The 115,057-nt window shown below is 50.7% G+C and overlaps 4 protein-coding genes and 1 long non-coding RNA gene across 22 annotated transcripts; 2 read left to right on the plus strand and 3 right to left on the minus strand.

The window, feature by feature from the left end:
• The first annotated feature begins 20,211 nt into the window (after window positions 1–20,211).
• Window positions 20,212–28,452, plus strand: TLE5 (TLE family member 5, transcriptional modulator). 2 transcript variants are annotated; one of them, NM_001128497.2, is given in 7 exon segments: window positions 20,212–20,340; window positions 21,478–21,575; window positions 23,862–23,925; window positions 25,227–25,271; window positions 25,903–25,965; window positions 27,189–27,263; window positions 27,346–28,199. In NM_001128497.2, coding segments are annotated over 7 exon segments (594 nt in total). In that variant the 5' UTR covers window positions 20,212–20,313; the 3' UTR covers window positions 27,568–28,199.
• LOC112447372 (uncharacterized) lies at window positions 28,210–33,796 on the minus strand. Its single transcript, XR_003035534.2, has 2 exons — window positions 31,946–33,796; window positions 28,210–30,750 (listed from the first exon to the last, which is right to left on the minus strand). It is a non-coding gene; the product is annotated as an uncharacterized lncRNA (long non-coding RNA).
• On the plus strand, window positions 33,093–62,622 carry TLE2 (TLE family member 2, transcriptional corepressor). Of its 7 annotated transcripts, none has more exons than XM_059888674.1 (21): window positions 33,093–33,228; window positions 42,431–42,501; window positions 42,579–42,676; window positions 43,016–43,079; window positions 43,541–43,585; window positions 45,935–45,997; window positions 48,255–48,329; window positions 48,535–48,718; window positions 49,380–49,399; window positions 50,524–50,631; window positions 51,001–51,045; window positions 51,567–51,752; window positions 53,220–53,358; window positions 54,017–54,177; window positions 55,261–55,337; window positions 56,113–56,362; window positions 56,738–56,985; window positions 57,106–57,253; window positions 58,846–58,996; window positions 60,527–60,603; window positions 62,332–62,622. In XM_059888674.1, exons 1-21 carry the CDS (start codon window positions 33,138–33,140, stop codon window positions 62,437–62,439), a joined length of 2,409 nt encoding a protein of 802 aa, XP_059744657.1. In that variant the 5' UTR covers window positions 33,093–33,137; the 3' UTR covers window positions 62,440–62,622. The 7 variants fall into 7 exon arrangements, with proteins under 7 accessions (XP_059744657.1, XP_059744658.1, XP_024850798.1 ...); XM_059888675.1 differs by having other exon boundaries at window positions 48,538–48,718; XM_024995030.2 differs by having other exon boundaries at window positions 33,095–33,228; window positions 51,603–51,752.
• TLE6 (TLE family member 6, subcortical maternal complex member) lies at window positions 57,231–109,236 on the minus strand. 8 transcript variants are annotated; one of them, XM_010807029.4, is made up of 17 exons: window positions 75,603–75,738; window positions 74,946–75,030; window positions 74,359–74,432; window positions 73,914–73,959; window positions 72,130–72,171; window positions 67,547–67,609; window positions 67,162–67,456; window positions 67,027–67,049; window positions 66,687–66,747; window positions 66,503–66,606; window positions 66,375–66,412; window positions 65,772–66,024; window positions 65,432–65,682; window positions 64,868–65,009; window positions 64,308–64,458; window positions 63,793–63,869; window positions 57,231–57,418 (listed from the first exon to the last, which is right to left on the minus strand). In XM_010807029.4, exons 2-17 carry the CDS (start codon window positions 74,946–74,948, stop codon window positions 57,413–57,415), a joined length of 1,629 nt encoding a protein of 542 aa, XP_010805331.2. In that variant the 5' UTR covers window positions 74,949–75,030; window positions 75,603–75,738; the 3' UTR covers window positions 57,231–57,412. The 8 variants fall into 8 exon arrangements, with proteins under 8 accessions (XP_010805331.2, XP_015327585.2, XP_010805326.2 ...); XM_015472099.3 differs by lacking the exons at window positions 57,231–57,418; window positions 75,603–75,738 and adding exons at window positions 63,445–63,622; window positions 109,149–109,236; XM_010807024.4 differs by lacking the exon at window positions 57,231–57,418 and adding an exon at window positions 63,445–63,622.
• On the minus strand, window positions 95,170–112,491 carry ZNF77 (zinc finger protein 77). 4 transcript variants are annotated; one of them, XM_024995035.2, is made up of 5 exons: window positions 112,404–112,486; window positions 111,524–111,791; window positions 98,801–98,927; window positions 97,017–97,197; window positions 95,170–96,599 (listed from the first exon to the last, which is right to left on the minus strand). In XM_024995035.2, exons 2-5 carry the CDS (start codon window positions 111,704–111,706, stop codon window positions 95,504–95,506), a joined length of 1,587 nt encoding a protein of 528 aa, XP_024850803.1. In that variant the 5' UTR covers window positions 111,707–111,791; window positions 112,404–112,486; the 3' UTR covers window positions 95,170–95,503. The 4 variants fall into 4 exon arrangements, with proteins under 4 accessions (XP_024850803.1, XP_059744665.1, XP_059744666.1 ...); XM_059888682.1 differs by having other exon boundaries at window positions 111,524–111,786; window positions 112,404–112,485; XM_059888683.1 differs by lacking the exon at window positions 111,524–111,791 and having other exon boundaries at window positions 112,404–112,491.
• Between the last annotated feature and the right edge of the window lie 2,566 nt (window positions 112,492–115,057).

The raw sequence follows: 115,057 nt of genomic DNA on the forward strand, positions 1-115,057 counted from the left end.
CCCAGCACCACCCTGCTGGGCTCCCCAGAGCCCTTCTCCCAGGCGAAATCACCTTTTCTTTTCCTTTCCTCTCCTCTTCCCACCATACTATAGGGCGTCTCTGCTTTGATCACTGCTGCTTCTAGACCCAAACCTGGTACACAGTAGGTGCTCAGTAAGTATTGATGGGAGGAATAGTTGGGGTCTTTTCTGTTTTTTGACCGCACCATGCAGAGTGTGGAATCTTAGTTCCCCGACCAAGAATTGAACCCATGCCCCCTGTTCACTGTCTTGATTGTGCCGATGGTTACATGGGAGTGGACGTATAACAAAACTCATCAAGATGTACATTTTAAACACACGTGGTTCGTGGCGTGTAAATTACACCTTCATAAAACTTCCAAAAATAAGAGGTGTCCAAGGAGGTGGTAGCCATAAAGTACACATGTATGCTTGCTCATTCACTCAGTTGTGTCCAACTCTTTGGGACCCTATGGACTGTGGCCTGCCAGGCTCCTCTGTCCATGGGAGTCTCCAGGCAAGAATACTGGAGTAGGTTGCCATTTCCTCCTCCAAGGGATCTTCCTAACCCAGAGATCAAACCCATGTCTCCTGCACCTCCTACACTGGCAGGCAGATTATTTACCACTGTGCCACCTGGGAAGGCCTGTAAAGTACACAGTAGGTACTTAATAAGTGCTTAAATGTCTTAAAGGATACTGAAACGGAGCAGAATCCACAGCGGGTGGCTTGTCATTCTCAGCCATTCACTTAGCATCTTCCTTGTGCCAGACCTGGGTGGGGACCAGGTGGGGAAACGATGGGGAAGGGAGGCCCACGGAGGAGGGATGGTTAGCTGGTCCCAGGGCCCAGCTGGTGGCTAATTACTAACTCTGGCTGCTCCACCCAGAGGCCCAGAGAGACAAAGTCCAGGGCTGCACGCCTTGATGGCTCAGAGGCCCCATCCTCCTGTCCCCACTGCTTCTTCCGCTCCTCCATCATTGGAAGTTGGTCTGCCATGCCCTGAGGGGTTCAATTTTATGAGGGGGTCCAGGGGCCAGGGAGCAAGGCCATTTCTTGGCAGAGAGCTGAGAACAGGAGCAAAGGTGAATATGGCCAGGCTGGGGGCACACAGGGCAGGGATCAGAGGAGGGGGGGCCAGGGTAGGGGGGAATCAGAGGCCAGAGCACAGCCCTGGAATCGGGGGCAGATTCCACTGTATACAAGTCCCTGCCCTTCTCCAGTCCTCACAGCTGAAAATAGGGTGTTCATCACCCATGTCTCATGGACACTCAGCATCAGAGGAACCAGAAGGGAGTTGCATCATTATCCTGCCTTACACCCCAACCTGCAATCCCAGAGGGTCTCTATTTGTTTTTTTTTCCTTTTTCTTGCCACCCAAAAAGGTCAGAGTGAGGAGTCAGTGTCTGTCTGACCTGGCCTGGCCTATAGCAAACATGCAATGAATGTTTGTTTTTTTTTTCTTCTCTTTTTTATTTTTTATTGGAGTATAATTGCTTTAAAATATTGTGTTAGTTTCTGCTGTACAGCAAAATGAATCAGCTATATGAACATATATATCCCCTCTTTTTGGATTTACTTCCCATTTAGGTCAACACAGAGCATTGGGTAGAATTCCCTGTGTTTTACAGTAGATACTCATAATATCAGGGCTTCCTCAGTGGCTCAGCAGTAAAGAATCCACCTGCAATGCAGGAAACGCGGGTTCGATCCCTGGGTCAGGAAGATGCCCTGGAGGAGGAAATGGCAACCCACCCCAGTGTTCTTACCTGGAAAATTTCATGGACAGAGGAGCTTGCTGTGCTAGAGCCCATGGTGTCACAGAGAGTACGACACAACTGCGAGACTGAGCACACACAACGCACGCTCACCGTTATCAATAGAGCACATGCACGCACGCTCACAATATCAGTCGTGTGTCGGTCCCAACCTCACAATCCAGCCAACTCCCCTCTCCCTGCTCCATATCCATAGGTGTGTTCTCTACATCTGTGTCTCTATTTCTGCTTTGTAGATAAGATCATCTATACCAATTTTTTCAGATTCCACACATATGTGTTAATATATGGTGTCTGTTTTTTCTAACTTCATTCTGTATGACCGTCTCTAGGTCCATCTATGTCCCTACAAATGACCCCATTTTGTTCCTTTTTATGGATGAGTAATAACCCACAACCAACTCAAAGAATATGAATGTGAGCAAACTCTGGGAGATAGTGAAGGACAGGGAAGCCCAGCATGCTACAGTCCATGAGGTTGCAAAGAGTCGGACATGACTTAACAACTAAACAACAGCAACAGCATTCCATTGTACATATGTACATGCGTATATATCTATGCATTTCTCTGTTGATGGACATCTAGGTTGCTTCCATGTCCTACCTAGCAATGCATGTTTATTGCACAGCTCCATAAATATTAGCTTTTACTCTAACAACAGCAACAAAATGCATGCAGGTGGTCAATAAGAATGTTAGGAAAAAGTCCAGGAAGACCTCAGTGAGATGCCACCCACCAGAGTGGCTAAGATGGGAAAGTCTGAGCATAGTAAGTGCTGATGAGAAGAGGGCAACTGGGATTCTCATCCACAATGGCTGGTGGGAGAGCAAAATGGGGCAACCTCTGCTGAAAGCAGTGTGGTGGGTTCTCAAAAAGTTCTTAAAATCATACACCTATCAGGGGGTCTAGCCATTCCACCGCTGGGTATTTACCAAACCGAAACAAAAGCATACAAAGATTTGTACATGGATGTTCACAGCAGTCTCATTTTAAGCTAGTAGGTAAGAATCAGACTGTCTGATCTCCATCCTTCACCCACACACACCCCTGCAGGCTATGTGTCTTTCAAGAAGTGGCCAGCCTTCTATGAGCTTCCATTTCTTCATCTGTTAAAATGAAGGTGATGATATGAATTTCCAGGTAACCACTAAGCACATGAAAAGATGCTCTGCACATAATAGACACTCAAGGACTGTTGGTTTGTGTGAATTTAAAAAAAAAGTTCAATATCATTAGTCATCAGGGAAATGAAAATCAGACCCACAGTGGGACTCGGGGAGGACTCTGGGCTTTTACCAAAGAGGAGGTGGGAACCTGTAGGACTATGGGCAGAGGAGTGGCGAGGTCTGACTTAGGTGCTCACGGGCGCCCTCTGCTGACTGCTCCCAGGAGGACCGACTGGCGGCAAGGGTGGGAGTCGGGTACAAAATACAGGTGACTGTGCTGCAGGTCAGGAAGCAACAGTTAGAACTGGACATGGAACAACAGACTGGTTCCAAATAGGAAAAGGAGTACGTCAAGGCTGAATACTGTCACCCTGCTTATTTAACTTATATGCGGAGTACATCATGAGAAACGCTTGGCTGGAAGAAGCACAAGCTGGAATCAAGATTGCTGGGAGAAATATCAATAACCTTAGATATGCAGATGACACCACCCTTATGGCAGAAAGTGAAGAGGAACTAAAAAGTCTCTTGATGAAAGTGAAAGAGGAGAGTGAAAAAGTTGGCTTAAAGCTCAACATTCAGAAAACGAAGATCATGGCATCTGGTCTTATCATTTCATGGGAAATAGCTGGGGAAACAGTAGAAACAGTGTCAGACTTTGTTTTTGGGGGCCCCAAAATCACTGCAGATGGTGATTGCAACCATGAAATTAAAAGAACACTTACTCCTTGGAAGGAAAGTTATGACCAACCTAGATAGCATATTGAAGAGCAGAGACATTACTTTGCCAACAAAGGTCTGTCTAGTCAAGGCTATGGTTTTTCCAGTGGTCATGTATGGATGTGAGAGTTGGACGGTGAAGAAAGCTGAGCACCGAAGAATCGATGCTTTTGAACTGTGATGTTGGAGAAGACTCTTGAGAGTCCCTTGGACTGCAAGGAGATCCAACCAGTCCATCCTAAAGGAGATCAGTCCTGGGTGTTCATTGGAAGGACTGATGCTGAAGCTGAAACTCCAATACTTTGGCCACCTCATGCAAAGAGCTGACTCATTGGAAAAGACCCTGATGCTGGGAGGGATTGGGAGCAGGAGGAGAAGGGGATGACAGAGGATGAGATGGCTGGATGGCATCACCGACTCAATGAACATGAGTTTGGGTGAACTCCGGGAGTTGGTGATGGACAGGGAGGCCTGGTGTGCTGCAATTCATAGGGTCGCAAAGAGTCAGACACGACTGAGCGACTGAACTGAACTGTGCTAGTCCAGGTGAGCGATGAGGAGGGATGGACCCGGATGGAGGTAGAGCTGAAATGTTGTCTAGTCTCCTAAGCGGAGGAGGGCGGCGACGGGCCTCACGGATCAAGTACATGTGTGTCAGATGAGCTTCGTTCAGCTGTGAGTTACAGCCCTGTGTGCTGTGAGCTCAGTGTTAATGAATCAACAGCTCTTATTAAATAAGGTGTCTCTAAGCCGAAACACACATGGCAGAAGGCTATGTGTTGATCAGTTGACAAAAGTGCAGTGACCAGAGGCTCACAGAAGCCTAACCCCGCGTATCCCCAGGAGCAGCGATGCAGTGCTCACTAATTCAGCATTTGCAGCAGATGTAGCACAGAACTTCTGTGAATAAGAAGCAGGGACCCTACATTTACCCTGCCTCACTCTAGAACCTAGAGTCTAGATCACAACCCCAAACAACTGTTCAATAAGCTTCCACCACCATATACATTAAAATCAAAACTTGGGATTTCCCTGGCAGTTCAGTGGTTAAGACTGCACACTTCCACTGCAGGGGGCACGGGTTCAATCCCTGCTCAAGGCACTGGGATCCCATATTCTCTTTGGTGCTGCAAAATAAATAAAATCAAAACCGCCTTTTTAGGGACTCCTTTGGTGGTCCAGTGGTTAAGAATCTGCCTGCCAGTGCAGAGGATGCAGGTTTGATCCCTGGTTAGGAACTAGAGGACCCAGCACAGCCAAAATAAACAAACAAAAAACTTAAAACACAAAAACACAAACAAAACCATCAGCGTGGAACAATCAGTGCCATGAGGCATGCCTTTAGGAAATGTCCCCACCCTTAACTTCAGAGATGGAACTTGAGGTTCAGGGGGTGAGCTTGGTCCAGAGTCTTGCCCCAGCCAACCTGATGGCACAAGGAGCTTTGACCCAAGTGGCTGCAGAGGCTTTCGGTTCTGAGTTTTATTTGGAACTCTTCCCATCTCGATTCCCTTATTGCCCCTTATCTGTGTCCAGTAATAAAAATCGTCAAGGCTCCCCAGCAGGCAGGGGCGAGAGCAGATAACAGCAGACACGTGGGCAGTGTGAGCCGGCCGACTGCCCTGTGCCCGGGAGGGAGGAACAGCTAACCATTTCTGAACACTCTCTTCCTGCCAGGCTTTGTGCTTAGCAGTTTCATGTCTAAACACATTTACACAGGAAGGGGGTACAATTCTTTGATGCGTCTCCTTAAAGCCTAGAATCCCAGGAGAGTGGGCACAACCAGTGGGCACATACCCAATGTCATATCCAGGGCTTCCCAGATGGCTCAGTGGTAAAGAATCTGCCTGCCAACGCAGGAGATGCAGTTTGAAGAACTACCAGACTTTTCCACAGACTTTTCCACAGCAGCTGCACCACTTTCCATTCCTACCAGCCAAACATGATGGTTCTGATTTCTCCACATCCTCGCCAACATTGGTTACTTTCTAGGTTTTATGATTTTTTTTTAAGTTTTGCTTTTTTTTTTTTTTTCATTGACATCCTAATGGGTGTGAAGTGGTATCTCCTTGTGGTTTTGATTTGCATTTCCCTGATGACTAATGATGTTAAACATCCTTTTCATGTGCTTCTTGGCCATTTGTGTATCTTCTTTGTAGAAAAGCCTACTCAAGTCCTTTGTCCATGTCTTTACTGAGTTAGTGTGACCTGCTCTTGAACTTCATATATGTGCAGCTGGGCTACTAGCTCTTCATGCCTGCCCTCCAGCCACGTTGTGTCTGCCAGATGTGTCGAGGTCGTGAAAGTAGCCATTGACCATTTTCAGTGCAGTGATCCTAGCATAAGAATATCTTGCTTGAGGTCCACAGGCTTTACGATCTGGGTTCCTGACTTGTGTCTTTCCCAGCTTGGACTCTAATCATTGTTTTTGGCCATCTGCAGGTCAAGAAATCAATTTAGTGGGTCATGACCCACATTTTTATATTCAGTGATACAGAATAAGAAGTATAATGCATCGTGCTGGGCAAGAAGTATTATCTTGGACAACTTTTATTGGGGTGCTGTATGTATTTAAATATATGTCCTGGGACTTCCCTGGTGGTCCAGTGGCTAAGACTCCGACTCCCAATGCAGGGGGCCAAGGTTCGATTCCTGGTCAGAGAACTAGATCCCATATGCCACAACTAAGACGCAGTGCAGCCAAATAAATAATTTTTTTAATACTTTAAAAATATCTGTCCTGAGCATGTATATAAATATTTTCTAATTAATTAGTTTTGCTGAGTGAAGATGTCATGGTCAAAAGAAGTTCGAAGTCCTTCCCCAATCGTTATAGACTGCATCTTTTTTGTTCATGTCCTTATTTTACTGTTTGTTTTTTTTTTTGATGTACCATGCAGCTTGTGGGATGCTCCCCGAGCAGGTATTGAACCTGGGCTGCAACGCTGAAAGCCTAAAATCCCGACCACTAGGCTACCAGAGAACACCCTAGACTCTTAGTTCATAGTTTAAATATTGATGTGTGTGGGACATCCTTGGTGGTCCACTGGCTAGGACTCTGCACTCCCAGTGCAGGGGGCCCCAGTTTGATCTCAGTTTGGGAACTAGATCCCACATGCTGCAACAAAGAGTTCCCACATTGCAACTAAAAAAAAAAAGATTAAAACGAGATCCTGAGAGCCACAGCTAAGACCTGGTGCAGTCAAACAAATAAATAAGTATTTAAAAAATGTATTGATGTGTGTGCTGAGTCCATTCACTGGAATGGTGATTCCCAGTGGGGGGTAATTTTGCCCCACTGAGAGATGGCCAGCAATGTCAGGGACATTTCTGATGGTCACAACTGGGGGTGATTCTGTGGTCCCCCACAGAGAATTATCTAGACCAAGTGTCCTAGATGGGGGGAAGGGATTCTGTGTTAATTACTTGATGGAAAAATAAATTTGATCCCTCCCTCACTTTAGACACCAGAATAAATTCCCAGTGGTCAGATGGTGTAAACCAGGGTGCCCCCCAGCAGGTGTGAGTCCTCTCCCCTCCCTTCCACTAGGGTGTGTATTTAAATGTGAGCAGTGTCTTGGGCGTCCCTGGTGGTGCAGTGGATAAGAATCTGCCTTCCAATGCAGAGGACTTGGGTTTGATCCCTAGTCCAGGAAGATTCCACACGGCAGAGCAATTAAGCCCGCAGGCCACAACCACTGAGCCTGTGTGCTGCAGCTACTGAAGCCCATATATCCTAGAGCCTGAGCTCTGCAACAAGAGAAGCCACTGCAATGAGAGAAGAGGGAGCATGGCAATGAAAACCCAGCAAAGCCAATAAAATAAAATAAATAATAAAATAATAATAAAAATAAATGTGTGCATCATCCCAGGACCTCAGAGGTCAGATGGCCATGGGACCCAGTCTCCTAGGGGGGTCATGGAATCCCCTAGTCCAGGGGATCCTCTCGGGGCAGTTCTGCCCCCCAGGGGACCCTGGGGAGTAACTGGACATCTGTGGTCATTACGCCTGGGGGGTTCCTGGCATTGCCTGGGTGGGGTCATGGGTGCTGCTCCACACCCCATAGTGCCCAGGATAGTCTCGGCACCAGTTTCCAAGCGCAGAGGGGTAACCTGGACTAGGTTGTGTGGTGTGCAGCGCCGTGTTCAGCACAGAGCCTGGCTTACGGTGGACGCTCCCCAAGCACGTGCAAGCCGATGGCTGCCAGCGCCCAGCTCTGCCTCCGCCCCAGGCGCGGGTCCTGGGACACGCTGCCCCCCTGTGGACAGCCGTGGAATAGCAGCCTCCGCGCCCTAGTCATGGGGCTGGAGCGCGCTGGCAGCCTGGCCTGACTTTGAGGAGGGTCTCATGCGATGCTGCCCACCAGCACTTTCCGTCCAGGACGGCAGTATTCAAATTTGGTGTTGCCCGGCATGCTCGTCGCTGTGGCCACTGAGCCCCTGAGATGTAACCAGGGCAACTGCGGACATGGCGTCTTTCACCTCATTTCCATCAATTTCAGCGTAAAAGTATATAACCGTGTAAGATTAGGGGCTTGTGGTGGCTCAGATGGTAAAGAATCCGCCTGCAATGCGGGAGACTTGGGTTCGATCCCTGGGTCAGGAAAATGCCTTGGAGAAGGAAATGGCAACCCACTCCAGTATTCTTGCCTGGGAAATCCCATGGGTGGAGGAACCTGGCAGGCTACAGTCCATGGGGTCACAAAGGGTCGGACACGACTGAGTGACTTCACTTCACTTTATAGCAGGAGATGCTGTTTCCATCCCCGGGTGGGGAAGGTCCTCTGGAGTAGGAAATGGCAACCCATTCCAGTATTCTTGCCTGGAAAATTCCATGGACAGAGAAGCCTAGTGGGCTATAGTACACGGGCATGCAAAGAGTCAGACATGACTGAGCACAACACTCAACACCAGGTCTGGTCCATGGCGGCTGTCCTCTGCATTGTAGGGTGTGAGCAGTAGTCTTGGCTGGGGGATGGGGATGGAGATTTTTGCCTTTCCTCCAAGCTCCCAGGGGATGCCGGTCTGGGGACCTGTTTGAGATTCATTGCCCTATCCCAGGGTCCCTCCAGAACTGCTGACATGGGGTCTGGGTCATTCCCTTTTGGGGACTGTCCTGGGCCATGTGGGGTGTGGAGCAGCCTCTCTGCTCCCCTCACACTTGATGCCAGGATCCCCTCAATTCTTGACAACCACAAATGTCTCCAGACATCACCCAGTGTCCCCTAGGGACAGAATCACCCCCAGATGAAAACCACTGCTTTTGAACATTCCATCCTGCTTTTGAACGCTCTCCGTAGAATGTCCCACCATGGTGATTGATGACAGCCACCTGTACTTTCCCGTGTGGTGGCCACCAGCCCCCAGTGATGAGGACCTGAGGTGTGGCCTGTGCAAATGAGGGACTCAATTTTAAAATTTCCTTTCAATTAATTTACATTTAATGCAAAAAGGCATGGGAGCTCTGTGCTGACCAAGGTGGGCAGTCCAGTTGGTAGAGAAAGGAGCTACTTATCCACTCATCTCTGAGCAGATGGAGTCCCGGTGTGTGTGAGTATGTGTGTCTGTGCGTGTTGTGTGTCTCCACATTGGTGAACTGGTGAACGTGTTTGAATTTATGAACTTTTAAAAGAAATTATTGGGACTTCCCTAGTGGTCCAGTGATTAAGAATCCACCTTCCAAAAAAAAAAAAAAGAATCCACCTTCCAATGCAAGGGACATGGGGTTTGATCCCTGGTTGGGGAACTAAGATCCCACATGCCGCCAGGCAGCTAAACCCACACAGGGAGCCCATGTCCTACAAGGAAAACCCACTGCATACCAAAGAAAAAACTTATTGTCTATCAAGCGCTCAGTGGAACCAGAAGCCTGGCATATACTGTAGTCCATGGGGCTGCAAAGAGTCAGACACAACTTATTGACTGAACAACAACAGGAAAGTTTAGGGAGACATATGTGGGACTGAAAACTAGCCAGACTAGAGTTGTAATCTCATCTCTGTCGGTGGATTCCTGGCTGTGTGACCTTAGAGGTGTGTCTTGCTCTCTCTGAGCCTCTGGGTCTCCTTGGCTATAACCATTTCCTCCTGGGATTATTCTGGGGATTAAATTATGTAACTCATTGCCTTAGTCTGCTTGGGGTACTATAGCATAGACTGAATGACTTAAACAATTGAAATTTATTTTCTCACCATTCTGGAGACTGGAAGTCTAAGATCAAGGTGACAGAACGGTCAGAGTCTGCTGATAGCTCTCTCCTTGGATAGCAGATAGACACCTCTTGCTGTGTTCTCACAGCAGAGAGAGAGAGAGCTCTGGTCTCCTCTTTTTGGCGGGGGGGGGGGGGGGCGGGGGGGGCGGGGGGGCGGGGGGGGGGGAGCAGTTTGTGGGAGGCTTAGTTCCCCAACCAAAGATTGAACCTGGGCCCTCAGGAATGAAAGCACGGACCCCTAACCACTGGACTGTCAGGGAATTCACCCCTCCTCCTCTTCTTGGAAGGGCATTAATCCCACCATTAAGGCCCCACCTTCAAGACCTCATCTAACCTGAACCCCCTCCCAGAGACCCCACCTCCAAATACTCTCCCACTGAGGGTCAGGGCTTCATCGCAAGCCTGTGATGTGGCAGGGGGTGGGCGGACACCATTTATTCCACAGCACTCGTGCAAAACACTAAAAGTGTTGCCCATATTCAGTATCATGTCAGGAAATATTTGCTGGTAGTCTTAGAATGGTGAAGCGAAAGTGTTAGTCACTCAGTCATGTCTGACTCTTTGCGACCCCATGGACTATAACCTACCAGGCTCCTCTGTCCACGGGATTTCCTAGGCAAGAATACTGGAGTGGGTTGCCATTCCCTTCTCCAGGGGGTCTTCCCAACCCAGGGATCGAAGCTGGGTCTCTTGCATTGCAGGCAAATTCTTTACCATCTGAGCCACCAAAGAAGCCTAGGATGGTGACTGAGGTTCAAATCCTGGCTGTTCCATTCACAGGCTGTGTGCTCCTGGGTCTGTTTCTCAAATTCTTTGGGCCTCACTTTCCTCAGCAGTCAAGTGGGAGTGATCATCCTGCCCACCTCAAGGGCTCAGAACAGCACTGGAGTTATGCGAGAGCTTGGTAGACCCTGGCCTCTTCCAATGAAGGGGCCACTGATTTTGTTAAGGGGAGGGTGGAAGGCTCTAGGCACCAGGGAGCGAGGACAGCAGTACAGGTCCTGTGGGGTCTGCACTATACCCTCAACCATGACATAGATGGGAAAGCAGAGGCCCAGAGAGGGATAGAGAGTTGCCCAGAGTCACACAGCCCACCGGCTGCAAAGCAGCTGCTGGCACTTAGCCATTAGGTGTCTCAGGAGAGGCTGTGGGGCCCTCTGAAGGGCAGGCCAGGTGGGCAGCCACACCTCCCTGCTCCCCATAATCCCCAAATGTCCCCAGGTGTCCCCAGAGACACACCCATTGGGGGTAGCCCCTAATCTCAGCACCTAATTACTACCCAGCCCCGGGGAAAGGCTGCGAAAGACCTTTTAAAGGTCTTTAAACACCCCAACAGCCGCTCCCGGACCTGCCAACGCCAGGCTCCCAAGTGTGCAACCAGAAGCTCCAGGGAGAAGGAAAAGCACAGAAACAAAACACACTCATTGTCAAGCTGGGCCCTGGGGATGCGGTGTCAAGGCCTAGAGGCCTGGGTTCCCAGCCTCTGCCAGGCTGAGTGACCTCCAGATGGGCCGCACTCTCACTGAGTCTCTCTTGTCCCCATTTGCAAAATGGGTTACTAGTAAACAAACGAACGTGCGAAGACTTAGATAGGTTTCCAGCCTTCAGGAGGCCTGGGCCATCCACAGCATCAGTACTGTTGTCTGTTTTTCTTTCCCGGGTTTTATGAGTTGTGGACAGAACATGCTCTCTGCAGGTCTGGACTCGCGAGACAGGAGTGAGGGATTTATCTCCTTCAAAAGTTACATTCAGGACCTCCCTGCTGGTCCGGTGGTTAAGAATCCGCCTGCAAATGCAGGGGACATGGGTTCGATCCCTGGTCTGGGAAGATCCCACATGCCACGGGGTGACTAAGTCCGTGTGCCACAGCTTCTGAGCCCGAGTACTCTAGAGCCAGTGCTCCACTACAAGAGAAGCCATCCCAGTGAGAAGCCCAAACACCGCAACTAGAGAGTAGCCACAACGCGTTGCAACTAGAGAAAGCCCACGTGCAACAGTGAAGACCCAGTGCAGCCAAAAATAAAATCAATAAATAAGCCATTTCATTTTTTGTTCTTTTTTGGTCACTTGCACTCAGAACTGAGGGAAATGATGCTGACAGCTGAAGAATCTGAAGGAGGAAATGGCAGCTGACTCCAGTACTCTTGCCTGGACAATTTCATGGACAGAAGAGCCTGGGGGGGGTTGCAGTCCCTGGGGTAACAAAGAGTCGGACGTGAGCACGCACGCACGCACGCGTGAACATTACAGTGCAAAGCACATAAACACGGAAGGAAGGTCGGTCTGACCACAGAGCCTTTGCACTTGCTGCTCCCTCTGCCTAGAATGCCCTTCCCGAGATCTTCCCATGGACTCATTCCTTTTTGTCAGCTTGAACAGCCGTTCCTCAGAGAGGCCTTCCCTGTCAAGTTCCATGGGAGCTATATAATAAAGAATAAAGTCATCTTTTTTGTTGTTGTTGGCCTGATTAATGTCAGTTTATTCCCTACCCTTTTCTCACAGCAAATAGGAGATATTTGTTAAACAAAGGAAGGTGGGAGAAGGAAAACGGTAATTCGTAATAATAATCACTCATTTCCTCTTTTAATGGATTTGGAAAAGTCATGTGAAGTAAATCTGGCCAATCAGAGCATCTATTCACACAATAAATATTGAATTATGGTAATCATGTGACCCACGCCTGGTCAATCAGAGGATTCTATCAGGCCATAAACCTTAAGTCCCAGACGTCATGTATCAGCCATGAGTGCTAAATGCTTTCTGGGACTTATCTTATTTAATCTTCCCAACAACCCAGTGGATCATAACAACACACACCTTCATCATATTTTCAGTATTTACAGTGAGCCAGTCACTGTTCTATGAGCTGGAGGTACAACTATATCTGCGGCAGACAAAAATTTCTTTTTTCTGAGAGAAAGATGGGAAGTTTGGTATAAGCAGATGCAAATTATCATATATAAGATGGATAAACAACAAGTCCTACTGCATAGCACAGGAAACTATATTCACATCCTGTGATATACCATAATGAAAAAGAATTTAAAAAAATATATATATATATAACATTTACTTTTCTGTACAATAGAAATTGGGGCTTCCCAGGTGGCGTTAGTGGTAAAGAACCCACCTGCCAATGCAGGAGATGGAGGAGACACAGGTTCCATCTCTGGGCTGGAAAGATCCCCTGGAAAAGAAAATGACAACCCACTCTAGTATCCTTGCCTGGAGAATCCCACGGACAGAGGAGCCTGGTGGGCTACAGTCCATATGGTCGCAAAGAGTCAGACTCGACTCAAGTGACTTAACAGGCTGGCACAACAGAAATTAACACAACGTTGGGAATCAACTACAATAACTACATTTTTAAAATCCCTCCCTTCTGAAACTAACATTCTAGTGGTGGAGAAAACCAACAAATAAATACATAAAGACATCATATATCAAATGATGGTAAGTCATATGCAGTAAAGAAAGCATTGACCTCAGGACTTCCCTGGCAGTCCAGTGGCTAGGACTCCGAGCTTCCATTGCAGGAGGCATGGGTTTGATCCCTGGTTGGGGAACAAAGATCCTGCATGCTGCATGGGGAGGAGAGGGGGAACATTAAACTCATTACTGGATTAGAAGGATGAAGGACAAGCAGCAGCTGCCACAGGGCTGGGAAGAGGGAATCAAGTAAAGTGGGTGATAGGCAAGTGCAGAACTGGATCCAGTTTGTATTTTTAAAAATATTATATTTATTTGTCTGCTCCAGGTCTTGGTTGCAGCACACGGGATCTTTAGTGGTGGCATGTGGGTTCTAGTTCCCTGACCAGGGGTTGAGCCCAGGCCCCCTGCATTAGGAGTGGAGACTCTTAGTCACTGGACCACCAGGGAAGTCCCTGCATCCTGTTTTTATTTAAAATTTGGAAATTTTGTTCATCATGGAAATATTGTCATTTACTTTTGATTTGTTCAAATATTGCCTTATGCAAATCACAACCACATTGAGATATAACTTCACATCTCCTAGAATGGGTGGATAAAACACATATATATGTATAAAATATGTATTTATATATATTTTAAAGGACAATAACAGTTATTAGCAAAGATGTGGAGAAACTAGAATCCTTGTACATTGCAATTGGGAATGTAAAATGGTACAGCCCCTGTAGAAAATAGTTTGGCGATTCCTCAAAAATTAAACATAAGCTTACCCTCTGACTCAGCAATTACATTTCTGGGTATACACCCAAGGGAAATAAAATAATACCTTCACATGGTGGCTCATGCACAGTCGGGTCCGACTCTTTGCCACCCTGTGGGCTGTAGCCCTCCAGGCTCCTCTGTCCAGGGGATTTACAAGGCAAAAATACTGGAGTGGGTTGCCATTCCCTTCTCCAGGGGATGTTCCCAACCCAGGGGTTGAACTCAGGTCTCTTGCATTGCAGGCATATTCTTTACCCCTGAGCCACCGGGAAGCCCTAATCTTATGTGTGTTTTACCACAATTTTAAAACTGTACTAAGCGCATTAAAATAGTACATTTCTTGTTGACTGAGATTTGGTGCCTTCTTAAGTTTTATGCCTGAAGAAAGTGTCTCCCTACACATCCTCTGCCAGCCCTACCAGAATTAAACAGGAAAGTCACAACACAGCCCCATTGAGAAGGTGACATTTAAGTCAAGATTGGAAGGAGACAAAGGAATTAGCCAAAGTGGGATGCGGGGATGAGCTTTTCAGATAGGGCCAGTCAGTGTAAAGGCCCTGGGCGGGACCGTGCCTGGCATGTTGGAGGAACACTGAGGAGGAGGAGGAGGCCCGAGAGTCTGGAGCAGAGTGAGCAAGGAGGAGAGAAGGAGGAGGGGAGGGCGGGGAGGGGACTGGGCAGGTCAAGTGGGGCCTTGTGGGCTGGAGAGAGGTCTTGGCTTTTATCCCAAGGGAGGTGGGAGCCCTGGAGGGCTGTGGGCAGAGGAGGGGCGGGACCTGAGTCAAGTTTTTAAAGCCCGTCTGCTCTGCAAGGGAAAGGATTTTTGTCCTCCTTAATCGCTGCTGTAAACCTCCACTCACAACCATGCTAGGCACACAGGAGGTGCGATCGATGTTGATGATGTGACCGAGGGAATGAATGAATAACAGCTTCATTTGGGGAGGGGGGACTAGGGCACAGAGCAGTAAAGTTATACTGTCCCAGGGTCACCTAGCCAGGTTACTGCAGCCAGGATCTCAAGCCTAGGCCGGACAGCTGAGGCCCCCGCTCCACCAGGCCTATCACAGGGAGGTCCCCCGTGCCTGCCCGGCGGCCACCTGTTTCCTCCCCCGCCTCTGATTAATGGCCCCGCAGCCCCATCCATCAAAGGCCAGCCAGCGCCTGGCTCTGCCCTGAGGCCTCGGGGCCCAGTGCTCATTTGTAAGCAGGCCGAGAGGCTAGTCTCAGGCTGTTGGATATACGAGACAGATCCCCGCCCCAACTTGGCCCCAGATGTGGCCAGAGAACCCCAGGGAGGGGAAAGGAGCTGGGGATGGGTAGGAGCTGAGGGGTGTGGATGACAGCTACTCAGACAGTAAGGTCTTCAAAAGCCCCAGTTTCCCCCCTCCCCAAATTAATTATATGATGAAGACTTCCCTCTCTGCTGCAGCCTTCTGCCCTGTCTTTCTCCCACCCACTGGCATAGTTTTTTTTTTTTTTTAAACTATTTATTTATTTGGCTGCGTGGGGTCTTAGCTGCGGCACAAGGGATCTAGTTGCTGATCAGGGATGGAACCTGGGCCCCCTGCATTGGGAACGTAGAGTCTTATCCATTGGGCCACCAAGGAAGTCCCCCTGCTTCTTCTTGACATTTAGAGACCAGCATCTGACCATAAAGTTAGGAAATCCACATTTTTTTCACTCATCTTTTGACTTTGAAAATATTTCAGGCCTACAGAAGTTGTAAGACGATGACAATGAACCCCCATAGTTGCTTTTTCTAGGTCGAGACTCACTACTAGATCGAACCTGGGCCTTCTGGATTGGAAATGTAGAATCTTAGCCTTTGGACCACCAGGGAAGTCCCTAGCATTCTGTTCTTTCTACCCCCAAAGCTCCTCCAGACAGTGGGCCTGGGCCAGCCTGGGCCTCTCCTGAACCTTCGTTTAGGTATCCGCTGTGGTCTCCTGGCTTCCTGACTTGCCTATATCCATTCCCACTACCGGCAAGCGTCTTCTGCCACCAGCCGTGGTGGTCTCTCTCTGCTGCTTTATGTCAGTGCTCCTCAGCTGGGGGCAATTTTGCCCCAGGGAATTTGGGGCTGGGGGGCTCCTGGCATTGAATAGGTGAGGGCCAGGGATGCTGCTCCACAACCCACAGGGCCCAGGACAGCCAACCCCAGAGAATGATCCAGGCCAGAATGTTAAGAGTGGTACTGAAAAACCCTGTTCTGAAGTCTTCCACGGTTCCCAAGTGCCCTCCAGGTACTACCACAACTCCTCAGATCAGAACGCAGGGTCCTTCATCATCTAGAGTCCTGGCCCTCTCCAGTTAGTCTCCCTGCCATGCTTTGCCTTTATGCCCCACCTAAAAAGGCCTTTTCATACTGTCCATGAGGTTCTTCGGGAGAAGACAATGGCACCCCACTCCAGTACTCTTGCCTGGAAAATCTCATGGACGGAGGAGCCTGCAGTCCATGGGGTCGCGAAGAATCAGACACGACTGAACGACTTCACTTTCACTTTTCACTTTCATGCGTTGGAGAAGGAAATGGCAACCCATTCCAGTGTGCTTGCCTGGAGAATCCCAGGGATGGGGGAGCCTGGTGGGCTGCTGTCTATGGGGTCGCACAGAGTCGGACACGACTGAAGCGACTTAGCAGCAGCAGCAGCATGAGGTTCTTCTGAGCGCCAAAGAATTGATGCTTTTGAATTGTATTGTTGGAGAAGACTCTTGAGAGTCCCTTGGACAGCAAGAAGATCAAACCAGTCAATCCTAAAGGATATCAATCCTGAACACCCATTGAAAAGACTGATGCCGAAGCTGAAGCTCCAATATTTTGGCCACCTGATGCGAAGAGCTGACTCATTGGAAAAGACCCTGATGCTGGGAAAGATTAAGGGCAGAAGGAGAAGAGGGTGACAGAAGTTGAGGTGGTTGGATGGCATCACCAACTCAATGGACATGAGTTTGAGCAAACTGCAGGAGATAGTGAAGGACAGGGAAGCCTGGCGTGCTGTAGTCCATGGGGTCACGAAGAGTCTGACATGACTTAGCAACTGAACAATGAACAGAGGGTCAGGATCACATAGACATCAAGGGCCCAAGGACCTGGGTTGACCTCCTGGCACTGCCACCCACCATCTATGTGATTTTGCCCAAGTCTCTTAACCTCTTGGTGCCTTCACTTCTTCATTCTTAAAATGGGAATAATGGCAGGGTTAAAATGCTAAAACAGAGACTGGTAAAAACGTAAAACAGGTGGGTTGGTTTATTCATAGTCTGGGTTACAGTTCTGGGCTTCTCTACATGCTGAAAGGCCCAGCCCTTATCCCACTGTACTGAGGCACCCGAATACAGGGAACTGCCTGCCTGGATGCAGGTGGTCTCCCAGGAGAAAGGGCATCTGGTCCCCATGGCAGGTGGGGAGGACTGGCAGTAAGGCTGGTTTCTTGGGCCTGTGACTCAGGCAGCCCTACAGGACTCTGTCTTCAAAGGAAGGCCTGGGACTTCCCTGGTGGTTCAGGGGTTAAGAATCTGCCTTGCAATACAGGGGACTAGGGTTCAATCCCTGGTTGGGGAACTAAGCTCCTACATGCCTCAGGGCACCCACATGACCAGCCCAACGAATGCAGCCAAATCAAACCCGTGAAAAAAAAAAAAGTAAAGGACTTGCCCTTAGCTTGATGCTCTGTAGTCACCATCCTGAAATTCCTGATCTTTTCTGAATCAGAGGCCCTGTGTGTTCATTTTGCCCAGGGCCATGAAAACTCTGTAGCCCATTCCCACCTAGGATTCCAATACAATTTGTGGGGTACACATATTCCAGGACAGTTAGCAACAGGAAACTTTCTATAACTATTTTTTGTTTGTGGTCCATGCCACTCGATTCCCCAACCATGCCACTTGGTTCCCCAACCAAAGCAGTGGAAGCAACGAGTCCTAACCACTGGACTGCCAGGGTTACTAGTCCAGGAACAGTAAACTTACTAAAAATTTGCGACTTTCCTCTTCCAGCAACGGAATTAAGGAAACCCCACATTTTACTAATTCATCTCTGGTCCCATTGGATCCTACCTTATTTAATATATTGATATTTTTTCATGGTGAATTTTTTGGCATTAATTTTTATTTAAAAAAATACGGTGTTACGGGCTTTCACTGACGTGACCCAGGTTCAATCCCTGGTCAGACAACTGAGATCCCACAAGCTCCATGGTACAGCCAGGGAAAAACCAAAAAGAACTAAACTAAAAAAGGTTGGAGATGCATAGGGAAGCCTGGCGTGCTACAGTCCATGGGGTCGCAAAGAGTCAGACATGACTGAGCGCCTCAGTTGAACTGAAAACTAAGGAAAGAAATTAAAAATATGATGCTGGGAAAGCTTGAAGGCAGGAGAAGGGGACGACAGAGTATGAGATGGTTGGGTGGCATCAACGACTCGATGGACATGAGTCTGAGCAAATTCCAGGAGCTGGTGATGAACAGGAAAGCCTGGTGTGCTGCAGTTCATGGGGTTGCAAAGAATTGGACACAACTGAGCAACTGAACTGAACTGAAAAAATATGGTGTTAAAATGCTGTTTTATCTTCAGGTGCTTTGGGGGCAGAAGAGGCTTCAGTTTTGCTTATTCATCTCCACCTAGTCCTAACCCCTCATCTGCCCAGGAAAGGTGACAAGGGTCCTAACTCCATTTTAGATGGGAAAATTCAAGGCCCAAAGAAGTCAAACTCATCCAGGAGGTAGGTGCACAGTTGATGATGCTGGTGATGGTGATTATTAAAAGCTTGTGCATTTTAGCACTTGCACTGGGTTCACCGTGCATTATTTCCACAGCTTCTTCCAGGCCTGAGTCAGGCCTGGCCCCACCTCTGCCCACAGCCCTCCAGGGCTCCCACCACTCTTCAGAGTAAAAGCCCACGTCCTCCCCATCGCCCACCAGGCCCTGCAGCATCTGTCCCTCCCTATCACCAGCTACAGAGCTGCGGGGCTCAATGCAAAACTAAACTGTGACGACCCCTGTTCAAAAATTATTTAGGAATTTCCAGAGACCACAAGGGCAGATCGTTAACCAGAGCACAGCCCTTCTGGGAGCTAGGGCCCTGTGTGAATGCATGAAGTTGCTGGCCCTGCCTCCCTGCCCTCATTTACTCCCAAGAACTCCACCTCCACCCCGTGCCAGGCAGTGCTGCCTCAGTACCTTTGCGCTGGCTGTCTCTGCCTCCTTGACTAAGCCACTACCCCCATAGCCTGCCAGCTCCTTCTCTCACCTTTGGGTCCTCTTAGAGGCCAAGGAGGCCCTCTGACCCCCTTTGTTTAAAATCGCACCTTCCGGCCCTCCCTCCTGGTTTGTTTTCTCCATAGCTGTTACCACTGTCTGACCTGCTAGGGATGTGGTTCATGGGTTTGTCTCTACGTCTCATATCATCTCCACCAGGGCCACCAGGGCCTGGACTTTGTATCCCCTCCCACCCCGACATCGTGGAGCGAGGCTTGGCACACAGTAGGCGCTCCATAAATGTGTGTGGAAGCCATGGCTCCCAGAAACTCGGTGGTTATCACCACCTCCTTTCTACAGAAGAGGAAATCGAGGCTCAGAAAACATCCCGTGAGCCAAGGTTACAGAGCATGTCCATGGCACGCGTCTGGGTCGCGCCATGACTGAGCCGGAGGTTTCGATGGGAGCAGCCGGGCCCCCCGGCTCTGACACATGGGGAAACCGAGGCCCAGGCGCTGCCGTCCAGGCCACCAGGCCAGCAGGGGCGCCGGCGCGGCGGGGGCGCGCCGGGCCCAAGGTCACCGCGCCGGCCTGCCCGGGGGAGGCGGATGGGTGGGGATCCGCGGGCCTCCCCGGGCGCGCGCCACCCCCCCTCGGCGGCGCGCACGGGGCCCGGGAAGCAGAAGCGGCGGCGGCGGCAGCAGCAGCAGGTGGAGCCGGAGCCTCCGCGCAGCCGAGGCCGCGGCCACTGCCGGCGTCGCCGCCATTAGACAATAGGAGCGGCGGCCGGGCGTGCGGGGAGGCGGGCGGCGGGGAGGGGCGGGGAGGGGCGCCGGGCGCGCAGGAAGCGGGGCCCGGGGCGCGCCGGGGCCGGGCGCGCGGGGAGGGGGCGCAGGAAGCGGGCGAGGCCGGGCGCGGGAGGCGGCGGCGGCGGCCCCGGGAGCTGCCGATCGGCGCCGGGACAAAGGCGCGGCCGCCGGCGCCCCGAGCAGCCCGAGCCGGGGCGCACAGCCGGGGCGCAGCCCGCGCCCCCCGCCGCGACTGACATGATGTTTCCACAAAGCAGGCATTCGGTAAGCGGGGCCCGCCGGCCCGGCGCCCACCCCATCCGGGTCCGGCACCCCCCAGTTCCTGGCCGGGCCATCCCCCAAGCTCTGGGCCCTGCGTCCCCCCAGGTCCCGGCCCGGTCTCCCCAGTTCCCAGCCGAACCATTCCCTCCCCCAGGTTCGGGCCCTGCCCCCCCCCCCCTCAGGTCCAAACTCAGCGCCCCTCTCCAGGTCCAAGCCCTGCGCCCCCAGCTCCAGATCCCAGCCGGGCCACCCCCACCCCCCAGCTCGGCATCTTCCCCCCCAACTCCTGGGCCCAGTCCCCTCTAGCTCTGGGCCCAGCGCTACTCCCCACCCCCGCCGCCAGCTCCCGGACTCCCTCCCATCCCCCGTAGCTCCTGGCCCCCCTCCCGGCTTCCGGGACCAGAGTACCCCGCTAGGTTCCAAGCCAGGTCCCCTCCAGCTCCCCGCTTAGATCCCTCCACCCCGCGCCAGCCCGGGCCCTGCCCCCTACCCCCCAAGCCAGGCTGGGCCTCGGCGGCCTTGGCCTCAGGCCTAGGGCGCCCCGGAAGCCCCACCAGGCACCTCTAAGGCTGGGGGTGCTTTCGGGGTCCGGGAGTGGGGGAGAGACCCAAGGCGCACCCCTCCCGGAAGAGCGCGGCCTGGAGGAAGGGTGCTCAGAATCAGGGGTGCCCCCACTCGGAAATTTCAGATGGTGAGAGAGGCCCCTCCCCCAAGGGGACTAGGCTAGGAAACCTCATTCCCCCCCAACTTGGGGGGGTCTCTCTAGGACGCGTTACCCTCCCCCCAGAGGCAACTGGACGCTCAGAGTGCACCCCCTCCCGGCGCTTTGGAGGCGCGGTAGAGGGCGCACCCTGCCCCCCTCCAAGGGCGGGCCTTCAGACGCACCCCCACAGCCTGGGGGTGGCGGGGGACGAGCGACTCCGGGCGCACCCACCCCCCTCGGCTTCGCTGGGAGAGGCGGGGGCAGGAAGCGAGGGCGGGGGCCGCGCCAGGAGCTGTAAACACGGGCCCGGGAAGTGGGGCAGGGGTGGGGGGGGGAGCGCTGCAGCTGCGCCTGCCGCCTTGGGGCCTCTGTGGCGGGGGAGAGGTGCATGTCCGCCCTGTGGGGTCCTGACCCGGGCCGCCGCCCCCTCCCCACAGGGCTCGTCGCACCTCCCCCAGCAACTCAAATTCACTACTTCGGACTCCTGCGATCGCATCAAAGATGAGTTTCAACTGCTGCAGGCTCAGTACCACAGGTGAGCTGGGGGCTGGTGGTCCCCGACTCGGGAGAAGATGGAGCCCCTTGCTTCAGACTGAGGCCTGGAGCGGAGATTGTGGCCTCTGCTTTATATACAGACTCCAAAAAATAGAGGCCTTGAAGGTCTTAGGTGGCAGGCGCTGTCTTTACCACTTCAGGGATATGACATTCATTCATTTAGTCTTTAAAACAGTCCCATTTTGTAGATGAGAAATCTGAGGCATCAAAAATGTCAATAATTTGCCCAGACTCAGTTGTCTGGTTTTAGAGCCCCTCTCCCCACCCCAACACCAATGGATAAAAGACTCCCCCAGCATCTAGAAGTGGTAATTGATTCTCCACCTCCCCAAAGCCCTCCACCACCATCCCCAAATCTGTAGCCTGGTTTTGGAGAAAGGGTTCCTGCCACCCAGCAGTAAGGTGATTCTCCCTCCAGAATTGAATCTGACATTGCTAAAGGATTTTGCCATGTGCCTGATCTAAAGAGAAAGGAACTATTTATTTTTCATTTTACACTTGGAAAAACTTAAGCCCAGAGATTTTCTGAGGTTGCACAGCAAGAAAGTAGCAAGATTTATATCCCATCTCTGGATTGAAGGAAGCAGATCCTCAAGGCTCTGCTACAGAGGGGGGCTTTGCCTGGAAATCAGATGGGGAGTCTATATACCAGTGGGGTTTGGGGCCTCCCTGGATCTGTTTACCCACACAGAAGTATTTTTTGAAGGATCCTGGGATTTCTCCAAGAAGAAATTGGAAAGAGTGATATATTTGTTCTTTAGGGGGTACTGCCCCTTCTCCCCATTTGCTGAAGAATGAACATACTTCCTTTTGTTTCGTCTTCCCTGCTGTCTTATCATTGTGCCCATTTCAAAGATGAGGAATCAGAGGTATAGATGATTGAAGGGCAGGCCTAGGGACTTTGTTCTGATCCTGTGATATGGAGGGTTTAGGGGCTTCACCCAACAGATCTGGCCTTTCTGAGCCTCTCCAGGGGGTCCCCTCTCCCTGCCTGGCCCATGCCCACATCACGGTGACCACTGGAGCCTATCCAGTTCTAGAGATGTTGCCAGAGCGCTGTGTGACCTCAGATAGGTCACACCCCCTCTCTGAGCTTCACAGTCTCCGTTCACTGGGCTTAGGCTTCCTGGTGTACACTGAGGGCTTCCACCGTGTTGGGGCTGTCACAATATCTACCAGTCCCTCAGGAAAGGCCAGAAATGCCGAATTTGGAATGAAATTGCCTGAGTTTATTTTTAACGGTGGTCACACGTGGACATTTTTAAAGAGAATTAGATTAAGTGTGGCTCACCTGTGAACTGAGGTATACAAGTCGTGATCAGTCTGGCGGAACAAAACGCTAAGTCCCCTGGGGTGACCACAAGATCAACAAAGTATTTATTGGGTACTTACTGTATGCCAGCATTAAGAACATTTCTGGTCTTAATTCATCTTGTCCTCACCACCCCACCCTGGGAGGCTGGCGCTCAGCAGACTCAGCAACCAAGGCCTAGAGAGGTAGAGGCGTTTGCCCAGAGTCACACAGCATCAGAGTGGCGGGGCTGAACTTTGGACCCAGTCTATCTAGTTGAGTTTGTGACCTCAGCTCTCTACCTGTCACCCTGACACCCCCTTGGGGGCCTTTGAGAAGTATCCAAAGCTCATCCTTGCTGGGGCAACCCAAGACAGGAGGGGGATCACCAACTCTATTACCCAGTGATAGAAATTTATACCCCTCCCCCCAACCAGGGAAATCAGAGGTCACAAGAGAGTCTGGGTGCCTTTGAAGATTCCTTACTGAATTCAGTCCAGAGCCCTGCCAGTGGGCTCCGGGCCCTTGTAACCTCTCAGCAATGTCTGTCTATTCCTTCTTTGCTGGAGAGTTTTGCCCAGTGGGTGGGAGTATGGCCTTTGAAGCCCACTTCCTGGCTGTGTGACCTTGAGCCTGTTCACTCAACCTCTCTGAGCATCCATTGCATCATCTTATATAAAGGAGACTGACGTTAACAGCCCTGACCTCGTTGGATTTCACGATAGGAAAAAGTTTCTTTGAATCCTTGTCTGACCTACAGTCAGGGTATTTGCTCTGACTTCTGTTTTTATTATTTTCATTGCTTTCTCCACCCCCACATCTTCAAGGTGGGTTTCATCATCCCCAGTTTCCAGCTAAGGCACCTGTGGCTCCCCTTCCCTCTTCTTCTCTCTGACCCCCACCAAAGTTTGGGGCTCCCTTGCACAATGGGGGGGACCTCATCCCAGCCCCAGCCCTCCTCCTCTTTTTCCTCAGTCTGAAACTCGAATGTGACAAGCTGGCCAGCGAGAAGTCAGAAATGCAGCGTCATTACGTGATGGTAAGCCAGCCCGGGGTCTGGTGGGCAGGGCCAGAGGACCCCAGGTCCCCCTCCAGCACTGGCAGCTGCTGTCTGAACCCTGGCCATCTCCTCTGGGATGTGCAAGGAGTCAGGGTCTGCTCTCCGCTCAGCCAGCCCCTGGCCGGGCTGAGTTAATCTTGTTGGCCTGGCTGCCGGCCCGGGCAGTGGCCGAGGTGCCAAGCCACCGGGTTGCGGCCTGGGCCTGCCAGGTCCCTGGCTGTCCTTGGCAGCGGAGGAGCCAGTGGCTGTGAAAGCCAGGAACTGGGCGGGGAGGTTGTTGATCCCTCCCCTCCCCACCCCCATGGTCTGAGCATCCCAGGCTTAACCCCTCCTAGTCCGAGCTTTGGAGGAGGAGGACTGGAGGGCCCCCCTCCCCAGGCAGGAGGCTGACACTCTTTTGAGGAGGGTGGGTGGAAGGGAGGGAGGGGGCGGCACTGCCTTCTTGGGCCTGACATTGGAGACCCTGCCCCTGCATACTGCCGGAATCACTTGCTTTGCTTCATATTCACCAGGTGTGGTGATTTCTGCATCAAAACCCCTGCCTAAGTCCAGCCCAGAGCCCACTTCCCCCAGGCCATGGGGGCAGAGCTGGACAAGGAACCTCTGGATTCAGAGGGAGGGGGCTGGGGAACTCCAGAAGGGTGTGCTCCCGTTTGGAGAAAGACTGCATGGAGAAGGAGGCATTGCAGCTGGGGTCCTGATGAATGGATAGGAGCCAGCTGGGCAGAGAAGGAGAGGCAGCACAAACCTGGCTTTCTCCCCCTATCTTCCCTTGGGGGTGATGGGGAGTCATAGGAGGGTTTAGAGCAGGGGAGGGGCAGGGTCAGATGTGGGGCGTGAGGGGGGTGCTGCTGGCCCCAGAGGCAGACCCAACAGGATTTGTTTATCCTCGATTATTTATACCCAGGAAGACAAACTTCCCTGGAGTCCAGGGCCACCCGCAGACAAGACACATAAAGATAAAAGATTAGGAGCCTTGGAATGTGTGTGTGCCTGTGTGTGTGTGTGTGTGTGTGTGTGTGTGTAGGGGGTGAGGTCATTATTCCAGAAATGGGGCACTGAGTGCCCCACTGGCGTCCCTAGCATCCTCACCAGGCACCTGGGCCCCAGGTCCAGGTATGGGTGTCTCCCCGTTTCCGCCTCCATCTCTCTTGCCTGCCCTCCCCTCCTCCCACCTCTCCCTTTCTCCCCCTCTTTGTCTCTGTCACTTCCCCTGTGTCTTTTGTCTCTGGAGCTCCACATCCTTCACCCGCCCCCATTTCTGTCTCCCCCCTACACAGTACTACGAGATGTCCTATGGCTTGAACATCGAGATGCACAAGCAGGTATGCCCCCTTCCCCCTCCTCCCCTCCTCCCCTTCCCCGCTCCGGCCCAGGCAGGTAGGAACCCGCCACCCCTTGGCTGAGCACCAAGTCTGCCTTGGTATCCTGTTACCTCCAGAGCCCCCCCTCCCCACTTCTGTTCTTTCTCAGGCCTCCCTGGGAGGTTTTTCTCCCTGAGGGGGAGGGGCAGAGGCTTTCCTAGGACCTGCCACCCCCACCCCATTGTCTCTCTTTTGTGACAGTCCTGGGGGAGCAGGGTGATGTGACATGCCAACCCACCCTCCAAACCCTATCTCAGGTTAGAGAATTCTGATGCCAGCTGCCCCCACCTCTTCCTCCCTCCCACGGAATGCTCACTACCTACGAGGCATCGGGCATCTTTCCAGGGCCACCCAGACCCCAAGCCACTGGGCCTGGATTTCGCTCTGTCCTGGGCTCTTAACTACCCTCAGAGACTCAGCCCCCGGGGCCACTTTTGCTGCTGATCGGGTGCCCATGGGCCTGATGAGTTGATATGATCCTGGGACAAGCCGGCCTCCTCTTGGATTAGACAGAACCACTGGGCCTCCCAGGGCTGGTCTGCACCTGCCCTGGCTGGCTGCTGCCCAGGGCTGAAGTGTCTGTCTGTTCCAGGCTGAAATCGTCAAGAGGCTAAATGGGATATGTGCCCAGGTCCTGCCCTACCTGTCCCAAGAGGTGAGTGGAGCCCCTGGGGGTCTGCTGGGAGGAGATAGACCCTGAACTTCCTCAACCCCACCCCTCTGTAGCCATCTGCGTGCCCCAGGGCACACGCCTGCCTTCTCTGGACCTCCCAGCCATCAGCCAGTCTGTGCAGGAGAAACCCCAGGGGTGAAGGGAAGGACCTCACCCTGCTGTGGAATTCCCAGTCTGCATGAGTCATTGCACCGTAAAAATGTCAGCTACACTGCTGAACACTGCACCAAGAATTTTGTTTCTGCCTTTCACCTTCCTGAGATTCATCTGCCTGGTCCTGCTGGCCGCCGGGTGTACAGGAAGACACTCCACACACACAGGCAGACATACAAACAGACACAGATGCAACAGACATACGCACAGATGCAAAACATAGACACACAGCACATGGACACACAAAGGGACTATGTACCCAAGTCTTTTCTGTTTCCTGGGATTCTCGGTCTGAAGCCCACTGTACGCGCACACACACACATCTGGGTCACCTAAGGCCCCTCTGCTCTCTGCCAGATTTACTGCTGATAGTTCATCATTTTCTTTTTAAATTCTGCTGGTACCTTGGGGTCCCACAGGGGATGATGCCCAGGGACAATTCAAGAGGACACCATGGAAGCCCCAGAGAGGGGGATTCTTAGGACCCTGAAGATCTAGCTTTTGGTTTCCTTTCATAGCAGGGGCTCCCTGGTAGCCAAGGCACAAAGGAGCTTGGCAGATTTTAGCATCTGATAGCCAGAGAGACAGATTTTCAGTGAAAGCTGGGGGATTGCCCCAAACCTTGACTCACACCCCAGCCCTGCCAGAATTCACTGGGCCTTCCCAGCTGTGGAGGAAGAGGAGCTTGGGTTAGCAAACCTCAGATTTCTTCCATTAGCAGTCCTGTTCTGAGCTCTTACAAGTTTTGACTTCTTTGCATGTGGCATCGGTCATAGTCCACAGTTTCCTAAGATTCTGGTACGAAGCCCTTTGGGTCTTCTGTGTGTCTGTATGTATCCCATTTTCCAGATGAAGAGACTGAGGCTTGGTGAAAGGAATCAACTGGAGAGAGGGGCGTTTCCTGAGGGGAGAGATGGGAAATCATAGAGAGGGAGGGCTCGAACAGTGGAGATGGGAGTGGGGCTTCTTCTGGGCTCTGTGCCACAAATCCCAACTAGATGGGGTGAATCATCTGACACCTCTCCATCCCACACCCCCCCCCCAATTTCCAGCACCAGCAGCAGGTCTTGGGAGCCATTGAGAGGGCTAAGCAGGTCACTGCTCCTGAGCTGAACTCCATCATCCGAGTACGTCTGGGGTCTTGTGGGGGGATGGGGGAGGGACAGGTGGGCTCAAGGGGGCTAATGCTCCCCTGTTTGTGTACTGCAGCAGCAGCTCCAAGCCCACCAGCTGTCTCAGCTGCAGGCTCTGGCCCTGCCCCTGACCCCCCTGCCTGTGGGGCTGCAGCCCCCTTCTCTGCCGGCGGTCAGCGCAGGTACCGGCCTCCTCTCGCTGTCGGCGCTGGGCTCCCAGGCCCACCTCTCCAAGGAAGACAAAAACGGGCATGATGGTGACACCCACCAGGAGGACGACGGCGAGAAGTCGGATTAGTGGGCGGCTGGGATGGGGAGGGTGGGGGGTGGGACAGAGGGGAGACAAACACTGAGAGAGGAAGGTTCAGCACACGAGACACAGTAATAGCTTGGGATTGGCCAAACTCTGGTAGTATTTATGGTAGCTGCCTACTGGGGCTGTCGCCCTGCTTCTGTGCCCTACCCTGGCTTGGCTCCTACCCCCAATTTCTGGCCTCCCTCCTCCTCCCCTGTAGCCTGAATGGGTCAGTACCCACTCATCCCACAGATGAGGCAAGCTGAGGCCTGGAGACACAGGTGGGAGGCCAGGTCCTAAGGGAGCAAAACCTCAAGAGGTCCAACACCCCCTGCATTTCCCTGATTCACACACATGTAACTGACAGTCTGCCCGCCAGGGGGGGGCCCCACCCCAGGGGTCACCCAGCCTCCCATTCTGGCACTGCATGCAAACACAATGCTAGCTGCCCCTCCCCACCCTGGGCACCCCATGTCTGCCCCTCCCACCCACTCACCCTCCATGAGTTCCTGATGCCCGCACCCACAAAAGAAAGAGGGGCCACCGACAGCGAGCTTAGCCCCAGGGCAACAGAGTGGGGCCAGCAACTCAGAATTCCCTTTCTCCCCTTCCTGAATAAAGATGAGGGTACTCAAGTTGTCTTGGTTTTTATTTCCCCCCCTTTTCCAGTATACTAGCTTGTCTTTTAAGAAAAGGGATATTAAAAAAAGGAAAAAGACAAAAATGTTAAAAAAAAAAAAAGCAACACCCACACCTGTGTCTGTATATAGCCTTTTAGACTGTCAGCTTTTGTTGTGTTCAGTCGTTTGATCTCTACGGAGAGAAGTGAAAATGCTGTATCGAGGGTGGGCTTAGCTGTGCCTTTCAAATAAAGACGTGAGAAGGTTGGTTGCTGTGTTTCTGCCTCTGTGTTGTGGGCTGCCCTGCGGTGACCCCCTTCCCAGCGGAGGAGGGGGGCCTCCTTCAAGCCTGAGCCCCCTCTTCTGTTATGGGACTGGATATGAAAAGTCCTGAGTCCAGCTTGTAAATATAATTTAGCTCCTGAACGCAGTCTCTAGCCCAGAGATGGTCAGATGGAGGCTCGAGGTCACACAGCAAAGCCTAGGTGTTTGAGGTCTGGTCAGCTGTTTCGACAGGTAGGCAAAAGGACTCAAAAAAGCTAAGGGGTCACTGAGCATAAGTGGTGGGACTGGTTTCTGAGCCTCAGGCCAGATGGTTCCTAAGTGAAATTCTTTACCCTTAAGAGACATGTTAAGACCACAAGCAGTCACTGCACGCACACACACACATGGCTTCTTCCAAATCAGGGAACTGATTCCTGGCTGGACCTCAACTCTCCAAGGACCACTTGGAGCCTGCCTTCATGCCCCTGCATCCAAGCTGGACCACCTGGGGAGGGGGAGCCAGGAGGATAGGTGGTTCCCTGGGGCACCTGGCACTTCAAGAGAACATCAGTCTCCCCAGCCAGGATATGGGGCTGAGGGCAGGGAGCCGGTTGGAGAGTGAGAGCTGTCATTTTGACTGCAATATCTTCCATCTTGCAAGATCTTGTCAGGGCTTCTTGGCATAGAGCTCTCACTCTCAAGGGACTGGGAGCATGAGGAGACCAAGGAATTCTCAACTATCTGCCTGATCCAGTGGCTTTCCAGGCAGCCAAGGGCACAGGGAACGAGGGAAGGGGTGGTGATGGACAGCGAACTTCAGAGAAAATGTCTTCTGTCCCTCAGGAGAGAAAGAAGGTGTAGAGGGGACAGGGGGACCCTCCTTCTGTACCCCACCTCCTCCCCCACTACAGTGAAATCACGTGCAAAAATCAATGTAATGAGACCACTCACTCCCTGGTTAACATGTATCCTCATATGTTAATGCAGGGACTTCCCCAGTCATCCAGTGGTTAAGACTCTGTGTTCCCAATGCAGGGGGCCAGGGTTCAGTCCTTGGTCGGGAAACTATATCCCACATGCTGCAACAACAACAGCAGAAAACCCAAAACTCATCTCTGTGACTTGGAGAATATAAACTGTTAACATCTGCCTCCAAAAGACTGCTTAGCACCCAGCAATCCCCCTGGATTTCAATGTTAGATCCATGCAACAGACATGCCACCAGAGTGTTTAGAGCAGCTGTAACAAATCATTATTGCCCCAAACTGGAAACCACCAGCTGTCCATCAAAGGGCAGAAGGGTACTTTGTGACGCCAGCTGCCCATGGAATACTATGCAGTCAGAAAAAGAACCAGAAACCACCTCACTCAACACCTGCAGCACACACACACAACACTGAAGGAGCCAAGTACAAAAGAGAGACGCTATGTGATTCCATTTATATAAAGAACAGCCCCAAGTGACCTATATAGTTGCACATGTCATGGGGCTACCCAAGCAGGCTCTACCCACTATGGAAGCTTGGGGGCTGATTACACAAGTGTATTCATTTTGTGATAAGTGATCAAATGATAATCTGGGCATTTATAATCTGGGCACTCTTCTGTGTGTTCTACTTCACAATTTTTATCTTTTTGCCATGTGGCAGGCAGGATCTAGTTCCCAGGCAGTGGGATGGAACCCCTGCATTAGGAGTATGGAGTCTTAACCACTGGACTGCCAGGTAAATCCCGGCAGGGGGCTATCTTTTTTTTTTTTTCCTCAAAATTTTAAAAAATGTTTTAAAGAATAGATTATCTTTGGCCTCTGTGACCCTAGGAATAAATTCTAGGCCCAGGACACCCTGAGGATCTGCTACCCACCATTCTAATTATTCCTCCTCAGCAGGCTGGAGCCAGGTTGAAACATTTTGCCTTTCCTTGAATAGAGACCATTGCACATGCTGTTCTGGAACAGTGATCATTTTTCCCCCCTCCCCTGGGTTCTAATCCCCCAAAACCTCCAGAAGTCATTCTTCTGACCTTCCCTCACAAAGCAAGTTTCCCTGGTACTATGAAAATTTCAATTGGGATGGGAAAAGCAGCTGTTACTAATACATCCCATAATGGTTCTGGACAGAGAGTCTCCAGCCGGGGCTTCCTCTCACAGCAAGGTGATTCGAGCAAGCAAGCAGCTTCACTGCTCTGGGTCTTGGTTTTCCCTATCTGTGAAATGGGTTTAATCACACGGCTGTCATGAAGATCCTATCATGGACTCCGGAGAAAGTGCTTTAGCACAGCCTCACCCATTCATTCATTCTTCCTTTAAAAAAAAAAAAAAAAACATATTGAGCTCCTACTCTGAGCCCTGTGGACAGCAGGGAAGGAAAAGGAAAGACTTAAGTCCCCACCCTTGTGGCCAGATAGACACATGTGTTGGGAAAATACAAAATGGGTCAGCGGGTGTGTGGATAGAAACCGAGGCAGGGAGGAAAGTGAAGTCACTTGTCTGATCTGCTTCTGGGAAATTGTTCCGAGGATTAGCAGAAAGCCTGCGAGGGCTCAAGAGAAGTCAGCTGATATTATTAGTACTATTACTGATGTTGCTGGCAGATGAATGGCGTTTTTTTTGGGGGGGAGGGTCTGCTCCAAAGAAAAAGGGGCCTTGCCCAGTCACGGACACCACGGTTGTGACCTGGGGTGTCCCTCTGGGCCTTGAAGCTCCCCCATCCCGCCCATACGGCTGGGAACGGTAAAGCGAGGGCCCTGGAGTCTGCTGTGGGGCGCGTGACCAGAGGGTCTTGGGGCGGGAGAGGAGAGGCAATCGCAGCCGGGAAGCCGGGGCGGACGGAGGTGCGGTCTCCAGGGCCCCCTCCCCGCCGCGGCCTCCCGCGCTTAACGACCGCGCCGCCGGCGACCTCGGCTAATTGATCTGCTAATGGGCCCCGCGCCGCGGCCGCGCCTAATGAGGCGGGAGGAAGGGGAGGAGGGGGCGGTGGGGAGGGTGGAGGGGAGGAGGGGGAAAGGAGGGAGGAAGGAAGGCGGGGAGGGGGGGAGGGAGGATGAAGAGAGGGAGGGGGGAAGGGGAGAGAAGGGAGAGGCAGGAGGAAGGAGGGGGGTTAGGGAAAGGAGGGAGAAGGAAAGAAGGGGGGATGTGGGGGAGGGGAGGAAGGCGGGGAGTGAAGGAGCATCAGAAGAGGGGGAGGGAGGCAAGGGGGAGGGGCAGAGAGACCCCAGAGGGGGCTGCGGGGGCACAAGTCTTGGTAAACCCAACTGTTCTGACTACCCTACCCCACCCCCAGACCCTAGGCCCTTCTGGGACTCCCCTTTTCTACCCTCTCCCCCTTTTTAAGGCTCTTTCCAGCAGCGAGGATCCCTGTGCTTCAAGGTATGCAAGTCCCTGACTCTGTCTAAACCATGATGTTCCTGTGCATACAATCATGTCCTCCCACAGGCCCCAGTAACAAGAGGCTGATCCAGCACCCTCCTGCACCCCAGTCCCCCAGAGCCAGGCTCACCTCCTCCTCCGGATTTGGCCTCCCAGGCTGAGGAGGGGTCAAGGGCTAACAGATTTTCCAGCCAGCCCAGGAAAAAAAGCATCCTGTAAATGAGGATGTGACATTAAACATTCACATTCCAGGCTGGCCAGGTACATCTGCTGCCTGAAATATTTACGTGGCCTTCTTCCTTCCAGAGTCTGGAGTTTGCACCTTGAACTTAGACTTGGGGGAGAAACAAAAAGCACCTGCAGTGATGTGGAATCAGGGACCTGGGCATGACCACCCCACACGCTCACCCCATTGTACAGACAGGAAAACTGATGCCTGAGGAAGGGCAGGAAGTTGTCAAAAGTCACAAGACAAGACAGGGCCACAGCCGGTCTCCTGCCCTTTGCTGGCTGGCTGGCAGAGCTCTCGGCCCCACTAGGCAGTACCAGAAAGAATTGGGAAAGCAATGCAGATCATAAGGATAACAGAAATCATGGATGGCTGCCATCCACTGAACATCTATTATGCTCTGACCTTGGCTCAGGGCTTCAGCTGCAGTTCTCAAACAATTCTTGAACATGCCCGGTGAAGGAAGGACCATTTTACAGATAAAGAAACTGAGGCCGGAGGCGTCAAGTGACACCCCTACTGAGGCGTCAAGTAGGGGCACATAGCAGAGAACCAGGATGCTGAAAGACACACATCTTAGCCTGGACCCAGCGCAGGTGGGCAGAGCTCTGGCCCTTCCCCTTGCTCGGGGCCTTCATTCTAATTGGCATCGTTTTCCAGTCTGAGGGTGACTGAGCCCGGTGCCACCTCTGGGCAACCCTCTGCATGGTGGGACACACTGTCCCCACAGCCACTGCACTCCGGCCATCACCACCACCCCCTCTCTCCTGCTCGCTGGCTTTATCTTTACAGCATTGATCGCTGTGAACAACTTAGGTCAACAAATATTCCGTCCTCTGCTTTTCCCCACACCGGAGATGAGTTCAACAAGAGGGACTGGGTCTGTTTGGGTCACTCCTGAATCCCTAGGGCTTGGACTCCTGCCTGGCGCACAGCAGGTGTTCAGGGAAGATGTAGGAAGAAAGTGAGATGGCAAAGGAGCCAGCGGGATGGGCGGGCCTAGGCCAGCCCTGCAGGATGCGTCCTGTCGGACAGCCAGGGCTTCCGGGAGCCATGGAAGGTGTTGGAGCAGAGGAGGGGTGCAGCCACACCCATGATGAGTAGGATCTACTGTTGTCACAGAGGGGCCAGTCTGGAGGGGAGACAGAGGCAGGACCCCAGGACGAGGCCCGCATGGAATTTAGGTATTTTCTGACTTTAAGGGCTGCAGGAGGGAGCTGCCTGTACCCCAAGGCCCTGCCAAACGCCCAAGCACTCTGCTCTGCAGAGCTCTCGCGGGGTCTGCCCTTCTCCGACTATCTCTGCACCTCCTCTGCCTCCGGGTACCTCCGGGTCTAGGTCTCTCTCTTCCTCGGTCCTTCAAGGTCTTTCTTGATCTCTTTCTCTCCTCCCCCTCGAACACTCCCTCCTACTGTGCTCTTTCACAGCCATCCCCGCCTCTCAGTCGACCTCGCTGGTCCTCCCCGCCTCCAGCTCCCCCTACAAACCTCTCCCACCCACCCAGGGCCCCTGGGCCCGGTTGCTGGGCGCCTGCCAGGCCAAGAAGCCCGCCTCTCCCCGCCCTTGACCCTCCGCCTCTTCGCGTCCTCCTCCCCCTCCGCCCCTCCGCCCCTCCGCCCCCTTCACCCTCTCCTCTTCCCCCGCCCCTCCTCCCGCTTTGTCCCCTCCGTTTCCTCCTCCCCCTCCCCTCTGGGCTTCCCGCCTCCCAGGCGGGGGAGGGGCGGTACCCTCGCTCCGCGTCCCCTGCTGGGCCTGACCTGGCCAGTTGGGTGACGCGTCGGTCCGGCCTGCGGGGTTACCCGTGGTTCCTCGGCCGCGGCGGCGCGGGGGGACAAGCGGGCGGCCACCCAGCACGCAGGAGGGCTGGCTCCAGGGACCCAGGACCACAGCCACCGAGCGCTCACCCCGAGCGCCGCCTACTGTGTGACCTTGGACAGGTCCCTCGGCGTCTCTGGGCCTGGCCGCCTCCATCTCTTTCCTCCCCACTCCCAAGCGAGACCCACCACCCACCGGCAACCGGGATTTATTGGGCACCTGCTGTGTGCTAGACTCGGTGGTGGCTGCCCTGGACTCAGGACAGCACCCCTCTTTGCCCCCAGTGGAACCTACAGCATGTAGAGAAGACAGACAACAAATAAACCCGTGAATAAGATAATTTCCGAGAACAGTCAGGTGCTGGGGAGAAAAATCCAGTAGGGGACAGAGAATGACAGGAGGCTACTTAAGCCAGGAGATGGGGGGAGGTCTCTCCAAGGAGGTGACATTTGAGCTGAGACCTGGATAACTACAGGAGCCTGCATACAGGGGATGGGGTGGGGGGAGGTGTTCCAGGTAAAGGGAGTCCAGGGCAGAAGCCTGGAGGCAGTTCAGCCTGGTCAACTGCAGGGTCTCATCCCCTACTTTGCAGGGCAGCTGTGAGCATCAGACACAAGGTCAAGTGAATAAAGCAGCTAGCCCAGAGTAATCAATGTCTTGAGAACCATTACCAAGGACAAACCCCCTTTTCCAGATAAGCAAACTGAGGCCCAGGGAGGATAAAACGACTGGCTGCACATCAGAAGTTGGAGAGGGAGATACATATTGGACACAGTGTTCCACCCACACCTGTGCAGTGCAGGGGGGCTGGGGGAGTCTCAGGTCCAGCAAGGAGCACCCTCCCCAGGGGAGAGATGGAGGTAGAATTCACAGAGATGCCACGTGGCAAAGTCCAGAGGGTGAGGTCAAGGCTTGGCATGGGGTGGGGTAGGAGGGTGAGTTTGGTGATGTGGGGTCTAGGATAGATACATTGACCAGGAAACCCCTGGGTTTTAAAAATAGGGGATGCCTTGGGCTTCCCTGATGGTCTAATGGTTAAGACTCCACTTCCACTGCAGGGGCCACGGGTTTGGTCCCTAGCCAGGGAAGTTTCATATGCCCTGAGGTTTGGCAAAAAAAAAAAAAAAAAGTGGGGGGGATACCTTTTGAGTGTGAGCTCCAACCCTGTTTGCCCCAGTTGCACACCCTGACATCATAATAACTGAAGCTGTTTCATCTGTCAAACTTTGATTCTGTGACACTGATGAGAAAATATCTGGCATTATCCCCATTTTACCGAGTCACAGGAGCAAGTAGCCAAGGTAGGATTTGAACCCAGACCTTCAGGTTGCAGAGGTGCCTTACTGGCAGGGTTAGCACTGGATAGGTTGGCAGGGGCTCTGGGACTCTGTCCCACATGTCAAATGACCTGGGAGAGGCTCTACCCCTAAGCTTCCCAACACATGTGGAACAGGTGCGGTTGGGCCTGGACAGACCATAAACATTAAACAAATAAATTGTGAGCATTCAGGACTTCTCTGGCAGTGCAGAGGTTAAGACTCCGTGCTTCCACTGCAGGGGCATGGGTTCAATCCCTGGCTGGGGAACTGAGATCCCACATGCCAAGAGAGATGGCCAAAATTTTTTTTTTAAAAGAAGAAGCTGTAAATGTTCAGAGAGTGACTAGGCTTCCAAAGGAAATAAAATGAGAGAAGCTGACCAGGTAGGGGGGTTGGGGCCAGCTAGAGCCAGGCTGGCCAGGCCAGGCCTCCCTCAGTGGTGATGTTTAATCTAAGCTTGAGATGAGCCAGTCATGGTCCAGGCAAAAGAAACAGCTTGTGCAAAGGCCCTGAGGCAGGATCATCATGCCTGCAGTGTTGGAGAACAGGGAGGAGGCCTGAGGGGAGTGAGTGATGAGGAGAGAAGAAAAGTGATGGGGGATCAGATCTTGTAGACAGAGGTGGGGAGTTTGCATTTCATTCTGAGGGTGATGGGGAGCTAGGGAAGATTCTTGAGCAGAGGGAAGGGTGAGATTGGATTCACATTTTCATGGGTGATCAAAGATGTGGGAAAAGTGAAAAATGAGTGCATAGCCCAGCTGTTGGGTGTGAAATGAGGCTGGGTAGAGAAGGGCCCTTTGGGGCATAAAGGAAGTGTAAATGGCTACCCTGTTTAGAGCATTTACTATGAATTTTTAAAAAAATATTTATTTCTTTGGTTGTGCCAGGTGTTAGTTGAGGCATATGGGATCTTTAGTTGCAGCACATGGAGTCTAGTTCCCTGAACGGGGATCAAACTCAGGCCCCCTGCATTGGGCACCTGGAGTCTTAGCCACTGGACCACCAGGGAAGTCCCTACTATGAAGCATTTTAAGTACTTTATAGGCCTGAACTTATTTGAAGATTCTGTTATCAATCTCCTTTTCCAGATGAGAATACCCACTGAGTCCAGGTCCATCCTGGACTCCCAAAAGTCCTTTCTTCTTTTTCCCCTTTGCAGTCCAGTTCTTGCCCAGGGGGAGGCTGGAGTTTGGAGCCCTCAGCCAATAGCAGTGCCTCCTGCCACTGGCTGCTGTCTCCCCTGTCTCCCATTAACCAGGGCCGAAGGGGATTTTACAGACCCTTGTGAAAGTAGGCAGAGTGATATACTCATGCTGCGTTCACTCCCTGTTTCAGCTTCACAGCCAGAGAGTGTTCAGAGGCCCACTCAGTAAGGCAAGAGGTCAGACCTCAAGGCTCCTCAATCCCAGGGCAGGGTTTAAAGTTGCCCCATCTTTCCTCTTCCATGTTGGGTTAGGGTTATATAAAGGCACAGTTCAAATGAGGCAACTCCTATGTACCCTGCAGAACCTCAGCTTAAACACCCCACCAGACACCTAGCATGCCTTTCCAACTTTCCATGTAGGCACCTCACTCCTGGCTCTGCCTTCACCCCCATCTCCACCCCAGGTCCTCCCTTCTCCTCAGCCCAGACCACTCTCAGGGGGCTGAGTCTTGTGCTTGGTCTCCTCCCACTTCTCCAAACTTGGGAACCCCTCCTGCATGGCCTAGCCCTGGCTGCAAGCTTGGGAGCAGCAAAAAGCATTGGTTTCAAGAATAAATCTTGTGCAACCGTCTCACTATACAGGTGAGAAAACTGGCCTAGAGAGAGGCGCTCAAGTGTCCCTAGGTCACATGAGGAGGTAGAGGGCAGGGCGCTAGAACAGGGCATGAAGGCTCCCTGTGTTCATGGGTGGAAGGAAACGTGTGTAATTTTTCTGAGGGGGGCTCACAGCCAACCGTGGCGGGAACGGAGGCTCAGAGGTCACCCGAAAGCCCTGGCCAGCGGGAGGGGGCAGGCCTGGCTGGTGGCCCAGCAGCTCGGCTAGGGGGGCGGTAGGCAGAGGTTGGCGAAGTCGGAAGCCAAAGGCTTGGCCTCCCCGAGGGAGCCGCTTTCCCGGCCCGGGTCGGATCAATGGGCTGTAATTATACCGCGCCGGGCCCGGAGCCGGCGGGGAGGGAGCAGGAGCTGGCAGGAGAGAGGCGGCGGGCGGGGGAGCGCGGGCCGGAGAGGGACCCACGTTACTTTGATTGACAGCCCGGGCGGGCGCCGCGCAGGAGCTTCTGGGGCTCGTAGTCTTTCTGAGAATCCCTGCTCCCGTCTCTTCTCCCATTCGCGCCCGGGGAAACCGAGTCATGGGGACCAGCGACCCTCTCCCTTCGCCTACACCTGGGCCCATCCCTTCCCATCCGACCTGATGGGAGAAACTGAGCCGCGCTGGGAGACTCCGGGCTTGGGTGAGAGTCTCAGTTCTTCCCTAGGCGTCTGGAGTGACTTGACGTCTCTACCTCAGTTTACCCATCTGTGAAATAGGGCTAAAAGCGCTAGTCGGCCCAGCCAGCTGGCCAGGCTTTTTGCAAGGTAGTATGTTGGACTACGGAACTCTTCTTTTTAAGGGAAGACCAGCCAGGCTTAGGAGGTGGCTCGCTTCTCCCCGCGCTTTTTGGATACTAACCGAGCTGGAGTACCCCCCAGAAAGCCAAACCGGGGCTAGAATCAGGCGTCCACAAGGATCTCAGGCTTCTCTCAGGGAGGGGAGGCACACTCTCCATACCCTGCTGGGAGCGCCTTGCCGCCTTCCGATTGGCCCAGCCAATCCTAGCACTTTCTGCCATTGGTTGCCAGATCCCTGATCCCCATTGGTCGTTTCCCATTGTGACGTCACGGACCCATGTGGGAGCGCCGCAGGCGGATTGGCTGGCGCGCCCAGCCAACCACCGCAGAGAAAGGAATTTCCACAGTAGCTGGGGCGGCGAGGCTGATTTAAGGTGGTCTGAGCAATACCGGGTCCCAGTGCTGCTTCTCAGCTTTTTCCTTTAAAAAAAAAAAAAACACACCACATCCACATCATAAAAACCCAGCCAGGAACCGGGGCTGAGTCTTTCTGTGCAGTGGGAGGGAAGAGGTCAAAAGCTAAGTCCCATTCCCCAACGTTGCCTTTCTCCCAGGGTTTTGTAGATGGGGAAACTGAGACCCAGAGGGGTGGGGCGTGAAGCCCTGGATGGCAAATGAGTTAGATGAGGAAAGCCTTTCTAGTGAAGTGAGAAGGTTGTGCTAGACTGCCCAGGCTGTAACTCATGCCTGGCAGTCCTTTCCCTGCCTCCCTGTCTGGCCGGATGTGGCATTTCAGCGAGTTATCAAGTAATCGGCCGCCTAGGGGTCCCCCCCACCGTCTTCTCCACCCAGGTCACAGACTGCTCTCTGCTGAGCCTCCCCAAACTCTCAAAGCTGCTGCTCCCAAAGCTGGGGTTGCTTCTTCTCAGAACAAACCATCTCCTCCTTCCTGGCAAATTATACACACTGACTTGTAGTGTGTGTGTGTGTGTGTGTGTGTGTGTGTGTGTGTGTGTGGTTTTGTGGCTTCTCAGGCAATCCACAAATCTGTATTTACCCTCCCATGTGGAGTGTGCCTGGCTGAGGGATCTGAAGACTGATGGGTAAAGGTTCCTTCCTCCAGGAAGCCTTCTCTGAACTCACCAGGCAAAGCTCCTGTTCCTCCTCTGGGTACTCCTTTGTCCTGGCACTGCTCATGTGGACTTGCAGGGTGTCCTCAGCTCTGTCTCATGCCCTCTGCCCCTTGGAGCCTCCTAAGCAAGCCTGGGGCTGGCCCTCACCAAGGCCCCAGCATCTTCCCCATGAGGAGGTGGTTAGAGAATAAATATGAACCTGCCAATTTTGTGTGTAGTGGGAGATGCCTTTTGGAGAAGCTGCCTGGAGGAGGTGCCTTTTGGGTTGAACTTTGAAGGAATGGATTTTCTCCAGGCAGAAAAGGAGTGGGAGGGGATTTCAGAAAGAGATAATAACAAAAACAAAGGCCTAGAGGTAAGAAAGAGCACAGATGAGGTAATCTGGCTGGTGTGGCCTGAGCAGAGAGTTTCAACTGATGGAGGGGGAGGTAAAGCTGGCTTAGACCAGGTGGTGCAGGGCATCTGATGCTAGCCTGAAGATCTGGGACTTTGTCCCAAGGGCAATAGGGAGCCATGGGGTAGCTTTAAGTGAGGGCAGGCCAGACTCAGAAAGTGACAAGAGTGAAACGTACTCAGAGTGAGAAGGTGGCTTGAGGTCCAGACGGGAGAAGGAGGAAGGCTGATGCAGGCAAGGGGTGCGGGGATGGGAAGCAAGGTTGCGTGGTAGGTGAAGAGATGAGAAGAGACTAGGATGATGCTCTAGGATCTTGGAGGATCAAGGTGATTGGGGTCTGACCAGGTGACAGACAGGTCTGGGGAAAGCTGCTGCATCTAGTGGCCTGGGGGACATCCATTAGTGGGGACTCTACCCACAGGGCTGGGCCTCAGGGTAGGGACCGGGGTGGAGCCAGAGCTTAGAGCCATCTTCATGAAGGTGATGCCTGAAGCCTCTAAGAGAACATGGTGGCTCAGAGCCTGGGCAGCCAGAGGTGTGGGCGAAGGTGACATTCAGATGACTAGGCTAGGAGGAAAGAGACCAGCCTCAGAGAAGAAGGAGGTCCAGCATGTCGGGAGGGCATGGGGGCTGGGAGGGTGAAGTCCACTCTGTGCATAGGTCCGAGGTGAGGGTCAAGAAGGAGCCGTTGGACTTCAGGAGGTGGAAGCAGTAGAGGATGAGGAAGTGGCCCAGAGCGGGGAGCTTTTGTCTTCCCAGGGAGGTAAGCTACCTCCTGGAAAGGTTTTGGAATTAGGACTGCACAGATGCCCCCAAACTTGGACTGATGAACTTTTGGCGTCATGGAATGCTGGCACTCTCTGTTTTTTAGAATTCCCCAGCAGGAGTGCGGTCAGTGATGTCTGCCTTTAGCTGGATCCACTCTTTCTTCTCACGCCCCTGCCTGTTCATTTATTGAGTACTTACTGTGTGCCAGGTTCTGCAGGCACTAAGACAGGTTCTGTCCCAACATGGCCGAGTGAGGGAGAAGAATGAGTGGAACAACCCACAAAGAAACACAATCATGTCAAAACAAACTCTGATAGGGCCAAGAGAGCAAGAGAGAGTACAAGATGCAGTGTTCGAGAATAACATGGTGGAGTGGGTGGGTGAATATTGCTTAAGTGGGTGGCTAGGAAGGGCCTTTCCAAGGAGTTGATGTTGGTGCTGAGACCTGAATAATGAGAAGCAAGGGAACAGCATTCCAGGGAAAGGGAGCAGGAAGTGCAAAGGCCCTGGGGTAGGATCCTACTGGGTTCCTTGGAGAACAGCAGGAGAAGCCCTTGTAGCTGGAGGGGAATGAAAGAGGGTGAAAGTGATGTGAGTTGGGATGAGGGATGGGAGGGTGGGGAGGGGGTTTGTGCAGGGCCTTGCGGGAAGAGGAAGGAATATGGGTTTTTTCTTGATGGCAATAGGGAACCATAGTATACTTATACCCCAGCTTCCCTGGTGGCTCAGACAGTAAGAATCTGCCTGCAGTGCGGAAGACCTGGGTTTGATCCTGGGTCAGGAAGATTCCCCTGGAGAAGGGAATGGCAACCCACTGCAATATTCTGGCTTGGAGAATTCCATGGTCAGAGGAGTCAGTGAGCTACAGCCCATGGGGTTGCAAAGAGTCAGACATGACTGAGCAACTAACATTTTCACAACATACACCTGTATCTTTATCCTTCATCCTTAGAATCTCCCTTCCTCTTCCCATGACTCCCCATCTTTATCCTTCATGTGTCAACCTCCTCCAAGAGGTTTCTCTCAGACACCCCAAATAAGTAGATTCCCTCTAATCTCCATAATTGCCCCCCGCAAAGCCTCTTTGTACACACACAATTTCATGATTTTCAAGCTACAATCTCGTTTTATCCACTGATCTCAGAGAAGCCAAGAAATCTGTTCTCCATCCTGTATTCCTTCTGCTGAGGAGGAGGCCTGGCATGTCATAGGTGCTCAATAAATTTAACAGGGCTTTTGTATGCTTCTGCTCACTCATCTACAGACATGGGTGCAGATATTAACACAAGGCCAGGGGTTTTCTCTGTTTGGTTCCCTGTTGAACTTCTGGGCCTGGAGCAGTGTCTGGTCCACACTAGGCTTTCCACACATGTTTGTTGATTGATTTAACAAACGACTCTGAAGTTTCTCATGAGCATGATGGGAATAAGAATGTCCCACCTCCCACGTCACTGGATATGTGCAGTCTGCAATGGGAGATGGAGCCCCACCCTCAGGGAGATCTCAGTCTGATGGCAGAGATTCATATTTGTCCTCAGTGGGACCTCTGTTTTCTAGGAGCTCATGGTCTGAGAGGGGAGACAGCCAGGTCCACTGGTGTGGCCATGGGAACCCAATTCCCACCTCTGGAAGTTTACTCCCCTCCAGGGCAGGCTGAGGGCTGTTCTTGTGCGCGTAGTGGAAAAATAGCCCCTGCTTTGACCATTTTACAGGTGAGAATACCGAATACCGAGGCCCAGTGAGGGTGGAGGGGCCTGGCTCTGCCCCCCAGCTCGACCCTCCTCTGATGTTTTTACAGGTTAGACCCTGTCCCTGCGGGCAGGTTCTCCAGCCAGCGCTTGGCAGGCTGTTTTCCCCATCCTTAAGTCTAAGCCCATTTCCTCAGAAAGACCATTTCTGGCGCCCTCCTGTCCTCCCCGCACCAAGCTACCCTCACAGTGGGTCACTAGGTGTTCAACTGGTTTTTCTCTCTTGGGTCCTCGGGAGAGTGGGCAGTGGCGACTTTTGCGAGGCTGGACGCTAGCCTCAATTTCCCTGCTGCTCCCGGGTGGAAGGGAGGGGGTGGTCCCGGGGCCGCGACGCGCGGGGCGGGCGGGCCGGGTGGGCGGGCCGGGGGCGGCGGCGCCACCTTAAGGCGGCTCTGCCCGCGGCTCCCGGCCGAGCCCCGCCGGAGGGAGGCGGCTCCGCGCGGGGCCCGCCGCCCGCGCCTCGGAAACCGGCCGCCGCTCGCCCGACCTTCTGCGCCGGTCGCGCGCCCCACGCCCGGCGGGGGCCTCGGCGCCCCTTGGTCCCCGCGACACCGCGCGCTCGCTCGGGGGGCGGGGGAACTCCAGGGTCCCCTGCCCCACGCCGCTGCCCCTTCTTTCTCGGGCAGACCCCCCACCCCAGCCTCTCCCCCACCCCGCCTTCGCCTGGCCCCCCCAGATCGTCAAGCTCCGGAATCGTGGCGGAGGGCCTCCTGGATCGGCAGGATGTACCCCCAGGGAAGGCACCCGGTGAGTGGGGGCTCGGGCTGCGGGGAGGTGGCGGGCGCCGGGCGTCCAGGAACTCAGACCTGGGCGTCCCCCCCAAGACCCCGCTTCAGTCCGGCCAGCCCTTCAAGTTCTCGATCTTGGAGATCTGCGATCGCATCAAAGAAGAATTCCAGTTTCTTCAGGCTCAGTACCACAGGTAAGGGGTGGGGGACCGGGGCGCCCCTCCCCAGGGGGCTCGCCTGGGGGAGAGGGGCGGGGTCACCAGCGTGCTGGGAGGACGGAGGGACCCCAGGGCCGAGAGGAGGGCTTCCAGGTAGAAGCGTAGGTGAGGAGGACAGCCCGTCCAGTGCTGGGACACTTGGAGCCTGGCAAGGGATGGGGCCGGCCTGGGAGCGGGAGTTGAGGGGTGGGTGTGTGGAGGTGGGATGGGGGAGAGCCAATCTCATCACTGTGGAAACTGGCCCAGAAGGGGTCCGTGGGTGTCTCTGCTGGGGGGCAAGGAGAGTGGAATCCCAATGTTCCATCCTCTTCCCAGCCTCAAGCTGGAGTGTGAGAAGTTGGCCAGTGAGAAGACAGAAATGCAGCGACATTATGTCATGGTGAGGGGGTCGTCATACTGGGTGGGAGGCAGTGGGGAAGATGGCTTGTCTGTGAGTTGAAATACGATGGGCATGAACTCCAACTCCAATACCCCTCTGGGACATGTCCCCAGCCGGCTGTAGGCCTCAATTTCCCTCATCTGTAAAATGGGCTGCTTGGGGTTCCAGGCTGTCTCCCAGCTCTTGGAACAATAAATCGAGGATACCTCCTCTCCTCCTGGGCATCTCTGAGGGGCTGGGGTCTCTGGGCACTGCTCATCTACCCCACCCCCTAGAGAGAATGGAGGGAAGAGAGTCCTGCTTTCTCCTCTGGGCTCTCTCTCTGGGCCCCCAAGGAGCTGGGAGGCTCTGGGTCCTGCTGTGATGCCCTGAGTCTGGGGGCTGTTGGAAGACCCAGTCACCCAGTGCAGTTGGACATCCATGGCTACGATGGACACTGCCAGATGGCCTTTCCTTTGCAGTACTATGAAATGTCCTACGGGCTCAACATCGAAATGCATAAGCAGGTAACAGTGTGTTGGGGGTAAGGGTGTCCAGTAGGGAGGAGAGGGGTCTGGAAGCTATGAGAGGGACCCAGATCTCCAGCAGTCACAGGCCCAGGGAGCAGACGTCTTATCCTGAAACCTCTGGGACCAGGGGCCAGATTTCAGCCTTGAAAATGAATTTCTGGAGATCTTGTTCAGGAGAGATGTGGGCAGCAGACAGGGGCCAGGCTTCCTTGTAGCAGAGGCCAGCAGCCAGGTCACAGAGCGTGGGGAGGGACTTCTGTCCTAAGAAGGAGACAAACGGACAGTCTTAGAGGTCCCTTTCAGCTCAATGTATCTGACATATGGAGATGGATCCTTAGGGTCTGAGATGGAACCCCTAGGTTCTGATACCATTTTGAAGGTTCTAAGATTAATGCTAATGATCCAAGGTTCTGAGACTGTCTTCTATGTCTGAGAGTGATCTCAGGGTTCTGAGTCATACCTGAAGGTTCTGAAATTGGCTCCATTTGCCCGAGATTAACCCCCAGATCCTGAGGCTGATCTCAAGATTTTTTGATGGTTTCTAAAGGGGAGGGGAGAATTTTATCATAGAATCACCCATGCACCCAAGATAAAGTTTTCTAAGAGGACGAGAGGGACCCGGAGATTCTAAGGTTGATGGAATCTTGGGTTCTGTCCATCAGAATATTAGAATAAATCGGCAGAGCCTAGGGTCTTTCTGGTGAGTGGGAAGAAGTGAGGGTGAGCTGGGAGTGCATGGAGGGAGCCTGCCTTGGCATGCTTTTCTGGGTCTCTGTGGGTTCTGCTGGGTCTGGGGTGGGTAGGAGGGGGCTTGTTTGCCTGCAGCATGGTGTGGTCCTTTGGGTGCATGAACTAGGCCTCTTTATGGGGTGGATCCCAGCTCTGGGAGCCTGGTTCCACCCTCCTGGTATGAGATGGAAGACACAGCCTCACCCAGGTGCATCCAGCAGCTCTGTAACTCAGGCAGAGGCAAAGCACAGACTGACAGAAAACCCCCTTCCCCACCCACTCACATATTTCCCCTCTGTTCAGCCTCTATGGGGCACTCCCTGCCCAGCCCCGGTCCCAGATGAAACCTACAAGTAAAACCACACTATTTCTAACCCACTCTCTGACACCAAATGTGTGTGTTTTCGCTACACAGAACAGTTCTGGAAATCTGACACCAGCTGGGTGTCCCTATGCTTCAATTCAACCCTAACACACCTACCCAGAGTCAGTGCAAACCCCAGTGGTTCAGCGTTAGGATTAGGGCCCCACAGGACTGCCCCTGCCTCCTGGGCCTCTGACCCACCAGCTATAAATCAGAGTTCCCATAACCCACTCCCTGGTCTGATGTTTTGCCAGAATGGCTCACAGAACTCAGGAAAGCTCTTACTTATATTACCCATTTATGATAAAAGATATGACTTAGAAACAGCCTGATGGAAGAGATACACAGGACAAGGTTATGGAGAAGGGCCTGGAGCTTCTATGCCCTCTCCGGGCACTGTCTCCCAGCACAAACATGCATCTACCCACCAGGAAGCTCTCTGCCACCCCCAGCCCCTCTCCCCTCCTTGGAGGTCGGGGGTTGGGGGTAGGACTGAGAGAAGTTCCATCCCTAAGTGTCACTCAAGTGTGGGTGACATGGACTTATTGTGAATGACAAAAGATGCTCCTCTCGCTGCTGCTATTCTGAAATCCCTAAGGTTGTAGGAGCTCTGTGCCAAGAACAGGGCAAAGAGCAAATGTATATACATATATTTTAACTTTTTGTTTTATTTGGGTTAGAGTTGATTAACAATGTTGTGTTAATTTCAGGTATGCAGCAAAGGGACAGCTATACATATACATGTAGCTATTTTTCAAATTCTTTCCCCCACAATGTGTATTTCTTATAGCATCACACTCCTGAGTGTGGTATACTGGGATGGCCTGCTGACTGCAGCCACAGGGCACAGGGGCAACCTAGAGAGGGGCCATGCCTGGGAAAGACCTGGGTCCAGGCAGGGCTTGAACTTGGGACTTCAGGCGGGGGCTCCACTCCCTCTGTTTATGCTGAACTCAAAGCTCCTGGGGGAGCGGGGGTAGGTCCCAGTCTGCACTGGGCGGCTGCACCTGCTTTCTGGGAATCTCTGTTGAGTGGGTCTGGCAGGTGGTATATCCGTCCTGTCTCCCAGCTCAAGGCTGCACTGGACATCAGGTGGACAGCCTCTCTGCCAGACTCTCAGCCTGTGTCCCATATTTGCACCTGTGGGTGATAGGCCCCTCACCCCAAGCTTTGCAAGGCTTGTTGTGCCCTGGAGTTGAGGTTGTGGATTGACAGCCTGCCCTCCAAGCCTCCTCCCCGTTGCTTCCTGCCAGGCCGAGATTGTGAAGCGTCTCAGTGGGATCTGTGCTCAGATTATCCCCTTCCTGACTCAAGAGGTAAGTGGGTTTCATGGGGGTGGGGGAGGGGAACTGGAAGAAGGATTTGGCCTGGGGGTCTAGGCACTGGCTGGGCTGGGACTTTCCGGATGGAGGCAGGTGTTGGCTGAGAGGGAAGGGGGTTGGTGCTCAAACCTGCAGCCAGGCTGCCTCGGTCCAAATCCTGGCCACGTGGCCTTGGACTAGTGGCTTGCCCTCTCTGTGCCTCCGTCATAAAATTTAGAACAGCGGCTACATACAAGGTGGTGAAGATGATGCTGGTGTTTAGTAAACACCTAATAAAAGTCTGTCCCTGGTACTTAGTCCCTACATTATGCTGATGGAAATCAGCCAGTCACAAAAGGACATATACTATGTGATTCCATTCACAGGAGGTCCCTGGAGGAGTCAGATCCACAGAGACAGGAAGTAGGTGGTGGGGCCAAGGGCTGGGGGAGGGAACAGGGAGTCAATACTTCATGGGGACAGAGTTTCCATTTGGGAAGATGAAAAAGCTCTGGAGATGATTGTGGGAATGGTTGCAGGACAATGTGAATATGCTTAATGCCACTTAAACATGGTTAAAGGGTAACTCTTATGTACTTGTAATCACAATAACACAAAAATGTGGAAAGGGACAGATAAGGCAAGAGAGTGTGAGCACTTCATTGAAACTTAAAAAATAAAGTTAGCCCTTGTGCAAATGCCCTAAGCTCTTCGGGACCTTTGCAACCCCCATTCCTGCTTCCATCTGGAACATTCTATCTCCAGAGAGATGAGAGGACAGATTCTGACACAAGGTGGCTACACAGGGGGCCCTTACTGTGTTGGAGACCACAAAAGGGGAAGATGCTCCTTTTGGTTTGGACCCCATCAAAACCCCATCAAGGTTTCTGGGCTCTTGAGATGGAGTGAGATTCATTCTGTCTGGTCTCGGATTTAGAGATGGTGTCTGAACAAGGTGGCCCAACGTGACAGAGGCCAAACTATAGTAGGAAATGGGGTAAAAGGACTTCGGGAAGGAGTGAATTGAGACACACATGTGTCCCAGGAAGTTCCATGCTTCTAGACCAGAAGTCAGCATACAACAACCTGAGGGCTAAATCACTGGCCCTTCCCTTGTTTTGTAAATAAAGTTTTATTGGCACACAGCCATGCCCATTCATGTTCTTATTGTCTATGGCAGCTTTCACCATAAAATGGCAGAGCTGAGTAGTTTCCATAGAGACCCTCTGGCCTACAAAACCAAAATTATTGACTCTCTGGCCCTTTGCAGTCAAAACATACCAACCCCTGGCCTGGACACACCCTTTCAGGTGTGCCCCATACAGGACACCCCATCAGTATCCTGACACCTCCTTAGTGGGAACAGCCCCAATCTCCATCCTGGGTAGTTTGGGTGCAAAAGTGGCCTTAGAGAGAACATAGGAGCCACTAGCTATGTGTGGCCATTTACATCTGTATTAATTTTTATTTCTTTTATAATATATTACATTAAATTAATATGTAAATTTCTGTCAAATTGATTAAAGGAGGCATCTCGTTCCTCAGTTGCACCAGCCACATTTCAAGTGCTCAGTGGCTGCAAATGGCTTCTGTATCCAACAGTGCAGTTGAGGATGTTTTATCACCGTGTGAAAGAGGGGAGAGGAAGGAAGGAAGGAGGGCGGGATGAGGGTGGGGTGCATGGGGGGCCTTTAGAGACTGCCAGTTTGTATTTTGTGACCTGGGTGATTGGTCCACGGCTGCTTATTTGTACAGTGGTTCTTTACTGGCGGTGATTCTGTCCTCAGGGGACACTGGGTGATGGTGGGGACCTTTGTGCTTGTCACTACTGGGGGTGTTTCTGGCATCCAGTGAGTGTTGGGGGCAGGGACGGGGCTCCACACACCACAGTGCCCGGGACGGTCCCCATACAGGGTGACCCAGCCACGACGTCAGCAGTGCCGAAGGCGGGGACTCTGATGTATAAACTCCGCTTTCTAAGTATTGGTTTGAACTGCACTGCATTGCTTTGTTTGTTTCCTGATTTTGAAAGGAGAGAAAGAAAATAGAGCAAGTGAGAGAAGAAGAGGGGCGGGTGCTTTCCTGATGGTCCAGTGCTCCCACTGGAGGGGGCGCGGGTTGGATTCCTGGTCAGGGAACTAAGATCCCATATGCCTGCAGGGTGTGACTGATAAATAAAGGGGGGGTCCCAGAGGGTGTTGTCTGAAAGGTAGGGTCTCTGATCAGATAAGGGTGCTCTCCTGAGTGTCCCTGACCCCACCCCTACCTCCAGCACCAACAGCAGGTCCTGCAGGCCGTGGAGCGGGCCAAGCAGGTGACAGTCGGGGAGCTGAACAGCCTCATTGGGGTGAGTCATCTGGCGCCCACCCCGCCCTTGGTGGTGAAGCTGGGGGTGCTGGGTGGGCAGCTAGCTGACCTGGGCTCCGGTAGCCTTGGAGACCCCAAGGCAGGCCCTGTCTGCCCAGACACAGCCTCTCCGGCTTCGGCTAGGGGAAGCGGGGGCTCCCAGGGCCCGCCCCCGCCCGCCCCTGGCCCACCCCCCTCCTCTCCAGCAGCAGCAGCTCCAGCCACTGGCCCACCATGCCCCCGCTGTGCCCCTCACCCCTCGCCCAGCGGGGCTGGTGGGCGGCAGTGCCACGGGGCTGCTGGCCCTGTCGGGAGCCCTGGCTGCCCAGGCTCAGCTGGCCGCAGTCACCAAGGAGGAGCGGGCAGGTGTGGAGGCGGAGGGGTCCAGAGGTGAGTGGACATCCCCGATGGAAGGGGCTGGGGGAGTGGGGAGAGGGTAGCAGGACCACTAAACTCATCTAAATGAGAGGGATGGGATTTCCCAGGTGGCTCAGTGGTAAAGAAGCTGCCTGCTAATGCAGGAGACACGGGATCAATCCCTGGTCCAGGATGATCCCACGTGCTGTGCAGCAACTAAGCCTGTGTGCCACAATAATTGAACCTGTGCTCTAGAGCCAAGGAGCCACAACTACTGAAGCCTGCGCTCCTTAGAGCCCGTGCTCCACAAGAAGAAGCCACTGCAATGAGAAGCTCGCGTAACTCAACTAGAGAGTAGCCCACACAGCAGCGAAAACCCAGCACAGCCTTAAAAGAAATAATAAATAAAAAAAAATAAATGTGAGGGAACGGAGGGGGCTGCAGAGTTGCAGGTTCAATTCTGTTCTCCATGGGCTATGTGTCTTTGGGCAAGTTATAAACCTCTCTGGGCATCTATCTGAATGGTGCAGGGAAGGGATAGTCCACTCCTTGCCAGGGTGTTAGAAGGAGGAGGGAGTTTCTGAGTTGGGAAGAGGGCTTTATGTGCTGTGGACGGCTGAGCACTCTAGCACCATGGGATATAACCCCCCACTTCTTTTCCTTTCTCTCTCTTTACCTCACCCCCGCCTGCCAGTGGAGAGAGTCCCTAGCAGGGTAAGTTGAGGGGCTCCGGGGACTTGCCCTCTTACCTAACATTTGCTTTGTATTCACATGTGGCTGAAGCTGCTTGTTCTGAGCTGTTAGGGCCTCAGAAGGAGACCACATCCCGCTTTCACACTGTGTAGCCTTTTTTTGGGGGGGTAGGGGGCTGCCCATAAGACTAGAGTTTTATTTATTTCAAATTTTCCATCTCTAGCAATTTTTGCAATAGAATAAATGAATGCATGCCTGGGTAGCATTCCATCCATTCCTCTGTCATTAATTTATCCCTCATCCTCTCCATTTTTATCATCTTCAAGAGGGCTGCACAACAGAAATATCACGTGAGCCCTGTAGGTAGTTTTTAAAAATTGTTTAGTTTTGAAATCATTACAGATGTGCAGGGAGGTTGCAAAGAAATGTACAAGGAGGTCCCCTGTACCCCTCACCCAGTGATAACATCTTTCAGAACTAAAATACAGTGTCACAGTCAGAAAATGGACATGGGTGCACCCCACAGGGCTTATTCCCACTTCATGGTTTTACACGCACTCGAGTGTGTGTGTGTTCCCATGCATTTTCAATCACACATTTAACTTTCTGTAAACATCACTATGAATTTTCCAGTAGCCACATTAGGAAAGTTAAGCAGGTGAAATGAATTTCAACAGTAAATTTTATTTAACACGATGCATCTACAATATTTCAACCTGTAATCAACATAAAAGGTTGGTTTTTTTTGTTTTTTTTTTTGTTTTTGAGCAGAGAAAGGTTTATTGCAGGGCCATGCAAAGAGACCTGCAAGGTTGGCTCATGCCTCCCTCAGAACCCAAATGCACAACATAAAACAGTCTTAATGGGATCTTTTCTGTCTCCAAGCTCCGAATGCATTTTGCAGTCAGAGCTTATTTCAGTTTGCATGGGTGCCCCCCAGGGGCCCTTGGGTGATATCTGGGGACATTTGTGATTGTCACAATTCCACTGAATCGGCCCTTGGAAGGTCCTTTTTTCCAGATGAGAAGCTTGGGGCACAGATCCTAATAACAGTGATGAGGCTCCTCGGTTCTGGCTGGGCCAGGACCCAGTCTTGGGCTCAGGGCTCTGACTCTTTCTCCCACCTGGCCCATGTGGCTCTGCAGAGTGTGTCTCCCTCACCCCCGGAGAGTGTGGTGGAAGAGGAGCGGCCCAGTGGCCTGGGTGGAAATGGAAAGCAGAGAGCTGAGGAGAAGGATCTATCAGGACCTTATGTGAGTAGAGGGGGAGGCGCGCATGGACTTGGGTGGGCAGATGGGGGTGGGGTGAGGCCGACCAGCCTGAGAGGTTGATTGCCTCTGTGGGTCGAGAGCTGGGAAGGAGGTAAGGAGGTAAGGCTCCTGGCCTCTGGCTCTCACCCCACTGCACAGAGTGGTAAACTGAGGCCACACAGCACCTCTTGGGTGCTCATATTCATCTTCTCCATTCTTCTCCCTTGAGAGATTTCCCCCACTGGCCTCCTTTGTACTTGAACAAATGAAACAAGCCCCAGAATCCCAATCAGACCCTCCCAAGGAGATGTAAGGGGGTGTGGAGGCAGGGGTAGGGCCAGGGTGAGCTCTCTTCCCCCCGTGTCCCCCCAGGAAAGTGACGAGGACAAGAGCGATTACAACCTGGTGGTGGACGAGGTGAGTCAGGGTCCAGGCTCTTCCCGCTGTGACCTCAGGTCTGATCTGGGCACAGAGCAGGCAGTGGGTTATCTGGGAGAGTTGGGGGGCCTTGTGTTCCCCTCTCTGTGGGATGGCTGGGATGGGGATGCTATGGGGCCAGGGGCAGTAGGGAAAACCAGGACATCCCAGGCTGACCTCCTGTCCATAGCATAGGTGGGGAAACTGAGGCCCAGAGAAACCCAGAGGCAGGCAATGGAAGTGGCTTCATGCCCTGGTTCTCTGCGTGACTTCAGGGCAGTGACACCCCTTCCTTGGCCTCACTTTTCCTCATCTATTCGATGGGGGGAAACAAAACTACGCCCATATAGAGTTGTTGCTCTGTGTAGCTTATGTCCTTAAACCCATTGTACCGATGAATCAACTGAGGCACAGGGAGGTTTCATAATCCTCCCAAGGTGGGTCCTAGATGTCCATTCTAGAGGTCGGGGTGGGACACAGGTAGGGTATAGAGAGGAGCTCTCCTTCCTCTGCCACTTCAGTGCCCTCCCCATTCATCGTCACCTCCTCAAACCCAGGACCAACCCTCCGAGCCCCCCAGCCCAGCAACCACCCCATGTGGAAAGGCACCTACCTGCATCCCTGCTCGTCGGGACCTTGTGGACAGTCCAGCCTCCTTGGCCTCCAGCCTTGGCTCACCGCTCCCCAGAGCCAAGGAACTCGTCCTGGTAAGTGGGCGGGGGGGGCCTTGAAACTCATTTTATTCATCCCAGGGACCTGAAAACAGACTGCCGTGTTAGATGTGGGATGAGAGAAATGAGCCAGGCTGGTGTGCTCCAGCATTCCCTTCCTGATTATTATGTCCCTAAAAATCCACCTCTGCCTTAGCCCAGTAATTTTTCCTAAGTGGACTCATTCCGCAACTTTGTAAATAATATTAAAAGATAACTCACCATCTTATGTGGAAAACAAGTGTCTCTAGCAATAGATAGGAAGTCAGTGAAAATAAACACAGTGAGTGAAACTATAGAATTGGCAACTGGCCAGGCTGACTCCAGCCCTGGGAGTGTTAAGGCCTTGGGGACACACACACCAGCCCCAACTGTAAGGAAAGATGACTCATACCAGAAAAACTTTCTCCTTGCTTCTCCTGATGTTTGATGCCTGGTGTAGGGGACCACCTGAAAGCACTCCCCCACCCTCCCAACCCCCCCGGGCATTCTCAATTCAGCTCGATTTGTCCCTGCCCCCAATTCTTCCCCAGACCCCTGCCCTGCACTTACCAGGGAGACTGTGTCGGTTTCTAGGCTTCCCCTCCCAGCAGGTTGCTATGGCAACTGCCAAGGTTGGGGCTCCCATGGCATCTCCTGTGCCCTCTTCCCATGCCAAGGAGATGCAGAGGGGGAGGGGCAGTGCTGTTTTAATGGAGAAGCCCCCAGTGGCCCCCCTGTCCCCATGTTGGCCCCAACTACTCCCTGCCATGGGTGTGTGAATGTGGTTGTCACAAAACGTGTGATCCTGTGAAGGAAAGATAGGGTGCAAGCCCACACAAGATGAGGATGTGAAGTTTCTTGAAAGGCAAAGAAAGCGATGACAGAAAGCTGAGGTGGAGCTTATTCCTACATGGAGGTTCAGCTTCCCCTCTCTTCCAGGGTCCCCATGGGGAGGGACAGCAGTGGGAGACATCCCCTCCTCATGGGGAGCAAGTGGGTGACCAGCAGTACTAGGGTCTTGCCTTGGGAACACGCTGTGGTCTCCTGCTTGCAGAGCCCATCCTAGAGTTTGGTCCTCTACCCTAAAGGATGTAACACCCTCTAAGTCTGTGTACTGCCTTCTCTCATGATCCCCACGGGCCCAACTTGCCCCAAGTGTGTGAATGTTCACCGCCTTTTTTACCCTGTGGCTGCATCGTATACCTTATCACACACGTGCGATTCTCCCAAGACTGTGTGGGTTCCTGTGTGTGCACCCCGAGGCCCGATGCTCAGATGTCCATCTGGCATTCGGATGTGCACGGATGCTCACATGGGCCCTGTGCTCAGGGGGTCACCTGTGGGGCCTGTCCCCAGGTGTCTGTGTATACCTGCCATGAGCCCTGGTCTGCCCCAAGTGTACCTGCTCTCACCTTCCGCCCAGATCCTTGGGCTGCAAGGCACCAGGTGTCTGGTGGTGTTCAGTCTTGCCCTTTCCCCCAGAACGATCTTCCGGCCAGCACTCCTGCCTCCAAATCCTGCGACTCCTCCCCGCCCCAGGACGCATCCACCCCTGGGCCCAGCTCGGTCAGTCACCTCCGCCAGCTAGCAGCCAAGCCTGCCCCTTCCACAGACAGTATTGGTAAGTCCCTGCTCCCTGCTGGGGAGCTCTTGACAATGGGGGTGGGGAGGCAGGAGGTCTGGCTTACAGCCCTGGCATTACCTTGCACTTTCCATGACTCTGAGCTAGACACTGCCTCACGCTGGGCCTCTTGTTTCTTCATTGTCTTGGCTTGATGGTGGCAGGGGTCAGCTGAGGCCCAGAGAGGGGAAGTAACTTTCCTGGGGGCTCCAGTACCCTAGAAAGACAAGTTTTGGAGTTACACATGCTTGCATTTGAGGTCAGCTTTGGACACTTACTGGCTGTGTGACTTTGGGCAAGTGACCTGACTTCTCTGAGCTTCACTTTCCCCATCATTATTATGGGGGTTGGGGTAGAGGGAGAGACTCAAGATGGGCAAGGTTGGAGGTTAGGGGTAGAGTGGGGGAGGTTTGAGGATGTTCCTGAGATGTTGCTGGACAATTGAGTCTGGGTTTTGAAGGGTGAGTAGGAGTTCAGTAACTGAAAAAGGAAAGGGAAAGGCTTGTTGGCCAGAGTGAACAGCATCTGTTAAGTGTCTAGAGATAGGACAGGGAATGCTGGATGCTGTGCTAGAACATGAGAGCCTTGGAACTCCCCTAAGGCAGTTGGACCTGACCCCAACATGTTTGAAAACCTGTCTTTGTCTCTTCTTACTCAGCCCTGAGGAGTCCCCTGACCCTGTCCAGTCCCTTCAGCACATCCTTCAGCCTGGGCTCCCACAGTGTCCTTAACGGGGACCTCTCCGTGCCCAGCTCCTACGTCAGCCTCCACCTGTCCCCCCAGGCCAGCGGCTCTGTGGTGTACGGACGCTCTCCCATGGTGAGTCCTCAGGGTGAGAGATGCCAGGTGTCAGCAGGACCCAGAGGCTGGGGGCTGGGAGGAGAAACCAGTTACACGTAGAAAGACCAGGGAATGGGGAAAGTGAGGGGCGTCCTGACTTGGTGAGTGCATGTGAGAAGATGATCTGACAGTCTCAGTAGTCCCACAAGCTTAGTACAGATAAGCACCTGTGACTATGGAAAAGACAACTGTGATCATGCTGCATTAAGAGAAACAAAACCCCAGACATGGAATGTGAGGGTCCCCTTCAGCCTTCTGGCAGATGGTGTATAGTAGTTTGCCCTTATTTTTGAGGGACTTCAATGATTATGATAGATTGCAGAGAAAGAACTAGCCCAGGGAGAGGACAGAAGTGATATCCATGAGGAGGAAGCTAAACGGAGAGGCATGAGAGCCCTGAGCTGCAGCAAGGGGAGGAGACAAGGTCTGTGTGGGCCCCAGTACTGGGGTGCATGCTGGCTAGAGTGAGCCATCCTGAAGTGGGTGTAGATGCCTCCAGAGGGAATAAAATGTCTGTCACTAGAGTTATCCCAGGCCAGAGGCTGGATGGGCACTTGCAAGTGACTCTCTAAAACAGAGGTCAGCAATGTTTTCTGTAAAGGGCCAGATAGTGAGCATTTTTGGCTTGGCAGACCAGTTGGTTCCTATCACAACTACCTGACTCTGCTTTCATAGCTCAAAACCATCCTAGACAAAAATACAGGAATGGGTATGGCTGTGTGTGCCAATAAAACTTTATTTACAAATACAAGCAGGGGGCCATGGTCTGCTGACCCCTGTTCTGAGCATTGGACAGGAGATTCATCAGGATCCCTCCAACTCTGGGGTGCTAGGATTCTCCAGCTAGAGAACTTGGGGTTCCCTCATGTGAAAGCCTGCACTTTCCCATCTGTAGGATAGGTAGAGAAGAGGGCACCTTCCCTTTTTGGGGAGGGGCTGATAAACAAATTGGTGGGGAGGGGTCCTCTGATAAACGTAGAGGGATGTGGCAAGTGAGCGCAGGAGAGGCAGACACAGGTTTTAGTCACCCTCCCCATGACACCCCCATTGGTGTTTTGGCAGATGGCATTTGAGTCTCACCCACATCTCCGAGGGTCGTCCATCTCTTCCTCCCTGCCCACCATCCCTGGGGGAAAGCCGTGAGTACCAGGGTGGCGCTCCCTGCCTCCTCTGAGGTGCTTATATAGTGGGGTGGGGATTGGGCTCTCCCTCTGCCTGTCGCAAAAGTCTCTTCTGTAAGATAATTGGGGCTCCCAGAGTTGCTGTCTGGATAAAGAGATATGTAACAAGCAAGATCTAGACAGGGGTTCTCAGCAGGGCATAGATTTTGTGCTGCCCCTCCCCCAGGACATTTGGTGAAGTCTGGTGATATGTTTGGTTGTCACACCCCAATGCTTCTAGCCTCTAGAAGTATGGGACCCAAGGATGCTGCTCCATACCCAATAATGCATCCCACCCCAGAGATGAGCTGGCCCCAAGATCGGTAGAACTTTTTGCCATGAGGAGAACATTCTATACTTAGGGCTGTCTGATCTGAGAGCCATCTGCCATCTGTGGCTTATTGAGCACTTCAAATGTGGTCACTGCAACTGAGGAACTGAAATTTTACATTTCTTTAAATTTAACTGGCCCTGTGTGGCTGCTATTGGACTGTGTTGTCTGAAATTCACAAGGCATCTTCCTGGATCTTCTGTTTCACCAACTCCTACTAAGTGCTTGCTTCCCACGCGCCAGGCCACAGCTGGACCACTTCCTCTTTTGTATCGCGCTGACCATGCCACGTCAACCTTTGATCCTGGGGCCCTGTCCCTAAACACATGGAGGCACAGGCAGGGGAAGACCCCTCCCTGCCCTGGGGGTTGAGGGTAAGGAGTGTCCCGGCTCCTTGTGCCTCATGCCCCACCTCCCGTCCAGGGCCTACTCCTTCCACGTGTCTGCGGACGGGCAGATGCAGCCGGTGCCCTTCCCTTCCGATGCACTGGTAGGCGCGGGCATCCCACGGCACGCGCGGCAGCTGCACACGCTGGCGCACGGCGAGGTGGTCTGCGCAGTCACCATCAGCGGCTCCACACAGCACGTGTACACGGGTGGCAAGGGCTGCGTGAAGGTGTGGGACGTGGGCCAGCCCGGCGCCAAGATGCCAGTGGCCCAGCTGGACTGCCTGGTGAGGGTGGGGCGGGGCCTGCAGATACATGAGGCAGGGCCTGTAGACACATGGGGCGGGGCCTGCAGACAAGGGATGGGGACCTTGCAGGCCAGAGGGGCAGGGCTTATAGGCCACCTAGGGGTGGCGCTATAGGTCAATGGGTGGAGTTTATAAGCCAACCAGGGTTGGGCTTTTGGCCAGTTAGGGGCAGAGCTCTTAGGGCACCGACAGGTGATTATAGCCCAACAGGGATGGGGTTTGTGGGCCAATGGGTGGAATTCAAGGGCCAACCAGGGGCAGAGCTTATAGACCAGTGGGATGATTTCTTCAGCTGGGTTCCTGCAGGCTTGGCTGGAGGTCCCACCTACTGTCCTCGTTTCTCTCCCCTCCCAGAACCGGGACAACTACATTCGTTCCTGCAAGTTGCTGCCTGACGGCCGGAGTCTGATTGTGGGCGGTGAAGCCAGCACCTTGTCCATCTGGGACCTGGCGGCACCCACTCCTCGCATCAAGGCAGAGCTGACCTCCTCAGCGCCCGCCTGCTATGCCCTGGCCGTCAGTCCTGACGCCAAGGTCTGCTTCTCCTGCTGCAGCGATGGCAACATCGTGGTCTGGGACCTGCAGAACCAGACCATGGTCAGGTGGGTGGCCGGTGCCCTGTGACCTCGGGCAAGCTCCTGCCCTCTTCTGTTGGTGCTGCCTGGGAAGATGCTAAAGCAGCACCGCCTCCAGGGTTGACACTTGGGCCCTCCTTTCTCCAGGCAGTTCCAGGGCCACACGGATGGGGCCAGCTGCATCGACATTTCGGATTATGGCACTCGGCTCTGGACAGGGGGCCTGGACAACACCGTGCGCTGCTGGGACCTGCGGGAGGGGCGCCAGCTGCAGCAGCATGACTTCAGCTCCCAGGTGCCACACAGGGTCTGGCAGAAGTGGGACACAAGCTCCAGGAAGCCAGCCTCCCTTCCTCTCCCCCTGAGGCACCCAGACGCCAGACAGGACCAAACACCTACCCTCTGTGTCCATCTTTCTTGTCCTTGAGACACATCCACAGTCATTCCTCTTTAATCAGTCCTTCAAAGACAGACACAGGGAAACACAAAGGAGATGATTCATACCAAGCTGTGAGGTACTAAGACCCTCAGATCATCTTCCTAGATGATCCTGCCAAGCCATTCCCCTGTTCCTTTGTCTTCTGTGTAGCGGTTTCTCCTCCCAGCCTTCAACCTCTTGACCCTACTGAGAGCTCCTGACCTACCCCCACCCCAGGACTCATCACGGAGAAGCTGCTGACCCCAGGGGATAGATAGAAGCTGATGTAGGAGCTGGACACAGAGAGGTCTCTGTTAGGGGTGCTCTGAAAATCGAGACTGAAGGATGTAGTAAAGGAGCTGGACAGAATCATGGGGCTCCCGGGGCTGAGCCTTCAGGGGCTGAGCCAAGGACAAGTCTTCAGGTACCTTGGACTCAGATCCTGTCTCCTGCTGCTTTGGGGGCAGGTTGTGAGCTCCTCGGCATGTTTTTTTAAGGCCTTTCTGCCCTAGTCTTACACACACCGTGCCCTGTGACCCCTCTAGATCTTCCCACTTATTGTTCCCTCTGACTGACCTGCCTTTCCCTTCCTTCCTCCAACTGGTAAACTCCTACCCATCCTTCAAAACCCATCAACAATTTGTCTCCTTGAAGCCTGCTGGGAACTAGCTTCCAAACTCATTTTACCTTCTGTTTAGCTTGAAGTTTCCTTTGATAAGGACATCAGGAGTGCAGGTGGATACAGTTGTCCATCCCCTGTCCCCAACACTTAGATGGGTGGCTTCATATCTGGTGATCCCATGGTGAATATCTCCCATCCCCCCAGCCCACCCTCTTCTTTATACAGGGATGCTTCTATATGGCCCGGAACATGCAAAACCTTCTACTCTTCTCTCTGTTGTGAATGTATGGTTCTTTCCACATGTGTCTCATTTATCAGGAAGACTTAGAAAGGCTTAGGAGTGAAGAGGGCCTTACTGCTCTCTGTGCTGTGCTTGACGTGGCGCACAGACCGACGAGGCCACTGCATCCTTTCAAATCAAAGTAAAAAGAGGTGTTGGCAAGTAGGGAACGTTCCAGGCTGGGTGTCGGGAGGCCTGGTCTTTCTCGGACTTGCTCTGTGACCTTGAGCTGGACATGGCCTCAGCTTCCCTTCCACCATCTGCTCAAGGGGAGCTGCGGTGCTCGCTGGCTTCACCCCTTCCCTCCCTCCCTCCCAGAGCTGTTGTGCGTTCAGAGAAGATAATGGATGTGAGGCCCCGGGGCTCCATGTAATTCTGATTAATATTAATGATTCGACACGCAGTTGCCTGCTGCGCTCTGCTCCAGGCCCAGGGCCAGCTGCCTCTCCATGCAGGAGCTGCAGTGGCAGAACGTTGGACCGCTCCCTTCCTCCCCGGGCCCCCCAAGCTCTGGGCACCCCCCACCACATGCCAAGGGATTTTTTGTCTCCTCTCTTCACCCCCTAGATTTTTTCCCTGGGCCACTGCCCTAACCAGGACTGGCTGGCCGTTGGCATGGAGAGCAGTAGTGTGGAGCTCCTACATGTCCGGAAGCCTGAGAAATACCAGCTGCATCTCCACGAGAGCTGCGTTCTGTCCCTCAAGTTCGCCTCCTGTGGTGCGTCTCTGGGGCTTGGGTGGGGCCTCTGGGAGCTGGGGCGCTGGGGCAGGGTTGCCAAAACATAACGACGACAAAAACTCACAACAGAAAACGAGGATGCCCGATTACATTTGCATCTTAGATAAACAGCACATCACTGCTTAATAGAAGTATGTCCCTACTGCATGGGACATACTCTAACTAGAGGTCCCAAACCTTGGGATCTATTGCCTGATGATCTAAGGTAGAGCCGATGTAATAATAATAGGAATGCTGCTGCTGCTAAGTCGCTTCAGTCGTGTCTGACTCTGTGTGACCCCATAGACGGCAGCCCACCAGGCTCCCCCGTCCCTGGGATTCTCCAGGCAAGAACACTGGAGTGGGTTGCCATTTCCCTTCTCTAATGCATGAAAGTGGAAAGTGAAAGTGAAGTGGCTCAGTCGTGTCCGACTCTTAGCGACCCCATGGACTGCAGCCCACCAGGCTTCTCCGTCCAGGGGATTCTCCAGGCAACAGTACTGGAGTGGGGTGCCATTGCCTTCTCCAGTAATAGGAATAGTGCACAATAAATGTCATGCGCTGGAATCACCCTGAAGCCACCCCTCTTATCTTGTTCCCCATGGAAAAATTGTCTTCCATGAAACCGGTCCCTCGTGCCAAAAAGGTTGGGGATCACTGCTCTAATGGACAAAGAATTTGTTAGCATGTCTCAAGCACCTTGTGGGATATACTTGTACACTAAACAGCACATAATTTATTAGCATAAGTATGTCCCCAAAATGCATGAGCTATAATTTATACTTTTAGTGCAGATAGATCTCAAATATTGCATGGGATATACTTACACTAATTTTTTTGTTGTTTTCAGTATTGATATATCCCAAGTAGTTCATGGAACTTACATATACTTAAAAAAAACAAACAGAGGGACTTCCCTGGTGGCCCCGTGGCTTCCAATACAGGGAGCCTGGGTTTAATCCCTGGTCCGGGAACTAGATCCCACATGCCCTAACTAAGACCTGGCACAGCCAAATAAATAAATATGTGTTAAAAAATAGATAATGAACTATTTGGGACCTACCTGTACTAAAAACGATGCGTGGTTGATCTCAGGTTCAAACGTAACTGAGCGCCCTGGTTTTTCCTTTTGTTTTGCTTCTTTGCCTGCGTTTTGGCCACGCCACATCGCTTTTGGGATTTTAGTTCCCCAAGCAGGGATTGAACCTGGTCCCTCAGCAGTGAAAGCACGGTCTAACCACTGGACAAGTAGGGAACTCCCTGGGCACCCTATTTTTATCTGGCCAGCCTCTCTTGGGGCTCCCCCTTCTTGAAGGTCAGTTGGAGCTCTTTGGGACCTTGGGTTCACTGTCTGGCACTCGGGGGTAAGGCTGGAGCCTCAGCAAAGGGGCTTCCTGTCCGCCAGGGGAGGGCAGAGGTGCAGGAAGGGGAGGGAGAGGCAGACCAGGTTGCTCTGTCTCTGTCCGCCACCCCTAGCCCTGGCTTCTTCCAGTCCACCTCGCTCCTGAACTCCTCACCCTCCTCCCCCAGGGCGGTGGTTCGTGAGCACGGGGAAGGACAACCTGCTCAACGCCTGGAGGACGCCATACGGGGCCAGCATCTTCCAGGTACTGCATGTCTGAGGTTTCCGCCCCCCACCACCACCACTGCAGGACGCCAGGTGCCCCAGGACCCAGAGAGGGATAGGGGTTGAACAGGGGAGCGTCCTCAACAGCCTGGAGCTACTAAAGCAGGCGGTCAGCCTGAAGGCCACATTTGTGCACAAACTGTGTTATTAGTTGTGAAGTGAAGTTGCTCAGCCATGTCCGACTCTGCAACCCCATGGACTGTAGTCTACCAGGCTCCTCCGTCCATGGGATTTTCCAGGCAAGAATACTGGAGTGGGTTGCCATTTCCTTCTCTAAGGGATCTTCCTGACCCAGGGATTGAACCCAGGTCTCCCGCATTGTAGGCAGACACTTTACCATCTGAGCCACCAGGGAAGTGTTGTGATAAATCCATATAAAATTCACCATCTTGACCATTTTTACATGCAGGGCTCAGTGGCATTAAGTACATCCACACTGTCCTACAACCATCCCTACCATCATCTCCAGAACTTTCTCATCTTCCCATACTGAAACTCTGTCCCCATGAGACACTGACTTCCCATCCCCTGGCCCCACCATCTACTTCCTGTCTCTGTGGATTTGATGACTCATGTAAGTGGGATCACACAAAATTTATTCTTCTGTGTCTCGCTTCTCTCACTGAGCATCACATCCCCAAGGTCCATCCATGATGTAGCAGGTGTCAGAGCTTCCTTCTGTTTTAAGGAATATATAGAGGCTAATATTCTACTGTGTGGATGGGCCATACTGTGTTCATCCATCACCTGTTGGTGGGTACTAGGGTTGTCTCCACTTCTGGGCTGCTGTGAATTGCGCTGCTATGAACATTCATGTACATTCTCCTGTGCATGCTTGTTTTCATTTCTCCTGGGCAGATATCTTGGAATGGAATTGCTGAGAGTTGTTTAATCTTTGGAGGAACTGCCAGAATCTTTCCCAAATTTTTCATTCCCACTGGCAATATGGAAGGGTTCCGATTTCTCTCCATCCTCCACAACACTTACTCTGGCATCTTTCTTAGAGCCATCCTGCTCGATGAGGAACAGTTTTTACATTTTTTAAAGGGTTGTTAGGGAAAAAAAAATAGTAGATGATGTAACACTGACTGATTTCGTCCTTGCACTTACGGGCCAGAGCTCATTGGACTTAAATGAGCTTTCAGGTAAAAGCCTGAAAATTTACCACTGGGCCCTTTTCAGAAGTAGATTGCTGAGGGAATTCCCTGGTGGTCCAGTGGTTAGGACTCTGTGCTCTCACTGCCCAGAGCTTAGGTTCAATCCCTGGTCAGGGAACTAAGATCCCTTAAGCTGCATGGACAAAAAAAGAAACAGTTCGCAGAGTGCTGGTGTAGGTCATCCTACTTTAAGCCTTAGCTGTCTTCTGTGCTGTGTGACCTCATGTCTGGTACACACCCTCTCTGAGCTTCCCAGGAGATGGTGGTTCTCCTGTTCTAGGGAACTGAGGTCCTGCTCTTCCCAGGAGCATCATCACTGTTCTCTGGAAGAACTGTTACCCTCCTTCTGTCCTCATGGCTAGGCTCCCCGTGTTGGGCCCCAAGTCCTGTCTCAGCTCCGGCCTTGACCATAGCTCACCCCTGGGGACAGGCGCTGCCCCAGTTGCCTTGTGTCTTCCCTCTGAATGTGCAGGTGGTCAGGAGCACGAGCCAGACCGTGCTGGCCTTGGCCGCGCCTCACTCTCCCCTCCCCCGCCCTCTCCTGTCCACAGTCCAAGGAGTCCTCCTCCGTGCTCAGTTGTGACATCTCCGGGAACAACAAGTACATCGTGACAGGCTCTGGGGACAAGAAGGCCACTGTGTATGAGGTGGTCTACTGAGACCCCCTTCTTCCTGCATCCCTGGCCTGACTCCCAGGGGAGGGTCATTCCGAACCTCCCCCCTAGTCCTACCATGAGCCCTAAATCTCATCCATGCTCTGGCTGACCCCTCGTGTCCTCCCCTGCTGAATGTGGGGCCAGATACACAGGAGGACCTTGGGGAAATAAATGTATTTATCACAACTGCCTTTTTGTTTTGGGTTGGGGAACTGGGGACATTGCTCATCCTGGAGGGACAGGGTGAGCAAATGGTGATTTCAGAACCTTACTTAGTGGGTGGAAAAGTGCTGGCCAGCAAGAGCCACCCCCAGTAAACCAGTCTCTCCTCGGCACAGCTGACATTGGGGCTGCATAATTCCTGGTTGGGGAGCTGTGCCAGGCCCTGTGGGGTGCTGAGCAGCATCCCAGCCCCTACCCACTCAATGCCAGGAGCACAGATGTCCCCAGACATGGTCCCCTGGGCTTAGACTCACCCCTGGGGAGTAGAAGCCCTGGTCTATATGGACACGGGTATCTTGGGAAGGACTGAGGAGCCACTCCTGGGGCTGTGCAGGCAGGGCTGGGAGCATCTCTCCATGAGATCACAAGAGCTCAGTGGAGCAGGAAGAGGGGCTCCAGAGACTTCCCTGGCAGTCCACAGGTTAAGACTCCACTTTTCCACTGCAGGGCGCATGGCTTCCATGCCTGGTTGGGGAACTAAGATCCCTCATGCTACACGTGCTAAGCCGCTTCAGTCTTTCTGCAATCCCATGGACTGTAGCCTGCCAGGCTCCTCTGTCCATGGAATCCTCCAGGCAAAAATACTGGAGGGGGTTGCCATTTCCTCCAGACACTCAGGAAAAAAAATAAGGCAGGGGGCTCCATGTCCAGTTCTCTTGACGACAAGGGTCAGTGGCTCTGACCTGACTCTCAGGAGAGGTGGACTCAAATGTAGAGACCTGGGCTGGACAAAGTCCCTTCAAACCTCCATGAGGTGCCAGGGGACAGGACACAGCACTGGACCAGTGCTTTTTCCAATTGCTTTATTACACATGACAAAGATCGCTCATCGTGCGAGCCCGCCCACCCCGGCGAGCCCTCAGTATGTGAGCTGGTACACCGAGGCGTGGTCCCTGCACCCTGTGACGATCAGGTGGTTGCTGGGGGACACGTCACAGCACATGACAGAGGATCTCTCGGGCACCTGGGAGGGTTGGGGGGCAGAGCGAGGGACTCGCCCATTCTTGTTCTTAACATCTGCCCATCCGTTCAAACGTGGTCCCTTTTGGTGGGGGCCTCTGCATTTGGACCCCCAGACCTGGCCCCTCAGCACCCAGGACACGCATGCGCCACCCTCCTGCCCTACCCTTGTACCTGGAGCGCCAGGGTCCCCGCGGGCATGCTGAAGATGCTGACCAGGTTGTCTGTCCCCACACTCACCCACCACTGGCCTGGGAAGAGGCAGGGGGGGCCCAGTCACAGAGAAAGCTGGCAGCTGAGGACTGGAGCCCTCACACCTCCCAGAGTGAGCCCCTGCAGATAGCATCTCTCAGGGGAGTTCCTGCTGATGAAGGGCATGGTCAGGGGGGTTGGTCAGGAGGGGTCAGAAAGGGCTGAGAAGGAGACTTTCCTGGTGGTCCAGGGGGTAACACTCCATGCTCCCAATGCAGGGGCCCCAGGTTTGATCCCTGGTCAGGGAACTAGATCCCACATGCTGCAGCTAAAGATCTTTTATGCCGCAACTAAGACCCAGTGCAGTCAAATACATAAATATTAAAAAAAGAGAAGAAAGGGCTGGGTGGAGTGGGTCTGAGTGAGGCAGCGCCCTGTGGGAGGCTGAGGACCGCTGGGGCCCACGGGGGACTCCCCGGTCCTTCCTGGCCACTCACCCACAGGGGAGAACTTGAGTTCAAGGATGGTGCCATCCTTACACCCCACCATGCGCTTCTGGCCCCCGAGGCTGGGCTGCAGCCACTGCTGGCCATTGGCCGTGCCCACCAGCACCCAGTCCTCGTGGGGGCTGGGGGACAGGCTCATTATCTGGGGAGAAGACAGCAAGGAAAACATTGGTCAGGTCCTAGCCAGGTCAAGAGGTGGCAGGAGCCCAGGAACCCACCCTGGGGGCCTGACCACCTGCCCGCTTCCTGGCTGGGAGGCACCAACAAGCAACTTCACATTTCCGGCCTAGGTTGGGTCATCTACAATATGAGTGTGGTCCTCTCTACCTTACCAGATTATCACAGAGACTCAGAATATGATCCCTTGATACAGAGTACAAAAGCATCCAATGTTATCTGGGCAATGGAGGGGGATGTAGCTAAGCAACCCTCTCTTCACAGCATCACGGAGACTTGAGGTACCACTCCCCCTGCCCTTCCCCCAGCATCAACCTCCTTCAGTCCCAGGCCCAGCTGCTACTGACCAAGCAGGACCCATCCCAGCTGCACACCTGAGATTCAAACTGGTATTCTTGGGGCTCCCCAGTGGCCCTCAGATCCCAGCACCGCAGGCAGGCATCCAGACCCCCTGTCCAGACGTGCTGGTCTTTAACAGCAATGCTCTTGGCACCGTTCGGATGTCCAGGCAGGTCCCTGGCCCAGGAGAGGCATAGGGTGGGAGGTCAGAGCTCAGACTTTAAGCTCTGCACCCCCGGGGACACCCAATCACACTCCCCAGGGGTGAGTCTAAGCCCCAGGGGACCATGCCTGGGGATATCTGTGCTCCTAGCATTGAGTGGGTGAGGGCTGGGATGCTGCTCAGCACCCCACAGGGCCTGGCACAGCTCCCCAACTGGGAATTATGTTGCCCAATCACATCGGGGTGACAGATGGGGAAACGAAGGCAGACAAGAAGTCCCACAACAGGGCTTCAGACAAATAGCCCAGCCATGACATGAACCCAGGTCTTCAACTTTCCAATGTAAGAGTTCCCAAAGGAGAGGGGCTTTGGCCTTGAAACTGCTGGGTTCCTGCTCAGGGGCCAAGACAGGAAGAGGCTCTCCCCTGGGCCACACCTGACCACACTCCAGTCCCGCAGGTCCCAGATCCTGACGCTGCCATTGGTGAAGCCAGCAAAAGCCAGGCTGTCCTCGGGGCTGGCAGCCAGGGCCTGGCAGGTGAGGCCCGCGCAGGGCAGTTCGGCTCTCACGCGCAGGGAAGGCGCCGTCAGGTCCCACAGGCTCACACCAGCCAGGTTGTGGCCGCCCGTGAGCAGGGTTGTGCTGTTTGAGAACAGCAGGCAGGTGCGCAGGTAGGCCCCTGGTGTCTGGGGTGGGCAGAGTCTGAGGTGAGCTTCCTCCCCTGCAGGGGGCAGGGCACTCCCAGTTCCCACAAGCCCCGCCCCAGAGCCCTCACCTCTACTCTCAAGAAGCTCTCTGGAAACCTGGCCTTCATCACCTGGCCCACCAGGCTCCACACCTTGACGCCACCCCTGCTGCAGGTGAAGGCGTGCCGGGTGAAGCTGCTGATAGCCGTGGCCAGCACGGGCTCCCCATGTTCTAGTCTCCGCATCTTCTCCACTCTGTGTGGAACCGCCAGCTTCCTGGACTGCCAAGGCAAGGCATCAGGCCTATTCCATGTGTTTTCAAAGTCCTCGAGGTCCCAGCATCTTGAGAGAGAAGGCCTCAGAATCAGCAGCCTGCCTGAGAGCTTCTCTGCCTGGAGTAGGGCACCCAGCAAACCCTAAAAGGGCTTCCTTCCTCTTCAGGTTTATGGATTCTCTCAAGCCTCATTTCTCCAGCACACTCTACATCCCCCAAGGTCCTATACACATTCCTCCAGGTATTCTCTGTCTCCTGTAATGGAACACTGCTCCCCTCTGCCCTGAATGCTTTGTCCTATCCCAAACTCCTATTCATCCTTCAAGATCCTAAGCATTTTGCCCCTTCCTCCAGAAAGTCTTCTCATCCCTACATCTGGGCTTCCCTAGCCTCAGACCACAGGTTGGGACATACTTACATGGGCTTCAGAAATTGATAGGTCTTCCTGGCAAGCTCCTGTGGGTGGATGAGGTCACACCTGAGCCACATCCTCCTCCTGTCTTGACCACCTCCCCCCTAGCTTTTGTGTGGAGTGCAAGGTCTTACCTGGGCCATGTGGGAGAGCATCTCCTGTCCTACAGCACCCAGGCTTGGGCTTCCCTCTCGGGAGCCCTCAGAGGAGCTGGGGGAGGGAGTGGGTGGGAGGAAAACTGGGCAGAGACAAGACTGAATCAGTGGCAAGCATGCCCCCTCCCTCCCAGGGCGGACTGCCCTTCTCCCCCTGGATTACCCAGAGTGTCCTTGGGAAGCATTTTCACTCCCAAGTATCGTGGTCCTGGCTCCTGGCTCTCCTGCCCATGGGAATTGGGGAAATCAGTTCAAACCAAAGATGTGCCAGGGTTAGTCTGAGAAGCGGAACACGGTGGGAGGGTCCAGGCAGTGTAGACAAGATGCTCTAGCTGCCAGAAGTCCCATCCTTCCATTGAGGCTGAGCTGCAGGTATTCTCTGAGGGTCTCCAAGGGGTAAGGGGGTGGGCAGGCCAATCCCACAGGCACCCAGAGGTCCCTACCAGGGAACCCAGTCAAGACAAAGCCCTCTCCTCTGGGTACTGAGGATTCCAGTTACTTACATGGCCTGGCACCTGGTCTGTCACTAGAATGACAGGAAGGGATAAGGGAGAGAAGGCAGGGCAACCAAGTTCAACAGATGCTGCCTCTCCACGTGGCCTGAGCCCCCCTGTCTCCTCACCCCCAGGGAGGCTTACTCCTGTGTCTTGGGTGCTCTCCCTGGTCCTGGGTCCCAGCAAAAATCTCCCAGAGCTGCTCCGTCAGAATATCCTGTGAAAACTGGGGCTCCAAGTCCCAGCACGGCTGCGTGTCTCGCTGGCGGACTGTGTCACTGTTCACTCTGGGGGATCGCTGGAACCAGTCAGATGACCTCATGACCAGGACGTCTTCGAAGTCTAGATCCTGGAGACTGGAGGTCTGTGGGGGCGTGGCCCCTAGGTGCTGGGGGTCCTGGCTGGGTTGCTCACTGAGGGAGGGCTGGCTCCCCTGGTTCTGGAAGCGCAGGGTCGTGGGTGAGGGACACAAGGATGCACCCTTTGCCCCAAGCCCATCCCCACCCTCCTGGAGGACCCAGGAACCTACCTCTCCGAGCTGGAAGCCTAGGGATTGGCTGCAGGTCTCCATCATCTGTAGGAAGTTTTCTGCCTGGAGGGGAGAAGGTCATCCCATTAAAGCTTCATTAAAGGACAGCCCTGGGGGACCTCCCTGGTGGTCCAGTGGCTAAGAGTCCACACTCCCAATGCAAGGGGCCTGGGTTCGATCCCTGGTCAGGGAACTAGATCCCACGTGCTCCAACTAAGTTCAAATGCTGCAGTTCAAGATCCAGCATGCTGCAACCAGTCAACCCTTTAAAGGAAATCAACCTGAATATTCATTGGAAGGACTGATGCTGAAGATGAAGCTCCAATAGTTTGGCCACCTGATGTGAAGAGCCAACTCATTGGAAAAGACCCTGATGCTGGGAAAGATTGAAGGCAGGAGGAGAAGGGAATGACAGAGGATGAGATGGTTGGATGGCATCACCATCTCAATGGATGTGAGTTTGAACAAACTCCAGGAGACAGTGAAGGACAGGGAAGCCTGGTGTGCTGCAGTCCATGGGGTCGCAAAGAGTCAGACACGACTGAGCGACTGAACACCAACAACAAATGCTGCAACCAAGACTGAAAATCCTGTGTGCTGCAACTAGGACCCAGTGCAGTCAAATAAATAATTTAAAAAGAAAAAAAACCCTTAAGGACAAACCCGTTTCAACAAGCCAGTTTCCTCGTGGACAATATGGGGTACACCACCTCCCTTGAACGTTTTTGGGTGGATTTGTGGTCACCCAGCAAAAAGCAAGCTCTTGGTACCCAGAAGGCAGCCATGACCGCAGGTGACAAAAATCGAGCCCTAACAACCAGTCACCACTCTAAGATGGTCAAGTCATCAAACTCACATTTTCTTGGGCCCAAATGCCACTGCCACTTAAAATGGCTTCAAGAAGCAAAGCCCTGTTACCCAGGTCCCCCCGTGTGGGGACTAACATTTGAATTTGCTGAAATGTTGCAAAGATCCTAAGAAATCGATGGTTTCCTCTTCAGGAGCAGGGCTGGCAACAGGGCAGCCAGGGAACCTGACTGGTCACTTATTTTACATTTAAAGTGGAGCCAAGGCTTCTCTGGGGCTTCCCTGGTGGCTCAGAGGTTAAAGCGTCTGCCTGCAATGCAGGAGACCTGGGTTTGATCCCTGGGTTGGGAAGACCCCCTGGAGAAGGAAATGGCAACCCACTCCAGTATTCTTGCCTGGAGAATCCAATGGACGGAGGAGCCTGGTGGGCTACAGTCCATGGGGTCATAAAAAGTCGGGTATGACTGAGTGACTTAACTTTCTTTCTTTAAAGCTTCTCTGATGGTCCAGTGGCTGACTCTGTGCTCCCAATGCAGGGAGCCTGGGTTCAATCCCTGGTCAGGGAACTAGATCCCACATGCCACAAGTAAGCCCTCAGTACAGCCAAATAAATACTAAAAAAAAAAAAAGTCAAGCAATGTGACTGCTACCGATTCCAGGTTTAAGTCAATAGTTTCTGTGGTCACGGAAGGCTCCCTAAATTTTCTTTCTCCCTCCCAGAAAGTTGCCCATCTGTTCCTTTAGGACAGGCTCCCTCCTATGGCGCATTCTACTGCTTTTCTCCACAAAGCTTTTCTGGCCCAAGTACTAGAATCGATTTTAACCTCTCCATTTTAACCTCTCCTTCCTTTGCACAGACAGGCTGCAGGTGGCTATTTAAATATAAAGTTCAGTATAATTAGGAATGCGGGCACTTCCCTGGTGGCCCAGCGGTTACAGGTTCTATCCCTAGTCAGGGAACAAAGAGCGCACATGCAGTAGGACGTGGTCAAAAAAATAAAATAAAATGCAACCCTGAGGCCCACCGGCCACATCCAAAGGCTCAAGAACCAAGGACAGGGATTTTCCTGGTGGACCAGTGGCTAAGACTCTAAGTTCTCAGTGCAAGGGGTCTGGGTTTGATCCCTGGTCAGGGGAACTAGATCCCACATGCCTCAACTAAGACTTGGTACAGTCAAATAAATAAAAAGAACCAAGGGCAGCAGCTCCTACAATGTTCCTGGCCTCCAGCCGAGGACACAAACCATCCAAGACAGGAAGCACCCCTACAGTACTGCCAGGAATTCGCTGTGGAGACCCACCTTCTCAGGCTGATAAAAGGCTCTGTGAGAATGTGCGTATATGCAGCTATATTTAGTCCAGGAAGACTAAATATAGTGATATTAACAATGTTCTAGACCTGCCTGCTAAGGTTGAGTCCTTGACATGTGGACGGTGCCACTTGATTGCCAACTAAAATGTAAATAGCCACACATGTCCCATGTCTACTGCAGAGGAGGACATGGGTTTGGTCTTTGGCCTGTGGCTTTGGAGGCAGTGCCCATGGGCTTTACCAATGCACATGCCTCTTCTCCGTGGTGGATACCAAGATACTGTTTGGCCCAGGGTGAATTCCGAAATCCTGGGGAAATGTTCTGATTCACAGAAAGAAATAACTGCTAAGGAATGTGGCGTGGGTGCTGACCGTGGCTCTTAGTTCTGTTGAATGGGCACCACTGAGGTTCCCATTCTGCAGATGAGAAAACGAGGCTCAGAGCCCCAAAGTCAATTTCCCAAAGTCAGGATATGCGGTGGCTGGGCTGTGTTTACCTGTCCCCACTTGCAGCCTAGTCGAATTTCCTGCCTGTCACTGGGGCGGACAGGATCAGGATCGGGGAGGGAGAGGCTGGGGTGAGGACCCCCTCCCTGAGCCCTCCGTAGCTCCAGGCGGCTGCTTCCTAGGGCAGCCAGAGATGGATTCCCCAGCTGGGCCTCCCAGCAGCACAAGGCCCAGGGGAGCCTTCCCCAATTCGCCCTGGCTCGTTAATGCGCAATTTACTGGCACTTTAATGCACTCAGCATGAAAAGTGCTGCTCCCTCCTGCCTGCGAGCTGGCCCTCCCTGGGGAGAGCTGTGTGCAGGCGGGCTGGGGAGCACGGGCCCTGCTGCTGCTGCTCGGGATTTTAAATGCACATCGGGGGAAGCTGGTAGAGGAGGGACTGAAAACAGGAGAGGGGGTGGTGGTCTGTGCAGAACCAGGAGTAAGCATTACCTGGGGCTCTCTGTGGGGGGAGAGATGCTTGGTGGAGACCCTCTGGGATCCTCCTCAGACCCTTCGATGCTCAGCACCTGCTATGAATTTCCTCCTCCAAACACATCACCACTCTGCCTGTTTCTCACCACCAAACCTTTCCAGTGATCAGCCTCCCACACCTGGATAGTCCTAACTGGACCCCAACTCCTGTGCCTCCTCCCCGCAGCAGGCACCAGAGGGTGCTGGTGAGCATCTGAGTCAGGGCCCGCCCCCTCCTCTGCCCACAGCCCTCTAGGGCTCCCACCTTCCCCAGAGCAAAAACCCAAGTCCTCCTGCAGCCCACAAGGCCCTGCACGACCTGCCCCATCCCCTCCCTCCCTCCTCTCCTTCCTCTTCCCCCGGCTCACTCTGCTCCAGCCACAGGGCCCTCCTGGTTGTTCCCCCAACACGCGAGGGCCAGGCACAGTCCTGCCGCAGGGCCTTTGCACAGGCTGTGCCTCTGCCAGGGCTACTCCTCATTCAGATACCTATCCTCCTGCCTCCTCTGATCTCCTTCAAGAATTTGCTCAAATGCCAGAGTCGTCCCTGACCACCCTGAATTGTAACCCACTGCCACCTTGGTACCCCCCTCCCTCCACATCCCCTTGGGGCTGCTTAATTCCACCTCCCACCATGCCCAGTCCTCACCATCTGACACTTCTGTTTACCAAGTTCCTCTCACCCCGAGGGCAGCGGTTTGTCTGTGTTCTCTTTTGCTATTTCCCTGGCGCCTACAACCGTACTTGGCAAGGAGGTGATGGATAAATATCTGTTGAATGAATAACCGTGTTCTGCTTGCTTCCTGGCCCCTCCTCCTCCACCCCGCTCTACTCTGGATCTGTCTTTCCCTGTTCCCTGAGCTTCTCACCCCAGGCTCTGCTAAGTCGCAGACACGGCCCTGGCCCTCCGCCAGTCACATGTGGCACAGGCGGAAAAGTCCTGCCAGTGCCCAGGAGAAAGGAGCCAGGTGGCGGGAGGACAGGCAGGGTGGAAGCTGTGCTTCAGCTTGGGCAAGGCGCCCCATGTGGGAGGAGGGGAGGCCTGGTGCAGGCCTGCTCTCCCCTGCCAGTGTAAGCCAGGCCGTTGAGAACCTCAGATACATGGAGACTGCATTCGGCTGTGCCTGGCACATAACGGCCCCTTCCTAGCAGAAGTAACTGACCTGTGAAGTGCTGACAGGCCCCTGGCCTTCTCCAGCCCCATGGGGATTGGGAGCAGGCTCAGAAAGAGAGGCACAGGATCAGAGATGCACTCCTGAGATGTGGGGCTACCTCATATCCTGGGGTTCCACTTCAGGCCTCACCCCCTCTATCTGCAGCCCTCCCACCTCCCAGGGGGCAGGGGGAAGCCCAAGTCTTCCCCTGCAGCCTGCTGGGGCCTGCACCACCTGCCCTGTCCCTCCACCACCTGCCCTGTCCCTCCCTGCCCTCCTCTCTCCCCCTTTCTCCTGCCATGCAAGGAGGGCAGCCCTCCCTCGACACCCAAGCTCCCGTCACTCATTCACCTGCTTGAGATGCTCCTGGATCCCCTGCTGGATTTTCAGGACCTGCAAAGACACCAGCAGTCACATGAGGCAGTCGACGGACATGAGCAAGAGCGCAAGACTTAGTGTTGTGCGGCCCTCTCCCCAGCTGTGTGACCCTGGACAAGTTGTGATACCTCTCTGGTCTCTGCTCTCATCAAGTGGGATACGGCCAACCATACTCAGAGTGGGAGGTAATTAGGGAGACCCCTGGCTGTTATGCTTTCAAACTGTGGTTCTGAAGAAGACTCTTGAGAGTCCCTTGTACTGCAAGGAGATCAAACCAATCAATACCAAAGGAAATCAACCCTGAATATTCATTGGAAGGACTGATGCTGAAACTGAAGCTACAATACTTTGGCCACCTCATGCGAAGAGCCAACTCATTGGAAAAGATTCTGGCACCAGGAAAGATTGAGGGCAGGAGAAGTGGGCAACAGAGGATGAGATGGATGGCATCACCACTTAGTGGACATGAGTTTGAGCAGGTTCCAGAGATAGTGGAGGACAGGGAAGCCTGGCATGCTGCAGTCCATGGTGTCACAAAGAGTCAGACACGACTGAGTGACTGAGCAACAACTGACTGTCATTCTAGATATGAAGAGGAGGCCAAAGGGGGCTGTGACCTGCCCTGTCCCCTCCCTGCCGTCTCCGCCTCCCTCTTTCCCCCTCACTCACTGCTCCAGCCACACGGGCCTCCTCACTGTTCCTCCAACACCAGGCACAGTCCTTCTCCAGGGCCTCTGCATATGCTATGCTTGCTGACTGAAACAACCTTCCCTGTTCTCTCTAGGGTGACAGAAACTCCTTATCTTTGATGTTTCGCTGAGCACGTCACTTCCTCCAAAAAGCCCTTTCTGACTACCTGAGCTCAAAACCCTGACTCATTTTCACCCCTTCACCTTCTATTTTCTTTTAAGCACTTACATTTTTGTGACATCTTGCTTCTCTAGTTACATATTTGTCTCCCTCCTCCCCCTAGAGCTGCTTTGTCCAATGAGGGTGCCACCAGTCAAATAAGGCTCTTTAAATCAATAAAAATTCAGCTCCTTACAGGAGCACAGTAGCCACGTGGGGCTGGTGGGTGCCATACCGGACCCTGTTGATAGAGAACATTCCTAACATCGTGGAAAGTTCCAGAAGACAGCACACACTGCAATACAAACTGCTGAAGGGCAGGGACTCTAGTCATATGCTATATACTCCTAACTGACCAACTGTGGCCTGAAGAGACATCTCCCTAATTTAAATATGGAATTGCCTGTTTTCACAGCAAGGTTTTTATTAAGAAAAACTCACATGGGCTTCCCTGGTGGTTCAGTGGTAAGGAATCCGCCTGCCAGTGCAGGAGACATGGGTTCAGTTCCTGGCCAGGGAAGATCCCACATGCCTCAGAGCATCTGAGCCCAGGTGCCACAGCTCTGAGCCTGTGCTCTAGAGCATGAAAGCCACAACTACTGAGTCCTGTGCTCTGCAATGAGAAGCTCTCAACCCTAACTAGAGCGTAGCCCCCAATCGCCACAACTAAAGAAAGCCTGAGAGCAGCAACAAAGACCCAGCATAGCCAAAAAAATAAAAATAAAAGTGTCTATGACTGAATTCCATTTAAAAGAAGAAAAACACACGGAGCTGGGGCTCAGTGGGTTCTTTGCATTGCCTAAAGCAAGCAAAGTAGAGGCAGTGTCCCCTAACCCGGATTATGAGACTAAACACAACAGCCTTTCCAGGTGGCTCCAGACGGGCTGACAGGTGGGGGCGGGGCTCACCAAGCCGTAAGCGAGGTCCACCTGCGTCGCCAAGTGAGTGGGGAACCTGCCGGGGAAGACAGACCTGCTGGAAGTGGAGGCCTCAAGACCCTTCCCCAGAATGTGCCCTGCCCTCAGTCCCCCAGCAGGGCAGTTCCATTAAGGAAGCTAGTCCCTTCCACACGCCACACTGAAGGTAGCATCAAGACGAACATGATTTTAATGCAGTATTTTATAAAATATAATTGAATGTGAGCAAATTCACACTGAACCACACACAGTCAAAAACTGAAATGAAAGCCAGGATTGGTATTACTGGTTTTCCTTTTCTTCTGCTTCACCCTCCCACATGATTGCTGCCCACACTGGTCCTGCATTTTGGGCCATGGAGACAAAGCTGGGGTTCTTTCCCTCTATGGGACTTCCGGCCACAGCGGTGCCTCTAGCCCCCGGGGATTGTCCTCACCTGGGGAAATGTTGCTTGAGCCGATCCAGGGCTTCCTGATAGTTCCGGGCTGGAAGGTTGGCCTCAGGATGCGCCTGGAGAAGTCAAAGTGGGGGACGAATAAAACCCACAGACTGCCAGCATACTTGCTGTCAGGTCATCAGCCCCAAAGAGGGCATGGTGGGACCTCCTGAGACCTGAAAGTCATTTGCTCTCTCTCTGTTATTACTTAAGTGCCCACACAGTATCTTCCATCTTGATTCTTGGCCTAAAGTTGAAAATATTTACTTTCTGGCCTGTTATAGAAGCTTGCCGGCCCCTGGCCTAAACTGTTAGAAGTGGTTTTCCCTAGGAAGTAATGGGGTTGAGGGCAGGAAAGGGGAAGGGACTTGTAAAATATTAACTGAATAGATGATGTAGCCAGGTGTTTATCACCTGGGTGATAAAATGTTTAATTTTAAAACGAAAGCGCCTTAAAGTATGATGACTTAGTATCCCCAGCTTAAAGGCCTGACTAGCCAGCCCATGTCTCTCCCTTAGAAGCAGGAGAGAGAGACTTGAGCTGAGCTGCTGGCTCCTCGCCCCTCCCCTCAGGGGTAATGCCTTACCATGTTTTGAGGGTGCCCGTGGGGGCTGAGATGACCCCAAGAGGTCACTCTTCAGGCTTCAGTAACAAGGACTTTAGCCAGGACTCTAAAATTAACAAGGAGATGACAGATCTTGAGCGCAGAAGGCTGATCAGGAACAGAGACACAACTAGCCCCACCCCACCCTTGGCCCACCTTGATCTTCCCTCTAGGACTGAGTCCTGGGCCTCCAATCCCCTCCCTAACTGCCAGCACCCCACTGCATTCTCTACATCCGATGTTCTTCATTCACCTCTCTCTGGGGCTTCCAGCTGTGCTGATTCCTGGTGGGGAGCCCCTGGGGCTTCACTCTGTGAGGTGGGGCGCAGGGTATGGTGCCAAACATATACATTTCCTTCTAGGAGCAGTCAGGGCTTGAGGAACCCCAGAGAAAGATATCAAAGCTCCAATTTAGTTTTGAAACAATTTCCTAAAGCACCGGAGAACATGATTTGGAAAGGGGTTTTGAAGGATGAATAAGAGTTGGCTAGGTGAATGAGAAATTTCTCAGAAAGAAAGAGACCTAATCAGTTCTGCGGCACTGAACTCCTTCTTTACTTCTGCCCCTCAGCACCCTTCCAACCTTCTCCCCAGCCCAGGGACCCTGGGGTCTGCCAAGAGATCCAAAGGCCTACCCACCTCTTTTAGGATGGTGGCCCAGAAGGAAGCCGCCAGGGTCAGCCAAGTTCAGGCGGACAGGAAGCACCCCCCTCCCCGGAGGCCAATTGACCCATCGGGCCCCGCCCCGCCCCCGCCCCTGCCCACCCCGGCCCCGCCCCGCCCCGCCGCCCAGTGCACCACGAAGCCGGTCAATGAACTAGCAGCAGCTGCACGTGGGATCGGGCTCCGCAGGCGGCCGCCGGCGGCGCTGACCAATCGTAAGGGCGCCTACCCACGTGTGCCGCGACTCCTATCTCTTATTGGTCGGCTCTCCCCAGCCGCGGGACGGGCTGTCAATCAGCGGGCCCAGCGCCTGCGCTTAACCCTTGCGGTCCCGAGGCGGGGAAGGGCAGCATGCAGAGTTGTAAGCAATTTGGGGTTCCGGCAGAGATGAGGATATTTAGTTAAGGCAAGGGGTTTGGGGTCACAAGGTGCAGCTTGAGGAGAGACTGGGAGGTGTGTATTCTTGTTTTGTGAGAAGCCTCGTCAATTTTTCGTCCTGCCCTGGAGCGGCTCCTGGCTGAGGGTGGGGCGGGGAATGGAAGCACTCTCACTCCGATCCTTAGATATGGACTAAGCACCTTCTCCTCAGTATTAAATAACGTGCAGTGCAAACGAAGCTTCGGTCCCCTTTCTTGGGGAAAATTCAAAGACTCCCTTTTATCCAGCCTCCTAGGAGGCAAGCCTGGGGCTGTGCATTTTATCAGCGAATTTTCCCAGCAACCCTCCAAGCCCGGGGATTGAGGCTCTGAGAAATCTGAGAACCAAAGGCAGGAACTGCGAAGGCCTTGGAACTGGTACACTTTTCCAGGTTCAAGGCCAAGAGGGGAAGCCTAGTTCTACTCTAAGCTTGGGGGTGACCTCAGAGATAAGGGTGGGGTGTGTGTGGAGAGGTTCAGGAGTCCTGTTTTTGGTGTGAAATGGCCTGCTTGAGATGGGAAGTGGCCAGTGCAGAGTGTGGGAGTGAGAGGTCAAGTTTGTACCCTCCCCAGAACCTTCGCCCTGGCTGTTCCCTCCTGGGCTGTTCCCCCGGCTGGATACTTCACCTTCAACTCTAGCTCAGAGGTCACCAGTTCAGGAAGGCATCCATCCCCCGGACACAGTTCTTATTTTTCTCCAAATCTGGTTTATATTGAAGCTAATCTTGTAATCTCCGTAGCCCTAAACCCTGCTGTGTTCAAAACTCACACAATGCTGATTCTCCTATGTGTCTGCACCTGGCCACAGGCACTAGGGTGGGGAAGGAGGGGCCAGGGGAGTGGTGGTGAAGCGGGGTGGGGGTAGGCAGGTTTGGGATTCACACAAACCAGAGAAATCTTCCCCACCAAAGTCCGAGCTTTGTCGTGGAGATGGGGTGGATGTGGAAGGGAAACGGGTGACTGAGGGTTCAGATCCTAGGAAGCGTAGCCCCCAGAGGTTATGAGGTAAACACACAAATCGGGTTCTGTGGCTTGTTTGTGGAGGACAAAGTGAGAGCTACCATGTATAAGCCTCAAATACAGGTTTTTGCCCACCATCCCTTCACTGGCCCATAATTGAAGTGTATTTTATTTATGGTCCAGCCTGCTAATTGCCTCCCTCTGCGTGCTCCACTCCTCTCCATGGTTGTAGAGGGTCAGCCGGACACACCAGTTTATTATCCGGGGCTGTCTTGTCTCCCACAATATCCACTGGCTACCTGTGGTTATTTAAATGAATTAAAATGAAATAAAATTTCAAACTCGGTTCCTCTGGGGCCACGGGCTGAATCGATGTCAACCGCTCAGTAGCCGCACCTGGCTGGGGACGACTGGCTGCTCTGCAGATCTATATAACATTCCCACCATCTCAGAAAGTTCCACTGGTTAGTGCAGGTCTGAGATTCTCTTTCATTTTGATTTTGTATTGGAGTATAGAAAATCTCCAGTACTGGGGCTTGCCAGGTGGCGCTAGTGCTTAGGAACCTGCCTGCCAATTCAGAAGACATGAGTTCGATCCCTGGGTGGGGAAGATCCTCTGGAGAAGGAAATGGCAACACACTCCAGTATTCTTACTTGGCAAATCCTACACACACAGGAGCCTCGTGGGCTACAGTCCATGGGGTTGCAAAGAGTTGGACGTGACTAAATGACTAGGCACATAATTGATTTACAGTGTTGTGTTCAGTTCAGTTGCTCAGTTGTGTCCGACTCTTTGCGACCCCATGGACTGCAGCACACCAGGCTTCCCTGTCCATCACCAACTCCCAGAGCTTACTCAAACCCATGTCCATTGAGTCGGTTATGCCATCCAACCATCTCATCCTCTGTCGTCCCCTTCTCCTCCAGCCTTCAATCTATCCCAGCATCAGGGTCTTTTCCAATGAGTCAGTTCTTTGCATCAGGTGGCCAAAGTATTGGAGCTTCAGCTTCAGCATCAATCCTTCCAATGAATAGTCAGGATTGATTTCCTTTAGGATTGACTGGTTTGATCTCCTTGAGGTCCAGGGGACTCTCAAGAGTCTTCTCCAACACCACAGTTCAAAAGCATCAATTCTTCAGCACTCAGCTTTCTTCATGATACAACTCTCACATCCATACATGACTACTGGGAAAACCATAGCTTTGACTAGATGGACCTTTGTTGGCAAAGTAATGTCTCTGTTTTTTAATATACTGTCTAGGTTGGCCAAAGTTTTTCTTCCAAGGAGCAAGTGTCTTTTAATTTCATGGCTGCAGTCACCATCTGTAGTGATTTGGGAGCCCAAGAAAATAAAATCGGTCACTGTTTACATTGTTTCCCCATCTATTTGCCATGAAGTGATGGGACCGGATACCATGATCTTAGTTTTCTGAATGTTGAGTTTTAAGCCAGCTTTTTCACTCTCCTCTTTCACTTTCATCAAGAGGCTCTTTAGTTCCTTACTAAACATTTAATTTACTAAATGTTGTGTTAGTTTTATAGATCTGAAATTCTTAAAAAAACAAAAGAGAAATTCCTGGGCGCTCTCTGGTGGTCCATTGGTTAAGACTCTGCACGCCCGATGCAGAGGGCCGGAGTCTGATCCCTGGTCAGGGAACTAGATCCCACATGCTGCAACTAAGAGATTGCATGCCATACTAAAAAATCCCAAGCGCTACAGCTAAGACCCAGCGCAGCCCAAGAAATATTTTTTAAAAGAGAGAGAGAGAAGTTCCTAGGTCCATGCAGAAATGGGAGGCATTTCATAGCAGCACTTCTATTCTCACCTGTGGAAAGCCCCCTGCACCCGTGGCTGGGGTCATGGTGGGCCCTTTGGCTGGTGTGGGCTCACCCCTGCATCTTCCCTTTACTGTTCCCACTTGCTCCAGCCTGTCTGATAAGCACGCAACCTCCTTGAGCCCTCAGGAAAGGGACAGATGACACAGCAGTGAGGAGGGAAGGAAGCAAAGATTTCCTTCTTGGCTCTGAGTTGCTGTGATTTACTTTGGAAAATCAAGGTCTGATGAACATTTGAGAGAAAGCGGGTTTGCATTTCCAAAGCTTTGGAATTCCCTGAGCCTTGGAGATCTCCAACCTGGGTGCCCAGAGGTCTCAGGGTCACCTGGGTTGGGTGCGGACCCAACAGAAGGCTCTAGAGAGAGCCCAGGGTGGAGTGACCAGAGGGAGGTGGTGACAGGTTTCAATCCCTCCTCCCTGCATGTTCTCTCTGCTATCCCCAGAACCTCCCAGAGGGCCCTGTGGGCCAGAGACAATGGCCAAGTGACCGGAGCAGGTAAAAGAGCCTTCGAGTCCAGGCAACAGACGAAGGACCAAGATGCAGCAGAACAGTGACTGAACAGCAGAACAGCCGAGTCACTGGCTGGGCTAGGGTCTGCTCACAGCCCCATGTGCCCAGCTGGCCCCACTCTCAGCCTCCACAAGAATCCCCTTGATCTTAGCCTGACCCCAGGAAAAGTGAATTGATCAAATTACTAAGAATTGACTGAGGTTTGCTTTGTGCCACCTGGTGGAAGGAGGTTTGTATTTGTTTCCTGGCGCTGCTGTCACCAATAACCACAAACCGGGTGGCTTAAAACAACAGAAATGTATTCTCTTGCATTCTTGAGGCCGGAAGTCCAAAATCAAGGCTTTGGCAGCCTGGGGCCCTGCTCCTTCTGCAAGCTGCAGGGGAGGGTCCTTCCTGCCTCCTCCAGCCTCTGGCTTTACCAGCCTCCTGTGTCCTTGGTTTGTAGAAGCATCTCCCCTAGAGCTTTGCTTCTGTCTTCACACAGCATCTGTGTGCAAATTTCACTCTTCTTCTTCTTAAGTATTTATTTCACTGCATCGGATCTTAGTTGCATCACATAGATCTTCAATCTTAATTGTAGCATGTGGGATCTAGTTCCCTGACCAGTAATAGAACCTGGGCCCCCTGCACTGGTAACGTGGAGTCTTAGCCACGTTTAGCCCCTTAGCCCCTTAGCCAGGGAAGTCCCCAAATTTCCCCCTTCTTATAAGGACACCAGTCACTGGATTTAGGGGCCCCCTCTAGTAGGACCTCATCTGAACTAACTACACTGCTAAGATGCTATTTCCAAACACAGTCCCATTCCCAGCTATGTGTGTATGTTGGTGGGGGTGGGGGCGGGTGCAGGTTAGGACTAAAATCTATCTTTGTGCCTGCATGCTCAGTCGCTCAGTTGTGTCCGACTCTTTGCGACCCCATGGACTGTAGCCTACCAGGCTCCTCTGTCCATGGGATTCTCCAGGCAAGAATACTGGATTGGGTTGCCATTTCTTCCTTCAGAGGATCTTCCCCACCCAGTGATCAAACCAGCATCTCCTGCATGGGCAGGCAGGTTATTTACCACTGAGCCAGCAGGGAAGCCAATCGGAGAGTGTCAGTTCATCCCAATTCATATTTTGTCCTGTAAGGACCCTAACTCTGGGACTTAGTAAAGGGGTGTGATCCATGGGATGTCTCAACATCACCTCCTTCCCCCATCACATGCTTAAGAGTCTTGGGCATCCTGCCACCTGGTGTAATTTAGGGCTCATCCGGATCAAGGCTGGTGGACTGCTGAGGGCTTCCTGGCAATCCCCTAGATGGCCAGTTGTTCATTGCCATGGCCTCATCTAAAGGCAGGTGGTGACTTTATTCCAGCGAGACCCCCACGGCATGGAGAGGCTGCAGAACACCTCCCTGGGAGTCCCCTCACTCCCTCTGCTGCTGCTGCTGCTGCTAAGTCACTTCAGTCGTGTCTGACTCTGTGCGACCCCATAGATGGCAGCCTACCAGGCTCCTCCGTCCTTGGGATTCTCCAGGCAAGAACACTGGAGTGGGTTGCCATTTCCTTCTCCAATGCATGAAAGGGAAAAGTGAAAGTGAAGTCGCTCAGTCGTGTCTGACTCTTCTCGACCCCATGGACTGCAGCCTACCAGGCTCCTCCATCTATGGGATTTTCTAGGCAAGAGTACTGGAGTGGGGTACCATTGCCTTCTCCGCTCACTCCCTCTACGAGGTGGTAAAAGAAGAAGGCAGCGGGTAAAGGAGAACCCCCTCCCAGGCCAGTTCTGAGTTGAATTTGTGGTCTCTGGTACCCTCTGCTGGCAAAACTTTTTATTACACCTTCATTGAAGTGTAATTTAGAAAACGTGTGTTGACCAGTTTTTCAGCATAGGGTTCCACGATGGTTTTTAGTAAATTTGTCCAATTGGACAACCATCACCACGATCCAATTTCAGCAAATTTCCATCACCTCAGAAATTTCCCTCTTGTACTTTTTCTTTTAATTAAAAAAAGTTTTTTTTTTTTTTTTTGCCGCACCGTACAGCAATGTGGGGGTCTTAATCTCCTGACCGGGAATCGAAACCGAGCCCCTTGCATTGGAAGTGCAGTGTCTTAACAACTGCACCACCAAAAAGTCCTCCCTCTTGAATTGCTCTCTCCTTCGCTCCCGTCCATACCTTTCTGTCCCTGTAGATATTTCCTTTTCTGGAAATATCATCTAAATGTAGTCATACGGTTGTAATCTTTTGTGTCTGGCTTCTTTCACTGAGCATGTTTTTTTAAGGTTCATCTATGTTTTTGCGTGGGTCCATACTTGATTCCTCTTTGTGGCCTCGTGCTATTTATTCTACCGCATGAATGGACTGCTCTGTTTATCCAATCAACTGCAGATGGACATTGTTTCCAGTTTGGGGTGATCATGAGTAAAGCTGTTATGAGCATCTGTGTGCAGGTATGTGTGTTGGAATTTGCTTTCCTCTCTCTCTGGGGGATGCCTATGAGCTAGGAATGGTAGGATCAGGTGTCTGCTTAACTTTTTCAGAAGCTGCCAGGTTCTTTCCAAGGTGGGTGCCCCATCTTCTTTCCCCTCCAGCAGAGCCTGAGGGCCCAGTTGCTCCACATCCTCCCATTGGGAAAAACTCTTACATTAGGGGATTCCCGGTGGCAGGAATTTTTGTCCTTGTCAGAAAGACATCTGGTGGCCAGATGCCAGCTTGTCCTCATAAGCTGCCAGGCTGTGTCCAGCTCCAGCCTTGATGTTGAAGCTCATTTCTGCCCATCTTCTGACGCTGGACACCAGAATCACAGAGTCAAATGGGTCTGGGTTCTTGTGGTGGGTGGACCCCTGACCCCTCAGTTCATCTGTTTATCCATCTTTCTATTATTTAGCATCTAGGATACTTTAAAAAAAAGTTCCACAAAGAAGTACGCTGATGCATTGCTTCTAAATATGAAATAAATCCATTCTTCTCTAATAACTTTTAATGGTGTGTTGTCTGCAAACACTAAATCATGCATAACGCTGTAACCTGATACTGATATAATATTGTAAATCAACCAGATTTCAATTAAATATACACACAAAATAAAACAAAGCAAAGAGAACGCAAAGATCTCAAATGACAAATGAGCATCTTCTACTGGGTCCTTGGTGGGGCCCCTTGGAACCTGTTGTGTTATTTTTCTTTTCTTAGAGTACTTACCTTTATATCTTTGAGTTAATGATTCTCTTTTTTTAAAATATAATTTGATTTATTTTCGGCTGTGCTGGGTCTTCGCTGCTGACAGCAGGCTTTTCTCTAACTGTGAGGAGTAGGGGCGACTCTGTAGTTGTGGTGCGTGGGCTTCTCATTGCCATAGCTTCTCTTGTTGCAGAATTCTACAGAGTGTTGGGCTTCAGTAGTGTGGCTCCCCAGCTCTAGGGCACAGAATCAGTAGTTGTGGCTCATGGGGTTAGTTGCTTCTTGGCATGTGGGATCTTCTCGGATCAGGGATGGAACCTGTGTCTCCTGCATTGGCAGGCAGATTCTTTACCACTGAGCCACCAGGGAAGCCCTAGTCAATAGTTCTTAAACTTGTGTGTGAATCAGAATCATTGGTGGGGATTTTAACAACAGGGAGAGTTGTTAAAACACAGATGGCTGGCCTCCAGCATTGAAGATTCTGGTGAGAAGGTCTGGTGTAGGGCTGGAGAATCTGCACTTCTAGCCAGACCAGGGGTGGGGGCGGCGGGGGGGGTGGCTGATGCAGCTGATCTGGTCATCCCATTGCAAGAACCTGTATTCTCCATGGATTCGCAGTGAGGGACATGACAATTCCACGTGATGATGGAGAATGTTCCCCGTCGCTGACCCAATCTGTGTGTCAATTTATCCTTTATGGAAATAAATGTGAGAAGAAAATTTGGGATGAAAAAAACAAAAAGCTTTCACGTGACTTGGGGTAGCAGCTTCATTTGGGACCCACTGTTTTCAATGCAAGTAAGCTATTATAAAATTCCTTAAAGGGGGCTTCCCTGGTGGTCCTGTGGTTAAGAATCTGTCTTGTAATCCAGGAACAGCAGTTCGACCCCTGGTCTAGGAGGATCCCACATATTACAGAGCAACCAAGCCTGTGCACCACAACGAAGAGCAACTAAGTCTGCTCTCTAGAGCCCCCTAATCACAGCTACTGAGCCCATGGGCTGCAACTACTGAAACCTGAACCCCTAGAGCCCATGCTCCGCAGCAGGAGACACCACTGCAATGAGAAGCCTGTGCCCCCTGCGACTATAGTAAGCCCTCATACTAGCAGCAACGAAGACCCAGCACAGCCAAAAATAAAATAAATAAATCTTTAAAAAATAAAATAAAATTCCTTAATGAGTTTGTATCACCAGTTATATTCTTGGAAAACACAGCAATCAAACCAGAGATACAGGAAAACGAATGAAAGCTAATGGTCTCAGACAATTAAAACCCATCACTCATGTTCTTTGATCACTGGTTGGCTATCTATGCTTTCTAGTATGAACTAGGGCATAACTTGGTAACTTTTTATTTTGATATAATTTCAAGCTTATGAAAAAGTTACAGGATCAGATGAAGAACTCTGAATATTCCCTTCACCCACTTTCCCCAATGTTAATAGCTTGTCCCTTTTGCTTTATCATTTTCCCTGTGTATATATGTGTGTGTGTGTTAGTCGCTCAGTCGTGTCCGTCTCTTGGGACCCCACAGACTGTTGCCTGCTAGGCTCCTCTATACATGGGATTCTCCAGGCACAAATACTGGAATGGGTTGCCATTCTCTTCTCCAGGGGATCTTCCCAACCCAAGGATCGAACCCAGATCTCCTGCCTGTATTGCAGGCAGGTTCTTTACCTGCAGTGCCACCTCGGAAGCCTATGTATATATACATACATATATAAAAATTATGCATATTTTCCCCCTTAACTCAGGAGGTATATTCTGTGCTCCTGGAACAGAGCAGGACCCAAGGGGACCCTCCCAGGACAACTGCACCCCCACCCGGGTCCTCCACCTGCCTCTTGTTTGTTAAAAAACAAAACAAAAAACCTTTAACCTCCTAGGGTTTCCTTGAATTCCAAGAATAAATTCAGAGGAGTGAGAAAATGCAGAAAGAAAGGAAAACAGTCAAGTAAGACAAAATAACAACGACTTAGTCATTAAACAAAGTCAAGGACTTAAAAAAAAAAAAGTTCCTCAAAGGCTATAGTTATTATTCTAAGCCAGGTCCTTTTAGTTGTTTTGCTCAGACTGAAACCCCCACCAGGTGGAAGAAGTTAACTGCTTGCTACTCACAAGCCGGTAGACCCCAGATTGGCTGGAATCAGAAGGCTGATGATATTGACTCCTGATTACCTCATCACCAACCAATCAGAAGAATGTCCACCAGATGATCGCACATCTCCACAAATCCGCTCTCATCCGGTCTCCGAAAATCTTTCCCTGAAAATCATTGGGGAGTGAGTTCAGGTCTTTACAGCACTAGTTGCCTGGGACGTCTTGCTTGGTGTCTGCAGTAAACGATGCCCTTTCTTGCATTATAACCTGGGTCAGTAAATTGGCTTTACTGCCAGCAGCTGAGCAGATCCAATTTGGTTGGACAACAGGCTTTCATCCTAAAGTACTTCGGCGTCTTGTTCCCAAACATACAACTAGAAGGTTTTGCTAGTGAAAGGGCGCCCTCTTGTGGTCACAGTTTTTCTCCATTGAAAATATTCTTCGTATAAAGTGAAGTTGCCCAGTCTGTCTGACTCTGCGACCCCATGGACTGTAGCCTGCCAGGCTCCTCCATCCACGGGATTCTCCAGGCAAGAATACTGGAGTGGGTTGCCATTCCCCTTTCCAGGGGATGTTCCCGATCCAGGGATCGAACCCAGGTCTCCCGTTCTGCAGGTAGACTCCACCATCTGAGCAACCAGGGAATCCCATATTCTTTGTATATTGTGGATACAAATACTTGGACAGAATCTGTTTCACGAAAGCGCCTTGCTGTAGCTTGCTTGCTTGCTTTTTTCACAGTGGTTTTCAAAGGGCAAATCTTTAAAATTTTAATGACCGACTCGATCTTTGTGTATATTTGCCACATTTTGTATCCTACCTAAGAAATATTTGCCTAACCCAAGGTCATAAAGATGTCTCCTATATTTCTAGATGTTTCAGTGTTTTACCTATTACATTCAGGTCCATGATTCACTCTGAACTGATAAATATATGCTATATTATGATGAAGTTATTGTTTCTGAATAGACTGACATGCTCTTAAAAGGAAGACCTGTAAGAATTTCCAATTCTTCCAAAATTGAGCTTGTTAACTTACTTTTTTCATGTGGTGGGAGGGAGACTTGGGGGCCTATTAATTTAATGCAAGTTGAACCAACTGCAGCACATACTGGCCACCATTCATCACACATCTGAATTCTCTAAGTGCCTGAGATGACAGGCTTACAGCTAGGAACTACCCTTACAGTCCCTAGGCCTGTCCCAGCCTCACCTCAGTCATTCTGGCAGCCCTCCAGTACCAGAAGCATTCTGCCTAGAACATGGAACAAGGCTAGGGTTGGGTCCTCAGAAGGGGTGGTTAGGGCAGAGTAGAGGCTTCTTTGTGTGTGATGAGAATCAAAGATCTGTGCAGGGTCTGGGGAGGCAGAAAAGACAGGTGCTCACTGCCACTCTCCTGTAGACACTGAGATATATCTATTATATATATGCTCTTTATCAATATGGTTAGTTTTTTTGCCCCTTCCCACTGGAATCTAAGAAGGATGAGGGCAAGGATTTTTTTCTTTGTTTACTCTTCTTCCCCTATGCAGAGAACAGAGATTGGAATACAGAAATGCTCAATGAGAAATTTAAAAAAATTTTTTTTAGTTCTACCAGTTTATTGCTACCAGCCCATCTCCCTCCACCCTCATGTCTGTGTGCTCAGTCATATAACCCCATGGACTGCAGCCCTCCAGGCTCCTCTGCCCATAGACTTTGCCAGGCAAGAATACTGCAGTGGGTTGCCATTTCCTTCTCCAAGCATTTTTTTATTTTTATTTTTTGAGGAATCCACATGCTTTATTTTTTTCCGGCGTACACCCAGTGCAAAAAATAAAATAGTCACAAATGTGAAAACACGAGCTAGGTCGCCATCCAGTGACCACGATGGCCTATTACAACCAACGCGGTTATTAACAAAAGCAAACCACTTCAGTATTCTTGCCTTGAGAACCCCATGAACAGTATGAAAAGGCAAAATGATAGGATACTGAAAGAGTAACTCCCCAGGTTGGTAAATGCCCAATATGCTACTGGAGATCATTGGAGAAATAACTCTGGAAAGAATGAAGGGATGGAGCCAAAGCAAAAACAATACCCAGTTGTGGATGTGACTGGTGATAGAAGCAAGGTCCGATGCTGTAAAGAGCAATATTGCATAGGAACCTGGAATGTCAGGTCCATGAATCAAGGCAAATTGGAAGTGGTCAAACAGGAGATGGCAAGAGTGAATGTCGATATTCTAGGAATCAGCTAACTAAAATGGACTGGAATGGGTGAATTTAACTCAGATGACCATTATATCTACTACTGTGGGCAAGAATCCCTTAGAAGAAATGGAGTAGCCATCATGGTCAACAAAAGAGTCAGAAATGCAGTACTTGGATGCAATCTTAAAAACAACAGAATGATCTCTGTTGGTTTCAAGGCAAATCATTCAATATCATAGTAATCCAAGTCTATGCCCCAACCAGTAACGCTGAAGAAGCTGAAGTTGAAGGACTTCCCTGGTAGCTCAGACGGTAAAGCGTCTGCCTACAATGCGGGAGACCCAGTTTCGATCCCTGGGTCAGGAAGATGCCCTGGAGAAGGAAACGGCAACCCACTCCAGTATTCATGCCTGGAAAATCCCATGGAACGAGGATCCTGGTAGGCTATAATCCATGGGGTCGCAAAGAGTCAGACATGACTGAACGACTTCTGTCTGTGTGTGTGTGTATGAAGACCTACAAGACCTTTTAGAACTAACACCCAAAAAAGATGTCCTTGTCATTATAGGGGACTGGAATGCAAAAGTAGGAAGTCAAGAAACACCTGGAGTAACAGGCAAATTTGGCCTTGGAATACGGAATGAAGCAGGGCAAAGGCTAATAGAATTTTGCCAAGAGAACACACTAGTCATAGCAAACACCTTCTTCCAACAACACAAGAGAAGACTCTACACATGGACATCACCAGATGGTCAACACCGAAATCAGATTGATTATATTCTTTTCAGCCAAAGATGGAGACGCTCTATACAGTCAGCAAAAACAAGACCAGGAGCTGACTGTGGCTCAGATCATGAGCTCCTTATTGCCAAATTCAGACTTAAATTGAAGAAAGTAGGGAAAACCACTAGACCATTCAGGTATGACCTAAATCAAATCCCTTATGATTGTACAGTGGAAGTGAGAAATAGATTTAAGGGCCTAGATCTGATAGATAGAGTGCCTGATGAACTATGGACCAAGGTTCGTGACATTGTACAGGAGACAGGGATCAAGACCATCCCCATGGAAAAGAAATGCAAAAAGCAAAATGGCTGTCTGGGGAGGCCTTACAAATAGCTGTGAAAAGAAGAGAAGCGAAAAGTAAAGGAGAAAAGGAAAGATATAAGCATCTGAATGTAGAGTTCCAAAGAATAGCAAGAAGAGATAAGAAAGCCTTCCTCAGTGATCAATGCAAAGAAATAGAGGAAAACAACAAAATGGGGATGACTAGAGATCTCTTCAAGAAAATTAGAGATACCAAGGGAACATTTCATGCAAAGATGGGCTCGATAAAGGACAGAAATGCTATGGACCTAACAGAAGCAGAAGATATTAAGAAGAGGTGGCAAGAATATACAGAAGAACTGTACAAAAAAGATCTTCAGGACCAAGATAATCATGATGGTATGATCACTGACCTAGAGCCAGACATCCTGGAATGTGAAGTCAAGTGGGCCTTAGAAAGCATCACTACGAACAAAGCTAGTGGAGGTGATAGAATTCCAGTTGAGCTATTTCAAATCCTAAAAGATGATGCTGTGAAAGTGCTGCACTCAATATGCCAGCACATTTGGAAAACTCAGCAGTGGCCACAGGACTGGAAAAGGTCAGTTTTCATTCCAAGAAAGGCAATGCCAAAGAATGCTCAAACTACTGCACAATTGCACTCATCTCACACGCTAGTAAAGTAATGCTCAAAATTCTCCAAGCCAGGCTTCAGCAATACATGAACTGTGAACTTCCAGATGTTCAAGCTGGATTTAGAAAAGGCAGAGGAACCAGAGATCAAATTGCCAACATCCGCTGAATCATGGAAAAAGCAAGAGAGTTCCAGAAAAACATCTATTTCTGCTTTATTGACTATGCCAAAGCCTTTGACTGTGTGGATCACAATAAACTGCGGAAGATTCTGAAAGAGATGGGAATACCAGACCACCTGACCTGCCTCTTGAGAAACTTATATACAGGTCAGGAGGCAACAGTTAGAAGTGGACATGGAACAACAGACTGGTTCCAAATAGGAAAAGGAGTACATCAAGGCTGTATATTGTCACCCTGCATATTTAACTTCTATGCAGAGTACATCATGAGGAACGCTGGGCTGGAAGAAGCACAAGCTGGAATCAAGATTGCTGGGAGAAATATCAATAACCTCAGATATGCAGATGACACCACCCTCATGGCAGAAAGTGAAGAGGAACTAAAGAGCCTCTTGATGAAAGTGAAAGAGGAGAGAGAAAAAGTTGGCTTAAAGCTCAACATTCAGAAAATGAAGATCATGGCATCTGGCCCCATCACTTCATGGGAAATACATGGGGAAACAGTGGAAACAGTGTCAGACTTTATTTTGGGGGGCTTCAAAATCACTACAGATGGTGACTGCAGCCATGAAATTAAAAGACGCTTACTCCTTGGAAGAAAAGTTATGACCAACCTAGATAGCATATTGAAAAGCAGAGACATTACTTTGCCAACAAAGGTCCGTTTAGTCAAGGCAAGGAGATCCAACCAGTCCATTCTGAAGGAGATCAGCCCTGGGATTTCTTTGGAAGGAATGATGCTAAAGCTGAAACTCCAGTACTTTGGCCACCTCATGTGAAGAGTTGACTTATTGGAAAAGACTCTGATGCTGGGAGGGATTGGGGGCAGGAGGAGAAGGGGACGCCAGAGGATGAGATGGCTGGATGGCATCACTGACTCGATGGACGTGAGTCTGGGTGAACTCCGGGAGTTGGTGATGGACAGGGAGTCCTGGCGTGCTGCGATTCATGGGGTCGCACAGAGTCGGACACGACTGAGCAACTGACCTGATCTGATCTGATCTGATGGTTTTTCCAGTGGTAATGTATGGATGTGAGAGTTGGACTGTGAAGAAAGCTGAGCGCAGAAGAACTGATGCTTTTGAACTGTGGTGTTGGAGAAGACTCTTGAGAGTCCCTTGGACTGCAAGGAGATCCAACCAGTCCATTCTAAAGGAGATCAGCCCTGGAGGAATTGATGCTAAAGCTGAAACTCCAGTGTTTTGGCTACCTCACGCGAAGAGTTGACTTATTGGAAAAGACTCTGATGCTGGGAGGGATTGGGGGCAGGAGGAAAAGGGGACAACAGAGGATGAGATAGCTGGATGGCATCACCAACTCGATGGACGTGAGTGTGAGTGCACTCTGGGAGATGGTGATGGACAGGGAGGCCTGGCGTGCTGCGATTCATGCGGTTGGACACGACTGAGCGACTGAACTGAACTGAACTGAAAAGGTAGAGAAACGAATAAAATATGACCCCATGTCTGGAAGAAATAGATTTTCGGGGAAGAAACATTCCAACAATGGGAATGTTTTCTATAGGGGTGTGTTAGCATGAAGAAAGTGTTCGGAGAAATACACATTTATTGCTTTTGTTAGTGACCGTTCCTTATCAGAGTAACCTGTGCGCTCAGGGATAATGCAGGACGCCCTGCACCTTTCCGGTAATAACCACGCCCACAGCGGCGGAGAGGGGCGGGGCCGGGCACTGGGCCCTATCGCGTCCCAGTGAGCTGTGATTTGAGATGACAGCTCACAGTCAGGAACTGCCCACAAGTCAAGTTTCTCTGCTCGGCGATTGGAGGACGAGGTTAGCCCGCCCACCCTTGAGGCTCCACCTATACCAAGCCCTGGGCCTGGCCTTTTTTCCCGCTACCAGCAGCCCCGGAGCCGGAAGCAGGAGCGAGGTTCTGGGACCCGGCGGCGACGGCGACTGCTTTTAATTTCGCCGGCCAGCTGGCCCTGTGTCTGCTCCGGCCGAGTCTGGAAGAATGGCAGGCTGCACCGGGAATGCGTCAAAGGGCGGGGCACAGTTCAAAGGACAGAACTGTTGTTAGAAGTTAGAATTGCCGAGTCCTGGTCGGCAGGAGGCTGGTAGCACGGGAGTGGACCCCCGTGGTTTTGGTTGGGGGAGCGAGACTGTTTAATCCTCTGTAGGACCCGGATCGGACCTACTTTAGGATTTCGGAGGAGTGCGTGTAGATGAGATGCAAATACAGCGTAGTTTCCGTTGGCTCAGAGCAAAGCAAGCCACGTGCAAACGTGTTAACGTCGGCTCTGGAGGGCATCGTGGACTCAGGTCCTATTTCCTTGGGAACCACAAAGATAAGATGCTTGTAGTTTGTATGTCGAACGTACATAACAGTACCAGCATTTAGGAAGTACTGAGTGTGATGTAAAGTATAACACGTTATAGTGTTAGTTCGTCATCGTGGTGGTCATCCTCATATTAAAGTCTTAGACCCCCTTAAGTGCAGGCAGCAGGACAGCAGTTTTGACCATGGATTTTGGAGAAAACAGTAGTATCAAATGAATGGACTAGAGCAGTGACTTCTCATCCCTGGGGCAATTTTGTCCCATCGCACCCACAGGCTTGATACTATCTGGAGACATTTTCTCCCACGTGACAGGTGGGGGTGGGGTGTTACTGGCATCTAACTACACCCATCTAGTGGGTGGAAGCCAGGGGTGCTTCTCAACACTCTATACTGAATGGGGCTGCATTTACCACTCAGAATTATCCCCAGTGCTTAGTACAGCAGATACCAAGAAACCCTGTTTAAGTAATGCACGATGTGGAGCAGACAGTCATTGTTTAGTCATTAAGTCGTGTCCCTCCCCTTTGAGACCCCTTGGACTGTAGCCCACCAGACTCCTCTGTCCACGGGATACTCCAGGCAAGACTACTGGAGTGGGTTGCCATTTCCTTCTCCAGGGCATCTTCCCAAGCCAGGGATCGAATCCAGGTCTCCTGCGTTGGCAGGCGGATTCTTTACCATTGACTCGCTAGAAAAACCCCAGATATTCATTAGGTATCATATTATTTTTTCTTGTGGCCACACCAGACAGCACGTGGGACCTTATTTTCCATACCAGCGATCGAACTTGTGCCACCTGCAGTGGACGCGTGGAGTCGGACCGCCAGGAGAGTCCCCTTATTATTGTGAATTTTCACAGAGAAATGATTTTCTTTCAGATCCAAAGTAATTCTTTAATCTCAATGAAACACCATTTACATATTTGCTTTTTAATGAAACAACTCAAAGAAGTGCAGAGAAGTATTACACATTTTATCTTTCAGCCATATTTGTCACACACATTTGTAAAACAGTACAGATAATTACTCCTCCTCCCTGCCTAGAGGTGGCCATTTCTAATTTGACATGTTGTCTTGTAGTCTATGTGTACATAGGATTTCTTTTTAAATGTGTTTAAAAACTGCTGTTAACAATCCTACTGTGCATATTCACCTCCAGCTTTCCCCCCCTCTCTTCCTGCAATGCTTTTTAAAAATTCTTCTGCAGCATGGGGCATGTGGGATCTCAGTTCCTGAACCAGGTATTAAACCCATGCCCCTGCACTGGAAGTGCTGTAAGTGGGGAGTCTTAACCACTGGACTGCCAAGAAAGTATTTGCAATGTTATTTTTAAGATTCAGTTTTTATACACCAGGGTTTCTTAGATTCAACATTTGGTACCAGATTGCTTTTTGGTGGGAGTGTCCTGTGCACTGTAGGGTGTGGAGCAGCAATCCCAGCCCCTAGTCACGCTCCAGTAGCAGCCCCTCCCCAGTCAGTCATGATGTTCAAAATTGTCTCTAGACACTGCCAAGGTCCCCCCCACCCCCCAGGGGCAGAATTACTCCTAGTGGAGAACCAGTTTATATTTGAAGATGTAATTAGTTGCTGACATCTGCTTTGTATGTGCTATATTTAACCATATTCTTTCTGACCAATTTTCTCAATGTTTTTATTTTTGTTACTGATTCAGGTCCTTGGACTCTTCAACAGAAGTTGCTAGGCCAGATGAAGAATTCAGGCAAGGGACTGAATTACTGGGACTCCAGCTGCAGAAGGAGGGAGTGAAGACAAGTAACAGGTGCCCTTGATGGATCTTGGAGGGGTGGTGGGCTGGTCCCTTAAAAGGGGTCAGGGTGGGGGCGGGTCCATGAGTTCAGCCCTAAGAGTGGCTTAGTGGGTCTCTCCTCCTGTGGATACTGGGCAGGGATCATGCACAGGACCTTGCTTTTGACCCCAACACCTCAGAAGTGGCAGCTGAGTTTTTGTTCATTTTGTATCTTGTTGGTAATTTGCCCCAACTGCTCATGTGTGCAGTTATTTTTAGTTTCCCATATAGTTTCTCTGTAACCTGTTGTTCCAGGGAGATGTCTGTTCAGGTGAAAGCACTGCAGCAAAGGGGCCCAGGTCCAAATCTTTCTCAATCTATAATTGGGAATAAATTCCCCTTTTCATTTGTTTCAAATTGAGACATGGCTAAAACTAGTGAGTCAGTTTCTCAGCAGGATACACGTGAAGAAAACATGTGACAACAGAAAATAGCAGAGTTCATATAAAAATGTAAAGCTATTAAACATAGTAGGTTTATCATTTAGAGCAGCCAGCTGTAAGAGAAAACGTTTACAGGGGCCAAATATATGCAAAAGCGCTTATCTCAATTATGGAAGTATTCAAAACAACAAATGCAGTGTCATTACAGCCTCTCAACAGTGCAACCAGGGAAGAGGTTTCCCACATCTGTGGCTGCTGTATTACATCTGCCATGATGGAGGAAGGAAACATCCCCTATTAGAGGAACAAGATGCTTCCCACAGAAATCATGTAATTAGGAGACTCCTTGGACATGAAGAGGGCCACATGATATGAAAAAATTACTGAGGGATCTTCTGAAGCCTGAAGAAGTGGCCTGATGGACCCCAAAGAGCCACAGGAACATGCAGGGAATTGTGTGAACCTGAAAACCAAAGAGGACCCAGGATAAGCGGCCTTGTCCACACTGCTGAGCAGAGTCCACACTGCTGCCCAGCAGGTAACTAACATCAAACACGTGTCTGACTGGGGCTGTTCCACACAGGCAGAGCCAAAAGTGAGAAAGCAGTGCTGGAGCTCAGGCCACCAGGCTGCCCTGCAGCTCTGTCTCCTGATGGTACAGAAGAGCTGAGAATCATGGCTTCTTCACTTCTGCTCCAGACTTCATGCATCTTCCTCTTCTCAAGAACTTTAACTCAGAATCACTAACAGAAGGACTCTGGATATACAGTTTCCCACCATGAAATTAAAAGACACTTACTCCTTGGAAGGAAAGTTATGACCAACCTAGATAGCATATTCAAAAGCAGAGACATTACTTTGCCAACAAAGGTCTGTCTAGTCAAGGCTATGGTTTTTCCAGTGGTCATGTATGGATGTGAGAGTTGGACTGTGAAGAAAGCTGAGTGCTGAAGAATTGATGCTTTTGGACTGTAATGTTGGAGAAGACTCTTGAGAGTCCCTTGGACTGCAAGGAGATCCAACCAGTCCATTCTAAAGGAGATCAGTCCTGGGTGTTCTTTGGAAGGAATGATGCTAAAGCTGAAACTCCAGTACATTGGCTACCTCATGCGAAGAGTTGACTTATTGGAAAAGACTCTGATGCTGGGAGGGATTGGGGGCAGGCGGAGAACGGGATGACAAAGGATGAGATGGCTGGATGGCATCACTGACTTGATGGACGTGAGTTTGAGTGAACTCCGGGAGTTGGTGATGGACAGGGAGGCCTGGCGTGCTGCAATTCATGGGGTCGCAGAGTCGGATATGACTGAGCGACTGAACTAAACTGAACCTTACCCAAGATGACAACACAGTTCAGTAGAATCATCTAGACAACAGCTTTCATCTCCATGCGAACAAGTCATTCTTCTTAACTCTGTGTTTTGTGTCCAATTTCTAACCAAGGTCAAGGACAATGAGCAGAGGCCAAATTACAAACATTACCAGGCAAGACAAAAGGTCTTTCAAGACCTTCCACAATTATTGACTACTGTGAGGAACACAGATATAGTATCCACTAGCAAAAAAGAAAGCGACTTCACTTTCACTTTTCACTTTCATGCATTGGAGAAGGAAATGGCAACCCACTCCAGTGTTCTTGCCTGGAGAATCCCACGGATGGGGAAGCCTGGTGGGTTGCCGTCTATGGGGTTGCACGGAGTCGGACACGACTGAAGCAACTTAGCAGAAGCAGCAGCAGCAGCCAAAAAGAAACATGGAAGATATACCTTTCAGTATAAAGACTCCAGAGGAGAGTAAATACTGAGTCAGGAAATTCCAGTACCTATAACAGTGGATGAGAAAAGACTTTTCAACGATATTATGATCATATTATGATCACATACTATGAACATTTGGCAAAGTAAAGATAAAAAATATTTTCTTCTAAACTGATACCACATTAAAAAAAACACAAATCAAAAAAAACACAAAACTTTCATTCTGGGTCTATTGTAATGACATTGAGACATGTAGTATATAATTGTGTATTTAATGTCCAAGGTAACAAAACACAAGTAGTAAAGATGATGAGAACATAGAGGGATGATTACTATCTTAAGTGTTCAGATCAGCAACATGAACTAGAAATTAACACACTGGGATCCCTATTCAGGATGAGGCACTTATAAGGAAAAACTATATTTATTTCCATTAAAAAAATTCATCCTACCCTGAGTTTTCAAGTACAAAATAAATGAAGTGCTGAAGGCTTTCCCTGCATTCTTTCCATTCATAATGTTTCTCCCCCTTGACTGCTTCATTTATAAGGTTTTAAGGGAGAAGGCTTTCCCACCAATCTTTGTACTCAGAATTTCTCGCCAGTATGTGTCTTCATGTGTCTCTGCAGGGATATGAGACACCTGTAGGCTTTTTCACACTGCTGACATTCATACGGTTTCTCTTCACTGTGAGTTATCATGTGTCCTTGCAAAGATCTTGGATACCTGAAGGCTTTCCCACACTGCTGGCACTGATAAGGCTTCTCTTCACTGTGTGTTTTCATGTGTTCTCGAAGGGACGAAGAAGTGATGAATGCTTTCCTGCATTCTGTACATTCATAGGGTTTTACTCCACTGTGTGTTTTCACGTGTTTTCTGAAGTACTTAGGACAACTGTAGGATTTCCCACAATCATTACACACATAAGGCTTCTCTCCTGTGTGTATCCTCACGTGTCCTTGCAGGGATTTGAGATAGGGAAAAGCTTTGCCACACTGCTTACATTCATAGGGCTTTTCTCCACTGTGTGTTCGCATGTGTTCCCGAAGGTAAGTGCACCAGCTGAAAGCCTTGCCACACTGCTTACACTCATAGGGCTTCTCTCCAGTGTGCATTCGGACATGTTCTCGGAAGTGTGAGATGCCAGTAAAAGCTTTCCCACATTCTTTGCACTTATAGGGTTTCTCTCCAGTGTGAGTTCTCACGTGCCGTTTAAGTTGGCAATAATAACTGAAAGATTTCCCACACACATCACACACATAGATTTTCTGGCCATATTGACCTCTCTTATGTCCCTGAAAAGTGAGAGCTTTTCCAGATTTTTTACAGTCTAAGGAATGTTTACTACTGTGACTCTTCACGGATCTCTTAGATGCTCGCCCATCATCTTGACATTTATCAGGTTTCTCTACAAAGTCTGTTTCCCCAGCAGGGCTGAGGCACAAGACACAACTGCAGGTTTGTCCACATTCCTCACATGTATAAGGTTTTTGCCCAATGTGAGACTTTTGCTGATTCTTCTTCAAAGAATGATCCCTGAAGGCTTTTCCACATGTAATGCATTGATGAGGCTGAATTTTAGTCTGATAACTCTCATGCACAGTAAGATCTATAATCCTGTTCGGTGTTTTTAGAGATTGATGATCTTCTTTACCTTCATAGAGACTTTCCACCAAATGATTTCTGGTCAAAACAGGAAGTGAATTATTAGGGATTAATGATTTGTTTATGGTTAGTCATTATTATTTTGACTATATATCTGTGGTTTTCAATGAATGGGCATGTTTTCAGCACTCTCTGCAACATGACGAAGTGCAACAAAGGTTAATGCTCTGGCTGAGGGCTCAAAGACAGCCATAACTTTCAGTGTTTTTTACATGAGATTTTCTAATCATCATTTCCTACTGAATTAAGTTTCTGATGCTCAGTATCTATAGCACACTTATAAAAGTATTGTTTGTAAAATTTCTGAGTACACAATTGTTTATTAGCTAACTTTACAATTGTTTAGCTAAGTTTACACCTTTCTTTACCATCACATGAGTCTAACACTCTGCTGAGATCCCTCATCCCCCTTCTCCCTGTGGGAGTGCCACTCACCTCACACGCCTCTCCTGAGTTAGATGCTGATCTCGCAGGTTATGAAATGCCCAGTTTTCTCCCAAAACAGACCTAGAATCATTTCTTGTGAATCTTACAACTTCCCGTTCAATGCATAGTCCAGTCTCCAAGATATCCCACTGAGGACTTGATACACTGACCTTAACTTGAGGGCAAGAACCTGCAATAATTGGAAGCATAATTAAATCATTGGGAAAGAAATGGTGGGGGAAAGGAAAGAGACCATATCTAGATTTCTTTCCATAGACTCATTCAAAAATGTAAAATAATTGTATAAAGGAAGAAAGGAGATGTGTGATATTGTGATCTATCAGACACACACACACACACACACACACACATATATTTGGTTACTGAGATGACCAACATGTACTTTTCAAACTGGGTCCTTATTCACAGTTTCCTGCTCAGGGATCTCAAAACCCTTGGAATTTCCTGAGCAATACAAACAACAGAATAATATGTGGTCTCTTGTGCTCATTTCCAGAAAATGCTTCAGGATAAGAAAGGTGAAATAGGTTTCCTATGATTTATAACAAGCCTTTTCCATCCCAATTGAGTTTATATTAATGAAAGAAAGTGTTGCAAAGAACCTGAGTATGGGGACTAATTGCCAATAAAGATAACCACGTGATTAAATACTTGAAACTTTCAGTCCCACCCATATCCCTCAACACCCCCAAAACCTCTGGGGGTGGGAGAGCAGCTAGAGATCAAATCAACTGGCAATGGCTGGTGACTTCATCAACCGTGCCTATGTAATGAAGGTATGAAAAAAAGGTTTGGAGAGCTTCTGGGTTGGTGAACACATAGAGATATGGTGAGACTGGCACCTGGAGAAGCAGGGAAACTCCTTTTCAAATCTAGATGCATTTCTTACATCTAGCTGTTCCTGAATTATATCCTTTAATAATGAACCTGTGATCTAGTAAGAAGCATGTTTCTCTGAGTTCTGTGAGCTATATTAATATATTAACTGAACCCAAGGAGAGAGTGATGGCCATCATAGGGAAAATGAGTCAAAATGGCAGTCTGTTCACTAATAAGTACCTCACAGAAGTAAAGTAGAAAGGAACTGGGCAAAATGCACTTTCCCAAATGATCCCTTTGTCAGAGGAGCTCCAAAAAGACTTCAAGTGGACAAGAATGGATGAAAAGTCCAAGAAGGAAGCCAAGTTAATGACACCTATCACCTTCTCAGAGACCTGAGTTGTGCTCCTAACGGGTACATCCAAATATCCCTCCCTGACCCAGAGCATGCTCCTCCCAAGCAGGTGTGCTCCCTGGTGATCACAGGTACAGAGGCCCTGGATGAAGTCTATGGACCCAGCTGCCCCTGGGAGGTGAGACAGAGTGCAGCTGCCAAAATGCTCCTAGAGAATGCTCCTCATGGGGAGGGTGGAGGACAGGTTAAGTGTAGGTTTAACTGCAGCAAGATCATCTCAAATGTGTACTGATCACAGGATAATTTTCACAGGGTGAAATCCATTATGCTTCTCTCATTGGCCCAAGGTGACAATGGAGACCATGCTCACAGTTGTGAAATTAGGGAGCCTCAGGATTCTGATCAAGAGTAATAAAAATCAATTCAGTATAGTAACACTGTCATGGAAAAGCTATCTACTTTAGGTAGGTTTTAAAAAGGTGGGGACCATGTTTGCCATTTTTTTCAAAATACTCCCATCCTCATCACTCATAAGAAAGGACATTGTAAGAAGTAATTGTTCGCTAAAGACTTAGTGCAGGGAGGAAGCCGTCCTCACCCACAGTGGCCAGGTTCCTGCAGGTCTCCAGCATCACATCTCTGTAGAGCTTCCTCTGAGCAGGGTCCAACAGTTCCCACTCCTCCAGGGTGAAGTTCACAGCCACGTCTTCAAAGACCACTGAGTCCTGAAACAGCCACATGTTCTGTGTCAGCGAGACTCCTCCTTCACCCCCAAGTGGGAAGGATGGGGAGGCCAACAGGCGGGAACTGGATTCAGTTCCTAGGACTCCTGAGCTCATACTCTTGCAGGCAGTGATCACATGCCAGCAAATCTAATGCAGGTTCCTCAGTGATGGTGAGTGCTGGACACTGAAGCAAAGTGTAACTGATAAACACACACATAATGAAAAAGAACTGTTTTTAATGAAACAGAGCAGATCATGAGGCTGGACAAGTACTGAAAATGAAATCATTATTCAGATGACTTGGAAATGGATATGGGGCCTGCTTGTAAGTTATTTCCTTGATTCTCCAAGAATAGGAGCATACTGTCAGGAGGCTGTGGACAGATTTTCCAGGACCGCTGCATCTGAACAACTTTCAATTTGACTGAAACAGCATATAAAAGCCTGGTCTGGTCCCCTCACATCTGACAGAAACATACACACAATGCTCTGCCAGGATGAAGTGGACACCAAGGGCACAGACACAGGTCAGGGTCCAGGGCCTGGGACACCCATGGAGTTAATGTCGGGTTAAGAGGAGGCCTGGCTCCTGAGGGATTGGTCAAGCCAGCAGGGTCTGTCTGATAAATAACCAAGTGCCCAGAGTACAAGGAAGATGCCCCACAAAGAAGAGCTGCAGAAGATCTGATGGCAACAGAGTTGAAGGTAACTTGAACAGAAAGAAAAAAAAAACACCTAATTATTATCTTTAGGACAACATAGGCTGACACCACACCCCTGAAATACAAAGCAAATGATTATTTTTATAAATTAGAATTTTAATCAAAGATATATTCTGGAAATCTAAATGATAAAATTCCTACTATATCAGCTACAAACACAAGGCTACCTCACCTTGGGCTGCAACTGGGGTTTGCTAATCAAACTCCTGAAAATGTGGACTACTTGGGAGTTTGTTAGTGGTCCTAGGGTTAGGACTCAGCGCTTTCACTGCCTGGTTGCCCAGTTGGCTCCCTAGTCAGGAAACTAAGATCCCACAAGCTGTGCAGTGTGGCCAAAGGAAAAAAAAAAGGGACATTAGTCATCAAGGAAATGCAAATAAAAACCACAGATACTTCTTCATACCCACTAGGAGAGCTGTAAGACAGACAAGCAAGTGTTGGTGAGGATGTGAGGAACTTGGAACCCTCAACCACTGCTGGAGAGAAGGTAAAATAGCGAAGCCACTTTGAAAACAGTCCAGCAAATCCTGAAGATTATTAACACAGCACCATATAACAGCAATTGCACTCTAGCTATCTAACTACCCAAGAGAGGCAAAAGGAAAACACCAACCCAAAAACGAATACACACAGACACCCACAAACATGAGTTGTGACAGCCAAAATGTGGGAATAACTCAGAAGGTCATCAACTGACTTGGATAAACACATTCAGTCTAATCTCACAATGGAATATTACTGGCAACAAGAGGAAGGAAATACTGATCCATAGCAAAAAAATCAATGAACTTTAAAAACATTATCAGAATTCACAAATGCCCACTGGCAGTATCATATCATTGCAGACTGCAAACTCACAAAAACAAATCTCAATGCATTTTGATCAAGCGAAATAAGCAAATGAAATGTAAATGTTTAAACAGATCTTTTAAAAATATAATCAACTTTTAAAAGCTGAGAGGGTGGGGAGCAGGGACATGTTGGTGTGTGTCTGCAGGAGTACAAGCCTTGGAACCTGGACAGCTGAGTGTGAATCTGAAAGAACCTGTGAGTGGCAGCAAGGTCCGTGTACCTGTGTGTTGCATGGATATGTGGGTCTGGGGGTGAGCAAGCACCTGCATGCATTTGACTGAGAACATCAGTGTCTGAGAACATCTGTGGCAGTATTGTGGGCCACTGGGCATGTTTGCGTAGGCATCAGGTGGCACACACCTGATTGTGATTTGCAGGGTTCACTTGTTCGCTCAGTTCTTATCTGCATGCATCTGTGCTCAGTGGTGTTTGATTCTTTGCAACTCCATGGACTGTAGCCCGCCAGACTCCCCTACCCATGGAATTCTCCAGGCATGAATACTGGAGTGGTTGCCATTCCCTTCTCCAAGGAATCTTCCTGACCCAGGAATCAAACCCAATTCTCCTGCATTGCAAACAGATTCTTTACCACCTGAGCCACCAGGTTCTTACCTACTGAGCACTTAAGCCTAAGGAGCTGGACATATAGAAGTGGACAAGGCAGGCCAAGCACCCTGCCTTCCTGGAGCTTGCCTTCCGGCAGGAAGACAGACCATAAACAACACTATAAATGTTATCTGGCTATGCTGGATAAATGGGATAGAAAAGGAGAGCAGGGTGAGAGACAGAGAGCTGGGGGCAGGGTGCAGGTTAAGAAGCGTATTGGTATGTGTGTCCAAGTGTTCATCTGAGAGTGGTGTCTGAGTGTATGTGTGTCCCAGGAGCAGAAGGCTGCCATCTGGCCCTCAGCCCAAGTGTCCCCCCGACATCCATGTGCCCTACTTGGCACCTCCATCCCAGGCAGCCCTCCCCACTGCCCCATGAGCTCCCCAAATGAGTGAGAGTCCCAGCATGAGCCATCCAGCCCATTCTCTCAATGCCACCCAGCCCAGACACCCTTGCCTTCCCCACATCTCAGTCTCACTTGGCCCCCTCCTTACCCCACCCAGCACTGCATCAGGGCTACCACTGGTAGTGTAATGGGTAGAAGGCTAGAGACTGTCAAAATGGCACTGGGGTAATAACCTAAAACAACAGGGCTAGACTCATGCCACAGGGGGAAAAATTTTTTTTAATTAAAACTAAAATCTGATTGTTACTAATACTAGATTTCTTTCTCAATTATGTCTATAAAAATGTTTTAGTGGATAAATTCCAAAACATTTAATGACAATAGTAGAAAGAAAGAAATGGAGAGATGAGCCATATCCACAGAGAGACTATGATGTCACCTTCTCCCAAACATTTAAGAATTTTATGAAGGTACCATTCCAGTGCACAACAAGGTTTCTCTTAGGATTGGTTTGTTCTGCTTTGTTTGACTTAAAAACCACTTCTAAAAACTGAAATAAAAGACGAATTTCTAAAGACAACCAAGATTTTCTATGGAGTAAGGTGGTGGGATGTTTCCTAATGCACATTAAAACATTTTAAACTACAGCGATTATGACAGGATGGCGTTAACAGAGGGATGAATAGATATACCTATGGAAAAAATCACAATGCACAGAAACAGGCCCAGCTGGATCTATGCCAGGACACGTGCTGCTGGGAGGGGGCTACTGATACATGGGGCAGCAGCCACTGGCTATCTCCAGGGGAGTAAGAAATCTTTTCTCTTATGACTACATGTACAATAACCAATTCACTGTGGACTTAACTGTGAAAGAACAAAGTAGGACACTCTGTGAGACACTACAGGGAAACACATTTATGACTTGAGCGTAGGATGAGTTTTCTTATATATGGAAAAAAGAGTAAGCTACAAAGGACGAGATGGATAAATTCAATCCAAGTCTATTAAAGTTAAGAATTACCCAGAATTGGGGTGGGGCTGGGAGGGAGGTTCAAGAGGGAGGGAATATATGTATATTTATGGCTGATCCACTTTCTTGTAAGGCAGAAAGCAACACAACATTGTAAAGCAATTATTCTCTAATTAACAATGAATTTTAAAAAGTACAAAATCGAAAGAAATGATAACTCACAATCTAGGAGAACATATTTGCCATACCTAGAAATGAAAAAAGATGAATGTCCACAGTATGTAAATAAAACATAAGAAATCAGTAGACATACAAATGAGTTCAAGGTGAGGAAACTATTTCACAGAAGATGAATTACCCATTGAAATAAATGCTCACCACCAATGTTTATCAGTAAAAACCAATTTACAATCACAAGCAGACCCCATTTCACACAAATGGACACAAAAGATGAACGAAATTAAGTTGGATTCTCCAAGTACTAGGAATGGCATGGAATAAACACTCAACTCCAGTCACCCCTCTGCACTTCCTAGTGTTTCTAACTTATCCATAATCTACAATCCCACAATTTTTCTCCTAGATATAAAATATTTATACCTTGCACTTAGAGTTGGGAGACAAAAAGGAGAATAACAGCACTGTTGACAAATCAAAAATAAATGTGAGGGACTTCCCTCGTGGGGTAGTGGCTAAAACTCCATGCTCCTAATGCAGGGGACCTGGGTTCGAGCCCTGGTCAGGGAACTAGGTCCCATGTACCGCAACTAGGAGTTCACATGCTGCAACTAAAGACCCCATGAGCTGCCAAATAAGTTTTTTTTTTTTTTTAATGTGAGACAACCCAAGCCCCACGAGGACTGGATGGAGGAGTTAAATGGGGAAGCCCTTCCTCTGAGATGAGCACGTTTGAAACAAACGGACTGAGAACCACAGATAAGCCTTCTGTGTGCCGCTACTGGTGTGGAACTGGTCACCTTCACTTACTACAAATGTAGCAGAAGCAAAACCAAATAAAACACCGCTGATGATGAGGGACACCTGCAAAGCTGCAAAGAATAAAAAAAGATCAGGACAATCGTCATCCAGGGGGCTGACTGCTGGGAGGTGCTATCAACCAACCAATGAATAAAAACCTACACCTCAAATACAACCAACAGACACCAACAGCAAAATCACACAGGGAATTATCTGGCAAGGATTTTAAAGCTATAGAAAATATTTCAATGAGTAATTACAAACACACTTGAAACAAATAAAAAATTGAAAGTCTCAGCAAAGAAATAAAAGCTACAAAGAAGAACCAAATGGAAAATTTAGAACTGAAATACAGTAACTGAACTAAAAAACTGGATGGTTTAAAATTCAGCATGAATATGACAGAGAAAAGAATCAATCAACTTGAAGGTAGGACATCAGAATTCAACCAATCTGATTTAAGGGATTAAATATGATAGAGTACCTGAAGAACTAAGGATAACACAGTACAGGAGGCAGTGATCAAAACCATCCCCAAGAAAAAGAAAGGCAAAGAGGCAGCATGGTTGTCTTAGGAGGCCTTAGAAATAGCTGAGAAAAGAGCAGCGAAAGGCAAAGAAGAAAAGAAAAGATATACCCATCTGAATGCAGAGTACCAAAGAATAGCAAGGAGAAAGTCTTCCTAAGTGAACAACGCAAAGAAACAGAGGAAAACAACAGAATGGGAAAGACTAGAGATCTCTTCAAGAAAAAGAGATACCAAAGAATATTTCATGCAAAGATGGGCACCATTAAGGACAGAAATGGTACAGACCTAACAGAAGCAGAAGATATTAAGAAGAGGAGCCAAGAATACACAGAAGAACTATACAAAAAAGATCTTAATGACCCGGATAATCATAATGGTGTGATTACTCACCCAGAGCCAGACATCCTGGAATGTGAAGTCAAGCGGGCCTTAGGAAGCATCACTACAAACAAAGCTAGTGGAGGTGATGGAATTCCAGCTGAGCTATTTCAAATCCTAAAAGATGATGCTGTTAAAGTGCTGAACTCAATATGCCAGCAAATTCGGAAAACTCAACAGGGGCCACAGGACTGGAGAAGGTCAGTTTTCATTCCAATCCCAAAGGAGGGAATGCCAAAGAATGTTCAAACTACTGCACAGTTGTACTCATTTCACAAGCTAGCAAGGTCATGCTCAAAATCCTTTAAGCTAGGCTGGCTTCAACAGTATGTGAACCAAGAACCTCCAGATATACAAGCTGGATTTAGAAAAGGCAGAGGAACCAGAGATCAAATTGCCAATATCTGCTGGATCATAGAAAAAGCAAGAGAGTTCCAAAAACACATCTACTTCTGTTTCACTGACTACACCAAAGCCTTTGATTGTGTGGATCACAACAAACTGGAAAATTCTTAAAGAGATGGGAATACCAGACCACCTTACCTGCCTCCTGAGAAACCTGTATGCAGGTCAAGAAGCAACAGAACCAGACATGGAACAACAGACTGGTTCAAAATTGGGAAAGGTGTATGTCAAAAGCTGTATATTGTCACCCTTTTATTTAACTTACATACAGAGTACATCACACCAAGTGCCGGGCTGCATGAAGCACAAGCTGGAATCAAGATTGCCGGGAGAAATATCAATAACTTCAGATATGCAGATGACACCACCCTTATAGCAGGAAGTGAAGAGGAACTAAAGAGCCTCTCAATGAAGATGAAAGAGGAAAATGAAAAAGCTGACTTAAAACAACATTCAAAAAACTAAGATCATGGCATCTGGTCCCATCACTTCATGGCAAATAGATAGGAAGACAATGGAAACAGTGACAGGCTTTATTTTCTTGGGCTCCAAAATCAATGCAGATGGTGACTGCCACCACAAAATTAAAAGACCCTTGCTCCTTGGGAGAAAAGCTACAACAAACCTATACAGTGTATTAAAAAGCAGAGACATTACTTTGCCAACAAAAGTCCTTCTAGTCAAAGCTAAGGTTTTCCCAGTAGTCATGTACAGATGTGAGTTGGACCATAAATAAGGTTGAGCGCCAAAGAACAGATGCTTTTGAACTGTGGTGTTGGAGAAGGCTTTTGAGAGTCCCCTTGGGCTGCAAGGAGATCAAACCAGTCAATCCTAAAGGAAATCAAATCTGAATATCCATTGGAAGGACTAATGCTAAAGCTGAAGCTCCAATACTTTGGCCACCTGATGCAAAGAGTTGACTCACTGGAAGACTCTGATGCTGGGAAAGACTGAAGGCAGGAGGAGAAGGGGATGACAGAGGATGAGATGGTTGGATGGCATCACCTACTCAATAATCATGAGTTTGAGCAAACTCCAGGAGATGGTGAAGGACAGGGAACCCTGGTGTGCTGCAGTCCATGGGGTCACAAAGAGTCGGACATGACCGAGCAACTGAACAACAACAACAATCTGAACAGCAGAGAGAAAATAGACAAAAAATAAATGACAAGTGTCTTAGAGACCCGTGGGACAAACACAAAACATTAGTATCACTGGAGTCCCAGAAAGAAAGGAAAAGAGGATACAATAGGAAATTAACAATAGATTTAAAGGACTTCCCTGGTGGTCCAGAGGTTAAGAATCCATTTGCCAATGAAGGGGACATGGGTTTGATCCCTGGTCTGGGAAGATCCCACAAGCCTAGGGGCAACTATACCCGTGAGCCACAATGACTGAGCCTGCACTCTAGAGTCTGGGAACCACAAGAGAAGCCTCTGCTCACTGCACCTAGAGAAAGCCCAAACATAGCAATGAAGACTCAGCACAGCTCCAAAATAAGTAAATAGTTCTTAAAAAAAAACTGTACACACACATAAGCAAGTGTATCTGAAAAAAACAAAACCCTACACCTTCACATAATGGAAGAAAAATATCTTAACATACTTGTACAATGAGCCACAGGGCAGAAGACTCTTATCAAGGAAACAAAAGGGAAGAGCAGCCAAGTGTGAGTCGCTCAGATCAGCAGCCTGCTGCCCATGGTGCACAGGAGACCCCAAGTCAGAAGGTCAAAGCTATGTGAACTGGGGATCAAGGGGTGCCCCCAGGGCAGAGGGAGGGACTGAGCTTTCCCATGGAGGTAAAAAAAGCCCCCTCCTCTGAGCTTCAATTTCACCAGGAGGAAACCCTCAAGTTCATCCACCGTCTCTCAGCAACAGTTGAACCCAAGGAGACTTCACCATGTCCGACCATCACACTCACTCAGGGCGCACACCTCACAATCCACCAACTCCCTGGATGAGGCCCAAAGCAAAGGTCAGGAAACAGCCCGCCTTAGGGGACACATCACCCCCAGCACTTCTGCACGTAGATCCCCTCCCCCACTCTCCTGCCATTAACAGCTCCTTCTGTGGTGGTTCTATGGTTCAAGGCCACGCATGTGGGGAAGGGCACCAGCAAGACCCCAGGGCACCTTCCTTCCCCTCGTTCCCAGGCTCAGCTTGTCCCCAACCCCAGGGGATGCACCGGTTTTGGGTCATTTACAGGAGACATGATGCCCCATCTCCGTGTGTGAATGAGGATCTGCAAAATTGCTGCTTCCTCCTGTGTTCCTAGATAACGCAGGGGAGGGAAATTTTAGGGCAGGTTTCTGGTTCAAGAAACTAGTTACTGCTCATCCCTTTGAGAAGACGGGCCTCAGTTCACTAACTCCTCGTAACAACAAGCTGTGACTCATCTAAAAAGAAGTGAGCAAGTCCCCATAGCACAGGTCACTGTTTCCAGAATTTCTGTGTCTGCTGACTGACTAATAACAGGAAGTGGACCAGCACCAGACACCCTTCACAGAAGAGTTGCTAAGATTCTTAAGAATCTTTTTCATTCACATCTCCACCCACTTCACATGAAGGGGTGGGAATGCCTGCATTTCCGGCAATTCTAATGGAGGACAGAACATTCCCTTCTCCCCAGAGGCATCTCTAGTTAAGTCCCAAAGACCCAGGAGAACCTGAGCCTTCAGGAAAGAGCAGAGACCTGAGATGTTACCACCATCACTGAGGAGAAGCCAGGCAAGAAGAATTCAGTATTCTACACCTGCTGAAACCAGAAGCTGGAGGAAGGGAAGTTACTCGTGCTGAGCTGGACCAGAGGAGGCTGCTCCCCCATGTCAGGGGACAATGCTGAACCCTCTGTGAGCTCTGTGCTCCTGGAAACATGTATGGAAGGTGAGAGGACCCCTCACACTTCGGTGTTCTGGAAAATTGGAAGCTGCAAGAAACTGCCCCACTTGATTCAGAAAAGACTCACATGGAGACCCTTTGTTTATTCAGGGCAAGGCCAGATACTGCCCCCCAACCCCAAAGCCCCATTTCCGCCTCATTGTGATTAGGGGACCTGCTTGCCCCAATGACCACGCAGAACAGGTGCTTGTTGGCCAAACTGTGGTTCAACCTCTCGACTTCTCCCTGAACTTTGGCCTGCTTCACCCCAGCCAGCACACAGATCCCCAGCGAAAGGCTGGCCTCAGGGATCTATGGTCCAAGCACCACGCCTGGCCCTTCCTGGTTCTGGTCACTCCTCTCTGTAAAAGGAAAACTCTCCTTGCCCAGCTCTTGAGACACTTGCAGATTTTAGGGTCACGTGTCCTCTCTCCTGCAGGGCCCCCTGTGTCTGGTGGAACAGATCCTTCTCCCTCTGGAATAACTCATTTGAATAAAGGTCTCTTGTTAGAAGGTTAGGGTTGTTTCAATGCCACAGTCTTGACCAAGTGTTCTCAATGGCTCCTGTGAAAATTAAGAAAGTGAAAACTACCTAAAAAGAATCAAGAGTGGAGCCAGAAGGGAGAGCCTCACCCAGTACCACTTGACATCAATTAGAGGAAGAAATGTGGACTGCGGACCCCAAGAGAAAAATGGAAAACAAGAATCATCAATTACAGCACCCAACAGAAAAACATGTACATGCACTGCATCTTCTCAAGAAACTGGCTACTTCAGCAACTAGCCAATGAGAAAAATTGAATTTTCCATTTTCTCCATGGATTTTATTACACCAATACAACCCCTCCCAATTCCCTCCTTTCTCCACAATACATAAGTCTGTTGGACATGCTTATAGCTTTTGCTATACCTCGTCTGTCCCTAATTGCAATTTTTTGTTGTTCCCCAATAAATCCATTTTTCCTAGTAAGTAATTGTTATTTTTAAGATCAACATCCATTTTTTTTACCCAAACTTTACTCCAAGCTTCTCTTCCCAAATGCCCCTGACTCTGGGTTACTACCAAACTGAGGATCACTGAGCGGCAGAACAAGTCCCCCCTGACCTGGGCCGAGGATGCCCTGACCACAGGACCTCTGATTCTGTCAATGAGCCTTCCTCACACAGAAAAGTACTTTTCCGTGTGGTTGGCGACGCTGGCACATCCCTGAGATCCGAGCCTCGGCGCTGTGGCAACAGAATTTGCAATAGAGTCTCTCTGACCAACTGTGGACTTGACTTCATCTGTCAGGTCCCGGGAAGGACCCCAGAACCCGACCACCCGCTCCGGACGTTGCCTCGTCCTCAGCCAGACATCCAACAGGCCAAGGACGCGGTCGGAACTCACGAGACTCCACATCGCGGTCAGGGGCCGGAGACTCGAATTGGGACCCGGGAGCCCCACGAGCACCGGACAGGAGGCCGGCACGCGAAACGAAGTGGACGGTGGAGACTACCGTCCGGCCAGTTCGAACCAGCCCCAGCCAGTCTCAGCGCCAGCCCCACGCACTCACCATTTGAGCCTCTCACCCCGCATTCAGGTGGCTCTCTCCGTGACCCTGCAGCCCAATGGCTCAGGCAGGTCAGAGCGACAGCGAGGGGACACCAAGTGTCCCGCGAGGTAGGTGCGATGGGACGCCCTGGCAGCAGACAGCGACGTCACCACGTCAGCGAACGTGCCCTCCCCCGTCCCTGATTGGATGTGCCTCTGGGAACACCCCCTCCCGGGCCTTGATTGACAACTGGTGAAGGACTAGATTGTGAGGGACAGGCAGGCTGGAGGCCACGTGGCCAAGCAGGGCGGAAGTACCGGTAGTCGGCTTCAGCCCTTTACTGCCTGGCTTAATTATGTTCCAGGAGACTTGGCAGCGCCGGTGAACTCCTAGCCGAATCTACCCTTGGCCAGACGGACACAGCAGCAGTTCACAGGTTGCAGTCCCCTTTTCCAGAACATAAAAGTGCCACTCAGTTCCTTTCAGTGCTCCCTGTCCAGGGCTATCCCCAAAGTCCGGGAGCCAGGACAGGACGAGACAGGTGTGAAAGGAAAAATAAAATGGAGTCAGTATTACTAAGGTAGCGCTATAAACTGGAGCCAGGAGGCCACTGAAGAACTGGGGTTTAGGCAGGAATCAGTCCAGATGGAATGTGAACTTTTCACTACTTACTGCTTTAATGCAGGCATCCAGAACATTTGCCCAGTGGTTCAGAAAGTCAAGATACTTAAACGGACCCTTCCCCTAAATAACTCATGACAGCCTGTCTCTCAAGGACAAATATTTGGTTCCCTGTGTCAGTGTCTACCATAATTCATTCCAGGCAACTTTAACAGCCCTGTGGCTTTTCCTTTAATAAGCCTGATACTCTTTCTCCTCTCTACAACACTCTTTCAGTTTTACACTGTTGATGAAAAATTAACAGTGAATCGAATAGAGAAGATAAAGAGAATTTTATTTAAGCCAACCTGAGGATTATAACCCAGGAGATAAGTTTCTTATAAAACTCTGAGGACTGTCCCACTTACTAAAAGTCTAAGGCAGTCATATACCTTTTTTTTTCTGGTCGCTCTCTGCTGCTTATGGGACCTTAGGTTCCCCAAACCAGGGATGAACCTGAGTGCCCTACATTAAAAGGTGGATTATTAACCACTGGACTTCCAAAGAAGGCCTACTGCTACTGCTGCTGCTAAGTCACTTCAGTCGTGTCCGACTCTGTGCGACCCCATAGACTGCAGCCCACCAGGCTCCCCCGTCCCTGGGATTCTCCAGGCAAGAACACTAAGTCATACACATTTCTGAGACAAAGGAACATACATCAAAATGACACAATGACATTTCTCATAAAGTTCACCAGAAATACACAGTCTAAATCTGCAGGAGATCAGCCTGACCCCTGACAGGATTAGGAAAGGAATATTATCTTGGAGTTACACTGCTGGTGGGAGAAGGAGGAATACTTTAAAAAAAATCTTTCTTGTGGAGCAGACACTCCTGCCTTTGAGAAGGTCTGCTGGTTAATGGAGCCACACAAATCAACACTAGGAAGAGCCCAATATGCTTACATTTTCTTGTCTTGCCTCAAAAACATAAATAGTATTCCATCAACTCAAATCCATGTCCCCCCGAACTGCAATTCTTAAGACCCCAAATAAAACTCTTTTTTCTTTGCAGACTCAATACTGATTGCTGTTCTACACGAGACAGGAGGGCATTAGGACCTCCTGAGGCAGAAATCAACTTGTGGGGAAAGTCACTGTGGATCAGTTCCCAGAGTACAAGATACTCTGTGATGCTCCCTGCAGGTATGCAGAGGCCAGCCCCACTTTGACATTTTACCTTTGGCACTAGAAGGTCCGTAGTCCCACACATTTGGGCTTGACCAAGTTCTCTGTGTCCCATTTCTTACCCCACATTAGGACACTCCTCCCCACAGGTCCCTGAATGTTGGGTCGCCCCCATATCTGAGCAACACTGAGGTTCAGAACAAGTCCCTAGTCAGCTTCTTCAGAGAACAGGAGCCCTATCCAGTCCAGCCATGTGGGAAAACATTCTCCAGATGTCTTTGCAAAACCATGAGAAAAAATAACAGGAAACAGCAATAAAAAATAACCAGAGTACATGGGCTGATTGGCTGGGGTCAGAGTGACCTGCTTGAGCAGATGGAGAGAGAGGAGTGCGGACTTAGCAATGCCCGGTCAGCGCAAGTCAGAAAGCTGCTTGCACACGCACTGATTGTTTCTCTGATGTTCCTGCGGGGATCTTTGCTCCCAGCCATATGGTGGCCTTTGTACAGAAAATAACATCGAAGTTCAAAAGAAAAACATTAACTGGGGACATGACTGGGAACATGCGAAACTTATGTTATCTTAAAAAAACAGATACTTTCTGCATACCAAGACGCTCGATAAAAGTGATGCAGCATTGAATGTCGGGGCTCTTGATCCTCGAGATCTTGAGTTCTCCGGTGCCATCTTTCTTTCTATTCTGTCTGTGTTTCTTATGCCCTGCGGGCACCCGTCTCTCGCTCTATGTTGCTGAGCTGGACTCAGCACAGCCACGCTGGTCTCGTAATCCATGCGCCTCACTCGCCCAACTTCCCTCCTGGTCCCCCTCCTCTCATTGAAGACGAAAGCCCTTTGCGGTGTGGTTGGAGCTTCTGCCCTATTGCAACAGTGTTTCTTTATCATACAGTCTCCTCGACTAGTCTGGACTTGACTTTATCTGTGAGGTTCAGGGAGGATCACCCCCGCCCCCGCCTCCCTTTGAGTCTAACGGCCCGTTGGAAGCCGTTCTGTCCTCCCTCCGACGCCCACGGGACCACAGGCTGTGTCCGGACGCCCTGGACCCCGCGCAATAACAGGACAAAGGGCCATGTCCCCAACCCACGGTAGAGATGGGGAACTCTGGTCGGGACCCCGGGATAAGATGCCAGGTCCCCGCCGACCCCCACTCCGAAGGGGGAAATGGGTCGGGACCCAGAACAGGACGTCGGGTTCCTTCCTTGCGGGACCCCTGGACAGGACGCTGGGTCCCCACCCCGCAACCAAGGGAGAACTTGTGTCGGGACGCGCAACAGGACGTCAGGACCCCACCTTGAAGCCGAGGAGACTCGGGTCGAGACCCCGGGACAGGACTCTGGGTCCCCACCCGCGGCCGAGGAGGGAACCCCGTGGGTGTGACGCGGGGAGACCCTGGCCAGCCGTCATTTTCGGCAAGTTCCGGTCCGTCCAAACAGGAACTTTTCTCTCTTAGGGCCCTGAGCCATGCACTCACCATCTTCTCCTCGTTCCGGGTTCTCCAAAGAGTGCCCTGCGACCTCGGTTAGTGAGAGCGACTGAGACAGGACACCAGATAATGCCGGGACTAGATCACACCAGTGCTAGAAAGGCTGAGCGAAACTTCCCGGGGCTGGAAGCGCACCCGTAGCGTGTCCTGATTGGACGGCTTTCCAGGGCCCGCGCTCTGATTGGGCGTTAATTCTTCCCCGCCCCCGCCTTGATGGACAGTTCTCCTGGTCCCATCCTATCCTGATTCTGGTTGTCTGGACTCCGCCCAGCCGCTGCTAATTGGGCAGTTCAACCAGACCCCTCCCTTGCCCCGAGTGACAGGCCACAGAGACACGCTTGGCTGATCTGCCCACCTGGAACTTGGGCTGCGCGCACAGCCAGTTCTGGGGGAAGGCGAACCCCATGATGTCCGCTCCGCGGTTCCCCTGTGTCCTTCTCCTGCATCTGGAAGTCCAGACTCAGGTTCCCTGCAGATTGCTCCGTTCACAGAATGTGGACGAGAAAATACGGGTCATAGCGCTTTGTTGATGGAAATAAAATTAAATGAATAAACACATTTATTTAAGCCAAACTGAAGACCATAGTGCTTAAGACAGCCTCTCAGATCTCAGAGGAATTGCTCAGAAGCACGGTTTTTAGCACAGATTCCTCTCTTGTCAGAACATAATACATCAAACAAGTCAGGGCAACATTCTTACAAGATTTCAAAAAGCAAATAGTCTTATCATTGAAGGAGGACCAGCATTGATGCCTCAGGAAGGGAGGCAGCTAATCTTCATTAAAAAAAAAAAAAAAAAAAGGTATTGTTGTATTTTTATTTTTGTGCTAGGTCTTCCTTGGAGTTTGCAGGTTTTCTCTAGTTGCCGCGAGTGGAGTCTACTCTCGAGTTGCAGTTCGAGGGCTTCTCATTGCAGTGGCATCTCTTGTTTAGTGTGGGTTCTAGGGCACTCTGGCTTATTAATTATGGCCCCTGGGCTTAGTTGCCCCTGGGCATGCCGGATCTTCCCAGACAGGGGACTGAACCTGTGTCCTCTGCATTACAAGGCAGAGTCTTAACCACTGGACCACCAGGGAAGCCCCTAATCTTTATTTTTAAAACACATTTTACTTTTGGTCAGTGGGTGCTTTAATAATTTAAAGTAGATGGACAATGCATGTTCAATAGGCCACAAACAGATTGTTGTAGCATAAAATTCGACTTAAATCAGGCTTCCCTGATGGCTCAGATGGTAAAGAATCCACCTGCAAAACCGGAGACCAGAGTTCGATCCCTAGAGCAGGGAAAGGCTACCCAATCCAGAATTCCAGAGGCAGAAGCCTGGTGGACTATAGTCCACGGGGGTCGCAGGGAGTTGGACAGGACTGAGCAATTAACACTTTCATTTTCGACTTGAATCAGGTATGCATCAGAATGATTTCCCCAGACCTCAATAGGTGAAAATCTGTTTCATCAATTTGGCGACCTTCAGTGTCAGGACACGGCGTGGACTAAGGTCACCATTCCTGAGTCCAGCTTAGCAACATAGGGTGAGAGACGGGTGCCACAGAACATAAGAAAACACAAAGACAGAATAGAAGGAAAGATGGGACTGGGGAACTCAAGACCTTGAGGATCAAGAGCCCCGACATTCAATGCCGCGTCACTTTTTTCGAACTTCTTGGTTTGCAGAAAGTATGTTTTTTTAAGATAACATAAGTTTCGCATGTTCCCAGTCATGTCCCCAGTTAATGTTTTTCTTTTGAACTTCGATGTTATTTTCTGTACAAAGGCCACCATATGGCTGGGAGCAAAGATCCCCGCAGGAACATCAGAGAAACAATCAGTGCGTGTGCAAGCAGCTTTCTGACTTGCGCTGACCGGGCATTGCTAAGTCCGCACTCCTCTCTCTCCATCTGCTCAAGCAGGTCACTCTGACCCCAGCCAATCAGCCCATGTACTCTGGTTATTTTTTATTGCTGTTTCCTGTTATTTTTTCTCATGGTTTTGCGAAGACATCTGGAGAATGTTTCCCACATTTCCCCCTTTTTGTTTTTGTAACAGTAGTTAGGCTGACTGGGCCACTTCTTTCTTCATTAATTTTCTGAGGGCTTTTCTTGTGCATCTGAAGACTAAACACAAGATTATTTAAAAGCAGCAAAAATATATGAGTGCCTATAAGCCCGCCACCTATGCCTTTTATCCAGTCCAAAGGATTCAGTGCTTTTAGTCCATCAGCTATACCTTGTAAGGTTTTGGTTTGGGGTTACAGCTTAAAGATGCATGTTGCATGCCAATAATTTTGGCTTGTAATTGCTGTATGTCCAATGTAAGGTTATCAACCTTGTGTCACTGAGATATCACAATCCTCAGGTGTGTGTGTTATACTGCAGGGAAATTCATATCAGCGTTTAGTCAGTCTCTGTAAATTTTGAAATGTGAACAGCTGCACTTCCTTTTTAAGATTGTATAGCAATGGATGTACAGCTATGCCATGTACAAAAAGCCACAGACTTTCACTCTTAAGAGGGTAACCGTTACAAAATGTGAATTGTATATTCATTTAAAAACAAATGATAAGACCAGTGTAGCCTTGGTAACCCTACCTCCTGGTCACCACTAAAATATATTCTGTCAGGAATTCCCTGGTAGTATGAGTAGGG

The sequence above is a fragment of the Bos taurus genome, chromosome 7 (genome assembly GCF_002263795.3).
Source record: "Bos taurus isolate L1 Dominette 01449 registration number 42190680 breed Hereford chromosome 7, ARS-UCD2.0, whole genome shotgun sequence".
Taxonomy (NCBI): domain Eukaryota; kingdom Metazoa; phylum Chordata; class Mammalia; order Artiodactyla; family Bovidae; genus Bos; species Bos taurus.

What these genes read in the sequence shown, in the direction of transcription:
- TLE5 (XM_024993937.2), top strand. An exon ending in CTGCAGGCTCAGTACCACAG is followed by an intron (nt 21,576 to 23,861) that starts GTGAGCTGGGGG and finishes CTTTTTCCTCAG; the next exon opens with TCTGAAACTCGAATGTGACA. An exon ending in ACATCGAGATGCACAAGCAG is followed by an intron (nt 25,272 to 25,902) that starts GTATGCCCCCTT and finishes TGTCTGTTCCAG; the next exon opens with GCTGAAATCGTCAAGAGGCT.
- TLE2 (XM_059888674.1), top strand. Translation starts at nt 33,138, where the DNA reads ATGATGAGTAGGATCTACTGTTGTCACAGAGGGGCCAGTCTGGAGGGG. An exon ending in TCCCCTTCCTGACTCAAGAG is followed by an intron (nt 45,998 to 48,254) that starts GTAAGTGGGTTT and finishes CCCTACCTCCAG; the next exon opens with CACCAACAGCAGGTCCTGCA. An exon ending in TGGCCCAGCTGGACTGCCTG is followed by an intron (nt 56,363 to 56,737) that starts GTGAGGGTGGGG and finishes CTCCCCTCCCAG; the next exon opens with AACCGGGACAACTACATTCG.
- TLE6 (XM_015472099.3), bottom strand. An exon ending in TGGACCTCGCTTACGGCTTG is followed by an intron (nt 72,172 to 73,913) that starts GTGAGCCCCGCC and finishes GTGTCTTTGCAG; the next exon opens with GTCCTGAAAATCCAGCAGGG. An exon ending in ACTCAAGTTCTCCCCTGTGG is followed by an intron (nt 63,870 to 64,307) that starts GTGAGTGGCCAG and finishes GCCTCTTCCCAG; the next exon opens with GCCAGTGGTGGGTGAGTGTG.
- ZNF77 (XM_024995035.2), bottom strand. Translation starts at nt 111,706, where the DNA reads ATGGATTACGAGACCAGCGTGGCTGTGCTGAGTCCAGCTCAGCAACAT. An exon ending in CACTTTTATCGAGCGTCTTG is followed by an intron (nt 98,928 to 111,523) that starts GTATGCAGAAAG and finishes TGGCTGTTTCAG; the next exon opens with GACTCAGTGGTCTTTGAAGA. An exon ending in CAGGAACCTGGCCACTGTGG is followed by an intron (nt 97,198 to 98,800) that starts GTGAGGACGGCT and finishes CAATTATTGCAG; the next exon opens with GTTCTTGCCCTCAAGTTAAG.